Below are 144,179 nucleotides of genomic sequence, written 5' to 3'. Positions count from 1 at the left end.
TATGCCTACATTTCAATATGTATGAGAAGTCATGAATGACGTGATACCGTAAAGCATGAGGAAAAATGTGTCTCTATGTTTGTATGTCAAGTGTGCGTGCCAATGCAGTACAACATAGTGAACAACTATATGCATACTCTCAGAGTATCAATCCACTCAGTCCTCCCAATCACTCGACACTCGCACTTAATAGGTACCTGCGCTCACTTGGGGTGTATGCAGACTCCGGAGGGGCTCCTTCAGCCCAAGCGCTATAATCTGCACGGACAACTTATATGCTATAGTATCAATATCTGGATCCACATGGATAACTCACATGCTGCACGGACAACTCACGTGCTATAGTATCAATATCTGGATCTGTATGGACAACTCACGTGCTGCACGGACAACTCACGTGCTATAGTATTAATATCTGGATCCGCACAGACAACCCACGTGTTATAGTATCAATATCTCAAAATCAGGCCCTCGGCCTCACTCAGTCATCAATCTCTCCAGTCTCTCGGGCTCACAATGTCATGAAACTAGCCCAAAATGATGATATGATGTATCAATAAATAACAACAGAGACTGAGATATGATATGCAATGAATGAACATGACTAAGTATGAAATTGCAATGTATGCAAATAACTCAACAACAGTAATGACCTCAGTAGGTCCCAACAGGATAAGCATATAGTCTAGACATGGTTTATAACATGAATCACATCTCGATAAATCTAGTACGTAGAGATTGCATGATTTCAAATAAGTTCAGGTAACTATACAGTACCACAGAAATAACAGAGTCACAGTTTACACAGTGCACGCCCACATGCCCGTCACCTAGCATATGCGTCACCTTCAACACCAAACACATAACACGTATAATCAGGGTTCATACCCTCAACTCCAAGTTTAGAAGAGTTACTTACCTCGAACAAGCCGAGTCTAATATCAAGCAAGCTAAACAATGCTCCAGAAATTCCATTATGCGCGTATCAACTTTCGAACGGTTCGAATCTAGTCACAATTAATTCGATTCAGTCAACACAAATTATAGGAAGTAATTCCATATGAAAATATTAATTTTCCCACAAAATCCGAAATTACACTTAAAAATCATCAGTGGGGCCCACGTCTCGGAATCCGACAAAACTCACAAAATCCAAATCTCATTCAACTACGAGTCCAACCATATCAAAATTACTCAAATTCGACCACAACTCGGCCTTCAAATCCTCAATTAAAGTCTATGAAATTTTCTACTATTTTTAACCCAAAACACTAATTTGTTGATAAAAACAATAATAGATTCGTGTAATTTAACCAACACCGAGTTAGAATCACTTACACCAATCCATATGGTGAAAGTCGCCTCAAAAATCGCTTCAATCCGAGCTCTATAGCTCTAAATGTATTAAAATGGCCGAAAACTCAAAATATAGCTTCTGTCCAAGCATTTACTCTTCTCGATCACGGAAAATGCTTCGCGATTGCGAAGCACAAAATTTTCTAGCTCAAAATTTGCTCTTCGCGATTGCGAAGCACAAACTCCCCAACTCTTCCAGACAGCCTCTAGTATAATAGTCATAACTTTTTGTACAAAACTCCAAATGACAAATGGTGGCTTTCTGAAAACTAGACATCAAGGGCTACAACTTTTATTTTTGGATCATCTCCAAATTCCTTATAGATTGCAAGATATAAGCTTCCAAAGTCATGTTAGTGCAGTAGAGATTTTGTTCTTCGCGATCGCGAAAGAGTTTCCGCGATTCACAAGGCCCCAAACTGTTGTTTGCTCTTCGCAAACGCGATCAAATGTTCGCGATCATGATGCACACCTCTGTAGACAAAAACCAGTAATTAAAAATGGCCTAGAAATGGTCTAAAACTACCCCGAAACTCACCCAAGCCCCTCGGGACCCCAACCAAATATACCAACAAGTCCTAAAACATCATACGAACTTAGTCGAAGCATCAAATCACATGAAACAATGCTAAAACCACGAATCATGCCCCAATTCAAGCTTAATGAAACTAAGAAATTCCAATTTCTACATTTGATGCCGTAACCTTACAAATCAAGTCCGATTGACCTCAAATTTTGCGCACAAGTCATAAATGACATAACAGATCTATTCCAATTTTCAGAATCAGATTTCGACCTCGATATCAAAAAGTCAACTCTCCGGTCAAATTTCCAAACTTAAATTTTTATTTTAGCCATTTTAAGCCTAATTTAACTATGGACTTCTAAAATATTTTTCGGACACGCTCCTAAGTCCAAAATCACCATACGGAGCTATTGGAATCATCAAAACTCTATTCCAGAGTCGTTTGCACAAAAGTCAAAACTCCGGTCAACCCTTTTCATTTAAGTTTCAAATATAAAATTTATTCTTTCGAACTAATCCTGAAATACCTAAAACATCAAAACCGACAATTCACACACGTCATAATACATCATACGAAACTATTCAAGACTTCAAATAGTTGAAAGGGACGTAAATGTTCAAAATGACAAGTCGGGTCGCTACAATTTGACCGATCCTCTGATAAACCTTTGGGAAGAAGATTACTATTTGGAACATCAAGGGGAATGAGACTATTACTAATTTGATTTATATCAACAATGATGGTAACCCAAACTATGTGATTGGAGATCCCATGAAATAGGTTCATATGGGCAATAACAAGTCATTAGTTGATAAAATGTGCACTATTAAATTATGTCCCTTCGTATGATGTGTGTATAGAGTGCAAGACTACAAGGAATGGGAGGAATGGGAGGTTGAGTATTTAACTCTTAATTTAATCCATAGCCTTTTATAGGTGGTATATTACGCTGCAAAATCCACTTGGTGGATGGACCTATATTAGTATGGAGTGGACCCGCTCCTATGAAGTTTACGGCAAAAAATTTCTAGAGCACTCATGAAAATCAAGCGCACACATGGCCTATTAGCGCAAAACTGCGACAAACAACAAAGTGTGTGGGGGTATAATGTGATAGATAAGACACTAAACATACAAAAGAATTCTTGGTTCATAGAAGTTTTAAACTTCACCAATTGTTCTCTAAGTTTAATCTTATTTTATCTAAGTCTAGTTCATAGTCCAAAAGACACCAAATTCGACGCATTATACTCATTTGTGAAAACCCAGCAATTGTTTTTAAAAATTTCATTCTATTTATTATTATTCTTTTTTAGATATGTGGGGGATTATTGAAAAATAATATTAATATCTCAAAATAATAATAAGCATCTTTGAGTTTCTATTATGATGTGTAACTGAAATTTGCATTACTATTAAATAGCCTTAATGGCTTATTATTCTAATGTTGGCCTATTACTCTAACGTTTCTAACGTTACTTTCTGACATTGAATCTGACATTTGAATGGATTAAATTGCTTTTATAAGCTTATTACATTGACAGTTATAACTTCTCAAAACCTCTACAAACATTTCTATATCTATATCTATATCTATACTATATTAAAAGCACAAAAATCCTTAACGAAATGTCGTTCGCCTATTTTACCCTTTAAAAACAGATTTTACATTAGACAAAATTGTAATTTAAGTTATTTTCCTAATATTTAGAACTTTAAAATCAACTAAACTTTGAATACTAAATCTTTCCTTGTTTGAAATATTATTATAGATTCTTAATATTTAAGACATTAAAATCACTTAAGATTTACCTTTCATAAATTCTTTCCTAATTGGGGTAGGTAACACAAGTATAATTGGTAGTACTAAAAATTAAAAAATAATTAAGGTTAAACGTTAGCTTACTTGACAAAAAGACACGTAAAAAAAATCTTTTGAGCATAAAATTTTTATTGCAAAATAACTATAATTCTTTAATGTTGTTTTTCTTAATATTTACTCCATAATATCTTGAGTTTAACTGGAATTTTGTTTATTAAATTCTCCGTATTTGAATTAAGTCCTTATATTTAGGATTCTGAAATTCATTAAAATTTATCCAGAATTAATTAAAATTTAATCTTCTATAAATTTTTGTCACGACCCGAAATTTTTTCCTTCGAACCGTGATGGCGCCTAACATTTCACTTGCTAGGCAAGCCAATGTTAGAATAATATTAACCAATTTTTAAATAATTTTTAAATTTTTAATAATCAAGGAAACAAAAGCGGAAGCAAAGTTTGATATATAGTGAAATAATTCTTAAAAACAACGGTGTCTAAATACCATCCCAGAATTGGTGTCACAAGTGCACGAGCTTCTAGAATAATACAAATAAAGGTCTGAATAAAATAAAGCTGTCTGGAAATAAACACACATCTAAAGTAAAATATACGGGGACTTCAGAACTGCGGACGCCATGCAGTTATACCTCAAGTCTCCTCCGAATAGCTGAAATCCGAGCAAGTCTATGGCACGCCACTAGGACCAACTCCGAAATCTGCACAAGAAGTGCAGAGTGTAGTATCAGTACAACCGACCCCATGTACTGGTAAATGCTGAGCCTAACCTCGACGAAGTAGTGAAGAGGCTAAGGCGGTTCACTTACATTAACCTGTACGCAATATTAATAATAACAACAAATAATAGAAATAAATCAGGTAACTCATTTATAATAATTGAAGCCAACTCGGCAGTCATAATCCATTATTATTTCACCCAACTCTGTTGCAGCGTCCGACCTGCTCTCACAATATATTCATATTCAATTATGTTGCAGCGTGCAACCCGCTCTCACAATATATTCACATTCAATTCTGTTGCGGCGTGCAACCCGCTCCTCCAATATATTCATTTTAATCAAGTCTGTTGTGGCGTGCAACCTGATCCACCAATATATATATGTATGTCGACTTTTAAATAAGTCTGTTGCGGCGTGCAACCCGATCCTCCAATATGGACTTTTAATAAGTCTGTTGCGGCGTGCAACTCGATCCTCCAATATGGACTTTTAATAAGTTTGTTGCGACGTGCAACCCTATCCTCCAATATATTCATTATAATCAATTCTGCTGCGGCGTGCAACCCGCTCCTCTAATATATTCATTTACCAATCCTTATAGAAGAATTTCCCCCAATAAATGCAATAATTAATATAAAATTATAAGATAACAAGCATACAATAATTATGATTTAATTATGAAATAAATAAAGGCAAATAACAAATTATTATGAAAATCAGAGAGAAAATATATAGTTTAATATTTAATATGCTAAATGTCAAATAACAATTAAGGCACATAATTCAAATAGCATGTAACAATTAATGCAGGAATTCAAGAATTAATATTTGACAAAGAATAGGAGAGAAACAATTATTATAATAATTAATTCATACTTTAAAATAATTTATGATTTTTCAAGTAAGCAGGCAAACAATAAATTTGACGACGTATAGACACTCGTCACTTCACCTATACGTCGTTCACATGCAATTCACATAACAAATAATTTAAAGGTTCTATTCCCTCAAGTCAAGGTTAACCACGACACTTACCTCACTTTGAAAATTTCAATCAATTACTCGACCACAACTTTTCCTTTTAAATTTGTCTCCAAAAGCTTCAAATCTATTTACAAACAATTCGATATACTCAATACGAATCATAGGAATTAATTCCATATGAATTTATAAACTTTCCGGATAAAAATCCAAAATTTATTAAAATATCCGGTAGTGGAACCCACGTCTCAAATCTCAGAAAAACTCACGAAATCCAAACATCTGTTCCGATACGAGTTCAACCATACAAAAATTGTCCAATTCCGATATCAAATGGACCTTCAAATCTAAATTTCTCATTTTTGGAAGATTTTAGAAAAATCTGATTTTTCTTCCATAAATTCACGGATTCATGATATAAACGAGTATGAAATCATGAAATATAATCAATATAGGATAAGGAACACTTACCCCAATATTTCCCGTGAAAATCGCCCAAAATTTCGCCTTAACCGAGCTCAAAATGACCAAAATAAGTAAAAATGTCGGACTCTTCGATATATACACTGCCCAGGCATTTCCGCACCTGCGGTGCCTGGGCTCGCATTTGCGAAATGGGGCTGCTAGGCGAGGCCTCGCACCTGTGGAGTAAAAATGCGCACTTGTGCTGCCTTCGCTTTTGCGATCATTTGGTCCGCTTCTACGGATGCGCGGGTGCGTGCAGGTTTCCGCACCTGAGGACTTTTGCCCAGCCATGCCCGGGCGCATCTGCGATCGAAGGCTCGGTTCTGTGAGCTCGCACCTGCGAGAAAAATCCGCAGGTGCGATTACAGCATAAGGAAAAAAAACAGATTTTGCTTAAGTCCAGTTCTTGATTCGATTTCAATCCGTATCACTCTCGGGGTACTCGGGACCCCGTACGAATATACCAACAAGTCCAATAACATAATACGGACTTACTCGGGGTCTCATATCACGTCAAACAATGCTGAAATTACAATTCACACCCCGATTCAAACTTTGAGTTTTAAACTTTTCAATTTGCAAATCCCGTACCAAAACATATTAAATGAATCCGGAATGACTTCAAATTTGGTACACAAGTCATAAATGACAGAGCTGTTCAAATTTTCAGAATTGAATTATGACTCCGATATCAAAAAGTCAACCCCATGGTCAAACTTGAAAATCTTTAGCCTTTAAATTGCTAGTTTCGTTAAATGGTCATAACTTGAGCTAGCAACCTCCAAATTAAATTTCGGGTATACGTCCAAGTCCCAAATCACGATACGGAGCTACCAAAACTATCAAAACACTGATCCGGGTCCGTTTGCTAAAAATATTGACCAAAGTCAACTCAATTGAGTTTTAAAGCTCTATTTCACATTTTAATCCATTTTTCACATAAAAACTTTCTTGTAAATTGTACGAACTGCGCACGCATGTCGAGAAATGATAAATTATATTTTTTTGAGGTATTAAAACAAATAATTACTTATTAAATTTAAAGATGACTTTTTGGGTCATCACATTCTCCACCTCTAAAACAAACGTTCGTCCTCGAACGGAGTTAGAAAAAGTACCTGAGCTGGAGAAAAGGTGTGGATATTTACTCTGCATGTCCGACTCGGACTCCCAGGTAGATGCCTCTACCGGGTGACCTCTCCATTGCACCCGAACTGAAGGATAACTCTTAGACCTCAATTGTCGGACCTACCGGGCTAGAATAGCCACTGGCTCCTCCTCGTAAGTCAAATCTTTGTCCAACTGGACTGAGCTGAAATCTAACACATGGGATGGATCACCATGATATTTTCGGAGCATAGACACATGGAACACTGGATGAACCGCTGATAAACTAGGTGGTAATGCAAGCATGTAGGCTACTTCACCCACCCTTTCAAGAATTTCAAAGGGTCCGATATACCTAGGACTCAACTTGCCCTTCTTTCCAAACCTCATTACACCTTTCATAGGTGAAACCCAGAGCAATATTCTTTCTCCAACCATGAATGAATATCACGAACTTTACGGTCGGCATAACTCTTTTGCCTAGACTGAGCTGTGCGAAGTCGATCCTGAATAATCTTGACCATATCCAAGGCATCCTGTACCAAATCGGTACTCAACAACCGAGCCTCTCCCGGTTCAAACCAACCAACTAGCGATCGGCATTGCCTTCCGTATGATGCCTTATATGGAGCCATCTGAATGCTCGACTGGTAGCTATTATTATAAGCAAACTCCGCAAGTGGCAAGAAATGATCCCAAGAACCTCCAAAGTCTATAACACAAGCGCGGAGCATATCTTCCAATATTTGAATAGTGCGCTCTGATTGTCCGTCTGTCTATGGATGAAATGATGTACTCAACTCCACCCGCATGCCTAACTCATGCTGTACAGCCCTCCAGAAATGTGAGGTAAACTACGTACCTCGATCGAAAATAATAGACATGGGCACACCGTGAATGGGGGGACAATCTCACGAATGTAAATTTCAGCTAACCTCTCTGAAGAATAGGTAACTGCCACTGGAATGAAATGTGCTGACTTGGTCAACCTGTCCACAATGACCCAAACTGCGTCAAATTTCCTTTAAGTCCGTGGGAGCCCAACAACAAAATCCATAGTGATACGCTCCCATTTCCACTCAGGAATTTCTAACTTCTGAAGCAAACCACCAGGTTTCTGATGCTCGTACTTAACTTGCTGACAATTCAGACACCGAGCTATATATGCAACTATATCCTTTTTCATTCTCCTCCACCAATAATGTTGCCGCAAATCTTGATATATTTTGGCGGTACCTGGATGAATAGAATACCTGGAACTATGTGCTTCTTCAAGAATTAATTCATGAAGCCCATCCACATTAGGCACACAAATACAACCCTGCATTCACAGAACCCCATCTTCCCCCACAGCAACATGTTTGGCATCACCGTGCCGCACCGTATCCTTAAGGAAAAGTAAATGAGGATCATCACACTGCCTCTCTCTTATGCGCTCATATAAAGAAGACCGAGCGACTGTGCAAGCTATAACCCGACTGGGTTTTGAAACATCTAACCTCACGAATTGATTAGCCAAAGTCTGAACATCTACAGCTAATGGTCTCTCACCAACCAGAATATACGCAAGACTGCCCATACTCACATCCTTTCTACCCAAAGTATCGGCCACCACATTGGCCTTTCCGGGGTGATACAAAATGGTGATATCATAGTCTTTCAACAACTCCAACCATCTTCTCTGCCTCAAATTAAGATCCTTTTGTTTGAACAGATACTGAAGGCTACGATGATCAGTAAATACCTCACACGAGATACCGTAGAGGTAATGCCTCCAAATCTTCAGCGCATGAACAATGGCTGCCAATTCTAAGTCGTGAACAGGATAATTCTTCTCGTGAACTTTCAACTGCCGCGACGCATATGCAATTACCTTGCCATCTTGCATTAATACTGCACCAAGCCCAATGTGAGATGCGTCACAATATACCGTATACGATCCTGAACCTGTGGGTAATACCAACACTTGTGCCGTAGTCAAAGAGATCTTGAGCTTCTGAAAGCTCATCTCACACTCGTCTGACCATCTAAATGGAACACCTTTCTGAGTTAATCTAGTCAATGAGCTTGCTATAGATGAAAACCCTTTCACGAACTGACGATAATAACCTGCTAAATCCAGGAAACTCTGGATCTCTGTAACTGAAGTAGGTCTAGGCCAATTCTGAACAGCCTCAATCTTCTTAGGATCCACCTTTATACCTTCTGCCGATACAACTTGCCCCAAAACGGCAACTGAGTCCAACCAAAACTCACATTTTGAAAACTTGGCATATAACTGATTATTCTTCAAAGTGTGAAGCACACTTCGAAGATGCTGCTCATGTTCCTCTCGACTGCTGGAGTAAATCAAGATATCATCAATGAATACAACCACAAAAGAATCCAAATAAGGCTTGAACACCCAATTCATCAAATCCATAAATGTTGCTGGGGTATTTGTCAACCCAAATGACATCACTAGGAATTCGTAATGCCCATACCGAGTTCGAAAAGCTGTTTTAGGGACATCAGATGCCCTAATCTTCAACTGATGGTAACCAGACCTCAAATCGATCTTCGAAAATACCTTGGCACCCTGAAGCTTATCAAATAAGTCATCAATTCTTGGCAGTGGATATTTGTTTTTTATAGTGGCTTTGTTCAACTGCCGATAATCTATACACATCAGCATAGAGTCATCTTTCTTCTTTACAAATAATACTAGTGCACCCCAGGTCGATACACTGGGTCTAATGAATCCCTGATCAAGCAAGTCTTGTAACTGCTCTTTCAATTCTTTCAAATCTGGCGGGGCCATACGATATGGTGGAATAGAAATGGGCTGAGTGCCCGGAGCCAAATAAATACAGAAGTCAATATCTCTGTCGGGTGGCATCCCCGGCAAATATGCATGAAATACTTCTGGAAATTCATGAACAACTGGTACTGAGTCCATAGAAGGAACATCCGCACTAGGATCGCGAATATAAGCCAAATAGGCTAGACACCCTTTCTTTACCATACGCCGAGCTTTCATATAAGAAATAACCCTGCTGGCAGAATGACCAGGAGTTCCTTTCCACTCTAACTGAGGTAACCCCGGCATAGCTAGGGTCACTGTCTTGGCATGACAATCCAATATAGCATGATAAGGTGATAGCCAATCCATAGCCAAGATGATATCAAAATCTACCATGTCAAGAAGTAGAAGATCGACACTCGTCTCAAGATTACCAATAGTAACCACACACGAACGATAAACATTATCTACTACAACAGAGTCTCCCACCGGTGTAGATACACACACAGAAGCACTCAGAGAATCACAAGGCACAACAAAATATGAAGCAAAATAGGAGGACACGTAGGAATAAGTAGATCCTTGATCAAATAGAACTTAAGCATCTCTATGGCAAACTGGATTAATACCTGTGATCACAACATCAGATGACTCGGCCTCAGGCCTAGCTAGAAAAGCATAAAATCAGGGCTGGGCCCCACCACTCTGAACTGTGTCCCTGGGACGGCCTCTAACTGGCTGGCCTCCACCTCTAATGGCCTGACCTCACATCTAATGGCCTGACCTCCCCCTCTAGCTGCCTGACCCCTACCTCTAGCTAGCTGAGCAGGCGGCGAAGCAACCGGTACCGGTATGATGGCATGAGAATATTGCCGAGATCTGTTACTCGCCAATCTAGGGCAATACCTTCTAATGTGACCAATGTTCCCATACTCATAACACCCATCCTGATGCCGTGGCTGCTGAAGCTGACCCAGATGGGCCGGATAACCACTATAGTAACTCTAGAGTGGTGGTGCACTCATAGGAGCTAAATGTGCACTAAATGCTAGCTGCCAGAGTAATGCATAATAGGACCGTGACTCCCTGAAGCACCGTGAGTTGCATGAAGTGCTGAATGAAACGGTCTGGGAGGATAACCCTACCAAAATTACCCCTACCTCCAGACGAGGTACCACTGAAACCACCAAACTGACGAGGCCTCTTATCGGACCTCTGCCCTCTCTCCTATGCAAGAACCATCTCGATCCTCCTTGCGACATTAGCAGCCGCCTGAAATGAGATCTCACTTCCGGTCTCCTTGGCCATCTGAAGTCTGATAGTTGAGTGAGTCCCTCAATAAAACTCCTCACTCTCTCTCCCTCCGTAGGTAGTAAAAGGAGAGCATGACGGGCCAAATCCACAAAACGGGACTCATACTGAGTAACAGTCATACTGCCCTGCTGTAGACGATCAAATTGCTTGCGGAATTCCTCTCTCAGTGTGATAGGGAGGGACTTTTCCAGAAATAGCTGAGAGAACTGCTCCCATGTAAGTGCAGGCGATCCGACTGGTCGGGTCAATGTATAATCTCTCCACCACCTCTTGGCAGAACCCGCCATCTGAAATACAGCAAAATCAACCCCATTGGTCTCAACTATACCCATGTTCCACAGCACCTCATGGCAGCGTTCAAGATAATCATGTGGGTCCTCAGAAGGTGTACTACTGAAGTGAACTGGAAAGAGCTTGGTAAACTTATCCAGTCTCAATAAGTCCTCAAAAGACATGGTGGGCCTATCACCGATATGTGCCGCAACAACTGGCTGAACTACTCCAATTGGCGGGGCTGCTGGAGCCTGATTCTGGGGAGACATCTGCTCCGGAGCAGGAGTAGTGGGAATTTGTGCTCATCCCCCAGCCTGTGAGGCGGCTGGTGCCACTGGAAATGTACCATTCTGGGCCACGCCCTCCATAAGACTTACCAAACAGACTAGAGCGTCCTGAAGTACTGGAGTGGCTATGAATCCTTTCGGGACCTGAACCGGTTCAACTGGTACATTCTGAACTGGAACCTCCTCCTGAAGGTCGACCTGAGGTTCTTCAATAGGTGCAACTTCTCGAGCTCTGGACTGAGCTCTACCTCGGCCTCTGTCTCGGCCTCTATCACGACCTCGGCCTCGACCTCTACCCCTGGCCATAGTTGCCACCGGGGGTTCTGGTCCTTGTCCATCGGTAGAGGTATTATGTGTTCTCACCATCTGCGAGAGAATAAGAGTAGAATGGTTCAATCATCGATGATAGAATAAATTCGCACGATAGAATAAGAAAGAAGTGATATTGTTCCTAAACTTCATAGCCTCTGAGAGATAAGTATAGACGTCTCTGTACTGATCCTTCAGACTCTATTAAGCTTGATCGTGACTCGTGAGACCTATATAATCTAGTGCTCTGATACCAACTGTCACGACCCGAAATTCCATCCTTCGGACCGTGATGGCGCCTAACATTTCACTTGCTAGGCAAGCCAACGTTAGAATAATATTAATCAATTTTAAAATAATTTTTAAATTTTTAATAATCAAGGAAACAAAAGCAGAAGCAAAGTTTGAAATATAGTGAAATAATTCTTAAAAATAACGGTATCTAAATACCATCCCAGAATTGGTGTCATAAGTGCACGAGCTCTAGAATAATACAAATAAAGGTCTAAATAAAATAAAGATATCTGGAAATAAACACACAGCTAAAGTAAAATAGACGGGGACTTCAGAACTGCGGACGCCAAGCAGTTATACCTCAAGTCTCCTCTGAATAGCTGAAATCCGAGCAAGTCTATGGCACGCCGTTGGGACCAACTCTGAAATCTGCACAAGAAGTGCAGAGTGTAGTATCAGTACAACCGACCCCATGTACTGGTAAGTGCTGAGCCTAACCTCGACGAAATAGTGACGAGGCTAAGGCGGTTCACTTACATTAACCTATACGCAATATTAATAACAACAACAAATAATAGAAATAAATCAGGTAACTCATTTATAATAATTGAAGACAACTCAGCAGTCATAATCCAGTATTATTTCACCCAATTCTGTTGCAGCGTGCAACCCGCTCTCACAATATATTCACATTCAATTCTGTTGTGGCGTGCAACCCGCTCCTCCAATATATTCATTTTAATCAAGTCTGTTGCGGCATGCAACCCGATCCCCCAATATAAATATATGTATGTCAATTTTTAAATAAGTCTATTGCGGTGTATAACCCGATCCTCCAAAATGGACTTTTAATAAGTCTGTTGCAGCGTGCAACCCGATCCTCCAATATGGACTTTTAATAAGTCTGTTGCAGCGTGCAACCCGATCCTCCAATATATTCATTATAATCAATTCTGTTGCGGCGTGCAACCCGCTCTTCCAACATATTCATTTACCAATCCATATAGAAGAATTTCCCCCAACAAATGCAACAATTAATATAAAATTATAAGATAACAAGCATACAATAATTATGATTTAATTATGAAACAAATAAAGGTAAATAGCAAATTATTATGGAAATCGGAGAGAAAATATACAGTTTAATATTTAATATACTAAATGTCAAATAACAATTAAGGCACATAATTCAAATAGCATGTAACATTTAATGCAGGAATTCAAGAATTAATATTTGACAAATAATAGGAGAGAAATAATTATTATAACAATTAATTCATGCTTTAAAATAATTTATGATTTTTCAAGTAAGCAAGAAAACAATTAATTTGACGACGTATAGACACTCCTCACCTCGCCTATACGTCGTTCACATGCAATTCCCATAATAAATAATTTAAGAGTTCTATTCCCTCAAGTCAAGGTTAACTACGACACTTACCTCGCTTTGAAAATTTCAATCAATTACTCGACCACAACTTTTCCTTTTAAATTTATCTCCAAAAGTTTCAAATCTATTCACAAACAATTCGATATGCTCAATACGAATCATAGAAATTAATTCTATATGAATTTACAAATTTTCTGGATAAAAATCCGAAATTCATTAAAATATTCGGCAGTGGGACCCATGTCTCAAATCCCAAAAAAACTCATAAAATCCGAACACCCGTTCCAATACGAGTTCAACCATACAAAAATTGTCCAATTCCGATATCAAATGGACCTTCAAATCTAAATTTCTCAATTTTTGAAGATTTTAGAAAAATCTAATTTTTCTTCCATAAATTCACGGATTCATGATATAAACGAGTATAGACTCATGAAATATAATCAATATAGGATAAGGAACACTTACCCCAATATTTTCCGTGACAATCGCCCAAAACTTCGCCTTAACCGAGCTCAAAATGATCAAAATGTGTAAAAATATCAGACTCTTCGATATATACACTGCCCAAGCATTTCCGCAACTGCGGTGCCTGGGCTCGCACATGCGAGCTCGCATCTGCGAGAAAAATCTCGCATCTGCGAAATGGGACTGCCAGGCGAGGCCTCGCACCTGCGGAGGAAAAATGCACACCTGCGCTGCCTTCGCTTTTGCGATCATTTGGTCCGCTTCTGCGGACGCGCGGGTGCGTGCAGGTTTCCGTACCTACGGACTTTCTCCCAGCCATGCCCAGGCGCATCTGCGATCGAAGGCTCGCTTCTGCGAGCTCGCACCTGCGAGAAAAATCCGCAGGTGCGATTACAGCAGAAGGAAAAATACAGATTTTGCTTAAGTCCAGTTCTTGATCTGATTTCAATCCGTATCACTCTCGGGGTACTCGAGACCCCGTACGAATATACCAACAAGTCCAATAATATAATACGGACTTACTTGGGGTCTCGTATCACGTCAAACAACGCTGAAATTACAATTCACACCTCGATTCAAACTTTGAGTTTTAAACTTTTCAATTTACAAATCTCGTGCCAAAACATATTAAATGAATCCGGAATGACTTCAAATTTGGCACACAGGTCATAAATGACATAACGGAACTGTTCAAATTTCCAGAATCGAATTCCGGCTACGATATCAAAAAGTCAACCCCGTGGTCAAACTTGAAAATCTTTAGCCTTTAAATTGATAGTTCCGTTAAATGGTCATAACTTGAGTTAGGGACCTCCAAATTAAATTCTGGGCATACGCCCAAATCCCAAATTACGATACGGAGCTACCGAAACTGTCAAAACACTAATCCGGCTCCGTTTGCTAAAATGTTGACCAAAGTCAACTTAGTTGAGTTTTAAAACTCTATTTCACATTTTAATCCATTTTTCACATAAAAACTTTCCGAAAAATTATACGGGTTGTGCACGCAAGTCGAGTAATGATAAATAATATTTTTTCGAGGTGTTAGAATACAGAATTACTTATTAAATTTAAAGATGACTTTTTGAGTCATCACAATTTTATTCTTATTTGAATAGTGTATAATAATCATATAAATTCCTTCCGAGCTAACTTTGAACTTTATATATGCACTATAATATTTTTTATATTATATTTGTACTCCTTTCCTTCACTAGCTTGCTTTAGTATCCTTTTTTAGTGTTTTTTTTTATTGCACTTTAGTTTTTGTATTCATTTGACATTAGTAAATTATTAGTTACATATTGATATATTTTAAATACTACCCTTCAGTATTATATAGGTTTTCAAGGGTAATCTGTTATTTCTCAAACTGGAAAGGAAGCATAATAACTTGTGAAATTGAAATTATGACATTACAAAGTGGGAACAAGTTATAAATTGAATTATTGACTAATGATTGAGAATTTTTATGAGAGTTTCTTTCTTGAATGAGTTAATTATACACTATCAACATTCACGATCATCCTCATAAACTTACACTTTTATTTTATAACTCAAACATAAATTTTAAATAAATTAATACTCATCGCTACCTTGAGACTAGTTATATTAAAAGTGGAAACCCCAAAATAAAAAAGTTAAATTACTAAAATGTCCTTCTAAATAATAATTTAATATTCTACTTACAAGAAAATATTTCGTATGGGACGTGTCTGTTAACTTTTGAAATGAACAACCACCATTTCAGTCTTTGCTTCCTGTTAGCAACCACCAATTCCGTTTGATTCACTTTTCATATAATCCAAACATCCCTCATATTCCTTTATTAAAAGTCACAATCCTTCAAAAAAGAACTAACATTACACTAATGAACACATGGACATCTTTGTTAGTGTTTAGGCTTTAGAAAATTGCATTTACTTGCATAAGTAGGAGTATAGTTGCAAAATGTTTGGAAGGTTCTGAAAGTAACGAATATTTGACAAGGTAATTTCATTTATATCCTATTCTCTTTTGTGACTTTTTCCTGGATTGGGGCATTTAGAGATTAGAAATACCACATAAAATAAGTGTGGTTCACAGTTGGAGCCAAAACTTCGAAAAAAAAAAAAAAAACCTTTAGGTAAGTGATTATATTTGACACTGAGTTTTTTAAAGAAAGATTATGCCATCTTCATTCTTCTAATTCAAGTTTAGATTGTTGGGTTCTAGGTTAGAGAAGTTTTCTGAATTACGTGTATCTTGTCTGATTCAATTGATGATTGTGTTACTCTTTTGTATCTCCTGATTCCTTTTGTTCGTTATACATGAATTACTCTTCATCAATGTTGATTTGACTTATGAATGTATGTTTGAATAAGTTATTTGATCTACGACAACAAAATAAATATTAGGGGATCAATTAATACGAACAGTGAACGTGCTGGAAAAAAAATATTATATGAATGATTCAAAATATTGAGAAATCTAATTAACTGAAAAAATGAAAAAAATCAAATGAACAAAACCATAAAGGAAATTAGAATTAAAAGGCACGAAATATGTCCAAACAACATCTAGCTTTCTGCGAAGAGAATTTAACGAAAAGGAATTGTCGGGAGACGAAAAATATAAAATTCAAAATAATTCATGTACTTGATAATTTCTTCAAAATTATCAAGGAAATTTTTAAATTCTATGGCCAACTTCTTAATTAGTGGAAATCCAAACAAAAAAATCACCACGTTCTTTAACATGAAAATTGTGTTGAAACAATTGTACTTATAAACCAAGAATTACATCTGAAAATTGCCACGACACAAAATCCAACTAGCTGTAATGGCACCTAATCTCACCCGCTAAGTAAGCCAAATAACAACGATCCGATTCAATCTATATTTAACTGACTCTAATACACTCCTCAAGGACTGGTAGTACAAATCATGAGCTTCTAAGATTAGAATTTACAAAACTGGTGTGAAATAAAAATATGTCATCTGTTTGAAATATACATGAACAGATTAAAATTCTGAAGCTACCATGGACAAGAAGCAACAATGACTGAAACGCAGGTACATCTTCAGATCCAACTCCCGCCATGTACAGCAGCATCAACATCCAAAATCTGCACGCAAGGTGCATAAGTATAGTATGAGTACAATCGACCCCATGTACTCAATAAGTAACAAACCTAACCTTAGGTTAAAAGTAGTGACGAGCTTGTACCAAGGTTAGAGTCCAACTCTAATAACCAACAATAGTTCATAACAATATAATTTAAAGCAGCACAAGTAATAACTCAATAATAACATGCTCAGCTCGTATACAGTTCTGAAAAATAAACATTTTCTTTTCAAGTATAATAGTAAAACTCAAATCTTTTTTTTTTTCAAAAATCATCGAAAATATGAGTAAATCTGAAATCTGTAATTTTTCTCAAAAAAACTTTAACGACAGATAAGAAATTTCATTATCAGATGGCATGAGAAAAGAATATTTCTCTATGCCTACATATCAAGTAAACATGTCTAGTGCAATGCAGTACAGTGATGAACTCATGTACTCATACTCTCAGAGTACCCAATCACTCAGTACTGTATATATGGCCAATCCAGCCCAAGGAAGATCCATCCCGAATATATATACATAATAACTGACATTCAGTCACTCAATACTGTATAGGGCCAATCCAGCCCAGGGAACTCCATCCAAAATATAAATCAATAAGGCAACTCCATACCTAGGGAACTCCATCCCGGATATAAATAAATACGGTAACTCCATGCCTAGGGAACTCCATCCCGAATATAAATAAATAAAGCAATTCCATGCCCAGGGAACTCCATCCCAAAAGTGAATATATATGGCAACTCCATGCCTAGGGAACTCCATCCCAAATATAATATCCATTGCGCTCACTGTGGGGGGGAGGGGGGTGCAGACTGTCACGCCCCGAACTCGGGGAGTGCGACCGGCGCTCAACCGAGTGAACCGGCCGAGCAAGCCTGTTAGATTTCCTTCTACCCAAACTCATCCATGAATAAAGAGGAGATGCACTCCATTAATTAAAAAACTGAAAAGATTTCATTAACAACTCCCATTTAATTTCCATTAGCAGCTTCCTTCATAATTTCCAAAATATTACAAGTTTATAGATTTAATGAAAAATATGTTTGCTAAATACTAACATTTCTAGCTCAATTACCCACATCAAACACCACCCACAACCTGTCTACGGAGCCTCTAAGTACAACCAAAGAGTAGTATAGAAGTATCGGCAATAAGGCCCCGACTATACCTCAAAACACAATGTACAACTCAAATGATATCAGGCCCGGAATAGAGTAGGGCTCACCAAAACCTGCTGAATAGAGAGTGACTGCTAATGAGGACCAAAGTTGTCCGTTGATGAACCACCTGCATCCATTGAAGATGCAGCGCCCCCGGCAAAAGGGACGTTAGTACATATGGAATAGTACTAATATGTAAAGCTAACTGTCCTCTTTTAAAATAGAATGCCAATGTAAGAAAGGGAAAATCATGGAAACAACAATCAACAATTAATGATATCCAAATGCTAAGTTAAAACATAATAATTTCCAAAATACGAAGATAATATTATTTTTGGTTGGGAGATCTTTAGCACCGATATACCACTGTTCACAATACTAATACCACCGTACTTTTAGCACGGAGTCCGATCGTGGCCCGATCGGCTAGGCCGTCTCATCCGAGACATCAACCATAATCACAATTTCAATTACAATTTCCAGCACAATCACCACCATGTGTGCGGCATGGCGTCCGATCACGACTTGATCGGCTAGGCCATCCACCACAATGCCGTATGGATCGACATCATCCTTTTCTATCAATCATCTCATCCCAATTAAGGGGAATAATGTTATTACATAAATTTCATCCCAAATAAGGGGAATAATTTTATCACATCAATCTCATCCCAAATAAGGGAATAATTTTATCACATCGATCTCATCCCAAATAAGGGAAATGATCATAATCCACTCCTACGTCGGCACGTGTAGTTTTGGGGTTAGGTTATTTCAACCTACCCTTCCTCGGTGACTATCGATACTCCCAAAAATATTTTTGATTTGCATACAAAGGAAACAACAATACAAATGCATTTACCTTATAACCTTTCACACTATTTATAGCCTCATTGGCATTTTTATCCACTTACAACATCATTATTTCATTGGCTCTCTAGGCCATACATATGAGTCTTCATTCATGGCACAATGGCCTTATTTCATATTCTACACTTTCATATCTTTCCTTCTCATGGATCATCATCATAAATATCAACAATAGAATATTCCGGAATTCACAACTTTAGGTTCATTAGTAATGAAGACTTTAAAAACAATGGATTTCTTTTTAAGAAATGGAGTAAAATGATTGGCAATCGAAGTACAAATTAAAATCATAAACGAGTAACACATCAGTTATTCTTGAAACACTTTTCCCCAAAAGGGCAATACACAATTTCAAATCATGAATACATAAGATCTCAAAATACATTGGAAATACTTACAAAGCATGGCATTACTTGAAACAACCACATTTAGCCACGACTTGAGTACATAAGCTTTAAAGCAAATCTATTTTCGAAGTTAATTTGGAACAATTGAATCAAGGCTCATTTCTTGACCTTTCTCACATCACTTCATTTCATTGGCACCATTGGCCCTAAGTATAAGTTTCTTTATCGGCACGGTAGCCACACATTACATCTTCAACCCACTTCTTTCTCTTTCAGGCATCCTTATAGATTATCAACAACAAGGCATTTCAAATCAAGACTTTAGGTACATATATAAACAATTGGAGTTTTAGACGCATGGAGTATTTTTTCCAAGTTAAGCATAATGGACTTTCATTTGAAACAAGGCTCAAAGCCATAACATTTTAATACACATATCATGAACACATTCCCAAAGAATAACATATTGTGATAGGAACATTCGGAACACATTTTGAATAAATAATTCTCGACACTTTCTTACTCGGGACAATCGATTTTATTGGAAACAACTCGTAACATGGGAATAAGGAACTTGAGCCAACCATACTTGAAACTTACGGGAACATCATGGAATTCATTTCTAATAAAGTAGTTTAGCCAACATACCTCAAATTCGTCCCTTAATGATACTACAATGATCTATTACACTAAGCAACTTCAATCTACAATAACAACATCCAATGGGACCAATATTAGTAACAAAATACATAATTTAGGCCATTTAGGTATTTTATCAAACACCTAGTAGGCATGAATCTCTACACCTCTTAACCATAGAATTAGTTCATCCAACTACTATCATTTACCAATAATTTATCCCACCATTATTCTTAAATAATTCATAACTTCCAATATCACATACATGACCATCCCTCCACACCCAACCAACAAAATTTCATCAAATATTCACCTTTCAATCTCTATAATGGTTATATATTTAAATTGGGAACTTATGGCTTCCAATCACCATACCATAAGTTCTAATACTTAATTCATACTCATATTTCCATAATATATCCATACATGTAAGTCTAAGGGTGTAGGATAACCTTTTTAAGAAATCTTTGAAAACCCTCCTTTGAGTTCTTGAAGAAATTTCTTGAAGATCTAAGTATTTTATGTGTAGATTTCATCAATACTAGTGTAGTAATGATGGAATTTCACACCAAGATGATGGGGATTGCTTACCTTGAAGAAGAGGGGAGTTGATGGTCTTGAGAGAGTGGAGAAGAGCTCCAAAATTCATCCAAGTGAAGTGGGAAAAATGAACCCTGAAATTGTAGTTATAGGCCCAGATTTCTGGGTTTCGGATGCTGCCCTGGATGCTATGGCAGCACTTCACTGCCAGCCCTTCTTTCGGATGCGGCCTCGGATGCTTCGCATCTGCAGTTCACTCCTCTGTCAGCCTTAGATAATTTGGTTATAACTTCTTGTAGAAATGTCCAAATGACAAACGGTTTGAAGCGTTAGAAACTAGACTCAGCGGGCTTTAATTTGATTGGTATATCACTACCTAAGTCTTTATATTTAGGGATTTCTATTCATTTGAAGTAGGGTCTTGTGCTAATTGAGACATCCTTTCCACTTAATGTATCCAACTTGTTCCACACAAAATTCTTACCATTCACAAAACTTTTTATTGTGTTCCAACACACCTTAAATATATATTTTCATTTCAAAATGATGTGGTTCTATCCCATGTGTCTCCTTTAATACTCGAATACATTATTCCCAAAGATCGTTGGCGCACTTTTAAATCTTAAATCAATAGGAAATTCTAACGGGGCCTTACACTCTCCCCCGCTTAGGATCATTCGTCCTCGAATGAGGAGTAGAGTCTGCCCCGAACACCTAACATAACTCGACTCTTCTTTCAAACATTTCAAGCCCCCAAATTTGACTAACTCCCAAATTTTTCAGAAATATCGGCAAAGTCTCCCTTGTAATTGGGGCCTATCCACCTGTCAGAGAATCCCAAAACTACCCTAACAACATATCCATAACTCAACAAAGCATCACAGTATATATCAACAACACTGATCTCAACATTAAGGGCATTACATTAACAGAATGGTATCTAGACATGAGTTGCACATATTTAAATCATAACACATAACAAGTACCCTTTTGAACCATAACCATTTGGTTATATAGGCAAGTGAGAATACTTCATTTACTTTGACGGAGGCAGATATCAACTTTCGGACTTATCTAACAGGAATGACAATTAGGTATCTCTTATAAGCCAATTACCCATTAACTTCACCTTCAATAGTTTCACCGGAACAATAGGCAAAGGATTTCCAACAACCTTCTGAAACCTAGATGCATGATGCATCGGGTGCATGGAGGACAATGATGGGAAAATATCATACTCATAGTTTGGCCTATTTCCTTCAATATTCCATAAGGCCTAATGTAACTACACATACTTTACTTTCCTTAACAATTCACCCAATATATTCATAGAGAAAATCTTGAGAATAACATGTTCACTTTCTTCAACTCTAAATCCCTATGCCGAACACCTAAACTAAACCTTTGGCGACCTCCAACAATTACTCTAAGGTGTGCTAGCTTGAATATGACCATAAAACTTCCTATCCAATATATTTTATCACGGGATAATGCTTATTCTTTGACATGTTTGAACCTTCAACCCCTATAGGTTACTATAAATAGGAACAACGAGGTTCGAGATTGGGCTGGAATTATTCAAGAATCCATCAATGTGCGGAGCAGGGCATTTCAGGAGGTTATATCCTAAGAGACATGAAGGTTACTACCAATAGCGTTGTCATGGTTAATCATTGTGATGATATCATTGATTCTACAAATGAGGCATAGAGTTTCCTAGTAGGCATTGATAATATAGGGACCATGTTCATGATTCTAAGATTTAAAAGAAATGAGTCATTTTAGACATGTGACATATGGGAGGCATGGTCGGGAGGATAAAGACATTAGCGTCAGTTATTCTTGGAAGACTATGAGTCATGAAAAGGACAGCAACAATTGTTTCATTCCATATGTGCCTTGTTCGTCAATAGTAGGCCTCAAGAGCAATATCCAAGTACGTGACACCAATCGCCCCTTGGAATATAAGAAAAATCAGTTTAACTCGAAATGAGAATATTCTTGCACCTTGAATATGATATGGGTTTCAAAAAACATGAAGTTGCATTATGCTCTTAACAGTGACTAGCACAAGGAATCTATGCCACAAGCCCATGAGGATGAAAAAATTGAAGTTGACCACTTGTGAGATTTTTATCATTCTGACAGCTTAACCCTTCACAATAGTTGATCCTATATGAGAGGACTAGAGATATATCAAACTTGTCTTTCAAATCAATATGCTCATGATATGTGCCAAAATCTGAAAGCATCTAATTTCAACCTTTCACGAGTGAAACCACATGGGTAGGACATCTTAATATTGGGGTGAAATCATGTATTGGTTAGACAGAATGAACACTTTGCTATGAGCTAGACATGTTTCTACCATAACAACTCTCAAGCTGCAATACCAGGTCACTTCATGGCAACTACAATACTAGGAAAAAAGTGAGTTACTCACTGAGGCATGATCTAAGTGGATATGAAAGTCATACTGAGATGGACGAACAAAAAGATCTTCCTATGACGAATTTGTGAAAATCTCAAATTTCCCAGAAACTCTATGCAGACAAGTGACCCCTTTCAGTTGACATGTACACATATGATAGGTGATGAGATATACTCTCATGTTACTAGACAGTGAAAAGGTCTCATGATAATATTCACAAATGAGTAAAGTGATTGTTTAAACCATAGGAGTCGCATACATCAGAGAGAAAAAGAGTGGCTCAATAAGGATCTCAACACTAGGTTGCTTTACATTAGATTTGATACCACATAGGTAAACATTTTGGACGGTGCATGCATAAGCACAAGTGAGCAAATGTTATCCATTTGAATCAGAAGGTTCTGTAAGAAATTCATCAGGTATAGTCCCTTGTTAAGAATTTAGGGAAGAAAGTGGGAGGTATTAGCCTAGGGTTATAACTCAATTCATGGAAATACTTATAGAGCTCAATTCCACAAGAGGTTGTAAATAAGAGAATTTGTGATAGAGTGGCTTCATGAATAATGTGTCTCGTTCAGAAAGTAAGTACATGCAATGTTTTGTGATCCAGAGTTTTGGTTAAGACCATATTTATGTACGCCCCTTCAATATGGATGTACATATACAACAAGAAAAATAATGCGGTGTTCATAATGATGTACTAAGGAATGACTTGGTGATTTTAGATTGACAGGGCAGTACCTTAATTGATGCCCCTCGACTCCACATCAATAACATACATTGGTACCATAGTGGCATACCCTCGAATGACATCTCCTACACTTCTCACAATGAGGATGGGGTCCGCTAAACTGACTCGCCCCACTAACCTGATAATTACCCTTTTTGCATACATCATAATATCCCCCTTATCCTTCTTCCAGGCCTTCACGGTGGGAGTAACAATCTCTGTACCGGTTTGTTGTATGGGCCTTTTGGAATTGCCCAAGCCTTCCACCCCTAACACGTTCCTGAGCATACTCACAACACGACGCCAAATGTTTCTTCCTGCATATCGGGCAGATCGGGATGGGTATATCCAACCTAGGACATTTGTTCTTCTTGTGCCCCCTCTTTCCAAAACCATAACATTATTTCAAGAATCATCCAATATAAACTCGAGTGGCCCTTCTTTCATATCACACATTCCAGCTTATTGGTACAAACAACCCTCTTTCATTTCTTAGGTGCTCTCACCGCATGATCTGGTGGTGTGGTGATATTAATAGGAACAAGAACACTTCCCCCAAGCAACTGGTTCTTTCATTCCCTCCTAGTTGCCTCGAACCCGTGGGTTACTCATATGAAAAATGAGATATGACGAGGAAATTAGCTTCCTATCTTGAGCTCTATCGCATGATCTGGAGTACCAAAGAAGGGTGACATTTCTAAATGCCCATGTAGCCTCCTAATTATAGATGTGGTCGACAATACACCGATAAGAAGGACTCTACTATACACGGCTCCGAGACATCCCAGGGTACTTTAAAACCTTAGGCTCTGATACCAAGTTTGTCACGCCCCAAACTCGGGGAGCGCGACCGGCGCTCAACCAAGTGTACCGGCCGAGCAAGCCTGTTAGATTTCCTTCTACCCAAACTCATGATTAAAGAGGAGATTCACTCCATTAATCAAACACTGAAAAGATTTAATTAACAACTCCCATTTAATTTCCATTGGCAGCTTCCTTCATAATTTCCAAAATATTACAAGTTTATAGATTTAATGAAAAACATGTTTGCTAAATACCAACATTTCTAGCTCAATTCCCCATATCAAACACCACCCACAACCTGTCTACGGAGCCTCTAAGTACAACCAAAGAGTAGTATGGAAGTGCCGGCAACAAGGCCCTGACTATACCTCAAAATATAATGTACAACTCAAATGACATCAGGCCCGGAATAGAGTAGGGCTCACCAAAACCTACTGAATAGAGAGTGACTGTTAACGAAGACCAAAGTTGTCCGCTGATGAACCACCTGCATCCATTGAAGATGCAGCGCCCCTGGCAAAAGAGACGTTAGTACATATAGAATAGTACTAGTATGTAAAGCTAACTGTCCTCTTTCAAAATAGAATGCCAATGTAAGAAAGGGAAAACTATGGAAACAACAATCAACAATCAATGATATCCAAATGCCAAGTTAAGGCATAATAATTTCCAAAATACGAAGATAATATTATTTTTGGTTGGGAGATCTTTAGCACCGATATACCACTGTTCACAATACCAATGTTCATAATACCAATACTACCGTACTTTTAGCACGGAGTCCGATCACGACCCAATCGGCTAGGCCGTCTCATCCGAGACATCAACCACAATCACAATTTCAATTAAAATTTCCAGCACAATCTCCACCATGTGTGCGGCATGGCGTCCGATCACAACCCGATCGACTAGGCCATCTCACCACAATGCCGTGTGGATCGACATCATCCTTTTCTATCAATCATCTCATCCCAATTAAGGGGAATAATATTATCACATCAATTTCATCCCAAATGAGGGGAATAATTTTATCACATCAATCTCATCCCAAATAAAGGAAATAATTTTATCACATCGATCTTATCCCAAATAAGGGGAATAATCACAATTCACTCCTACACCGACACGTATAGTTTCGGGGTTAGGTTATTTCAATCTACCTTTCCTTGGTGACTATCGATACTCCCAAAAACATTTTTGATTTGCATAAAAAGGAAATAGCAATACAAATGCATTTACCTCATAACCTTTCACACTATTTATAGCCTCATTGGCATTTTTATCCACTTACAACATCATTATTTCATTGGCTCTCTTGGCCATACATATGAGTCTTCATTCATGGAAAAATAGTCGTATTTCATATTTCACACTTTTATATCTTTCCTTCTCATGGATCATCATCATAAATATCAACAATAAAATATTTCGGAATTCACAACTTTAGGTTCATTAGTAATGAAGACTTTAAACACAATGGATTTCTTTCCAAGAAATGGAGTAAAATGATTGACAATCGAAGTACAAGTTAAAATCATAAATGAGTAACACATCATTTATTCTTGAAACACTTTTCCCCAAAAGGGCAATACACAATTTCAACTCATGAATACATAAGATCTCAAAACACGTTGGAAATACTTACAAAGCATAGCATTAGTTGAAACAACCACATTTGGCCACGACTTGAGTACATAAGCTTTAAAGGAAATCTATTTTCGAAGTCAATTTGGAACAATTGACTCAAGGCTCATTTCTTGACCTTTCTCATATCACTTCATTTTATTGGCACCATTGGCCCCAAGTATAATTTTCATTATCTACACGGTGGCCACACATTACATCTTCAACCCACTTCTTTCTCTTTCAAGCATCCTTATAGATTATCAACAATAAGGCATTTCAAATCAAGACTTTAGGTATACATATAAATAATTAGAGTTTTAGATGCAATTAAGTATTCTTTCTAAGTTAAGCATAATCGACTTTCATTTAAAATACAGCTCAAAGCCATAACATTTTAATATACATATCATGGACACATTCCTGAAGGATAACATATTGTGATAGGCACATTCAGAACACATTTTGAATACATAATTCTCGACACTTGCTTACTAGGGACTATCAAATTTATTAGGAACAACTCGGAACATGGGAATAAGGAACTTGAGCCAACCATACTTGAAACTTACGGGAACATCATGGAATTCATTTCTAAAAGAGTAGTTTAGCCAACATACCTCATATTCATCCCTTAATGATACTACAATGATCCATTACACTAAACAACTTCAATCTAAAATAACAACATCCAATGGGACCAATATTAGTAACAAAATCAATAATTTAGGTCATTTAGGTATTTTATCAAAATCCTAGTAGGCATGGATCTCTACACCTCTTAACCATAGAATTAATTCATCCAACTACTACCATTTACCAAAAATTTATCTCACTATCATTCTTATACAATTCATAACTTCCAACATCACATACATGACCATCCATCCACACCCAACCAATAAAATTTCATTAAATAATTATCTTTTAATCTCTACAATGGTTATGTATTTAAATTGGAAACTTATGGCTTCCAATCACCATACAATAAATTCTAATACTTAATTCATACTCATATTCTCATAATATATCCATACATGTAAGTCTAAGGGTGTAGGATTACTTTTTGAAAGAAATCTTGCAAAACCCTCCTTTGAGTTCTTGAAGAAATTTCTTGAAGATCTAAGTATTTTATGTGTAGATTTTATCAATAGTAGTGTAGGAATGATGGAATTTCATACCAAGATGATGGGGATTGCTTACCTTGAAGAAGAGGGGAGTTGGTGGTCTTGAGAGAGTGGAGAAGAGCTCCAAAATTTGTCCAAGTGAAGTGGGAAAAATGAACCCCGAAATTGTAGTTATAGGCCCAGATTTTTGGGTTTCAGATGCTGCCCTGGATGCTATGGTAGCACTTCACTGCCAGCCCTTCTTTCGGATGCGGCCTCGGATGCTTCGCATCTGCAGTTCACTCCTCTGTCAGCCTTTGGTAATTTGGTTATAACTTCTTGTAGAAATATCCAAATGACAAACGGTTTGAAGCGTTAGAAACTAGACTCAGAGGGCTTTAATTTGATAGGTATATAACCACCTAAGTCTTTATATTGAGGGATTTCTACTCGTTTGAAATCGGGTCTTGTGCTAATTGAGCCATCCTTTCCACTTAATGAATCCAATTTGTTCCACACAAATTCTTACCTCACAAAACCTTCTTATTGTGTTCCAACACCTTAAACATATATTTTTATTTCAAAATGATGTGGTTCTATCCCATGGGTCTCCTTTAATACTCGAATACATTATTTCCAAATATCGTTGGCACACTTTAAAATCTTAAATCATAAATAAATAAAAATATATTGCGGCGTGCAGTCCAATCCCATAATATCCTCACAATCAGGCCCTCGGTCTCACTCAGTCATCAATCTCTCCAGTCTCTCGGGCTCACAATGTCATGAAAATAGCCCAAAATGATGATATGATGTATCAATAAATGACAACAGAGACTGAGATATGATATGCAATGAATGAATATGATTGAGTATGAAATTACAGTTTAAACATATAATTCGACAACATAAATGACCTCAGTGGGTCCCAATAATACCAGCATTTGCCTAAGCATGATTTCTAACTTGAGTCACAGCTCAGTTTCTCTAACACATGTAAAATACATGGAAAAATACAAGTTAATTAACTACACATCTCTACGGAATCGACTGAGTCTCAATTTCTACGGTGCACGCCCACACGCCCGTCACCTAGCATGTGCGTTACCTCCAAACAAATAACATAACTTGTATAATCAGGGTTCATACCCTCAGTTCTAAGTTTAGAAGTGTTACTTACCTCAAACCGTGCAATTCTCTATTCCAATATGCCCTTGCCTCGCGAATCGGCCGCTGAATGCCTCGAATCTAGTCACAATTAATTCGATACAGTCAACATAAATTATAGAAATTAATTCCATATAAAAATACTAATTTTCCAACAAAATCTGAAATTTCACTCCAAAAATTGACAGTGGGGCCCACGTCTCGGAACTCGACCAAAGTTACAAAATATGAACACCCATTCAACCACGAGTCCAACCATACCAAATTTTGACATCAACTCGACCCTCAAATCTTCAATTTAACCTTAAGGGTTTTCACAATTTTTCCAACTTAAGACACCAATTAAATGCTAAAAATAGCAATAGATTCGGGTAATTTGACCAAAATTGAGTTAAGAACACTTATCCCGTTGTTTTCCTTGAAAATCGCCTCTCCCCGATCTCCAAATCGTGTCCCATTTTCAGAACTTAAATCTGCTGCCCAGGGGTTTGTTCATCGCGTTCGCGACCATCCTCTCGCGTTTGCAATGAACAAATTCCTCAACGGCCATTTCCAAACACTTCTCAGATAGCCTCTAGTATAATGGTCATAACGTTTTGTACCAAACTTCAAATGACAAATGGTTTAACTTTCTGAAAACTAGACATCAAAGGCTACAACTTTCATGTTTTTCTCATCTCCCAATTTCTTTATAGATTTCGAGATATAAGCTTCCGAAGTCAGCCCTGTGCAGCAGACATTTCTTCTTCGAGATTTCCAAACTCTTCCCAGACAGCCTGTAGTGTATTTATCATAACTTTTTGTACATAACTCCAAATGTCAAACGGTTTGCCTTTCTCAAAACTAGACACAAAGAGCAACAACTATTATTTTTGGTTCATCTCCAAATTCTTTATAGATTAATAGATATAAGCTTCCAAAGTCAGATGACGGACAGCAGGAATTCTTTCTTCGCGAACGCGAAGAACAAAATCCCAGAAGCCAAATCCTTCTTCGCGAACGCGAAGAACAAAACCAGCATCCAAAGTAGCCCAAAATGATCCGATAACACCTGAACATACCCGAAACACACCCAAGGCCCTCGAGACCCCAACCAAATATACCAACAAATCCTAAAACAATATACGAACTTAGTAGATGCCTCAAATCACATCAAACAATGCCAAAACCACGAATTACACCCTAATTCAAGCCTAATGAAAACTAACAAATTCCAACTTCTATATTCGATGCCGAAACCTATCGAATCAAGTCCGATTGACCTCAAATTTTGCACACAAGTCATAAATGACATAATGGACCTATGAAAATTTTCAGAACTGGATTCCGACCCCGATATCAAAAAGTCAACACCCCGGTCAAACTTCCAAACTTAAATTTCCTACTTTCGCCATTTCAAGCCTAATTTAACTACGGACTTCCAAATAATTTTCGGACAAACTTCGAAGTCCAAAATTACCATACGGAGCTATTCGAATCATCAAAACTCTATTCCGGAGTCGTTTGCACAAAAGTCAAAATTCCAGTCAACCCTTTTCATTTAAGTTTTCAACATGAAATTTATTCTTCCGAACTAATCCCGAAACACCTAAAACATCAAAACCGATGATTCACACACGTCATAATACCTCATATGAAGCTATTCAAGACTTCAAATAGTTGAAAGGAGCGTAAATGTATAAAACAGCAAGTCGGGTCGTTATATTCTCCCCCACTTAAATATACGTTCGTCCTCGAACTTGCCAAGAGTTGTTCCTAAGCCTTTAAATCATTGTTCCACCTTACCACGCACATACCCGGGGTTGATCCCTCATCACCCTATTCCATATAGTCTTGACAACACCATAATTGAAGTTCATTACTTAAATCTTAGTCCGTAAACCTTGGAATTCAATTTCCAACATTCAGAATTTCGTTTCAAGACCTGAATCTCACATTTACACACTGTATAAGTCTGAACAAGTTGTATCAAGCCATAACCATAACCCCAGATATAATAATATAATATATTAAACAACTCGCATGCTCGCAGCACCATTTCCAATCACAGTAACTACTCCAAACCAACCAAGTACTAGTATTAAACCCCATATCAAACAAAACCTCATTCACAAAACCTTCATACATTGCCGATAATGAAAGAAACATGCGGAATCTCATAATCACTTATCAGATCAAAAAGACATGGAGCTCTCTCGCCCCAACCAGAACCATAATCACTTTCTAAGCCGACTTTCGATATTATTCTCCCAAATATACCGTAATCAAACCTGATAGTACTCATTATATGTCCAATGACCTTATATTATCAAACACAACAATTCCACAGACATGCCACGCCAATATAACTCAAGCCACAAACTGCACAATCCGTGCACCCAGAAATAGGAAATGTCTTGAAGAAGAGAACCGTTTCGCACGTTCAACAAGCACCACTATAATCGCAATGCTATGAACTCATCATACAAAGTAGAACCAAGACACATGAATCTAATAACGGTAACCAACTCTTCTAGATCTCACATTAACATCAACCGCACGGACAACTCACGTGCTATAGTATCAATATCTGGACTTGCATGGACAACTCACGTTCCAATAACATAAATGTCTGGACCCGCACGGATAACTCACGTGCTAATAGTATCAATCGCCTAGCATGGTCACAGGCCTTCAATCCAAGCATATCATACAGGAGCAATCAAATAAGTACACATGTATATGATAAATGAAATAAGATTCACATGCTCCTGGACTGGTATAAATAACACGCCATATAGTAGGCAAGTGCAAAGTGTGCTATCACAACTCAAATCGGCAAGTTAACGCAGAAATAGTAACTACCCAATTTATTCAGGGAATTAGCCTCTTTGTAACCTCAAGTATAGCCCAAATAGTTCTCAACAAAGGTACGGATACGAGAAACGTTATAACTTTACGCTTAACAGTTAACTCTAGGCATATCATAGCCTAAGGATTCTTCCGAGAATAAATACTTACCTCGATGCCCGCACATGGGCTCAAACCTCACATATATATGCACTCGTAGCTCGTAGCGCGTAGCTATCACAAATAATTAACGCAACTAGTGCCTCCACTGAGTTTAAATAAAATGCTCACCTCAAACAGGTCGCAACCCTGAAACAATATGCTTCTGAGAACTCCCAGTCTCCAAATTCATAGAACACATGAATCACCGTAACTGGTCCTAACTCCAGCACTCGAATGACTAACACATATTTCATGCATGATCATCCCACGGGGAATACTTCCATAATTCTTTCGTGCCACATAGCAATAATTGGAATATCAGCAGTCCATCAACCAGGTGAGTACCACAATGCCGATGAACATCTGTAAGTCAAAACACAATGCGCCTTTTGAAATGCGCACCCTTCTCAGGAATTACTGAGCAGTTATAACATTCATCTAAATATCTAAAACTGACCATGCTGTCCAAAATTCGTGACCTTCCATTCAAGACTGAATTGTCACCTTGTACATGTAAATCTTAATCCCGCACAACATACCACATCTATCTTGCCATCATGTGAACAACACGAGAATCTCATTATCAGCTCTGAGTCACCAACAAATTACATACCCGGTTAGTTAGAAACCTTCCATTTGCTCTCATCCAGGAGGAAATCACAATACACAACATGTTCCTCACACCGGTAGAAAATATCCGACTCAAACCATGGTAGAAACCATCAAGAACACTTTGAAATCCATTTGCACATAACCAAGCTATCAGAACTGAATTCCTCTAACTCGACCAAGTCACGCAGGTCACCAAACCCAAGAATGTTGCCACCAAAACATCTGTAAAGCCTCAGCTCATCATAATTACCCCCCATAAATACCACAACCGAAACACCCACTCTGAAAATACCTTATGTGATTTTAAAATTATTCTTTTTACCTTTCTTATATTGGAAGGTAGAATCCATAGTCATACAGAATTACCGCAAGTCCCGACACCATCCAATGTAAATAACCGATTCTAGTGATATACAAAATACGAAATTTTTTTCAATTGCCACATATACATTTTGAATCAATTAGAACCCTCTCAAGAGTCATCCACTCTGCCCAAATCTAAATTGTACCGCCCAAACGGTCCAAAAGACACGTGCTCATTAGCACAACAATACTCAAAGAAGTAATCTTGCTTTAACACCACCAATCAAATTCATACTTCGTGCGCACTACATTCTTCAAATAACAACTTATCATTCCATGATTTTCATATTTTCATAAAGTGTAATATAACCCGTATTCAGGAATTTCCTTGCTCGAGCCATCCTCGATCTCAACCTTTGCAGTCATAACTGATCCACAAGTATGTCTCAAACCAAAACTAAACTTTAACATATAACAATGAAATTAAACCGTCAGCAGCAGGCTCCCCCACTTGGCTCAAAGCCATAGATCATGACATTCAATAACTGAGAATATCCATACCGTAATACTGCCATGATACTGCAGTGATATTCAACTAAATTCTTCACAAGCTCATGCAACACCAACCATAAAATACCTCAATCATCCGCTAAGCTCGCATTTATTTCTCTTGACAGTCAAGTCAACTTTCTCAACTAGATTCAAATTCAAATATCAACACGTACACCCCGCTAGTAGAAAAGAAACTATCCACTCAATATTATAATGAGCACACCTTCGTAGATTACTCCTCATGAGATAACCCACATGATTATCATAAAATTGGCATCTTGATATACCCTTTCGCAACCACAATCGCTACGCGATCACTTAATCTTCCTGAGTCTAAACTCATTAACAAGACATTAGAATTTAATTTGTCCTAAAATTTAAGAACGTGAAAGATCCTTCAACACATTCATACTCGAGACTATACGTCAAATCAAGACAGACATCAAGCACCCAATAGCCTTTTTTTCATCACATTCAAGCCATCTGAACATATCCCGTAGTCAAATCAAAATCATCACATAGTCAATTCAACTGCTCATCGAGGCAGAAATTCCACTCATAGGGACACTACCGGACGCATAAGTCCAAACACACCAGTTCTCACAACCAAAACTACCGAGCTTAAGTTGCGGTCTAACCCTGGCCTCAAGTCCTCCAAACTGTCCCATCACCAAAACACAGAATACTCATCTCGAACCTTGTTCATGGAATCACAAGCCGTCGATGCACAGCTAATACCGAGTGCTTAACATGTGCACACGAATGCTTGGAAGGAATTCAAAGAGGTACACTTCAAGACGAATCAATGTCGCACGATAAGGAAAGAAAGATGGGAAGTTTATCTTAAAATGCCTTGTAGCCTCTCGAAGATAAGTATGGACGTCATCTTACCGATCCGCAAGACTCTACTAGACACTTGCTCATGACTTGTAGAACCTATAAACCTAGAGCTTTGATACCAACCTGTCACGACCTAAAATCCAACTAGCTGTGATGGCATCTAACCTCACCCTCTAGGTAAGCCAAATAACAACGATCCGATTCAATTAATATTTAACTGACTCAAATACACTCCCCAAGGACTAGTAATACAAATCATGAGCTTCTAAGATTAGAATTTACAAAATTGGTGTGAAATAAAAATATGTCATCTGTTTGAAATATACATGAACAGATTAACTAAAGCTACAATGAACAAGAGGCAGCAATGACAGGAATGCATGTACATCTTCAGATACAGCTCCCACCATGTACAGCAACATCAACATTCAAAATCTGCACGCAAGGTGTAGAAGTGTAGTATAAGTACAACCGACCCCATTTACTCAATAAGTAACAAATCTAACCTTAGGTTGAAAGTAGTGATGAGCTTGTACCAAGGTTAGAGTCCAACTCCAATAACCAACAGTTCATAAAAATATAATTTAAAGCATCACAAGTAATAACTCAATTATAACATGCTCAGCTCGTATACAGTTCTGAAAAATAAACATTTTCTTTTCAAGTATAACAGTAAAATTCAAATCTTTTTATTTGCCAAAAATCACCGAAAATATGAGTAAATCTGAAATCTGTAATTTTTCTCAAAAAAACTTTAACGACAGATAAGAAATTTCATTATCGGATGGCATGAGAAAAAAATACTTCTATGTGCCTATATATCAAATATGCATGTCTAATGCAATGCAGCACAGTGATGAACTCATGTACTCACACTCTCAGAGTACTCAATCACTCAGTACTGTATATGGCCAATCCAGCCCAGGGAAGATCCATCCCGAATATATATATACATAATAACTGACATTCAGTCACTCAATACTGTACAGGACTAATCCAACCCAAAGAACTCCATCCCAAATATAAATAAATAAGGCAACTCCATGCCTAGGGAACTCCATCCCGGATATAAATAAATACGGCAACTCCATGCCTAGGGAACTCCATCCCGAATATAAATAAATAAGAAAACTCCATGCCCAGGGAACTCCATCCCGAATATAAATAAATACGGCAACTCCATGCCTAGGGAACTCCATCTCGAATATAAATAAATAAGGCAACTCCATGCCCAGGGAACTCCATCCCAAAAGTGAATATATATGGCAACTCCATGGCCAGGGAACTCCATCCCAAATATAATATCCATTGCGCTCACTGTGGGGGGGTGCAGACTCCGAAAGGGCTCCTTCAGCCCAAGCGCTATAATAAGCCAGGTCCAAGCATAAATAAATAAAAATATGTTGCAGCGTGCAGTCCGATCCCATAATATCCTCACAATAAGGCCCTCGGCCTCACTCAGTCATCAATCTTTCCAGTCTCTTGGGCTCACAATATCATGAAACTAGCCAAAAATGATCATATGATGTATCAATAAATGACAACAGAGACTGAGATATGATATGCAATGAATGAATATGACTGAGTATGAAATTACAGTTTAAACATATAATTCGACAACATAAATTATCTCAGTGGGTCCCAATAATACCAGCATTTGCCTAAGCATAATTTCTAACATGAGTCACAGCTAAGTTTCTCTAACACATGTAAAATACACGGAAAAATACAAGTTATTTGACTACACATCTCTACGGAATCGACTGAGTCTCAATTTCTACGGTATACGCCCATACGCCCGTCACCTAGCATGTGCGTCACTTCCAAACAAATCACATAACACGTATAATCAGGGTTCATACCCTCAGCTCCAAGATTAGAAGTGTTACTTACCTCAAACCGTGCAATTCTCTATTCCAATATGCCCTTGCCTCGCGAATCGACCTCCGAACGCCTCGAATCTAGTCACAATTAATTCGATACAGTCAACACAATGTATATGAATTAATTCCATATGAAAATATTAATTTTTCAATAAAATCTAAAATTTCACTCCAAAAATCGCTAGTGGGGCCCACGTCTCGGAACACGATAAAAGTTATAAAATATGAACGCCCATTCAACCATAAGTCCAACCATACCAAATTCCGACATCAACTCGACCCTCAAATCTTAAATTTAACCTTAAGGGTTTTCACAATTTTTCCAACTTAAAATACCAATTAAATTCTAAAAATAGCAATACATTCGGGTAATTTGACCAAAATTGAGTTAAGAACACTTACCCCGTTGTTTCCCTTGAAAATCTCCCGAAAATCACCTCTCCCCGAGCTCCAAATCGTTAAAAATAGAAAATGGGAAGAACTTAAATCTGCTGCCCGGGGGTTTGTTTTTCGCGTTCGCAACCATCCTCTCGTGTTCGTGATGAACAAATTCCTCAAAGGCCATTTCCAAACTCTTCCCAGTCAGCCTCTAGTATAATGGTCATAACTTTTGTACAAAACTCCAAATGACAAATGATTTAACTTTCTGTAAACTAGATATTAAGGGTTAAACCTTTTATATTTTTCTCATCTCCCAATTACTTATAGATTTCAAGATATAAGCTTCCAAAGTAAGCCATGTGCAGCAGAAATTTCTTCTTCACGATTTCCAAACTCTTCCCAAACAGTCTGTAGTGTATCTACCATAACTTTTTGTACACAACTCCAAATGCCAAACGGTTTGCTTTTCTGAAAACTAGACACAAAGGGCTACGCTTCCATTTTTGGATCATCTCCAAATTCTTTATAGATTGCAAGATATAAGCTTCTGAAATCGGATGACGGACACCAGGAATTCCTTCTTCGCGAACGCGAGAGTCTCTTCGCGAACGCGAAGAACAAAATCCCAGAAGCCAAATCCTTCTTCGCGAACGCGAAGAACAAAACCAGCATCCAAAGTAGCCCAAAATGATCCGATAACACCCGAAACACACCCGAGGCCCCCGGGACCCCAACCAAATATATCAACAAATCCTAAAATATTATACGAACTTAGTCGAGGCCTCAAATCACATCAAACAATGCTAAAACCACGAATCGCACCCCAATTCAAGCCTAATGAAAACTAACAAATTTCAACTTCTACATCCGATGCCGAAACCTATCGAATCAAGTCTGATTAACCTCAAATTTTGTACACAAGTCATAAATGACATAACGGACCTATAAAAATTTTCAGAACTGGATTCCGACCCCGATATCAAAAAGTCACCTCCTCGGTCAAACTTCCAAACTTAAATTTTCTACTTTTATCATTTCAAACCTAATTTAACTACGGACTTTTAAATAATTTTTCAGATACACTCCTAAGTCCAAAATTACCATACGGAGCTATTGGAATCATCAAAACTCTATTGCGGAGTCGTTTGCACAAAAGTCAAAATTCCGGTCAACCCTTTTCATTTAAGTTTTCAACATGAAATTTATTCTTCCGAACTAATCCTGAAATATCTGAAACATCAAAACCGACAATTCACACACGTCATAATACCTCATATGAAGCTATTCAAAACTTCAAATAGTTGAAAGGAGCGTAAATATTCAAAATGACAAGTTGGGTCGTTACAAAAATCATCTAAATTACCGTGATAAAAAGTATTTAATAAAAAGTAATTGAAGTTTCAGAAGATGAGAATCATAAGATAAATATGTGTCGAAATTATACGGTATAAAAGATATTGTACAGATACCAAATTAAATATATTATTTTTGGAAATATAAAGACTCTAATTGTTGATAAACTTAACAAAATCACGCATTCGGCTCGCTATATGCACTGGACATACACAAAAATGTTGGACTGCAAAGAACTATGCTAGCTAGCTCTTTTTCTACTTCTACTTAGTTATTTTTCTAACATAATTTAGCTATATTCTTCTCCATATTGCTTCCTTCTACTATATCCATGTGAATGTATGGAGATAATCGAGTAATTATCAGATTCTCAATTTTGATAAAAAATATATATTTCTTCTTACTAATTCTTTGTCAATAGGAAAAACAGTTGTATTCTATTAAAGAATTATCCACGACAAACAAGTTATCATGCAATAATTCACATTGATTATTCGCAAAATTTTATACCTTATTTTTTCATGTACAATTATTTATTCAAAACTTTATTTATGAATATTAATATTATTTACAATATCATATACTACCTGGTTCGGCATACACGTGCAACGCACATGCCGAGAGACTAGTGTGTGTGTATATATATATATGTGTGTGTGTGTGTGTGTGTTCATTTTGAGTGTGTGAAAGAAGTAAACAACTTTCTTCTAATTTTCTTTTGATTAATCTTTCTTGTTTCTGCTCCTAGTTTATACTAGCAGAACTTGTTGAATCCAGGGGGATATGCCTAATTTTATTCATCAAAGTATGGGCGAAATATCCTTAAGGACAGTGTCCTTGACACGCCTCAAGCTAAGTCTTATTTTTCCATAATCCAATATTTTTACAACAATGATTCCATTTGGATCTATTAAAAGGACTTACAATGTTAGTTTAATATTTAATGGAGATCAAAAGTGTCATGACCCAAAATTACGTGACCGACACCCGGCACACTATCTAACCCGGGCGTACCAAGCAGTAGAAGAATGCCCATCTATATGTAAAATAAATACATGTGGAAGCCTTTTTGAAAACACAATTATTTTAAATGATTAAAACCATATGTAGACAATAAATTTGCGTCAAGAAAATAATCGAGAACGAAAATATTGCAACAATCGTAGTATTTGATTTCGATTAATTTGAGTGTACAATCTCTATGAATCCTCTGATTCTTCTTTTCAATAATAAATAAATTCAAGGGCCTTTGAGCTTGATCTTGAATCTATATTTGTTACCACGAACGATGATGTTGAATTCAACTAGTATGAACTTTGATTTGAACTCGTACTCCTTGAATCTTGATTTGTTCTTCGTTCTTGAGCTTGAACTTGATTTGTTCTTCGTTCTTGAGCGTGAACTTGATTGCTTGAACTTGAACTTGTGGAGGAATTTGCAGCATTTGAACCACGAGCTCTTTCTTGCTTCTTGTTATAACTTATGGTCCCTTTTCTAGGTTATGAAGACCCTTATTTATAGTTGTGGGAGGGAAGAGTTATGATAAGAACAAACTCTTTCCGACCAATCAGATTGAAGAGTGACAAGGCCGCATTTGATTGGCCAGAACATGTCACTTGCACATGTGGCGCGGTTTCATTGGCCTTTTAATTTAACTTGGCATGCCTTGTCATTTTGACACATGGCATGATCCCATTGGCTCTTCTGTTTGACTTGGCGTGCCACATCATTTGATACATGGCACCAAATTGGGCCTCTAGGAAGATGGCATATTGTGCTTAATGAAGTGGGCTCATCATTTGTAGCCCAACTAAATAGACTAGCCCAATGAATTAAGACTTATTTATTTAATCCATATATATTGAATTTATATAATTAATTCAATTATATTAGCACATAATATTTATTTGGACCAATATATCTTGAATTTAAAATATAGTCCAAATTATTTTATGAATTTAATTTTAATAAAATTTATATGCCTACAAATACCCCTACTTCAAGATTCGTCCAAGTGTATGCTTGATAAACAATAGGGACGAGGCTTGAAGTACTAACGTAGTACATAATTTTTTTGAATTCACATTTACTATTTCCTGGAGACCTACTCGTGTACACTCTCTCCAAAGTGTAACTTGAGGTGATTGAATCTTGATTTTTGTAATGCTAAATAGATTAAGATCGCAACAGTTGCAAATTAACAGTAACATCCATTCTTTGTGTCTGGACATTTTTCATGAGGTCCATTTTCTTAAATTTATTCTCGAACATTAACTAAATATGCATGAACCAAGATTAACACGTTGGATTCAATTTTGAGTAGCACTCTCTTGCTGAGCCTCGTGGGAATTGGATAGAAGTAGATTACGATCATTACTAGTTAAATTCTTTTAACCCAACTAGCTTAATTTGCTTTCATGTAGGAGACCATACCATCAATAAAAGTACTAGAAAGCCTTTATAGCACATGTATATCTATAAACCAAAGATTCAAGCACCTCGTTCTAGAAAGTCCCTTCTTTTCTATCATTGGCTTAAGCTCTGTTCAGCTAGAATTCTTTCTCGATGCAAATTTGTGTCATATTCAAGCAACAAACTTTCTTCTTCGACTTTAAGTAGGTTACTTCAGGAAGAAAAGACGCCACATTGATACTTTTGTCCTATTGAAATACAAATTCCTTTCCCACCGATGTCTATAAAAGGGGTACCAACCCAACTAGTTTTGACCACAAGCCAATATCGAGTTCCTCTAATATGTAGACTTGTAGTCAAGTTCTTTTGCACCAGTAGAAAGTTGTCTTCTTGCATCGGCCAAAAATAAAAAGAACCGTGCACTCTATCTAGGCCGAAGTACCAAAGCTAATATTAGTGTTTCACCCATCTCAAATTAAATTGCTTTCATGAACTGCTTTCGCTCATCCTTTCTTTCTTTCTTTCTTTTTCTTATTCTTAACTTTTGTTAATGCATGACTTGATCCCTTTTATTTGTTGCAACATATCGTTTAAACTAGGAAAAACAAGAACTAGAAGCAACCCAAGGGCTCCGAGATCGCAAATCATTGTGTAATTGACAAAGAGACCGCAAAATCTGCAGAAACTTCATTGTTGGCACTGAGGATTTCCAAAATAGTTTTCTTATGCAGGCTTTTGCAAGAGTACCGGCGGTCTTTGATATCCCTAAGGAGATGCACGAGATGCCTATATGATTTTCAGCGAAAACACTTGTCTCCTTGTTGCGGCCTGGCGAGAGACACATGAAGTGTCCTTTCAACCTCGGCGATGAAATCCCTACTCTTGGAAGCTCGGAGATACCATATTTCATGTGCTCTGTGTATTAATTTGCAGTTCAAAAGCCTATCGCTTAAGTCCATATTCGACGGGTAAATTTTCTTCCTTCGTTCAAATTTCGTCACCTTTTCATTGCCAGCATGTCTGTAGTGTAAAATTAATATTTTGCAGTAAAAAGTTCAAATCACAGTCTGTCTAATTCTACAGAAGCTAGACTTTTAATTTTAAAACATAGCCAAAATTTAGAATTAGAATCTTCGCGGATCACCCTAGGTGATTTTTCGAAGTTAGCCTTGATTTCTGTCATGCTGATAGTTTCAGATTTGTGCGATTTTGCCAAAAGTTTTATATCTTGATGTAAGTACCTCAGAATCATAAACCGTTTAATTTATCAAAAATTAAAGTTCAATATCTACAACATATCCGAAATTTCGAATTAAATACTTCTAGGATCATTCTAGATGAGTTTTAAAAGTCGGATCTATATTCTAACACGCCATCAATTGTAGATTTGTGCGACTTCACCAAAAATTTTATATCTTGATATAGGGATCTCAAAATTATAAACCGTTTAATTTTTTAGAAACTAGAGTTCAAGATCTACAACATATCCGATATTCAGAATTAAATACTTTCAGGATTGCTCCAGATGAATTTTTGAAGTCAGCTCTATATTCTAACGCGCCATCAGTTTCAGATTATCGCGGCTTCACCAAAACTTTTGTATCTCGATGTTGGAATGTCAGAATTGTAAACCGTTTTAATTGATAGAACCTAGACTCGGAGAGCTTAGTATCACTAAAATCATGGCCCGAATTATGCCATATTGTTCTAGGCAATACTTTGAACTCAATTTTCGAATCTGATATGCCTTGGCAGGTTACCATCTTTCTTGTACTCGTATTTTTTTTTGCTGCCTTCTTTTTTGTTGTTGTAGGCAATGGAGACATCTTCGTCAAATAGGTTAGACGCACATAGAAGGAAAAATTCGTGGCACCAAATAGAAGGACCAATATTCAACATCATATGGAAGTACAAATCCATGACAACATATAGAAGGATCAAATCCATGATAACATATAGAAGGATCAAATCTATGATAACATATGGAAGGATCAAATCCATGAAGAGGATAACTTAAGGTGCAAAGGAACTTCAACGTCCACCTTAGGATTGAAAAATTATAGTTCCTTTTAAGGACAAACCCGCGAAGAGACCAACTTAGGGTACAAAGAGACTAACATGTCCACCTTAATATTGGAAAATTAGAAAACTTCAACTTGAAGACTTGGCGGACTTTGCAGATTTCAACTTGAAGACCAACAAATTTGAAGATTTGACGGGATTGAAAATTTGGCGGACTTTGATGCTTCAACTTGAAGAGCGGTGGACTTTTACTTCAACTTGAAAAATTAGTAGACTTGAAGACTTCAGCTTTAAGACTTGTAGGGCTTAAATAATTCAACCTGAAGACTGGCGAATTTGAAAACTTCAGATTGATGACCGACGGACATGAAGACTTGGAGGGATTGAATACTTCAACTTAAAGATTGGCGGACTTTTAGACTTCAACTTGAAGTGCGGTGGACTTGCTGAATTCAACTTGAAGAGCGACATACTTGAAGATTTGGAGTGCTTATATAATTCAACTTGAAAACCGGCGAACTTGAAGACTTCAAATTGACCACTGACAGACTTGAAGACTTGGAGGGCTTGAATACTTCGACTTAAAGACTGGCGAAATTGCAGACTTCAACTTGAAGGATGGTGGACTTTGCAAAATTTAACTTGAAGAGCGACATACTTGAAGATTTGGAGGGCTTAAATAATTTAACTTGAAGACCGGCAAACTTGAGGACTTCAAATTGAAGATTTGGCCTTCTACTAAAAGTTTACATCCATCAATGGGAGATGCCAATTTGCTATGGAGGCTTGCCCCCATTGGACCATCAATCTTCAATAAGGCACAAAGTTCGTGTAAGCCCGATTTTTAAGTTCCAATTAAGTGGATTATATTCCATCATTCTTCATTCTAACAACGATTGGGGTACCATGTATCTTTTGAACTTATGCGACTGAACTCAGAATGAAACTCTAAGCTACCTACGTACCTCAGTGAAGAGGATCAAGTCATATCGTAATTCAGAATAGGTGATTTTTTTTTAATTTATTTTTTTTATTTATTTTTTTATGTCCTAACTTTTGCCTAGACCGCCTCTTTCGAGGTTTTCAACCTAGCAGACTCTTTTTTTTTTATTTTTTTATTTTTTTTATGTCCTAACTTTTGCCTAGGCCGCCTCTTTCGAGGTTTTCAACCCAGCGAACTTTGTTTTTTGGTGGGCCGTACACAGTTTAGACTCATGTAGGCCAAGAGTGTAGGAACATGCAGTTTAGGCTCGTGCGTCAAGGAGCGTTGCAACTTCAAGGATAATACTTCTTCAAAAACTTACCATTGATAGGTCCGATTCTCATGCCATCTGAATCAACCAGCTTGTAGGCTCCACTTGAATAAGCTTCTTGCACTACATATGGCCCATCCCATTTTGAAGTAAACTTCCCTACAGGTTTATGGGAAGTAATAATGGGTCTTCGTACAGCAAGGACTTGATCTCCTACTTGAAAGGATCTCGGGCGAACTCTTCTATTGAAGGCACGAGATAATCGAGCTTGATAACATTCAAGACTCTGTTGAGCTTCCAACCTCTTCTCATCAAGAGCCTCTAACTCTGCTAATCGAAGTTGAGCATTTTCTTAATCAGTGATCCCTTCTTGAATAGCTAATCATAATGAAGGTATTTGACTCTCGAGTGGTAAGATGGCTTCGACTCCATAAACGAGTGCATAAGGGGTTGCTTGTGTTGGCGTGCAGTGAGTTGTCCTATATGCCCACAGAGCTTCTTCCATACGGTCATATCAATCTCGTTTGTATTTGGAGACAACTTTCTTTAATAAGTTGCATAGAGTCTTGTTGAATACCATAGCTAGACCATTGGCGGCAGCATTGTACATAGAAGAGTTACGTTGCTTGAAGCCAAAGAGATCACAAATCTTATTTATCAACCTATTGTCAAATGGCTTGCCATTATCCATTATTATGTAATGAGGAATGCCAAAGCGATAGATTATGTTTACTCGAATGAAACTTGCAACATTTTCCTTCTTTACTTCCTTAAGAGCCACAACTTCAGCCTATTTTGAGAAGTAATCAGTTGCAGCCAAGATGTATAGGTGTCCACCAGAGGATTTTGGCAATGGTCCAACAACATCTAATCCCCAAGCGTCAAATGGCCAGGATGCAACATTCGGGTGCAAAACTTCAGGAGGCTGATGAATAAAATTCGCTTGGAATTGGCAAGCCTTGTATCTCCGAGCGTAGTCCAATCAATCTTTTACCATCGTTGGACAATAATATCCCATCCTTTTTATATGAAAGTGGAGCTTTGGTCCATATTGGTGTGACCTACAAACCCCAGAATGTGCTTCTTGCAAAGCTTGGAGTGCTTCATCTTTCCCTAAGCATCACATTAGTACTCCCTCGAATGACCTTTTGTATAGAGTATCTTTGTAGTAAAGGAAGCGAGTTGCATGACGACGAATTTCAGTCCTTCTCCTCGGATTTTTTGGAAGTATCCCACAACTTAGGTAGTTAATGATGGGTTGTCTCCATTCTTCCTTCTCAACTTCAGAAATGGCCACAAGATGCTCAAGTTCATTTTCTTCACTTTCACCCTCATTTAGCTGCGGTACTACCCATTTTTCGCAGATAGTAACTTGCGCTTGATTAAGCAGGGTTAGCGATAAAGCTAGGGCAGCTAAAGCATCAGCCTTCTTATTTTCTTTCCTAGGCACATGTTGAATAATCACATCACCAATCCATCCCATTAATTTCTTAGCATAATTATAATAAGGGCATAGTTCAAGTTTCTTGACCTTGTAACTACCTAAAAGTTGATTGACCACTAATTGGGAGTCACCAAAGACTTGCAATTGCAACTGCTTCATATCACAGCCATTTTAAGACCAAGTATTAATACTTGATACTCAGCAACATTGTTGGAATAAAGTTTTGTCAACGTAAAAGAGTAGGGCAGAACTTCGCCTTGAGAGGTGACAAATACTACGCCAGCAGCAGCTCTTCCACGATGCGCAACACCATCAAAGAACATCTTTCATGGAAGTTGAACATCAACAACCTCTTTATCAGGTAGTTCGTCAGTTAGCTCCCAGTCATCAGGTATCGGATGAACTGCCAAGAAGTATGCCAATGCATGTCCTTTTACAGCCTTTTGAGGGATGTACAAAATCTCAAATTGTTGAAATTGGAGGTACCATCTCGCTAGTCGATCACTAAAAACAGGTTTTGACATCACGAACTTAATGGGATTCGCTTTAGAAACAAGACGAACAACGTGAGCTTGAAAGTAGTGCTTCAACTTTTGAATTGAGAAGACTAGCGCTAAACACAACTTTTCAATTGGCGAATAATTCAGCTCGTTTGGTGTCATCATCCTGCTCAAGTAGTAAAGAGAGTTTTATTTCCCCTCACTATTTTCGTGGGCCAACAGTGCTCCAACAGACCTTTCTTATGCTGAAATATATAGTATCAACGACTTTCCAGGTATATGGGTGCCAAAATCGGAAGCTTCATCAAGTAAGTTTTGATGTTTTCAAAGGCATTGATACAAGATTGGTCCCTCTTAAAAGGAACGCCTTTCTTCATGAGGCGACTGAATGGTTGGCACCTCCTAGCTAGGTTGGAGAGGAATCTCCTAAGGTATGCTAGATTTTCTTGCAGACTTTTCAATTCATGAATATCGCGACGCTCGGGCATCTTCAAAATGGCATCCACCTCGGCTTGATCAATTTCGATCCTTCGATGTCGGACAATGAAACCAAGGAACTTTCCAGAAGTAACTCCAAAGGAACATTTCAATGGATTCATCCTAAGTTGGTACCTTCAGAGCAACTCAAACACCATTCTCAAGTCTTTCAAGTGGTCGCTCTTCTCTCTTGATTTTACCACCAAGTCGTCAACATAGCATTCGACATTCTTGTGGAGAAGATCATCAAAAATATTCTGCATAGCCCTTTGGTAAGTAGCACCATCGTTCTTCAAGCCAAAAGGCATTACCTTATAGTAATAAATACCCTTGGGGTACGGAATGTAGTAAGCTCTTCATCTTTTGGCGCCATTCGAATTTGGTTATAGCCAGATGAACCGTCCATAAATGACATTGCCTCGTACCCAGTAGCAGCATCGATCATCAGCTCTGGAATAGGAAGTGGGAATTCATCTTTGACACGCATTGTTGAGATCTATGAAGTAAACGCACACCCGAATCTGGCCATTCTTCTTCCTTACAGGGACAATACTTGAGACCCATGTTGGGTATTTAACTTCGCGAATAAAGCCAGCTTTAATGAGTTTGTTAACTTCACTTTCGATCAAGGGAACCAAGTCCGGCCTAAAGCGCCTTTGGGCTTGCTTAACAGGACGAGCGCCATTCTTGACTGCAAGGTGATGAACTGCTACTTTAGGGTCCAAGCCGGGCATCTCTTTGTAACTCCAAGCAAATACATCCTTGAATTCCTTGAGTAACTCGATATAAGTGATTTCTTCATCGATTGCTAGTAAAGCACTTAGGTATGTGGGCCTTGGTTCTTCATCTATGCCAAGGTTAACTTCTTTTAAGGCATTAATCGTTGCCTTCACCTCTTCTTCAAGTTCCTGGGGAGCATCTTTCATATCTTCATCTTCTTGAGGGTTCCCATCATTGAAGGATATGTGATAACACGGTGAAACATCCTCCAATTTCTCGGCATCCTCCATTAGAGATGAAACACCGTGCTCGCCTTGTGCCGTGACATGATATGAAGAACCCACACTTTCTTCGTCTTCATCACGTTCTTTAGTGTAGACCACAGTGTATGGCTTCACCTTTAGTACCTCATTACACGTAACCATGACTTTTGTTTGTCGCCTTATTCTAGAAGGAACCAGACTTTGGAAATCCTTAGAGATTTTCTGAATTTTGGGTGAGGCGGGTGTTCTTGTATTTCGATAATTTCTCTGGAACTTATTCTCTTTCTTTATTGGACCCAATCTCTCAAACACGGAAGTCCTCACAGTTGATTTTCCAAGTTGATCAAAGATAGAAGGCTTGTTAGAAGCGGCAGATTCATCTTCTACGGTGATATAATTGCTGCTCGGCCTTCTTATGGATATGAGCACTGGTGACGGTTGCTTGTATCCCAAGCCTTCACGTGGTTTCCTCGTCGCAGCCTCTGATGGGATCTTCTCTAACTTTGACGGCTCATTGGATATGTATCCAGCTTTTGCAAATAGCCTGTACGCGTTAGGATCAAAACCTTCATTTGTTCTATTTGTAGGGAATGCCACATTCTGCAAACGATTTTGGGCCACAAACCCTGCAAGTGGCTTTGAGGAAAACTTTACTGCCTCAATTTGTTTTATCGGAAGAGTTAACTCCTTTAGCATGTTAGTTTGGATATTAGATGATTCACCTTCATCTTTCTTTCTTTTAGGGATATATTGGAGCGCAGGAGTTACTTTCTTGCCATAAGACGCAATATCCCCTCTATACGATTTGTTTGAGTTAGGTTGCACCTCTTTAACAATATCTTTGGCTCTACTAGCAGTCACCTCAGCTCTTTTAGTTGTGGGCTCGTCATTCTTGATTTTCATGACATCATCAGTTGTTAGATCCTTCACAATGCGGTTCTTTAAGTAGAATTTTGCATCGGTAAAGTGTGACTCAGCCTCGGTGAATGGCTCATCATCAGTGACTATCTTCTTCTCGACTTCACCCTTGTAGTATTTTAAACATTGATGGTAGGTAGATGGAACTACTTTATTCTCATATATCCAAGGCCTTCCAAGTAAGACGTTGTATAAAGTCTTTGCATCGATCACATACAGCCATGCACTTGATTGCATATCTTCAATGGTGATCCCCATCCTGATAGCATATATGGCTCTTTGCCCCCCTTGGTTGAATCCTTGAATCATCACACAACTTTCCGAGACTTCGTTCATGGGAATACTAAGTTCTTTCACAGTGCGAATTGGCAAGATGTTCATTGAGGATCCTCCATCAACCAAAATTCTATTTACCCTTTCATCAAGCATATAGCCAACCAGGTACAACGGGTGGTTATGGGGAGTGTCACCTAGTAGAAGATCGTCATTTGTGAATGTAACTTTTTCCTCACAAGCATTAACTTCTTGAGGAATGGACTCGGCGAGCTTTCTTGAGGATGGTGTCGATGGTAGGTCCTCACTCTTTTCTTCCCCTTTGTCAGTATGGCAACAAGAGGCATCAATACCCTCATGGGAAACCTTCGTTCGGAACCAACTTGGTAAGAATTCCTCCAAGGTCACTAGATGTCGTGGCTTTTGAGGATGGCGCACCTCCACTTTTGCTTTCTTCAAATGCTTAACTGGACTCCATCTCCTTGATCTTTTTACCATCATTTTCTTTGTTGGTTGTTCTATTGATTCTTTTCGTGGGCTCCTTTTGTGGGCCTAAGACGAGTCACCAACGTCCAACCTTCATCATCATCAGGTTGATCAACTTCAACTTTGTTGTTCTCCAGTGATTCTTCATTTTTATTTTCTCTAAAACTACATAATTCATCTAGACTGAATGAGCCAAAGGTGATAGAGACTTGGTTTGTGCTTGCTTTCTCATCTGCAAGCACGATCTTCTTTTCACAAACCAAGTCCATAACTTTGTCTTTGAATACAAAGCACTTCTCTAGAGGGTGACTCACAAGTCAATGGTATTTATAGTAATTTGGGTCATTTGTTTTACCAGTTTCATTTGGCCGCTTCATCTCCGGAAGCTCAATGAGATTTAACTCGAGGAGTTCTTCAAAAATTGCTGGCACATCAGAATCTAGAAATGGGTACTCCTTCTCTTGCATTTCTTTTAGAGTCAACTTTCCACTTGGTTTATCTTGAAAAAATGTGGATTTCGTACTCTGCTTCTTGCTTACATTCGTTGTGAACTTCACTGGTGATGTGTTGACATTCATAGCTTCTTTGTTTTCAGACTTAGGTGCAAACTTGCTCCATTTCCTAACTTCTTGCTTGTCGTTCCCTTTGCGAGGCTCATAGATAGGCAGTCTTTCGTTTCCAGTGGAGGCCATGCTTAACTCCATGTCATGGGCACGAGTCGCAAGTTCTTTAAATGTGCTAGGCTTGATACCTTGCAAGATATAGCGGAGTCCCAAATGCATGCCTTGGATGCACATCTCAATGCCAAAAGCTTCACTAAGCTTGTCTTTGCAGTTGAGGCTTGCATTCCTCCAACAATTGATAAAGTCAATAACTGGTTCACATTTCCGTTGACGAGTATATGTAAGTTCCACCATGCTCATAGTGCGACTTGTGCTATAAAAGCGATTGAGGAACTCTTGCTCTAGTTGATCCCAGCTATCAATAGATCCCATCTCGAGGTCTGTATACCAATCAAAAGCATTTACCTTTAGCGAGCGGATGAACTGCTTGATGAGGTAATCTCCATAAGTCCCAGTGTTGTTGCATATCTCAACAAAGTGTGCCACATGTTGCTTTGGGTTGCCTTTTCCGTCAAACTTTTGAAACTTTGGAGGTTGATAGCCAGCAGGCATTTTTAACATATCGATCCTCGCAGTATATGGCTTTACGTATGTAAGAGAGGACTTGGTAACAACTTCGTACTTGCTTTTAATAGTTCCTTCAATGAACTTCTTCAGTTGATCGATTGGAATTATCCTTTCATATGAGACATGGATAGCCTTAGCGGATACTACTTGTCTTGGGGGAGAATTACTCTCTGGAACCTTTGGGAGCTTGACAGGTGCACGGGTAGATTCTTCTTCTATCAAGATTCCCACCCTATCTGTTAACTTGTCAATTCTAGCATCTTGATTTTGCATGCACTTGGTCAAGCCATCGATTGCTTCCGTCAACTTTGCCAACTGCTCCTCCACAAATGAAGTGTTTGTCACCATGGCTTACATGATTGTTGTGGATGATGGAGAGTAGCATGGATGGTCACACGGATTGATCCTTGATTGGCTCACACTATGCGGTGTAAGTGGAGAGGATCCATCACTTGAAGCATCATCATCTTCCTTCACATCAGAGTTCTTGGATCCGGAGAGGTCAAGCAGAATAAGAATTTTCTTGATCTTTTCATCAACATCGCTTCCTCCTTCGGGTGCGTTTGTGGAAGATCTTGCTCCTTTGAGGGTGAAGATCCGAAAATAGGGGTTGATGCGGACGACACTTGGGGTGCTTGTTGTCCTAATGAGCTTGCTTTGCTTCTCGTAACTAGTCCAAAGCTTCCAAAGGTAACATCGAGGATGCTTTCCACATCAGCATAGAACATGGAATTAGCAGCCTTGGTGGAAGTTGAACTAGAGTTGATTTTCTTTGAAGCCATTTCAATGTTCTTGAACTTTGGTGATTGAAAAGTTGAGATGAGAGGTAGAGATTGTCCCACTGGGCGTGCCAGAATTTGTAGACAATAAATTTGCATCAGGAAAATAATCGAGAACGAAAATATTGCAACAATCGTAGTATTTGATTTCGAGTAATTTGAGTGTATAATCTCTATGAATCCTTTGATTCTTCTTTTCAATAGTATATAAATTCAAGGGCTTTTGAGCTTGATCTTGAATCTATATTTGTTGCCACGAACGATGATCTTGAATTCAACTGGCACGAACTTTGATTTGAACTCGTACTCCTTGAGTCTTGATTTGTGATTCGTTCTTGAGCTTGAGCTTGTTTGCTTGAACCTGAACTTTATTTGTTCTTTGTTCTTGAGCTTGAACTTGATTTGTTCTTCATTCTTGAGCTTGAACTTGATTGCTTGAACTTGAACTTGTGGAGGAATTTGCAGCGTTTGATCCACGAGCTCTTTCTTGCTTCTTGTTATAACTTCTGGTCCCTTTTTTGGGTTATAACGACCCCTATTTATAGTTGTGGGAGGGAAGAGTTATGATAAGAACAAACTCTTTCCGACCAATTAGATTGAAGAGTGACAAGGCCACATTTGATTGGCCAGAACATGTCACTTGCACAAGTGGCACGGTTTTATTGGCCTTTTAGTTTGAATTGGCATGCCATGTCATTTTGACACATGGCATGATCACATTGGCTCTTCTGTTTGACTTAGCGTGCCATGTCATTTCACACGTGGCACCAAACTAGGTCTCTAGGAAGATGGCATATTGGGCTTAATGAAGTCGGCTCATCATTTGTAGCCCAACTAAATGGACTAGCCCAATGAATTAAGACTTATTTATTTAATCTATATATATTGGATTTATATATTTAATTCAATTATATTAGCCCATAATATTTATTTGGACCAATATATCTTGAATTTAAAATATAGTCCAAATTATTTTATAATTTTAATTTTAATAAAATTTATATGCCTACACCATATATGAAACAAAATCTTTAAATCCATCATTTTTTATAGTTGAAATGTACGAAAGAATAACAATATTTCTTTCATGCGTGTTATATGAATAACTATCGATTACAACTCCAAAAGAATAAAAATTGTCTATGGAATCTCTAAGACACAAGGATGAAATAAATACTTGGGATGAACCCAATCAAAATTAAGTAAGATCAACATGAAGGCTACCACGGAATAGAAGTGGTGCGTTGCTATATGCCTCGAAAAGATAGTCATCCTAGCCCCATCCACTAGCGTATCATGTCTCATCCTAAAAATATGTAAAGTAAGTGGGACCCTGGAGAGGGCCCCTGAGGGCTGAGTAAACCACGACGGTACTCAATAAGTGTCATAAACTCTCTCTAACTCAAGTTCTTGGGTGTAACAACCCGACCGGTCATTTTGAGCATTTGTACTTTGCTCAGTAGTTTGAGGGCATGAGTAGCTCCTTATGATATATTATAACTTGTGTGAATCGTCGGTTTTGATTTTCAGGTTAATCGGAATCGATTTGGAAGAATGAATTTCATGATTTAAGTTTTAAGTTGGAAGAGTTAATCAAGTTCGATATTTTGGTGTTTGACCTCAGATTGGAGATTTTATGGTTCCGTTAGGTTCATATGGTGATTTTGGACTCGGGCGTATGCCCGAATTTGCATTGGGATATTTTTAGAAGGTGTCGGCGCTAATTGGCGAAAGTTAAAAATTTGAAGGTTTGGAAAGTTCATAAGTTTGACCGGGAGTTGACTTTGTGGATATCGGACTCGTATTATGGTTCTCGGAATTGGAATAGCTTCGTTATATCATTTGGGACTTGTGTGAAAAATTTGAGTTTTTTCCGAGTTGATTTGATATGTTTCGGCGCGAGTTTTAGAAGTTCAAAGTTCATTCAAGTTTGAATTGAGGTGTGATTCATCATTTTGATGTTGTTTGATATAATTTGAGACCTCGAGTAAGTCCGTGTTATGTTACGGGACATATTTGTATATTCAGATAAGGTCCCGAGTGGCTCGGTTAAATTTCGGACGGGGTTCGGATCGATTAAAGCCTTGTTGAAGCTGCTGAAATTTTTTGGGTTGCTGGTGCAACCGCTTCAGTGGAAGCTTGGTCGCAGAAGCGACTCCGCAGAAGCGAGCAGCCCATCACAGAAGCGGAGTGGGCAGCTGGGCAGTGGACTCCGCAGATGCGAGGTTCCAGTCGCAAATGCGACGCCGCAAAAGCGGCTAGTAGGATCGCAGGTGCGAACAAACCAGGGCAGAAGCTATAATTGATGTTTTGGTCATTTTATTCACATTTTTGAATTTTGGAGCTCGGTTTGGTCGACTTTGGAGAGAAATCTTTCCACACGACTTTGGGTAAGTATTCTTGACTTACTTGTGATTATATTTCATAAATTAATCTTCGTTTTTGGCATTGGATTATTGATTTTTAAAGAGAAATCGGAGGAATTGTCTATAGTATAATAAAATGAATTTTTTAGATTTGAATGTCGATTCGGAGTCGTATTTGAGTGAAACTAGTATGGTTGGACTCGTGATTGAATGGGTTATCAGATTTTATAAGTTTCGTCGAGTTCCGAGGTGCGGGGCCGAGTTTTATTTTTAATTGATTTTGGGCTTTTGAGTAAAGATTCGACCTCTATCAATTGGAATTGTTTCCTTAGACTCTATTTGATGTATTTGAGTTGCTTTTGCTAGTTTCGAGCCGTTCGGAGGTCGGTACGCGTGGGATGGCATTTTTGGAGAATCGCTTGGCTTGCTCGGTATTGGATTTGGCTTGTCCGAAGTAAGTAATACTTCTATACTTGGAGATGGGAGTATGAACCCTGATTATACGTCTTATGTGATTTTGTTTAGAGGTGATGCACATGCTAGGTTACGGGCGTGCACCGTAGAAATTAAGACTCGGTCGATTCCGTAGAGCTGTGTAGTCAATTAACTTGTATTTTCCATGCGTAGAGAAACTGAACCGTGACTCATGTTAGAAATCATGCTTAGGCAAATGCTGGTATTATTGGGACCCACTGAGGTCATTTCTGCTAGCGAATTATATGTTTAAATTGTAATTTGGTACTCAGTCATGTTCATTTATTGCATATCAGATCTCAGTCTTTTGCTATTTATTGATACATCATATCATCATTTTGGGCTAATTTCATGACATTGTGAGCTCGAGAGACTAGAGAGATTTATGACTGAGTGAGGTCGAGGGCCTGATAGTGAGTGATGTTTATGGGATCGGGATGCACGCCGCAGTATATTTTATTGATTTATGCCTGGATTTGTCTCATTATAGTGCTTGGGCAGAAGGAGCCCCTCCGGAGTCATCACACCCACAGTGAGCGCAGTTGATATTATATTGAGGGATGGATCTTCCCTGGACATGGATCTTGCCTAATTATTTATATTGAGGGGTGGATCTTCCCTAGGCTGGATTGGCCCTATACAGTACTGAGTGACTAAATGTCAGTTATTACATATATATATTTAGGATGGATCTTCCCTGGTCTAGACTGGATATATACAGTGGTGAGTGACTGTGCGCGAGTTGTCATTTATATTTGGGTTGGATCTGCCCTGTATAGTATCGAGTGACTGAGTGTGCTGAGTATTGAGCATGATGTGTGAAAATACAAGACAATGAGATTCAGCACTCTGAGAGTGTGAGTACATGAGTTCATCATTAAGATGCATTGCATTTGCCATGCGTACTTGAGATACGGGCTTATATATGGATTTCCTCATGCTACCCGATTTTGGTGACATTCATGATTTCACCTATTTAATGACATGTAGGCATAGAGATGTATTTTCTTCATGCTATCTGAAAATGAAACATCTTGTTTATTGTTGAAAGGTTTTTAGAAAAAATCACAGTTTTCAAACTTATTCAAATGCTTTTGGTGTTTTCGGAGAAAGTTTTGGGATTTACTGTTATACTTGAAAAGCATGCCTAAATTTCCATAATTGTGAACGAGTTGAGCATCTTACCTCTGAGTTATTTTCATGTACCATTTTATTATTATTGTTATGACTGTTGCTGGTTATTGGAGTTGGACTCTGACCCTTGTCCCAGCTCGTCACTACTTTCAACCTAAGGTTATGTTTGTTACTTATTGAGTACATGGGGTCGGTTGTACTCATACTACACTTCTGCACCTTGCATGCAAATGTTGGATGTTAATGTAGCTGCGTACGGCGGGAGCTGGATCTGAAGATGTACCTGCATTTCGGTCATAGTTGCCTCTTGATCTTGGTAGCTTTAGAATATTAATCTGTTTATGTATAGTTCAAACAGATGATGTACTTTATTTCATACCAGCTTTATAAATTCTAAATCTTAGAAGCTCATGATTTGTACCACCAGTCCTTGAGGAGTTGTATAAAAATTTAGTTATCTCATCTTTGATTCACGTTAGTGTTACTATATTATGTTATTTTGTTAATTGGCTTACCTAGCAGGTTGGGTTAGGTGCCATCACGACGGTGTGGATTTTGGGTCGTGACAAGTTGGTATCAGAGCTCTAGGTTCATAGGTTCTACAAGTTATGAGTAAGTGCCTAGTAGAGTCTTGCGGATCGGTATGATGTCATCCATACCTATCTTGGGGAGGCTACAGAGCATTTAGGATAAACTTCCCATCTTTCTTTCCTTATCGTGTGATATTGATTCAGCTTGAAGCGTAACTCTTTGAATTCCTTCCACGCATTCATATGTGCATGTGAGCGCTCGGTATCAGTTGTGCATCGACGGCTTGTGATTCCATGGATGAGGTGCGAGATATGATTTCCGTGCTGATGATGGGTCAGTATGGAGGACTTGAGGCCGTAATTTGACCGTAGCTTAAGCATGGGGTGTTCGGCTGTGTGAGCACGCGCTTTTAGGACTTATATGTTCGGTAACGTCCCTATGAGTGGAATTTATGACTCGATGAGTGGTTGGATGGTTATATGATGAGTATGATGTTACTGCAGGATGTGTCCAAATGGTTTGATTGTGGCAAGAATAGTTTGCTTGAGATGTAAAAAGGACTATTGGGTGCTAGATTGTTGTCTTGATATGACATATAGTCTCGAGTTATGAGTGTGTTGAAAGATTTTTCATGTTGTTTAAGGGTGGAACGAAGTAGATTTTCATGTCTTGTTGTGAGTTCAGACTCATGGAGATTAAGTGATTGCATAGTAGTTGTTGTGAAAGGGTATAGAGAGATGTTAGTCTGAGGCTAAGCAAGTGGGTTATAACTTGCGGGGTAATCTACGGATGTGTGATAATTATGATGTTGGGTGGAGGCTTTCTTTTCTACCAGTCGGTTATACTTGTGCAATTTGAGTTTGGATCGGTTGTAATAGTTGACCTGACCGTCACGAGGATAAATGCCAGATTTATAGATTATTTGAGGTATTAGATGGTTTGTATGACATGAGCTTATGAAGGATTGAGTTGAAATTCGGTGCGGGATTATGGCAGTAATAGAGTATGGGTATTATGAGTTATCACATGTTTTATTCCATGGCTTTGAGCCAAGTGGGGGAGTCTGCTATCACCGATTTGATTGCATGGTTATGTGTTGTGCTAGTTTCGGTTTGAGGCATACTTGTGAATCAGATGTGACTTGCGGAGGTTGAGATCGAGGATGACTCGAGTAAAGGAATTTCTAGATGCGGTTATGTCACACTTTATGGGTATATGGGGATCATGGAATGATTGAGTTGTCATTGTAGAAGATGTAGTGCGCATAGAATAGGACTTTGCTCTATTGCATTAAGGCGAGGTTACTTATTTCGGTGTTGGTATGCTAATGGGGCACATGTCGTTCAGCCCGTTTGGGCAGTGCAATTGAGATTTGAGCAGAGTGGATGACTCTCGAGAAGGTTCTAATGGATTCAAGGTTTATATATAGCAATTGAGAATTTTGTGGATTTGTATATGGCTAGAATCTAAGATTTAAGTTGAATGGTATCGAGACTTGTGGCATTTCTATATCATTATGGGTTCTACATTTCAGCATCATGAGGGTGAAGGAAACGATTTTGGATTCATAGAAGGTCTCTTCAGAGTGGGTGTCTCGGTTGTGATACTTTTGGATGCTTGAGAGCGAATACAGCGGCTTATGGGCCTTAGGGCAGTACGGTTGCATGCTAGGATCTCTTGTGATAAGCTTTGCGTGAGGATCACGGTTTTCTAACAAGGAGAAGGTTTAGCTTGAGGGCAATTCAGAAGGAACACGGAGAAATGGGATAGCTTAGTAGTAGCTTGGATCAGCATGGTAATGGATATGATTGGTTTTTTGGGTACTTACATTATGGTGAGGCTCTACAGATGTTTTGGTGTCAATACTCTTAGGTTTGGCGACCTGCACGGCTTGGTTGAGTTAGAGATATTCAGTTCTGATGGCTTGGTTATGTGCAAATGGATTTCAAAGTGTTCTCAATGGTTTCTACCACGGTTCGAGGTGTATATTTCCTGTTGGCGTGGGGAGCATGTTGCATCTTGTGATTTTCTCGTGGATGAGATCAAATGGAGGGTTCTTGGCTAATTGACAATGTATTCTTGGTGACTCGGAGTTGATTATGAGATTCTCGTACTTTTCATATAGTGGCATGATAGATGCGATGTGTTGTGTAGGATTGAGATTGCATGTAAAAGGTCACGCTTCAGTTTTGAAGGGAAGGTCATGAATTCTTAAACAACATGGACGATTTCAAATGACTAGATGAATGATATTAATACTTGGTATTGCTTTAGGAGAGTGTACATTTCAGAAGGTGCACTGAGTGTTGACTTACGGATGCTTCATTGGTATTGCGGTACTCGCCTAGATAATCGACTGCTGATATTCAGATTTTGCTATGTAGCATGGAAGAATTATAGAAATATTCCTCGTGAGATGATCGTGTATGATAGATGTGTTAGACATTCGGGCGGTGGAGTTGGGATCAGATATGGTGATTCGTGTGTTCCATGGATTTGGAGACTGGGAGTTCTCAGAAGCAGATTGTTTCGTGGTTATGGACTATAAAGATGTGGCTAAGCTAGACAGATGGTAGTATATGTTATGGTTAGGTCATTTTGGACTTTCGGAGGATTATTTATCTATTTGTGGATGACCAGAGTTGATAGGGGCCCATTGGTAGGCCCAACGAGGATGTGTATTCTACACCGAGTCGAATTGGTCAACTCCGTATTGCTATTGTTGGGAGATGTGCTATTCGATTAGATTTGAGCTTATTCGTGTTCTGATATGATCTATGTGTTACTCCTCTATTCTACGAGGGGTTGTGATTTGTTGGTTATAAGCACATATGGTGTGGTTCTGTTTGGGTCTTGTAGTGGGATCTGAGCGAGATGGTTATTGGGGTATCGAATGGTTGATTGCGCCTTGGCTATGTTTTCTCCGGACTGTGGAATATTGTGCTATTTGCTTCTCTATGGTTATGGTCATACACTTCGTGTATTTGATGTCGAATTGCGTGTAGTTGTTGATTTTGAGCATGGTGGAATGAGGTATTTCATATGGACCCGTGTTTGGATGGGGTCACGCATTGAAGCTGGGTTATGTCGGGATATAATCCTTTGTGTTAGATTCATTTGTCTTGGTTCTACTATGTAAGATGGGTTTGTAGCATTGCGGTTGTGGTGGTACTTGTTGAACTTGCGGGATGGTTCTCTCATTTGAGTCATTTTCCATGATTGAGTACATTTGGGTTGTTGCTTATTGGTGCTCGGATTGTGTGGGTTGTGGTCTTAGGTTATATTGAGGTGGCATGTCACTAGAGCGGTTGTGTGATGAGATGAGGTCATCGGACCTAGAATGGGTGCTACCGGATTTGTTTGCAGTATATTTGGAAGGATAATGTCATTGATCGGCTTAGAAATTGGCTATAGTTCTTGTCGAATGAGAGGGAGCTCCATGACTTGTTGATCTGATAAGTGGTTATGAGTTTCTATGTTATACCCCATATTTTTTGTACGTGAAAGTACGCCATAAATAAATTGATGAAAGCTCGGAAATGAGATGTTACATCCCGCATTTTTGTACGTTAAATTTTCGTTGTAAGTTAATCGACGTAAGCTCGAGAATGAGATTATTTTGGGATTATAAGTATTATGCTATTTCAAACAAGGGATAAGTAAATTCGTGAAGGTGAGAGGGTAAGAAAATCGAAGAAAATGAGTTTCGTTAAAATTTGATAATTTGGGATAAAATACGGTCCGAGCTATAATACCTGGTATTTATGGACTAGTGCCATACAAGGTACCACATGACCATAATAGTAAGTGTACAAAGTGTGTTAAAAGTGAGTAGTATTTTAAATAATTTGAGATAATTCTTAATTATGTGGATAATTGAATAATTATTGGATTAGTGGGGAATTAACTAGTTAATTAAGAAAATGAGTGGATAAGCTTAAGAAGCCCCAATGTGGCAGCAACATATGATCATTTAAGTGACTCTTAAGTCGCATTGAAAGGCGAAAAAATTGGAGGAATTATTGGTTGCCAAGTCATGCATAAGTGGGGCCCACAACCCACAAAATTATCCTAAGTTAGTAAGTGAGATGTTAATGTCTCTATAACGTGAGAGATGAAGACTTCAGCAAATTAAAACAAAAAGTTTGCATCTTAATAACGTAATGTTCTTGAAACAAAATTCAAAAAAAGATCTCTTAGCATCTTAGCAATGTGAGGTGTTGAAATTTTAAGGGAGTACAGTGCAATCTTTCTCAAGAATATCATACGGATTCTTCCCTACTCCGATCTTGCCGATTACATATTGTCGTAATTGACGTGTATTAGAGGGATTGTCAAGAGAACCGGCTCAGGTATGTTAAGGCTAAACCCTTCCTTCATTTTGGCATGATCTTGTAATTACATATGTTTGATAACGAGACATAAAGAGAAGTTCATACTCCCGAATTTATATACATTATCCTAGTCTCATAAATTATAGTATTCTCCTTATCGGGACTTCATATTTAATTGAGTGTTGTCTTCTTCCAGTCAAGAGAGCAGAGAGCCTATATATACAGTATTATAATATTTTCATTACTATCGAGCTATAATCGATGGGCAGGCCCCTATTGGGCAACCTCTGATCAGATGGTAAGTTATATACCAAGCCTACTGTGGTCGAGCGCCTATGAGCGAGCCCAGTTGGCCGAGATACAGAGCCTAGTATGGCCGAGTGCCTATGAGAGAGCCTACTACGGCAGAGCAGTTATATATACCGAGTCTTATAAGGCCGGACAACTATTTTACTTACTATATTGAGAGAGTTGAGTCAGTATCAGTAGGTGAGCATATCTTCAGATTATCTTTGACTCCCAGTTACTTTCAGTTATTATATTATCAGTTCAGTTTCAGCTTTCAGTATATTACCTTACATACTCGGTACATTATTTCGTACTGAAGTCCCTTTTCTGGGGGCGCTGCATTTCATGCGTGCAGGTTCAGGCAGACAGACGGGTAGACCTCCTCATTAGGTGTTGTCCGAGTTCAGCTTGATCGGTAAGCTCCATACCCTTCGGAGTTGCCGGGTCTAGAGCTTTATGTACATCTTGTGTGTGTGTGTATATATATATATATATATATATATATATATATATATATATATATATATATATGATATGAGTAGGTCGGGGCCCTATTCCGATCACAGTATATCCAGCAGTAGAGGCTTGTAGACATATCCTGTCAGTTAGTATAGTATTTTAGACTTGTAGGCCTTTTATATATATTTTGTTGGTTTGCCAGTTGTAGTAGTTATGACGGCCTTGTCGGCCCAGCATTATATTGATGTTTAGTCAGCATTCGTAATTGTCTTGCAATGTGGCCCATGGCCAAAGTATGACATTATATGATTGGAGTCCCTTAGTCGCAAGTTGGTACGCAAGGATAGGTGAGGCACCGGGTGCCGGTCTCGCTCCCCAGGTTCGGGGCGTGACATTCTACGTGCTTCTTTCATCATTGGCAATGTATAAAAGTTTTAGAATGAGGTTTTGTTTGATATGAGGGTTATTGCCGGTTGCTTCGAGCAGTTATTGTGGTCGGGAATTATTGCTATGAGTATTTGAGTTATATGGTATATCATGTGATTTTGTCTTGGGTTATGGTTATGACTTAATGCAGCTGGTTCAGACTTATACAGTGTGTAGATGTGAGATTCGGGACTTATAGAAAATTTCAGATGTTGTAAATTGGATTCTAAGGTTTACGGGCTAAGGTCAAAGAAATGATCTTCAGTTATGTTGTGTTGTCGGGTCTATATGGAATAGGGTGACGCGGGATCACCCCCGGGTATGTGCATGGTAAGGTTACACGGCGGTTAGATGGATTTGGAACGACTCTGGACACGTTCGAGGACGAACGTATGTTTAAGTGGGGGAGGATGTAACGACCCGATCGGTCGTTTTGAGCATTTGCATTTCGCTCGTAGTTTGAGGGCATGAGTAGCTCCGTATGATGTATTATGACTTGTGTGAATCGTCAGTTTTGGTTTTCAGGTTAATCGGAATCGATTTGGAAAAATGAATTTCATGATTTAAGCTTTAAGTTGGAAGAGTTGACCAAGTTTGACTTTTTGGTTTGACCTCGGATTGGAGATTTTATGGTTCCGTTAGGTTCGGATGGTAATTTTGGACTCGGGCGTATGCCCGAATATGCATTTGGATATTTTTAGAAGGTTTCGGCGCTAATTGGCAAAAGTTAGAAATTTGAAGGTTTGGAAAGTTCATAAGTTTGACCGGGAGGAGACTTTGTGGAAATCGGACTCGGATTGTGGTTCCGGGAATTGGAATAGCTTTGGTATGTCATTTGGTACATGTGTGAAAAATTTGAGTTTATTCCGAGTTGATTTGATATGTTTCGGCGCGAGTTTTGGAAGTTGAAAGTTCAAAGTTCATTCAAGTTTGAATTGAGGTGCAATTCATCATTTCGACGTTGTTTGATGTAATTTGAGACCTCGAGTAGGTCCGTGTTATGTTACGGGACTTATTGGTATATTCGAACGAGGTCCCGAGTGGCTTGGGTCGTTTCGGACGGGGTTCGGATTGATTGAAGCCTTGTTGAAGCTGCTGGAATTTTTAGGTTGCTGGTGCAACCGCTTCAGCGGAAGCTTGGTCGCAGAAGCGACTCCGCAGAAGCGAGCAGCCCATCGTATAAGCGGACTGGGCAGCTGGGCAGTGGACTCCGCAGATGTGAGGTTCCAGTCGCAAATGCGACGCCGCAGAAGCGGCTAGTGGGATCGCAGGTGCAAGCAGACTTCGACAGAAGCTATAATTAAGGTTTTGGTTGTTTTATTCACATTTTCGGATTTTGGAGCTCGGTTTGGGCGATTTTGTAGAGGAATTTTTCCACATGACTGGAGTTAAGTATTCTTGATGCGCTTGTGATTATATTTCATGAATTAATCTTCGTTTTCGGCATTGGATTATTGATTTTTAAAGAGAAATCAGAGGAATTGTCTATAGTTTCATAAAACGAATTTTTGAGATTTGAATGTCGATTCGGAGTCGGATTTGAGTGAAACAAGTATGGTTGGACTCGTAATTGAATGAGTTATCGGATTTTATAAGTTTTGTCGAGTTCCGAGGTGCGGACCCGGGTTTGATTTTTGGTTGATTTTGGACTTTTGAGTAAAGATTCGACCTATATCAATTGGAATTGTTTCCTTAGACTCTACTTGATGTATTTGAGTTGTTTTTGGCTAGTTTCGAGCCGTTCGGAGGTCAGTACACGTGGGATGGCATTTTTGGAGCATCGCTTGGCTTGCTCGGTAATGGATTTGACTTGTCTTAGGTAACTAACACTTCTAAACTTGGAGTTGTGGGGATGCACCGTAGAAATTGAGACTCGGTCGATTCCGTAGAGCTGTGTAGTCAATTAACTTGTATTTTTCATGTATTTTCCATGTGTTAGAGAAACTGAGCTGTGACTCGTGTTAGAAATCATGCTTAGGTAAATGCTGGTATTATTGGGACCCATTGAGGTCATTTCTGCTGTCGAATTATATGTTTAAATTGTAATTTCGTACTCAGTCATGTTCATTCAGTGCATATCAGATCTCAGTCTCTGTTGCTATTTATTGATACATCATATCATCATTTTGGGCTAGTTTCATAACATTGTGAGCCCGAGAGACTGGAGAGATTTATGACTGAGTGAGGCCGAGGGCATGATAGTGAGTGATGTTTATGGGATCGGGATGCACGCCGCAGCATATTTTATTAATTTATGCCTGGATTTGGCTCATTATAGAGCTTGGGCTGAAGAAGCCCCTCCGGAGTCTGCACACCCACATTGAGCGCAGTTGATATTATATTGAGGGATGGATCTTCCATGGGCATGGATCTTGCCTAATTATTTATATTGAGGGATGGATCTTCCCTAGGGTGGATTGGCCATGTACAGTACTGAGTGACTAAATGTCAGTTATTACATATATATATATACCTATATATATATATATATATATACCTATATATATAGGTATATAGGTATATATATATATATATATATATATATATATATATATATATATATATATATATATATAGGATGGATCTTCCCTGGGCTGGATTGGCCATATACAGTACTGAGTGACTGTGCGTGAGTTGTCCTTTATATTTGGGCTGGATCCGCCCTGTATAGTGCAGAGTGACTGAGTGTGCTGAGTATTGAGCATGATGAGTGAAAATACGAGACAATGAGATTCATCACTCTATGAGTGTGAGTACATGAGTTCATCATTGAGATGCATTGCATTTGACATGCGTACTTGAGATACAGGCATAGAGATGGATTTCCTCATGATATCCGATTTTGGTGACATTCATGATTTCACCTGTTTAATGACATGTAGGCATAGAGATGTATTTTTCTCATGCTGTCTGAAAATGAAACATCTTGTTTATTGTTGAAAGGTTTTTGGGAAAAATCACAGTTTTCAAACCAATTCATATGCTTTTGGTGTTTTCGGCGAAGGTTTTGGGATTTGTTGTTATACTTGAAAAGCATGTCTATCTTTCCGTTATTGTGAACGAGTTGAGTATCTTATCTCTGAGTTATTTTCATGCACCATTTTATTATTATTGTTATGACTGTTGCTGGTTATTGGAGTTGGACTCTAGCCCTTGTCCCAGAACGTCACTACTTTCAACCTAAGGTTAGGTTTATTACTTATTGAGTACATGTGGTCGGTTATACTCATACTACACTTCTGCACCTTGCGTGCAGATGTTGGATGCTAATATAGCTGCGTACGGCGGGAGCTGAATCTGAAGATGTACTTGCGTTCCGGTCATAGCTGCCTCTTGATCTTGGTAGTTTTAGAATTTTAATTTGTTCCTATATAGTTCAAACATATGATGTACTTTATTTCATACCAGCTTTGTAAATTCTAAATCTTAGAAGTTCATGATTTGTACTACCAGTCCTTGAAAAGTTGTATAAAAAGTCAGTTATCTCATCTTTGATTCACGTCAGTGTTATTATATTATGTTATTTTGTTAATTGACTTACCTAGCGGGTTGGGTTAGGTGTCATTATGACGGTGTGGATTTTGGGCCGTGTCATTGAGACAAGACTTTATAAAAATAATTCAATCAACATTTGATATAAAACGATAAAAATTATATCAATTCATTGTTCTTGTCATTTCAAATGAAAAGACTTGAAAAATATAAATCATGATACAAACTTTTAAAATATTTATATCGACCCAATAAGAATCATGCAAACCATTTCAACTGCATTAAGTCACTGAAATCCCTTTCGGCTCCTTAGGCCTAAACATAATAAAATTATGTTTTATCTTTCCACCGGGAGTACTATACCGTCACCGACACAAGAAGGTCAACTAGGTTATGTACATAGTAGCAAGTATCATATACCCTACTTGCTCAGGTCGTCTCATCGCAGTGTTGTACGAATCGACTCAGCCATGCTATTAATAGCACAAAATAGCACCCTCTCAAGGAGCATACTCTGTCGTAGTCTATACCATGAAGTGGCCATCTACGGCACGTGTAGTTTCATGACAACAAATATGATATATCCGAAGTCAATCTCGGTGAACACAAGTAACTCCCAAAATATTTGATACCCAAAAATAGATTCATAGCAAATAGCCTCAAAGTATATATTTTATCAAACCATGATGTTTACGATCAATCCAAACCTTTTGAACAAAATCAAATAAAACCCTTTCTCATTTCATATTAAGCAATTAACAAAATAAGATTTCAATCCTTAAAGATTTAAGAAGTGGTATTTCAAAATATAAAGATTCTAGAAATATTATATTTCTCATTTTATAAAACAAAGGTAAATATAAAACTCAAATGTTTAATCCTTTTATCATCAACACAAGTTCTTTAACAAAATTTATAACATCAGTCTCAAGTGTCATTTAACCAACCAATATTTAAAATAAAGTTTTAGAAAATAACATGACACTTTATATGTAATAAATATTTTAGTACATGAAGATATCCGCACCCACTTGTCCCCACAAGTACGAACATACATATATATAAATAACTTATGTCTTAACCCAAATCATGCTCTTAGAGAAAGTCCCTCAAGAAAAGTAAGTTTAATCAACTTACCTCAAGTCCAAGCTCCAAAATAATATTACAATGCTCCAATTGATACAAACTCTCAAATGTTGCCAACAACACTATATCTATATAAATGAACTCACATACGTAAATAGCGCGTCACAACAAAACCAACCAAACCAACTAAGTGCCTTGCACCTAGGTTCAACTTCACAACATTACAAAGTTTCTTATTTCAGCATTTAAAGGCCAATCCTTGAGTTTAATTAAACTCCAATTCATCCATTAAGTGCATTATGGAATCTATTCGTCCCATTAGAAATTCAACATGACATCGCTCAAACAAACCCAACACTATTCATCTTCTCTACTAACGACTTTCCAATTTCAAGACTAGTTTTTTATAGTTTCATGAATTGATGTTTAAATTTAAATCTTTTTTCATAAATATACTTTTAATACCCATGGAATATAATATACAAGATTGAAGTGGAAGAAATACTTCTTTGTCAAACCTTAGAATTTTTAAGACTTGAGTTCTTGAAGTGTTCTTGAGATATTCTTTAAAAATTTATAAATCCTATATTGTTGGAGTGTTAGAAGAAGAATTAAATAAACCAAATCTACCAACATACTTGTTAATTACTCACCTCTATATGGTATCAATGATGTAGGAGCTCCCCCTTACTCTCTAATCTTCAAAAATTTGCCCCAAACAAATAACATTTCTCTTTCCACGAAATAGTCTTTTAAAGGCTTCAGTTGACCCAGAGCTAGGATAGGCGCGACGCACCACCATCGCGCGCGACCGGTCCACTTTGTAAAATATTTTTGACGCCAGATTTGTTGCGTTGGGGGCAGTTCACTGCCTATCCTTCTTGGCAACAGAGGCGTGAAGATTCTTAGTTTTGTTAAATCACTTACAAATCGACTTCTTGTCTCCTTGTTAGTCAACCACGTTATTTTCTTCTTATTCATTCATTTAGTCACCTGAAGCATTTGTCCTCATTACTCCATTTCTTTTATTTCTCTCTCTTTTATTTTTTTATTTTTTATTTTTTATAATTTTATTAATCCAAGGTTTAGTCAAACCAAGCACTAGCCCCAAGAAATTCCCAGCATTCATTCCTTTATAAATAAATATTTTGTTCCCATGTCTTCTATTTTAACTCTCATTAATCAATGTTCAATTATCTCTCTCTCCCCCTCTCTCTCTCTCTCTCTCTCTCTCTCTCTCTCTCTCTCTCTCTCTCTCTATATATATATATATATATATATATATATATATATATATATATATAAAGGAGGGAATGAAAGAGGTGACTTGGCAACTCTCTTAGGCCAAGAATCACATTTATCTTTTTTCTCCTTTTTTGCTTCTTTCCTCTCATTATTTTCTTTCAAATTCAATTTATATTAGAAAGCCCAAAAGTTTGTAAAAGAAATTAAATAATGAGCAATCAGAAAAGATTTCTTAATACTTAGTGACCAAACAAATCCCCACTCCTCCATATAACTTCCTAATTAATGGTAAGGTAGCAATTAGCTTTCATAATTAGAAGAATCAGAAACGGCAAAAGCAATTAACACATTAACACAAAGGAATATAAGTATCTCACTGTATATTTGTGTGTGTCATTGTTGCATTGGGAGTATAGGCTGCTATAACTTGCGGCGATGCACATGAAACATTATCGTGAGGGAGTGACTCAGTCATGAAGTAGTGGAGTAAGGATCAGGACATGAGAGGGTAGTTATAGAGCCTCATATTTGACCAATTCTATTATCTCCCCAAATAATGCAGCAATCACCTCTCCTCAGCAATGTGAGCTGCTACGTTTAGACGTTGTGGACTTAGCAATTCGCTTGCTCAAGATTACTTTGTCTTAGATCATTTTTACGTTCACAATTGTGCTCATGTATTTCATTTTAGATGAAGTATTTGTTGCTTTCTTTTCTTAGTTACCATGGTACAATAATCTATTTTCACGTTTAGTAACTAGAGCCTAGAATATACTTTAAGTTTTACAAAAATGTTGTCACGTACTTTAAATTTATTATAGTTCTATTTTATAACGTAATTGGTTCTTTCTTTTATTAAGTTGTATGAAATGTTGATATATTATTGTTATGTGTGGCATTAAATTTCTAAATTCAGAAAACAATCTATGAGAAGATTTTGTTAAATTTATTTAGCACCGTTTATCTTCAAATTAAGTGCCATTATTATATTGTTAATGTTATAAGTTAAATTGGCCAAAAATAATAAGGAGTATCAATATTCTTGAGATTACAAATGTTTCACATAGAGATACCTTGTGATGATTTCTCAGTAAATTTGAATTAGTATAATATTAGAAAAATACACAAATATTATATACCGAAACAAAAATACCAAACTGTCACGACCCGAAATTTTTCACCGACGGGACCGTGATGGCGCCTAACATTTCACTTGCTAGGCAAGCCAACGTTAGAAAATCATTAAACTAATTCCTTATTTTCATTCAGTAAATAACAATAATAAACTAAGATGAAATATAATAAGTGCGGAATATCATAAAACAGTATTAATTACTACCACCCGGATCTGGAGTCACAATTCACGAGCATTCTAGAATTTACTATAAGTAATAGTGTAACGACCCGGCCGATCGTTTTGAGAGTAATAGACCCGATCCCCTAATAACTGCTTTTCCCAAATCTTTATCTGCTATTGTGGCTTGCCGGGATGATTGATTTTGAGTTTCGGGGTATTTTGGGACACTTAGTCCCTAAATGAGAGCTTAAGCCTTAGGATTTGGACCATAGTCGGAACTATGTGAAGACGACTTCGGAATGGAATTCCGTCGGTTCCGTTAGCTCCGTTAGGTGATTTTGGATTTAGGAGCGTGTCCGAATTGTGTTTTGGAGGTTCGTAGCTCATTTAGGCTTGAAATGGCGAAAGTCGAATTTTTGGAGTTTTGGACCGGTAGTGAAATTTTTGATATCGGGGTCGTTTTCCGATTCCGGAAGTTGGAGTAGGTCCTTAATATTGATTATGACTTGTGTGCAAAATTTGATATCAATCGGACGTGATTTGATAGGTTTCGGCATTGGTTGTAGAATTTTGAAGTTTCAAGTTCTTTAAGTTTGAATTGGAGGGTGATTCGTGATTTTAGCGTTGTTTGATGGGATTTGAGAGCTCAACTAAGTTCATATGGTATTTTAGGATTGGTTGGTATGTTTGATCGAGGTCCCGGGGGCCTCGGGTGTGTTTCGGATGCTCAACGAGTCATCTTTGGACTTAGAGAAGTGGCAGATTTCTGGTGTTTTATTGCAGAAAAATCCTTCATCGTGTTCGCGAGAGGTGCCTCGCGATCGCGTAGTGCATCTGGGAAAGGCAGCAAAGTTGTTCTTCGCATTCGCGATGTTGTTCCTGTGTTCGCGAAGGTGTGGGAACTTAAGCCTACGCGTTCGCGATATGGTCCTCGCGTTCGCGTAGAGGAATGGGGCAGAGGAAGCTTCGGGCATTAAGCCTACGCGTTCGCGAAGAGGTTCCCGCGTTCGCAAAGGGTCCGTCAGTGGAAGGTACGCATTCGCGAGAGTCCCCTCGCATTCGCGAAGGAGGAATTTTGGGCCAGTGGAAGATTGTTCATAGCGTTCGCGATCGTGATGTCGCGTTCGCGAAAAAGAACACACGTGGGCAGAATTTAAGGTTCAAAAACGAGGGTTGAGTTCATAACACAAATATTTAATTGAGAGCTCGGTAGAAGGCGAAATTTGGAGAGATTTTCGGAGAAAGTTTTTGGGTAATGATTCCTAACTCCTTTATGGTTATATTCCACTAATCTATGGTTGATTTCATCATTTAATTTCGGATTTGGGGTGAAAAATTGAGAAAGATTCTTAGGCCGAATTTTGGGATTTTGATCGAGATTTTGGTATTAGATTTGAACAATTTTGGTACGAGTAAACTCGTGAGTGAATGGGTGTTCGTATTTTGCGACTTTTATCCGATTTTGAGACGTGGACCCGGGGTGACTTTTTGGGCGTTTTCCCTAATTTCACGCTTTTGCTTCGAATTAATTAGCTAAATTAGTTACTCGTAGTTATATTTACATTATGCAATTTATTTGAATAGATTCGGGCCATTTGGAGTCGGATACTCGTGGAAAAAACGTGTTTTCGAGGTGATTTGAGCGGTTCGAGGTAAGTGGCTTGCCTAACCTTGTGTTGGGGACTTCCCCCTTAGGATATCTTGATATTATTTGGTGTGTGGGCGCCATGTACGTGAGGTGACGAGTACGTATACGGGCTATTATTGCAAAAATCCTGTTTAACCTTTTTAAATCATAAATTATTTCTCTTATTAAGTCGTACTAATATGTTTAATTGTGTAGTTTAGACAAAAAAAGCATGTTTACGTGTTTTAACTGCCTAATTGACATTCTGTGCGTCATGTTTAGCTAAGTCCTCATTTGCCTTATCTGTGTCCAGTATAAACTGTATAACTCGATGTCAAACCTGTCATTTCATCTTGCATTGCATATTTACTTTGGGACTACGGACGTATTCCGGAAGATCTCCCTGTACTGCATATTTAACTTGGGACTACAGACGTATTCTGGGAGATCCCCTACCACTGCATATTTACTTTGGGACTACGGACGTATTCCGGGAGATCCTCCAGCACTGCATATTTACTTTGGGACTACGGACGTATTCCAGGAGATCCCCTTGTACTGCATATTTATTTTGGGACTACGGACGTATTTCAGGAGATCCCCCTATACTGCATATTCATTTGAAACTACGGGATAGTATCTCGAGAGATTTTCCCACTGTGTTTACATTGTTTTGAGCCGAGGGCTCCCTTAACTGTTAAATTTTCGAGAATTTCTTTAACTATGTTACCGTAAATTTCACTTATATCTTTTACTGCTTAATTTATTATATTTACTCCGGTAGGGCCTTGACTTGACCTCGTCACTACTCGATCGAGGTTAGGCTTGGCACTTACTGGGTACAATTGTGGTGTACTCATGCCCTTCCCTGCACATGTTTTCGTGTGCAGATCCAGGTGCGAGCTATCAGCCTCGAGGTTAGTACGTGCTACTGATTCTAGGAGACTTCAAGGTACTTCTGCTTGCGTCCGCAGATTTTCGGAGTCCCCTTCTACTCCCTCGCCTAGATACTTTTTTTATTATCCTCAGACTTTTGTATAGAGCTACATAGATTATAGCAGCTTGTGACTTAGTGATATTCCGGGTGTTGAGAAATTTTTTTGTATATGCCGAGTGGTACTACTCTTGGCTATTTATAATATATTGTTTATCTTTAAAATGTTGTGTTTCTTTATATTTTTCGTAATATTAGGTTTACCTAGTCGTAAGGACTAGGTGCCATCACGACACCTTACACAGGGATAATTTTTGGTCGTGACAAGTTGGTATCAGAGTACTAGGTTCGTAGGAGTCGCGAGTCACAAGCCGGTTTATTAGAGTCCTGCGGATCGGTGCGGAGACGTCCGTACTTATCTTCGGGAGGCTATGTAATTGTTAAGAACAATCATATTTCTTTGATTTCCTTGTCGTGTGAGTTATTGACACCAAAAATTCTAAGATTCTATTCTATTCTTTCTCACAGATGGTGAGGGCTCGCAATGGGAGGACCGACGATCAGGCACCCGAGCCCCCTGCCAGAGGCCTGGGTCGGGGTAGAGGACGACCACACGGTGCAGCCCGAGCACCTGCGAGAGCTGCGTCAGAGAAGCCCCCAGCAGCTCCAGCTGGAGGGCCAGCGCCGGAGATCCCTATTGCTACTCCAGCCCTCCAGGAGACTTTAGCTCAGTTCTTGAGCATGTTTAGCACTCTGGCTCAGGCTGGACTATTTTTGATAGCTCCCGCTACATCTCAGGCCGGGGGAGGGGCACAGACTCCCGCAGCCCGCACTCCTAAGCAGAGGGTCCAGGTTGATCAGGCCCCAGAGTATATTCCTTTGCCCCCAGTGGCTCCAGTTCAGCATGAGATCAGGGTAGCTGCTTCTGAGGCAGAGCAGCTCAGACTTGAGAGGTACAAAAAGTACCACCCACCTACTTTCAGCGGACTAGCCTCAGATGATGCTCTGGGTTTTCTTGAGGAGTGTCAGCATATTCTCCGCACTATGGACATTGTGGAGACGAGTGGGGTTTCTTTTACCGTTTTCCAGCTGAGGGGAGCAACATATCAGTGGTGGCATACCTATGAGCTGAGTAGTCCGGACGAGGCAACATCACTCACTTGGACTCAGTTTTCAGAGATGTTCTTGCGTGAGTATGTTCCTCAAAGACTCAGGGATGCTTGGCGCGCAGAGTTTGAGCAGTTGCGTCAGGGTGCTATGACTGTGTCGGAGTATGCAGTCCGTTTCAGTGAGTTAGCTCGCCATGCGCCGGCTCTGGTTGCTACAGTCAGAGAGAGGGTTCGTCGCTTCATTGAGGGACTCTACCCCAGTATTCGGACCAGTATGGCCAGGGAGTTGGAGATGGACATCACTTATCAGCGGGCAGTGAGCATTGCCAGGAGGGTGGAGGGCATGTTTGCTCGGGACAGAGAGGAGAGAGAGGCCAAGAGGTCTCGAGAGACTGGTCATTATTCAGGAGCTCGTGCACCAGCAGCACGCTATGGTAGGGGTTTTGTGAGTCGCCTTGTTTATTTAGCTCTTCCAGCACCCAGCGGTGTTCCAACTCCTCCTAGACCTCAAGAGCCCTATTATGCACCGCTAGTATCCAGTATGCCTCCTACTCAAGGTGCTAGTACCGGCCAGTCCAGCAGGCCAGGTCCGAGTCAGCCTCAGCCCCCGCGTCCTTCGAGAGGTTGTTTTGAGTGTGGTGACACTCGTCACCTGGTTAGAGATTGCCCCAGATCCAGGAGGGGTGCACCTCCACAGACTTATCAGCCTCCACGTGCTCCACCGGGTCCTCCGACCATTCTTTCAGCACCAGCTGCTACCCCACCTCCTCAGCCAGCTCGAGGTGGAGGTCGGGGAGATCGAGGTCGCCTAGAGGGGGAGGCCAGGCCAGGTACTATGCCCTTCCAGCCCGTTCAGAGGTCGTTGCTTCATATTCAGTCATCACAGGTATCGTCCCTGTCTGTCATAGGGATACATTAGTATTATTTGACCTAGGCTCTACGTATTCATATGTGTCTTCTTATTTTGCTCCACATTTTGGGATATCTCATGATTCTTTGAGTTCCCCTGTTTATGTATCTACTTCTGTAGGAGATTCTTTCATTGTGGATCGTGTATATCGGTCGTGTTTGATTGCTCTTAGTGATTTTAAGACCAGAGCCGATTTGTTATTACTCATTATGGTAGATTTTGATGTTATCTTGGGCATGGACTGGTTGTCGCCTCATTATGCTATTCTTGATTATCACGCTAAGACCGTGATGCTGGCTATGGCAGGTTTGCCGAGATTAGAGTTAAGAGGTACCTTAGAGTATACTCCCTGCAGGGTCATTTCATTTCTTAGGGCTCAGCGAATGGTTGAGAAGGGGTGTGATGCGTATTTGGCCTATGTGAGAGACGTCAGTATTGATACCCCTATAGTCAAGTCAGTTCCAATAGTGAGGGACTTCCCAGATGTGTTTCTAGCTGATTTTCCGGGCATGCCGACCAATAGAGATATTGATTTTGGCATTGATTTATTGTCGGGCACTCAGCCCGTCTCTATTCCTCCAAACCGTATGGCTCATCCTGAGTTGAAGGAGTAGTTGCAGGAGTTGCTTGATAAGGGCTTCATCAGGCCCAGTGTATCACCTTGGGGTGCTCCGTTATTATTTATGAAGAAGAAGGATGGTTCTATGCGTATGTGTATTGATTATCGGCAGTTGAATAAGGTTATAGTGAAGAACATGTATCCTTTGCCTCGCATTGATGATTTATTTGATCAGTTACAGGGTGCCAGGGTGTTTTTCAAGATTGACTTACGTTCTGGCTATCATCAGTTGAAGATTCGGGAGCCGGATATCCCGGAGACTGCTTTCAGGACCAGATATGGTCACTATGAGTTTCTTGTCATATCATTTGGGCTGACCAATGCCCCAGCAGCCTTTATGCATTTGATGTACAGTGTATTCCGGCCTTATCTTGATTCCTTCATCATTGTGTTTATTGACGACATCCTGGTATATTCTCGGTCTCGGGAAGATCATGAGCAGCACCTGAGGACCGTGCTTCAGACTTTGAGGGAGAAGAGGTTGTATGCAAAATTTTCTAAGTGTGAATTCTGGCTTGATTGAGTGATATTCTTAGGCCACATAGTGTCTTGTGATGGGATCAAGGTAGATTCGAAAAAAGTGGAGGTAGTTCAGAGTTGGCCCAGACCATCATTAGCTACGGAGATCCACAGTTTCCTTAGTTTGGCGGGGTATTACCGTCGCTTTGTGGAGGGATTTTCATCCATTGCAGCACCTATGACAAGGCTGACCCAGAAAGGTGCTCCGTTCAGGTGGACCGAGGAGTGTGATCAGAGCTTTCAGAAGCTCAAGACAACTTTGACTACAGGCCCAAAATTAGTATTGCCTACAGGTTCGGGGTCCTACACTGTCTATTGTGATGCCTCGAGGATTGGCCTTGGAGCGGTATTGATGCAGGATGGTAGGGTGATTGCCTACGCATCTAGATAGTTGAAGGTGCATGAGAAGAATTATCCAGTTCATGATCTCGAGTTAGCAGCTATTGTTCACGCCCTGAAGATCTGGCGTCATTATTTGTACGGTGTTCCCTGTGAGATTTACACTAACCACCGGAGTTTGCAGTACTTGTCCAGTCAGAAAGACCTTAATTTGCATCAGCGGAGGTGGTTGGAGCTACTTAAAGACTATGATATCACTATATTGTACCACCCGGGGAAGGCCAACGTAGTGGCCGACGCCTTGAGTCGCCGGGCAGAGAGTTTGGGGAGTTTGGAATATCCTCCGGCATCTGAGAGGCCCTTAGCCTTGGATGTTCAGGCCTTAGCCAACCAGTTCGTGAGATTGGATATTTCAGAGCCTAGCCGGGTATTAGCTTGTGTGGTTGCTCGGTCTTCTCTTTATGACCATATCAGGGAGTGCCAGTATGATGATCCTCATCTTTTAGTTCTTCAGGACAGGGTTCGGCGAGGTGATGCCAGAGATGTGACTATTGGTGATGACAGTGCGGTGAGGATGCAGGGCCGGATCTGTGTGCCCAATGTAGATGGGCTTCGGGAGTTGATTCTTGAGGAGGCCCATAGCTCGCGGTACTCCATTCATCCGGGTGCCGCGAAGATGTACCAGGACTTGAGGCAGCACTATTAGTGGAGAAGAATGAAAAAAGATATAGTTGGGTTTGTGGCCAAGTGTCTCAACTGTCAGCAGGTTAAATACGAGCACCAGAGGCCGGGTGGATTACTTCAGAGGTTAGAGATCCCAGAGTGGAAGTGGGAGCGGATCACCATGGACTTTGTAGTTGGACTTCCACGGACTTTGAGAAGGTTTGATGCTATCTGGGTGATCGTGGATCGGCTGACCAAGTCAGGTCATTTTATTCCAGTGTTGACCACTTATTCTTCTGAGAGGTTGGCTGAGATTTATATCAGAGATATTGTCCGCCTTCATGGTATTCCAGTATCCATCATTTCAAATAGAGGTACACAGTTCACAAACCGGTTTTGGAGAGTCGTACAACAGGAGTTGGGTAATAGGGTGGAGTTGAGCACAAACTTTCACCCTCAGACGGATGGGGCAGTCCGAGCGCACGATTCATATTCTTGAGGATATGATTCGTGCATGTGTGATGGAGTTCGGAGGGTCATGGGACCAATACTTGACACTTGCATAGTTCGCTTACAATAACTGTTACTAGTCCAGCATTCAGATGGCACCGTATGAGGCCTTGTATGGTAGGCGGTGCCGGTCCCCAATGGGATGGTTTGAGCCGGGCGAGGCCCGATTGTTGGGTACAGATTTGGTCCTGGATGCCTTGGATAAGGTGAAGGTGATTCAGGAGAGACTTCGCACAGCCCAGTCCGGGCAGAAGAGTTATGCAGACCGTAAGGTTCGTGATTTGGCATTTATGGTTGGTGAGCAGCTCTTGCTTCGGGTATCGCCTATGAAGGGTGTCATGAGGTTCGGGAAGAAGGGAAAGTTGAGCCCGAGGTCCATTGGTCCTTTTGAGATATTGCGGCGAGTTGGGGAGGTTGCTTATGAGCTTGCCTTGCCTCCCAGCCTAGCAGGAGTTCACCCGGTATTCCACTTGTCCATGCTCCGGAAGTATCACGGTGATCCGACTCATGTATTGGATTTTAGCTCAGTCCAGTTGGACAAAGATCTATCTTATGTTGAGGAGCCAGTAGCCATTTTGGACAGGCAGGTCAGAAAGCTCAGGTCAAAGAATATTGCTTATGTAAAGGTCCAGTGGAGGGGTCAGCCGGTCGAGGAGGCAACTTGGGAGACTGAGCAGGATATGCGCAACCAGTACGCTCATCTTTTCACAGTTTCAGGTATGTCTTTATACTCGTTCGAGGACGAACGATTGTTTTAAGAGGGGAGGATGTAATGACCTGGCCGGTCATTTTGAGAGTAATAGCCCCGATCCCCTATTAACTGCTTTCCCCAAATCTTTTTCTGCTATTGTGACTTGCCGGGATGATTGGTTTTGAGTTTCGGGGTATTTTGGGACACTTAGTCCCTAAATAAGAGCTTAAGCCTAAGGATTTGGACTGTAGTTGGAACTATGTGAAGACGACTCCGGAATGGAATTTCATCGGTTCCGGTAGCTCCGTTAGGTGATTTTGGGTTTAGCAGTGTGTCTCGATTGTGTTTTGGAGGTTCGTAGCTCATTTAAGCTTGAAATGGCGAAAGTCGAATTTTTGGAGTTTTGGGCCGGTAGTGGAATTTTTTATATCGGGATCTTTTTCCGATTTCGGAAGTTGGAGTAGGTCCGTAATGTTGATTATGACTTGTGCGCAAAATTTGAGGTCAATCGGACGTGAATTGATAGGTTTCGGCATCGGTTGTAGAATTTTGAAGTTTCAAGTTCTTTAAGTTTGAATTGGAGGGTGATTCGTGATTTTAGCGTTGTTTGATGGGATTTGAGAGCTCGACTAAGTTCGTATGGTGTTTTAGGATTGGTTGGTATGTTTGATCGAGGTCCCGGGAGCCTCGGGTGTGTTTCGGATGCTCAACGAGTCATCTTTGGACTTAGAGAAGTGGCAGATTTCTAGTGTTTTATTGCAGAAAAATCCTTCATCGCATTCGCGAGAGGTGCCTCGCGATCGCGTAGTGCATCTGGGAAAGGCAGCGAAGTTGTTCTTCGCGTTCGCGATGTTGTTCCTGCGTTCGCGAAGGTGTGGGACCTTAAGCCTACGTGTTCGCGATATGGTCCTCGCGTTCGCGTAGAGGAATGGGGCAAAGGAAGCTTCGGGCATTAAGCCTACGCGTTCGCGAAGAGCTTCCCGCGTTCGCGAAGGGTCCGTCAGTGGAAGGTACGCGTTCGCGAGAGTCCCCTCGCGTTCGCGAAGGAGGAATTTTGGGCCAGTGGAAGATTGCTCATCGCGTTCGCGATCGTGATGTCGCATTCGCGAAGAAGAACGCACCTGGGCAAAATTTAAGGTTCAAAAACGAGGGTTGAGTTCATAACACAAAAATTTGATTGAGAGCTCGGTAGAAGGCAAAATTTGGAGAGATTTTCAAAGGAAGTTTTTGGGTAATGATTCCTAACTCCTTTATGGTTATATTCCACTAATCTATAATTGATTTCATCATTTAATTTCGAATTTGGGGTGAAAATTTAGAAAGATTCTTAGGCCGAATTTTCAGATTTTGATCGAGATTTTGGTATTGGATTTGAGCAATTTTGGTACGAGTAAACTCGTGAGTGAATGGGTGTTCGTACTTTGCGACTTTTACCCGATTCCAAGACGTGGGTCCGGGGTGACCTTTTGGGTGTTTTTCCTAATTTCACGCTTTAGCTTCGAATTAATTAGCTAAATTAGTTGCTCGTAGTTATATTTACATTATGCAATTTATTTGAATTGATTCGGGCCATTTGGAGTCGGATACTCGTGGCAGGAACGTGTTTTCGAGGTGATTTGAGCGGTTCGAGGTAAGTGGCTTGCCTAACCTTGTGTTGGGGACTTCCCCTTAGGATATCTTGATATTATTTGGTGTGTGGGCGCCGTGTACGTGAGGTGACGAGTACGTACACGGGCTATTATTGCAAAAATCCTGTTTAACCTTTTTAAATCATAAATTGTTTCTCTTATTAAGTCGTACTAATATGTTTAATTGTGTAGTATAGACTAGAAAAGCATGTTTACGTGTTTTAACTGCCTAATTGACATTCTGTGCGTCATGTTTAGCTAAGTCCTTATTTGCCTTATCTGTGTCCAGTATAAACTATATAACTCGATGTCATACCTGTCATTTCATCTTGCATTGCATATTTACTTTGGGACTACGGACGTATTCCGGGAGATCCCCCTACCACTGCATATTTACTTTGGGACTACGGACGTATTCTGGGAGATCCCCCAGCACTGCATATTTACTTTGGGACTACGGACGTATTCCGGGAGATCCCCATGTACTGCATATTTATTTTAGGACTACGGACGTATTTCGGGAGATCCCCATGTACTGCATATTTACATTGGGACTACGGACGTATTCCGGGAGATCCCCTTGTAATGCATATTCATTTGAAACTACGGGACGGTATCTCGAGAGATTTTCCCACTGTGTTTACCTTGTTTTGAGTTGAGGGCTCCCTTAACTGTTAAATTTTCGAGAATTTCTTTAACTATGTTACTGTAAATTTCACTTATATCTTTTACTGTTTAATTTATGATATTTACTCCGGTAGGGCCTTGACCTGACCTCGTCACTACTCGACCGAGGTTAGGCTTGGCACTTACTGGGTACCATTGTGGTGTACTCATGCCCTTCCCTGCACATATTTTCGTGTGCAGATCCAGGTGCGAGCTACAAGCCTCGGGGTTAGTGCGTGCTACTGATTCTAGGAGACTTCAAGGTACTTCTCCTTGCGTCCGCAGATCTTCGGAGTCCCCTTCTACTCCCTCGCCTAGATACTTTCTTTATTATCCTTAGACTTTTGTATAGAGCTACATAGATTATAGCAGCTTGTGACTTAGTGATATTCCGGGTCTTGGAAAATTTTTTTGTAGATGCCGAGTGGTACTACTCTTGGCTATTTATAATATGTTGTTTATCTTTAAAATGTTGTGTTTCTTTATATTTTTCGCAATATTAGGCTTACCTAGTCGTAAGGACTAGGCGCCATCACGACACCTTACGGAGGGATAATTTGGGGTCGTGACAAATAGTCTAAAAGAAATACAACTGTCTGAATGAAAGAAAACAGTAGGACATAAAATATAGACGGGGACTTCAAGGTATGTGAACGCCGACAGATCTACCTTGAGTCTTCGGACAACGGACCAGTAGAAATATCGATCAACCTGAGCCGCTATCAAAATCTACACAAAAAGTGCAGAGTGCAGCATCAGTATAACCGACCCCATATACCGGTAAGTGTCGAGCCTAACCTCGGCGAAGTAGTGATGAGGCTAGGACAAGACACCCACATATAACCTGAATAATATAATCCTGCTAGTGGCAACAACAGTAAATAAAGAAATAACATACAAATAATGGGAAGGGAACATACAGTGGGAGAATACAACATAAAGAGTGAGAATAATGAAAAGACAGAATTAAACCGAAAATCCTTAAACGAATTGAGCAATTAAAACAACAAGGAAAACTGCACGGCATCACCCTTCGTGCTTTTACTCTCAACCTCACCAAATAAATAAATAGAATGGCACGACATTACCCTTCGTGCATTAAACCTCTCATAATATACACGTCATCACCCTTCGTGCTTTAAACCTCTCATAATATACACGACATCACCCTTCGTGCTTTACACTCTTCCTTACAATATAATTAATGCATGCACGAAATCACCCTTCGTGCTTTACACTATTCCTCACCAATCACAAAATCAATAACAACGGATAGATAAGAGTATCACAAAGAAACCAGTATTTTACCCATAATCAATAGCACAATGTAATCTCAACCTTGAATCAATATTCGAAAGTTACCAAATCTCAATGAAACCAGATATGAGTCACCCAACATTTCAAATAACCCGCTAAGCATGGATAGTAGAATTTAAGGCTACAAAATAAATAAGAATAGAATTTCACTCGCATGATATGACTCGACCATAACGCATAGATGCTCGTCACCTCAACTATACATCATATTTAACAACAAAACACGTAGCAAATACTCACACAATACTTATTCCCTCAAGCCAAAGTTAGACACAATACTTACCTTGCTCCGAAGGCCACTTAATTCTCAATCACGGCTTTTCCTTTGGAATTCACCTCCAAACTACTCGTATCTATTCAAAAATGACTCAATAATATCAAACATTGCTAAAGGGATCAACTTTAATGAATAATTACAAATTTCCCAAATTTTTCTCCAAAAAGTCTAAAATCGACCCCGGGTCCGCTTGGTCAAAACCCAAGGTTCAGACCAAAATCCATTTACCTATTCACCCCGAGCCCGAATATGTAATTGGTTTTGGAATCCGACCTCAAATCGAGGTCTAAATTCCCGACTGCCCTGAGAGGCTATACTTGTTTTTCATTTGTTAATGCACTTAGTTGTTATCTGTCATTATTGTGAAATTTCAGAAAGATTCTATATCCGGATTACCTGCATTGTAACTGTATAAACTGATTTGACTTGAACTGCCGGATTTGAAAGCATGTCTATTCTTTGCTGGAATTATTGAAAATGAACTGTATTTGTATAGCTCGTCACTACCATATCAGTTCTTTATTTATTTCTGTTACTTGCTGAGTTGGTTGTACTCATGCTACACCCTGCACTTCATGTGCAGATCCAGGTGTGTTTGATCACGGAGGTCATTGAGTTCGTGCGCGATCGAGTACCAGAGACTACGAGGGAGCTGCCGACGTCCGCAGACCTTGTCTCTCCTTCTATGTTCTCTTTCCTCAGACATTGTTTGTATTAGACTGGATATCTAGATGCTCATGATTCAGTGATACCCCGATGTCGGGCTATTTTTTCGCACTTATGCTTTGGGTTTTACCCCGTTTTCATGAAAGATGTTGGTTATTTTTAAATATATTAATTCATTTTTGTTAAATGTTGAAAGTGTTTTGGAGATGTCAGCTTGCCTAGTATCACAATAGGCGCTATCACGCCAGGTTAGGTTTTGGGTCGTGACAAAAAGTATATATCACTGAGGCATATTTATAATTAAGTACAATAAAATATAATTATTAAAAGATATAAAATTATAAAGGCAGAATAGCATGGGAGGCCCCTGTACTTGTCCAGTTCTATCATGCCGATGTTCGTACTTACAAGTTTGCCAACCAAATCTCTCTACCCTTAAAAACTGAGCATTTTAAACCCCGCTCATCCTATATGGCATTTTTTACTGAAGTGCGTGTGCTACACTCGTTTAAGGAGCGTGAGGCCTATTAAAAAGACACCAACAATCATTTTTTGGCTGTTATCTTCTTCCCGATTGTTCATCCTCCATTGTTGAAGTAAAGTGAGCTTTTCTTCTTTGCTTTTCTCTCTCTCTCCACAACATTTTCTATCCAATTCTTTTTTTTTCTCTTTCTTTCTTCAATATTTTTTGTCCAATTCTTTCTCCCCTCCCCTATCTTCTTTGTTTGTTTCTTACCTCGAATCTGAAACTTTTTCATAAATTTCGAATCCTTTGGCCAATAATTCATATTTCTCTTAAAATTCAATTATATGCCCATTTTGTAAAAGGAAAACCCATCAAACTATCAAAAATACCAACAAACCAAAAAAAGGGTTAACCGAAAAATTCTCAAGAATTACCACACCTCAAGATTAACCCATAAAGGATTTTGAAGCACAAATTATTCTTTTACCAATTAATACTTAAAAAAGATTAGACCTTTTTGAGAAAATTTAACCCCAATTTCAAAAATCAAACAAGGCAAGACTTATTTTCTAAATCAGTAAAAAGAAGAAGAAGAAAGATAATGAATTATTCCCCCATTTTCGAGCTGGACAAAAAATGGACCACCGAACCTCTTCTCCGCTACCTAACGCCTTCAGCCATGGAAATGGACCACCGAACTTCTTCTCCCACTTTTCTTTTCTTTATTCATTTTAATTTTATTTCTATAATATAAAAAGGGAAGAATTGGAAGGGGAGAGGAGGAAGAACATGAAGAGAGAGAAGCGAGATGGGCAGGAGGAAGAACGTGAGAGGAGAGAGATAAATCAATGAGGGAGAGGATTAGGGGATTAATGTTTGAATTTTATTTTTATTTTTTATTTTTTATTTTTTGATTTTAATTATTTTTAATCTACCATGTGACATGGCATCTACACATTATTTTTTTTGACGTGGCAGCCAACGTGGAGGGGATTGTATTGCACGCACTGACAGCCTCCTGTCATAAGCGTTTATTATACACGGTTTGAAGGAGTGTAAGTGTTCAATTGGCAAATTGTTAAGTTTGGGGACCGGAATGACAAAGTAGCACAAGTATAGGTGCCATTTAGGCCATTCTGCCAATTATAAATAAAAACTTTTTCCAATTTTATTTTTGTTTGTTTATTTGTTCTTCTGCTTCAAAATTATGTTAAATCACTTTTGATTTGTTTCATTATATAAGAGTTTAAATGTTTAAAATAAGGATGACAATATTGTATTTAAGAGTTTCGAAAGATAAAAATAATTTGCTAAATACGTAAAATTCAAGTCACCTCATTAAGTAATTTGTGTTCAGTTCCTATTTAAGAGTTTCAAAAGAACATATTTCAGAATTATTTATTCTCTTTTTAATCAAAAGTGAGAATAAACATTTTCAACAAAAATATTTACGATCTTTTAAATTTCATTAAAATAATTTAAAAACATTTATTAATAGTTTTAATTTGTCTTATAAAATTTATATTTTAATATAGGTTACACCTCATATTCATAGGGGGTATAAGTGTAAGATTTCAATAGTATAGGGGGTGCAAGTGTTTAAGTTTAAAATACAATTGGTGTTTAGTATAATTAACCCTTTGATTTATATATTTAGCAAGAATTAAACAAATAGTTGAACCTATTATCTTTGCATTTATCTATATCCGAGCAGTAGTTTCACTGCAAGACATTGAGACATTACAATTATTTCACTTTATAAATCAAGTAATATCTTATTATGCTTATATGCTTTAAACTTAGCTAACATTAATGATTAAAATAATGAATAAATCACTCCAAAATAACTCCAATGAAAAAGAATACAAAACTCAACTAAGCATCATTAATATGTCTAGACAACTTTATTGGCTAAGAGTAAACACATATTTTTTAAAATAAACAAATATTTTGCTAGTTTCTTTAATATCAAACCAAATCAAATATTGTAGCTTTTATTTTAAAATTTAAAAGAACCAAACCAAATCAAGTCAAAAGTATATCTAGTTTTTTACGTGAACTTGATATGATTTTGAACACCCCTAGTCTAAAGCCAAACACTACTCAAATTTTTCTATTAGTTATTCATTAAAGAATAAATTTCTATGTAAATTTATCAATCATCTAAACCTCAATTTGAAATTTATTTAAGACTTGCATATGAATTTTCTATGGTCAAGTAATGTGAAGTTGTAAATAAGCATAAACATATTGAAATTTCCAATTTAACTTCTAATAAGTTACAAACAGAAAGAATATAGTTAATAGGGAGGCGCCAGTTTAGGAGTTATTGGCAATAACAGATAAATAATTACTGAGTTATGCCAATAACATTGATTCTCCAAACTTCTCCAATCCCAGAATTTGATTGTACATATACGAATACTCATTTTAGGAGATCTACAAAACAACAATCCTCATGGTATCTCAAGGGGGGAAAAAATCTGATCTCTATCAAAATCATTTTGTACAGATTCTGTTGACGCCTAGATCAATTTAAGATCTCTCGTCTACGAAAACATTATTACATCATGGACCTATCAAAAAAGAATTAGCAAAAAGAATGGTTCCTACAAAGTTTTACAGCCGCAATTATTCACTATGATACAATTAAATAACAATAAGACAATCCAATGAGAAACAGAAAGGGGGAAAATGCACAGAATGCGCTCACAAAACTCAGTAATCTGCTCTTCTACTATTGACAAGGTCACCAGTGATATCATCCTCTTCATTCTCGCATTGTTGCAGCAGTTTCCTGTAAGACTCGTCATAAGCAGTAGCCAATTGCAGATGCTTAATTGCATCGTTCTTGCGACCAACATTGACCAACGCACTGTAAGAACATCATGTACCAGTTTAATCAATTGTAGAATTGGAATAAACACAAGGTCTTTTAGAACTTGCTTTCCTAGGTGGAACTAATTGGAGATGATAAACCACGGGTCAAGAATTAAAGGAAAACCTTTACCTTGACAGCAGTACTAATCCGTCATAGTAATGAGCCTTGCTCTTTGGGTCCTCTGGCTCTTTTATACTAGCTATTCGTTCCAGGTGTACAAGTCCCTCTCCCATCTTACCCTGTAAGAAAAAAAGAAAGGTGCAATATCACACTGAGAAACCTACTCCCATGACGTCTTCATAAACAAGCTGTGCTGGTCACATTATCCAAGGGCTCGGGCTTGGCTCAAGAAAGAGAAGCCTCGAGACAGATCTGACTTTGACTATAAGCCCCAAAATATGGCAAGTCAAGTTCAAAACAACAGAATAAAATAGAAGTTGGACTTACATAGTGGTGAGAGAGCAATACAGTCATCAAATGAAGAGGAAACAAAAATCTGTCTACAATCCTTATGTAAAGATCCCGAAAAAAGAGAGACAAAAAGACTAAAGAATGAAGACTACATTGAGCACCATTCTGGAGGTGTCAGCATTCTTATAGCTGACTCACCTACCATCCACACTAACTCCAGGCACTGAGCAATCAGCCGACAACCTATCCGCCTTTATATTATTTGTTTCATTTAATCTCAATTCGAGTCCAAAGAGTGGAATGAGGAAAAGAAAGAGTGAGGTTATAGCTAGTTTTGATGGCAAAAAACAGTAAAGCGAGAGAATATGCAATGCCTAAGGTTTCTTTCAATGAAGGACAAGGCAGAGATACATAGAGGGTAATCAGTTTGTTCAGATCATTGAAGGGAGAGGGGGGAGAGCAGCTAGGAATTGGGGTAAGTCGGGTCGATTCTTCACTGTTATATAGGAGAGCAGCAATCAGGAGGCCATAGGGGCAGTTTAGAGTCTTCAAAAATAAAACTATATTGTAAGAAAGGAAGCTGAATGATTGAATCATTAGTGTTATTTATATTTATATGAACATTAAATTCAAAGAAAGATAATTGACAAAAACAAGCTAAATATTCTCCGAACATACTGCAGATGAAACAGACAGGAATTTAACAAAACATTTGAATAGGAAAGAGAACTAAGAAAAAAATTCTAGCATATACAGGCCAGGGAAAAAAAAAAGAAAAAGGGAAATCTTATATTAGGAGCCTTCTCAGTTCTCTAGGCTGAAAATATATTTGAAAATTATCCCACAATAGAGTTCCAATAACTCAACCCACTAAAAGCAGCAAAAAGGAAAACATCCCCTACATACATGGTTTCTCTATCGCCACCACTGCCATGTCACAGGGAATCACGTAAATAGTGCAAGGTACTCAATTATCTGTACTAGAATTCTTTTAATTAAACTACTTATAATAAAAAAGAATTCTTATTGTCATGTCAAGCCTATTAGGTCAACCATCAAGCCAATTTCTTAAAAAACCATTACCTGCCGTATACAGGCAACACCTGCCCATTGAGATGATAGAATCAGGAGATCAACATCCTCAATGTCCATCGGATTCTCCTTTAGCAGAAGCTGAACTTGCAGAAATAGACTTTGGTTAGCAACAAATCAAGTTTGCTGGATTCTAGCAGCCAGATCAAGGTCTGCTGTAGAGTATACTGCATACTACATAGACTTTAGAAGGTTACCAGATATAGAAAAACAGATTATGACTTTTAACAGAATTTAGTAACCATTTCATGGAAAATTCTTAGTCCACAAAAGCACACTGAGGTTTCTTCACTCAAAAAGATCAATAAACTCAAATTGAAATGCAGGACGTCAGACTCGAACCTTGCCAATAGCACGTTCCAAGTACTCAGTAGCTTCTGGTAAGGAACCATCTTGCAAAAGTGACTGACCAAGAACAAGCAAAGCTCGAACATACTCGGGATCCTTTGCAAGAGCAAGTCTGTAAGACATACATTAAAATGGGAGATACTACAGTAAAGAAAGAAAATAAATGAGCAGGTGAGGATTGTTTTTATTTAGTGAGAGACCTACCGAAGAAAGGACATAGCTTCATCTTTACGTCCTCCTGCTAAGAATTTGATTGAAAGCTGATGAAGTTTCAACAACAAAAATTTAGACAGCAGCAAGAACTATTCAACATTTCATGTCGATAACAGGAAAAGAAAATAGTTACTAACATTAACCAATTCATGAGGTGATAGGTTCTGGACAGATACTTTCCGCTGCTTTTTTGATGGATCTATTTTGATTTCTTCAGGATTACCTAACTCTTTCTGATGTGCAGTCACTGACTGAGGATCCTTATGAGGTAGCCCCAGTTTCTTGCGAACATCTGGATGCTTTAGCAATAGTTGCTGCCCATAAAGGTAATGAGTTCTCCACATTCATTGATTTTCATGAAGATGTAAGAAAGTGCAATCTTAAGAAGTGCATTTTCAATGGCAACAAGTGGACCGGGAAAAGAATAAAAACTTAAAAGACAAACTGTTATGTACGATCTGCTAGACAGCACTGCTAGAGGGAGCAAAAGCGAGAAAACGAGGAGCTCATAGACATTTTCCAAGGGAAGTTTGAAGAAAGTTACCATCTTCATTATCTAGCAGTTTATCTATCATGCTTTCTTTCCACGTATCCAGGAAATTTAAAGAATAAGTCCCAGCACTCCGCATGGATCATGCAAGTTCGAAACTTAATGCCTTTTCAAGAAAAGCTCTTGGAGTCCATTCATAAGAAGTTACAAAACCTTAAAGATAACTGAGAACATTTGCATTTATCTGCATGCCCAGTCACCAAGGAAATAAAATTGAGACAAGGAACATTCAGGGAAGGATACTTCAGAAGAGATACCTGAACAACAGTCATCGAACTATTGGTAAGCCAATAGACTGAACTCCCCTGAAAAATAGACAAATGAAAGAAACTTCATTTCATGCACATGATCCTTTATCAGGCATATCAAGATAGAAGGGCAAATGAATGAGTCAGAAAGGTAATGAAACTTGTTTCCCCTTTGCAACACCCTCTCCAACTCAACACCACAATTAAAAAAATTGGAATAGTAAACGTAAGGGACTTATCAACACTAACATCTATTTTTAAGTGATCAGTCCACCCACAGCTGCCATTCTTTCGCATAAGTCTCCAGTATCACATAGAGAAACTAAATCAAGTTGCTCTCTCCATCACCCAAAACTCCATATGGGCTTCCCCTTCTGTAAGATATTATATTGTACTGTTGAGGAATCGTCGGGTCATTACTCATTTGGCAGTTCATCACCTCCCACAGCATCAGCTTTCCAATTCCAAATGACCATTAGATGTGCCACTTATTCACCACAATATCAATTGCATTAATTGCATCTCTATTCCTAGTACAGTCCATTCTCTGAAGGTATTAACCAGAGAACAATGATTTGCAAGAGAAACTAAACCTATCAACAAGAACATTAATTCATAAAATACTATGTTCAATCTACCCAACTATGATATGGTTCAGTCTGTTAACTTTAACAAACGCAACAGATTGGCCCAAAAAGCTGCATTTACAATGACAAAAATCTCATAGTGTCTGTCCCAACAAAGAAAGCCTTGGGAGACATATCCAAACTAGACATGATGCAGACTACCAAGAAAAGCAAGAACATCCCGGCAATTCCAACTCAAACTCTGACACGATGAGTTACTCCTTACCATCAATTAGTTGTTAAAACACAGGTAGAGATGTTCAGATTCAAAGCAGAAATATCAGTATATTTACAATATGATAAGCCCCTTTTGCCCTATATGGAGGAAATATTTCTATGATCAGAGGGGGTCAAGAAGAACGGAGGCAAAAGTCAAACTGTACCTCCATTAACAACCTCTTAAGAAAACAATGATTTCAGCTACTGCAAAGATCAATAAATCAACTGGACCCAAAAAAAAGATTCTAGGGGAAACCAAACCAAACAGTTCAGAATCAAAATAAGTTCCTTCTTCTCTCCACTTAAAATTGGGCCAAAAAGCTAACGTAATAAAGGAAAACATCAGATGCCAGGTTCATATTTTAATGCAAATGAATGAAATGAAAGTGGACAAATCTTATGGCACATCAAATTTTAGAATCAAACAGTTGATTACCTGGGGAATATTGAATGTAATAAACAATAAGGGTAATGTCAGGACTTCCAAGTACTTCTTGTAGTACTGCAACAAGAAATGCAGTTGTTAGACTTACTTCTCAAAGCTATAATCAATAAAACAGAAAAAACATCACAAACCTTGAGCTAAAGTATTTTCAAAAGTTTTAACTTTGCTTCTAATTTTACTGCAGCTGCAAGACGCTGCAGCTACCACAAAATAGCTTAAGTCTATCAAAAACCTGCAGCAATACTTGTTACAGCAAAAAAGATGCTAAACCCTGAAAGTTTGTCTGCCTAGCAGAACTTATAGACAAATCAATAACCTTAAAATTTAATAAGATTTAATGGTGAATCATATAGCTATAGGACCTCTTAAGATTTTATGGTGACCTATATAGCCATAGGACCTACATGACTAGATAGAATAAAACTGTTGGACACAACATCCAGTTGCTGGGATTGCTATAGCTTGTGAAATGTGATGTTGCAGTTTCGATCCCCACTCCCAAACAACTTTGTTGTACCCCAGCTCTTTTCAGACCTTTATTTTATCCAAAAATAATAAAACGCCATCGTAGACCCATGATGGCCCCGCTTTATTTGGGGCACAATTATTTATTGTGGCAGCAATCTGTTCGTCTACGAACTCTCACTCCAGCCATTCTTTTTCTATCCAAGTGCATATTTTATGTGATGTTGCCATTTTATGGAAAATTTGTGTTTTTGTCTCCATCTTTTAACCACGAACATCTTGATTTTTGCCTCCAAGAGATTCCCTCTGCTTTTGCCTGATTAACTAGCTCCTCCATTAGCTCCATCCTTTTTGTTTCATCTTATGAAAGGGTTCTTTTTCCTGCCAGCTGATCAAGGGTTTGTAACTCTTCCCAAATTAAAGTTTTATCATCTACCGGACTACAAAATTCTTCCTTGTTTCATTTTTTTGGATTTGTTTTCAGCATTTTAAGTTCTCTGCATCCATATGATACCAAGGGTTCCTTGAATTGCATAGTTGTTCCACAAATTTTTAACTTTATCCAAAAATCTACCGCTCTTGAGCCACATATTCTCAAATTTGAAGTAGCTTAGATTAGGAGTCCATTCACCACTTCCCAAGAGAAAAGGATTACGATCAGAGTATGCCTTAGGAAGAAAAGCTTCATTCCAATCAATTGGGACTAAGGATCAGTCTATTTGAGAAACCGCAAAGTTGGGATTGTATCTTGACCATGTCAAACTCCCTCCATGAAGTGGTAAATAACCAGAGCCATGTCGTTGATAAAATTAGAAAATATCCTCATAGCCCTGCTTGTTCTGTTTGTACCAATCTTTTCTTTGGTGAATCTGGTAGTGTTAAAATCTCTCCCTTACTCAAGGCATTTCCCAAATTAGTCTAATTGCAGCAAGCTTCAGCCACATACTTTATCTTTCGTCAGGTCCATACATTCCTGTAAATGTTCCAGTGAACTCTCCTTTGTTATGCTTTCAAGCACACATGAAATTTTATAGCTCCCTGCCAACTTATCCTTACTTTGCCAGACTCTTTATCTGCCCAATCAGCCCATTTGTTCCCCGAACGTGCATTGCCTTTTGTACAGTCCACTCTTCTACTTTTGTTTCTTGGAAGCACGTAACATCAGCCCCCATTGTTTTGCTAGCATTTTTAATGTTTTGCATTTGCCCCCTAATCCCTCACATTCTAGCTAAGAATTTTGATCATCATTTACGGAGAATTTTTCTTTCTCCACTTTTCCCCTTCCAAAGATTCTCCATAATTTACCTTAAATTCTAGCTTTTTAAGTTCATTCTTACCCTTTTATGCTTTGGCCTTCTCCTATTTGACTGAGACCGGCTGATTTGAAAGTGATTTCCTTTGTTTTTATATTCAAGAAGAGCTCCAACAACTCTGTTTCAAAGCCCCTAGATTTGACATCTAACTGCATGGCGAATCTGAGCATACTTTATTTACTCATCGTGATGCTTCAACCACTGTAGGGATGAGTCTCTGGTTCTGCATGTCGTTTGCATGGTCATACCAAGGGAGAAGTAATTTGCCGTCCCCTGCCTGCAATGAGTAGTTCTCCTCCGTATCTCCTTCAGACTGCAAAGAGAGTCCAATATCTGAAGTGGTTACCGAAAGGAGAAATCTTTTCCCTTCCCGACTCGCTTGAGTCTGGTTTTGAGTACCAATCCATGAGGTAACCATCATCGCTGTGGCTAGACTTCACTTCGATCTGTTCTTGGTATCTTGATGGGAATCAGAGATAGACCCTTGATGGGCTTGAATATCTACCTAGAGGGGGTCCCCAGATGATAGGTTAAATGATGAGCAGTGGGCCTTTCTCAGGGTTCAAGGGTCTGAAGGTTTCCCTAAATTTTTATTAACTAGATTTATTGAAATTGCTTCTAAATGATGGGCCTTTTTTATAAAATGAATGGTCACAAAGTGTTGAACCTTGGGGGCTAGATAGACTATAGCTGGGCTCCCCTCTGATTTCCAATCATCAAAAATTCAAATTGGATCCCCAAGATTTCAAATGTCTCATAGTAACCATGTGCTAAGTGTCGAGTTCTCTGATTTGAGCCTTGACTTGTGTTAGATAGTTATGTACATAATATGAATTAGTCCTAGTCCCACACAGAATAGGACTATGATATGTATTGTATAAATAGGGCTCATTGTATTATAATAAAACAAAATATCAATAATAGATTTTTCTCCCGTGCATTCTCACATGGTATCAGAGCAATCATGAGAGATTTATCGCTGTGCATAAATTCCAGCGACTCCGAGAAGAAATATCAGTCAACCGGAAGTCTTTTTCCGGCAAACACGGGTCTGCCGCAAGTAAAAAGCCACTTTTCGTCAGTGTTGTGCAAAAACCAACACCACCACGAAGTAGATCGGCCTCCAGCGACTAACCCATAAAATAATCTCCGTCAGAAGACCCTCCACGCGCTGCCACGCGCCGCCGGAAGAAAATTTTCCGGCGAAGTACCGACATCACACGCCGGCGCGTGGGCCACCTTCCGGCCATTTTTTAGCGGCGACTCTTCAGGAAATATTGTTCCCCTTGAAATTCCGAGCCTATCCATCCAATTTAAATCAAATTCCGACCACTTTCATATTTGTTTGGCGTAAACATTATAATGGCATTCATATTAGAACCTTTTGACTCACAATCCGTTAGATCCAATGCATTGAATCCAATCCAGATGGTTTCTTTACCGGATTATATTGAGTTCCTTCGGTACAAAGCATTTAAACAGACATCTTCAGGGATAGCTTCCGTTGTTCAAACAGATGCGTGACTTGTATCTCCCAATCTTCAACCTATGAGTCTTGGGTCATTGATTCAGGTACATCTGATCATATTTTTGGAAGCAAGTCTCTTTTCACTACTATTTCATGTTCTCAATCTCTCCCAACAGTCACAATGGCCAACAGGTCTCAAACCATGGCAACTGGAATAGGTCAAGCAAGTCCAGTTCCTTCCTTACCTTTAGATTCAGTTCTTTATGTTCCCGGTAGTTCTTTTAATCTCATAGCCGTTAGTCGCTTAGCCAAATCACTTAAATGCTCTGTTTTATTTCTTGATGACCTTGTTTTTATACAGGAACGCAGTACAGGGCGGATCATTGGTACCGGGCGTGAAACAGATGGACTTTATTACCTTATCCTTGCAAAATCACATGGACTCACATCTTGTCTTCCTTCAACAACTTGTCATGTCACTGATTCACCAAATTTATTATATAAACGGTTGGGACATCCCAGTTTGTCAAAACTTCAGAAAATGGTACCTGGTTTATCTCACTTGTCCACTCTAGAGTGTGAGTCATGTCAGCTCGGTAAGTATACCAGCTCCCATTTCTCTCGGCGTTTGCGTCTTGATAATCGAGCAAAGTCACATTTTACTTTAGTCCATTCAGATGTTTGGGGTCTTAGTCGGGTCAGTTCTACCTTGGGATTCCGCTACTTTGTCAGTTTCATTGATGATTATTCAATGTGCACTTGGATATTTTTGATGAAAAATCTATCTGAGTTGTTTTCTATTTTTCAGACCTTCCACCTTGAAATTCAAAATCAATTTGGGGTTTCTATCCGCACATTTCGTAGTGATAATGCCCTAAAGTATTTGTCTTCCTCATTTCAGTAGTTTATGAACTCTCATGGAATTATTCATCAAACATCTTGTCCGTACACATCCCAACAAAATGGGGTAGCTGAAAGAAAGAATAAACATCTTATTGAAACTACTCGTACCCTACTCATACAATCTCATGTTTCGTTGCGTTTTCGGGGGGATGCAGTTCTTATATCTTGCTATCTTATTAATTATATGCCATCTTCAGCTATCCAGAATCAAGTTCCATTCTCTGTCTTGTTTTCCCACTTACCTTTGTTCTGTCTTCCACCCCGTGTCTTTGGGAGCACGTGTTTTGTTCATAACCTTACTCCAGGAAAAGATAAGTTAGTTCCTCGTGCTCTTAAGTGCATATTTTTGGGTTACTCGAGAATGCAAAAGGGATATCGATGCTATTCTCCTGACCTCAGGCGGTACCTTATGTATGCTGATGTTACCTTCTTTGAAACCCAATCATACTTCACAGGTCCAGGTAATCACTTAGATATTTCTGAGGTGCTACTAGTTCCATCTTTTGGAGATTCAGTCACGGTCTCTCATTCATCTTCACCTACAGCTCCAGCTCCACCATCTATAGCTCCAACTCCACCACCTATAGCTCCAGTTCCACCGCCTAGTCCAATTCAACCTTTTACAGCTCCACCACTCCTGACTTCTCATCATCGTCGCCCAGTTGATTCACGTCCTGCACCTGACCCTGCTAATACTGCGGACTTGTCTCCTCTTAGTCAACAGATTGCACTCCAGAAAGGTATACGGTCCACACTTAATCCTAATCCTCATTATGTCGGTTTAAGTTACCATCGTCTGTCATCACCCCATTGTGCATTTGTATCATCTTTGTCATCTGTTTCCATCCCTAAGTCTACACGTGAAGCACTGTCTCATCCAGGGTGGCGACATGCTATGATTGACGAGATGTCTGCTTTACATACGAGTGGTACTTGGGAGCTTGTTCCTCTTCCTTCGGGTAAATCGACTGTTGGTTGCCGTTGGGTGTATGCAGTCAAGGTTGGTCCAGATGGCCAGGTTGATCGACTTAAGGCTCGTCTTGTTGCCAAAAGGTATACTCAGATATTTGGGCTCGATTATAGTGATACTTTCTCTCCCGTAGCTAAAATAACATCAGTCCGCCTTTTTCTATTCATGGCTGCTGTTCGCCATTGGCCTCTATATCAGTTAGACATTAATAATGCTTTTCTTCACGGTGACCTTGAGGATGAGGTTTATATGGAGTAACCACCTGGTTTTGTTACTCAAGGGGAGTCTAGTGGTCTTGTATGTCGGTTGCGTCGGTCCCTCTATGGTCTAAAGCAGTCTCCTTGAGCAAAGTTTGGTAAGTTCAGCACATTTTTTCAGGAGTTTGGCATGACTCGTGGTGAAACTGATCAATCTGTATTTTATCGGCATTTTGCTTCAAATCTCAGTATTTATCTGGTAGTTTATGTTGATGATATTGTTATTACTGGCAATGATCAGGATTGTATTACTAAGTTAAAGCAACATCTCTTTCAGCACTTTCAGACTAAGGATCTGGGCAAATTAAAGTATTTTCTAGGTATTGAGATTGCTCAGTCTAGCTCATGTGTTGTTAGCTCACAAAGGAAGTATACCTTAGACGTTCTTGAGGAGACATGAATGATAGGCTGTAGACCTGTTGACACTCTATGGATCCGAATTCTAAACTTCTACCAGGACAGGGGAAGCCGCTTAGAGATTCTGCAAGATATAGGCGGCTGGTTGGTAAATTAAATTACCTCACAGTGACTAGACCTGATATTTCCTTTCCAGTGAGTGTGGTAAGTCAGTTCCTGGATTCTCCCAGTGATAGTCGTTGGGATGCAGTTGTCCGCATTCTTCGATATATAAAATCAGCTCGAGGCAAAGGATTATTGTTTGAAGATCGAGGCCATGATCAAATTGTTGGGTACTCAGATGCTGACTGGGCAGGATCACCTTCTGATAGACGTTCTACGTCTGGATATGGCGTCTTGGAAGAGCAAGAAACAAAATGTGGTTGCTTGGTCTAGTGCAGAAGCAGAATATCGAGCAATGGCTGTGGCAACATGTGAGCTAGTTTGGATCAAACATTTGCTTAATGAGTTGAAATTTGGTGAGGTCAGCAAAATGGAACTTGTGTGTGATAACCAAGCTGCCCTTCATATTGCATCAAATCTGGTGTTCCATGAGAGAACTAAACACATTGAGATTGATTGTCACTTCGTTAGAGAAAAGATACTCTCAGGAGATATTGCTACAAAGTTTTTGAAGTCGAATGATTAGTTTGCAGATATTTTCACCAAGCCCCTTACTGGTCCTCGTATTCGTTACATATGTAACAAGCTCGGTACATATGATTTGTATGCACCGGCTTGAGGTGGAGTGTTAGATAGTTATGTACATAAAATGATTTAGTCCTAGTCCCACATAGAATAGGAGTATGATATGCATTGTATAAATAGGGCTCATTGTATTATAATAAAACAGAATATCAATAATAGATTTTTCTCCCGTGCATTCTCACATCTTGCCCATTGTGCTTGAAGTTTAATGCATCTTCGGACCAACCTCATTCAGACCGCCTGTCACCTCTGCAAGTATGCTAAAGTATTCAGCGAGGTTCTTTTCTTATTAAGATGGTAAATTTTTTCCGCTCACAACCAGATCAATCTTTTCCGGCACTGCTTATGTCGTCAGTCTCATTGCAGTCAAGCTTCACCTAAGAAAGCTCATATTTTCGTTGTATCATCTATTCCAATCAGTCCCCCCATTTGTCTTCAATGCATACAAACACCTCTTCCGACCAGACAAGCAGAGTTTATAGGGCTACACTTCCGGTATAAAACAGACTTGTAGTACCCAGAAGATCAGCTCTTGAGTTTGATACCCCGAAGATGACCTTATACCAAATACTTTTAAGATTAACAAAAATATTGCACCAAGATGGACAATAAAGCGACTAAATTGGCATCTATACAATGGTGGAAAGTGATTATAGTACAAGCATAATAATGTGAGAACTCAAACTACAAAACACTAAAATACTAAATCACCATATCATTTAGACTTCTTTCTTCTTCTTCTTTTTTTTACTCCTTTCATCCCAAAAAGGATGACGATGCTGCTGTTTGAAGAATCAAATTCAAACTTTTTTAAAAACATTGTATAGGAAAAATGTAATTTGTAATACTTTAATATTATGTGTAGATATTTAAATTATACTCCCTCCGTTTCAATTTATGTGAACCTATTTCCTTTTTAGTCCATGCCAAAAAGAATGACCCCTTTCCTTATTTGGAAACAATTTACCTTTATGTAATGATTTATAGCCACACAATATATATGTGCCTCATTTTACACCACAAGTTCAAAAGTCTTCACTATTTTCTTAAACTCCGTGCCCAGTCAAATGGGTTCACATAAATTGAAACGGAGGGAGTATTTCAAACGAATTCGGAAATCGGTATTCCTTTTGGAATGGAGGGATAATTTTTTAGCTTGTCTCCAATTCATAGGATAGGACTCTTGCAATAAGATAACTGAATATTAAAGATATACTTCTACAATGGAGTTTGATTAGAGATTGGTTATGTTCTGTAATTATACAGCATAATGAAGAAAACCACATTTCATAAATTTCTCTTTCTAACAATAAGAACCTTTTAACTAAAGCAGATGTCACATAAATTTCTAGACAGATTACTGACCTTGGCTAATAATCCCAGGAATCCACTCATATTTCCAACTGAAGATTTCTGAAAGGATACCTGAAGAGTAATAGGAAGAGAAGATATCAGCTATCAAAAAGCATGGAGACAGAATACCTGCTGGATTATCACTTCCATAAGAAACTAGACCAAGCTCACTGCATAATAAAATACAATGTGCTGCCTTTAAAAAAATATAAATTTTGAGTAAGCGTTTTTGCAAAACTCATTTTCTCCTTTTTATTCCCTTTTCATTTTCAAGACAAGTTTGTAAAAGTTGTTTGGTGCATAAGAGCGGGAGAAATTTAGGGAAAACCCTCTTTTTAAATGTAACCACTAGAAACACCAAATGGTGTTTTTCTTTTTTATTTATTTATATTTTTTATTAGGAGTAGATAACATTATTTGGTGTAGATAAGACCATATCATGCTTTTCAAAATTCAAAAACATGGGAGCTACTTTCTAATTAAGTCTGGTCTCCTGTTCAAATCTCGTCACCTACAACTCAGCCAACTACTTAATAATCTTCTTTCCACTTTCCTTATATATCTCTTTGGTGATTATCTGTCTTTCTCTAAACCCTTCCCCCTCCCCCCCCCCCCCCCCCAAAGTATGGTGATTCTCTCTCATTCACTTTGAATTTGACATCACACTTAATCCTTTGAAAACACACTGTCATTTCCATGGCTCAACCTTCTCAATTCTTTCTTACCCACTACCGCAATGAATGCAAGAATTATCAGATGAATCTCTTTCATTGCACTATTTGTTGGGAATAAATAGGCCACATAAATAATATTCACAGTAACAAAGAAATGATAACGTAGCATCGAGATAAGATAGTCAACAAGAATAAAAAAAGAGGTTTTAACACTGTTAGTCCCTTTGTAAAGAGTTTTTATATAAATAGCATTACTTTTGCTTTATTTTTAAAATAGCACATTCATTTACAGTTAAAGCATTTTTCAAGATTCTTTACGTGGCATTTAATTTCTTAAACGTAAACATTAAGCACAATTCAGGGGATGATTGAACTATATTAATTTATTACAATATTCTCTCTCATCATTAATCTAAACTTGTCATTTTCTTTGAATTTTGACTCCAAATTAGGTGCTCTAAGAAAAAGTCCTTTTTTCATAATTCTCTCATACACAATCTAAATCAATCCACATTCCATAATCTTTTTTTCACTTCCATAAATAAATACTCACCCATATATCTTAAAGATACTGAAAAGAAGCAATAGTGGGAACTTCTTGTATTTTTTCAAACTGCATAATTTTATATTTTCTCCAAGTTATACCTTTAATATAATATAATTATTCCATCAATTAGACACACACACACACACACACACACATATATATATATATATATATATATATATATATATTTGTATATTGTTTATACGTATAATATACATTGTATATTTATAAACAATATATATCTATATTAGATATACATTATATATTGTATATTTAATATTGTATACTATATATATAATAGGTATATTTCATGGATTAGTTTTACAATGAAATGTTATATAATGTGTATATAAAAATTATATTGATTGTATAAATTAAAGCAACAAATTTTTTTTTCTGGTAGGTTTGAAGATACATAGTTATACAATATAAATATATATATATATATATATATATATATATATATATATAGTTGGTATATTTAATTTATATATTGTATTATTTATGCTACTGCAAAGCTAGTCCTTTATGTTTTTTTTCTTCAACTTTTCCTGCTGTATTGGACGAGATGGTGAAGATTATCTAAAAGGAAGAAATAATGTTTGTGAAGAGAGGAATAAGTTAATAAAATGGATATAGTTAGCAATAATTAACTTTCATATATTTAGGAATGTTACGGAATGGATGCATCATATTGTTATAGGGATTGAAAATAAAACGGCTGTTATGGGGAGATTTTAGGCTTAAAATGAGGGTTCCATTTCTGGCAGGGGGTTGCTAAGATGGTAACTTTTTCATGGCTACAGTTGGAATATTCATTTTAATACTAAAAATCTGCAATTTTATTTTTACATGCCTAGTTACGAAATCTTCTCATAAAAAAAAGAGTAACAAGGACACCAAGATTTTTACATGAAAAACCACAACTCCGAGAAGAGCAACTAATATTACTATAGTAAGGAATTTTACACTATGAAAGCTGTGTAAAATACTCCAAATACTACTATACACTCAAAAGAAATAACCCTCTTTTCACTTGCACTCTCTATATTTCCTCGCAATATTTTTTACTTCTCACTCTGTGAATTGCTCATTTGTTCTTTGTATTACTTTTTGTCCAGTGTGTTTGGTATGTTGCAAATACGGAAGAACTTTTGTATTTATAAAGGTGAAGAATAGCATGCCAATGTCATCAATGACATAGGCAAATGATAGCAATGTCAACAATTGCGATGTGAAGAGATCATTGGCCGGTTGGCCAAATCTGTAGACATTTGAATTTCTTACCAAAGGAAGAAAACATCTTCCTTAAAACATGGATTGGACGCACAAATCTCCTCCTCCTAGAATATGCATCGGAAGGAGGTATCTACAATTTTTCACATAGAGCTCATGCCAACAAGTTCTATACATAGCTCGAACTTGTCTCTCGGCATCACCTTAACATATCTGCATGATTTTCACTCATGTGAATCTTCTTGATCTACAATGACTCGTTCTCCACTTTATCACAAATCCAATGATATCTTACATCGATGTGTTTTTTTCTTGCATGGTATATGTACTCAAATCTATTGCACTTTCACTGTTACAATAGACGACACACTCCTTTTGATGCAATCCAAGCGCTTGAATGAACTGTTTTAGCCATATCATATCCTTCTCATCTCCTTGCCAGCTTCAATAGCGGCAATGTACTTTGCTTTAGTTGTAGAGTGCGCTACACTTCTGGAACTTCGACTGTCATAATATAGCTCCACCTAAAAATGTGAGCATGTATCCAGTAGTAAATTTTCAATTATCAAGATCACCAGGCATATCATTGCCCTGGACCAAACCTTCCAAAACATAAGCAGTCTCCAGAGGTACCTCTCAAGTATATGAGTATCCATTTGACTGCTTATCAATGTTCTTTTCCAGGATTTTCAAGGAACCTACTAATAACACCGGCTACATGAGCAATATCAGGTCAAGTAATATCATTGCATACATCAGGCTTCCGACCGCTGAGGAACAAGGAACTTTGGATGTTGTCTATTTTTACTCATTTGTTGTAGGACACATCTTCTTGCTCAATTTCCCATGACAAACAAGAGGAGTGCTAACAGGTTTAGCACTTTTCATGCTGAAGCGTTCCAGTACAAGTTCAATGTACAATTCCTGAGATAGCCACAATTATTTGCTTATTCGCTTTCAAACAATCTTCATCCTTAGAATCTATATCTATATTATATTAAAAGGATGGTAGTCTGCATTGTGATTAATAGCCTGTTTGGCCAAGCTTCTCCAATCCTAGAAGCATTTTTTTTTTTCAAAGTTGAAGGGTTTGGCCAAGCTTTTGGAAGAAAAAAAGTACTTTCGAGGAGAAGCAGAAGCAGTTTTGGAGAAGCAGAAAAAGTAGCTTATCTCCAAAAGCACTATTTTGAAAAGTACTTTTGAGAAAAATACACTTAGAAGCTGTTTTTAAAAGCTAGGCCAAACACGAATTGATGCTCATAAGTGTTTTTCAAATTAATTAGTCAAACACAAACTACTTCTCACCAAAAGTACTTTTGAGAGGAAAGGGACAAGTTATTCCGGCTGGCTAAGGCGAGAGAGAGGACGACTCGTGATCTAGACCAAGTGAGATGCATCAAGGACGAGGAAGGCAGAGTGTTGATGGAAGATGCTCAGATTAAGCGGAGAAGGCAGACTTACTTTCATAAACTGTTGAATGACAAAGGGGACAAATATATTGTGCTAGGGGAATTGGAGCACTCCGAGAGTCACCGAGATTTTAGCTACTGTAGGCGCATTAAGGTTGAGGAGGTTGTGGGGGCTATGCGTAAGATATGTAGGGGCAGGGGCAGAGCAACCAGGCCCGACGAAACCGATAGAATTTTGGAGGTTGGTGGGTAGAGCAGGATTGGAGTGGCTAACTGGGTTGTTTAATATTATTTTCAGGACGAAAAAGATGCCAGAAGAATGGAGGTAGAGTACGATGATACCGCTGTACAAGAACAAAGGCGATATCCAGAATTGTAACAACTATAGGGGTATCAAGTTACTAAGTCATATCATGAAAGTTTGGGAGAGGGTGGTGGAAGTGAGGGCAAGGAGGTCGGTGTTGATATCCGATAACTAGTTTGGGTTTATGACTGATCGTTCTACTACGGAAGCTATCCATCTTATAAGGAGGTTGGTTGAACTGTACAGGGATAGGAAGAAGGATTTGCACCTGGTGTTTATTGACCTAGAAAAAGTATATGACAAGGTCCCTAGGGAAGTTCTTTGGAGATGCATGGAGGTGAAAGGTGTTCCGATTGCTTATATTAGGGTGATTAAGAACATGTATGATGGAGCTAAGACTCGGGTTAGGACAGTGGGGGGCGACTCGGAGCATTTTCCGGTTGTTATGGGTTTACATCAAGGATCTGCGCTCAGTCCATTCTTATTTGCACTGGCGATGGACGCACTGACACACAATATTTAAGGGGAGGTGCCATGGTGTATGTTATTCGCTGATGATATTGTTCTGATCGATGAGATGGGAGGAGGTGTTAACGAGAGGTTGAAGGTTTGGAGACAGACCCTTGAGTCTAAAGGTTTCAAGTTGAGCAAGACTAAGACATAGTACGTGGAGTGCAAGTCCATGTTCGCATATCGGGAGACGCAGACATAGACGTGGTGCTCGACTCTCAAGTCATCCCCAAAAAAGGGAGCTTCAAGTACCTGGGGTCGGTTATCAAGGGGGATTGGGAGATTGACGAGGACGTTACGCACCGTATAGGGGTGGGGTGGATGAAATGGAGGCTAGCGTCTGGTGTCTTGTGTGACCGAAAAATGCCTCCGAAACTTAAAGGTAAGTTCTATAGAGCGGTGGTTAGACCGGCCATGATATATGGTGTCGAGTGTTGGCCAGTCAAGAATTCGCATATCCAGAAGATGAAAGTTGCAGAAATGAGGATGTTGAGATGGATGTGCGGGCACACTAGGCTGGATAAGATTAGGAATGAAGATATCAGGGTGGAGGTGGGCGTGGCTCACATAGAAGACGATGCGGGAAGCTAGGTTTAGATGGTTCGGGCACGTGCGAAGGAGAATCATGGATGCCCCTGTAAGGAGGTGTGAACGGCTGGCCTTGACGGGTATGAGGAAAGGTAGAGGGCGGCCAAAGAAATATTGGGGAGAGGTGATCAGGCAGGACCTGGTGCGACTTCAGATTTCCGAGGATATGGCCCTTGATAGGAAGTTGTGGAGGTCGAGTATTAAGGTTGTAGGGGGCTAACCTGATAGTGTTTTGTCTTAGGCTGCTAGTGGCTTCAGTTGTGTCCGTATTACTTCTTTAAGGTTGCAGGTTAGGTCGTAGGAGGCTAGTCTGATAATGTATTGTCTTAGGATGCGAGTGGCTCTTGTTGTATCCTTATTACTCCATTGTGTCTGTAATACTCTGCCATTGTTACTGCTTATTGTTATTGCTTTTCTCATTTTCTAGTTATTACGTTGCTAGTGTTATCTTTCTTGCTTCCTTTGCTATTACTGCCCTAGTGTCTCTTTTCATCTTCTTGTGCCGAGGGTCTATCGGAAATAGCCTCTCTACTCCTCCGGAGTAGGGGTAAGGTCTGCGTACACACTTCCATCCCCACACCCCACTTGTGGGATTTCACTAGGTTATTATTGTTGTTGTTGTTGTTGTTGTTGTACTTATGAGAAAAAACACTTCTCAAAATAAGTTGATTTTTACAGCTTGGCCAAACGGGCTATAAGCCAAGTGGCGCATTAAGAAAAGGTCATTTGACACTTTTAGGACAAAACCTAATAAGAATTAGGACAAATCTAATGAGAATTGTAATAAACAATTCGAATTAATAATTGAAAGATAAATATTTTATTAAAACTAATATTGATTATCCTTTAAAAGGTTAATACCATTTCAATCTAAAAAGGTAAGAATCAAATGTACGGATTTAACTAATTCCATATTCTACTCATGGGAGAAGATTACTTACGTGATAATAAAAATTTTCTTATAATTATTTTAATGAAGTTTATATTATTTGTCAATTAATTAATTTTTACATGTGAAGATAAATGAAATAAAATAATAATTCTTTTTCCTGTCAGTAGTTAGCGAATCATAGAAATAACACAGAAATCAATGCAAATTAAAAGATTTAAAAATATAAAAAAAAGAAAGTGTTTATAAAAGCAATTTCATGAGGGGGCGTGAAAAAAAAAATCAAAATGGTAAAGGAACTAATAGGGAACCAAGAATTAAAAATCAAAGTTAAATAGTTATTTGGACAAAGTTCATAAGCATTGTATAAAAAATATTTGAATTGAGATTAAAAAAAGTTGGAATTTGAACTTAAAGATATAAATATTTTATTTGATAAAGAAAATAATTTGCATTCGAATTTAATAAAAATATGATTTAAAAATTTAAAGATAGAAATATTTGAGTTGAGATAAAAGAAAAAGTTCATTTGCTTATGGCAAATAATAAGAATATTAGTAGTTTTATAACAAAATAGTAAATAACTTATCTGTTTATGTTTTGAAAAAAAATTCAAACTTACAATTTAGTTTTTTTTGTTGAAATAGGAAATATTTTATTTAATACTAAGGGATATTACACAGATCACTCACAGCCATCCCATTGGGATCGAAACTGTGAGGAGTTACAAGAGTAGAGGTCCCGTCTAACTAGCCTGACCTGGCGACTCTATAACAACCCCACAACCCCTTGGGCTGAAATTCTCATCAATCAATATTCTTGGAAACATTCTCCCAAGAATACCTCATTCATATGTAAAAACATTGTGCAAGGATGGAAATTATGCGCCGAAGGTCTTGCATGGAGGGTAGGGAAGGGTGATCGAATAAACTTATGGAATAGTAGATGGATCCCTAACCTCCTCGTAAAAGATGTTGTCACAAATGTCACTTGGAACCTCACTAATATTTCCTTCTCCCTCCCAAGTGAAGTCACTAATGCTATCCAAAGTATCCACATTGTTAATTTCATTGACATCAACGACCAGCCATACTGGCTCCCATATAGTAATGGCATTTTTAACTTAAAATCTGTTTATAAACTTATTACTCCTATAAAGGAGCCCATCTTGAATTTCTCTTGGATATGGAATCTAAAAATCCCCAGGAAAATTAGTTACTTCTTATGGCTATGCTACCACAACAAACTTCCCTCTAGAGCGTACCTCCATCACATAGGCCTTAACATCGACGAACAATGCCCAGTATGTAGGAAAGGGGAGGAAAATCTTACTCATATCTTCCAAACATGCCCCACTGCCAACAGGCTTTGAACAACGCTGGGTATCACTACTACTACTACTAACAATAAGCACTGGCTAGATACCATCAGACTTGCGCAACCTGCAAGGTCCTTCCCTTCAAGGTCCTTCCCTTCACTTGAATGGGATGACATCTTTCCTTTTTGCCTTTGGCACCTTTGGCTAAACAGGAAATATAACAACTTCAATAATGAATCAAAAGATGTCTCCTGCTACCAAATTCTCAATAGAGCTGCCGAGTTCAAACATCTCACTGGTATCTACCACGCCCAACTAAACTTCAAAAACATCGTCATTAATTGGAAAAAACCAGACCCAGGCTCTTATAAGCTCAACTGTGATGGAGCTTATAATAGTAACCAAAAGATTGGAGGCATGGCCGAGTCATACGCAACAGCCATGGCCAATGGGTATTAGGTTATCAAAAACTGACAAACGTTATCAGCAATACTCAATAGGAGCTTCTTGCCTTGGAAACAGGCCTCAAGATCGCGGTGCAGTTCAATCTCCAGTCCCCCGAAATCGAAACTGATTCAACGGAGGTAATAAAACTGCTACATACTAATCACCTAATTTATAACCATATTATTTCTTCTTGCAGGTGGTCAATGTCTCAACTGGGGAACCCAGTGCTCAGGCACAATTTCCAGGAAGCAAACAAGGTGGCCCATCTTTTGGCTAAGGAAATACCCAACTAGTTACTATGAATAAAACAATCATCCTTCCTGCACCTACACCAATGGTGGAAGCTGTAGTGAATGCTGATGCTGAAGGCACCTCTTACTCTAAATCTATATCCGAAGAAGTTTGTAATATACTAGCCAGTATGGGGAATGCTACTACAATTTAGTTTTAAATATAACAGTATTTCGATTATATGTAAAATTCAAAATGAAGAAAACTAATTATAATATTACAGTAGAAAAATGTACAAAGATGGGAATAAAGATAATATGAGGATATGATTAATTTAGAAAATAAAAACGGATTAAGTAAATAATACACAAAGATACTATTGATAAATTTGTGAACTATAGCATAAAATTTTAAGAAATAAGAAATATTTATGTTATATTAAAAGGAGAGGTCAGGTGACACGCTAATAAAATATTATATTAATAATCTAATAATACTAGATAATAGAAATTGTAATAAAGAAAAATAAGAAACAAAAATCTTACATGATGACCATATGATTCATTTCTCCTTAATTTCATATGGATTGAGTTAATAAAAAATTGTTTTGAGAAGTAAGATGCTAGTTGGAATTCTATTATATACTAAAAAAGATAAATCATAATTTATTTATTATATACTAAAAAAATCATAATATACTAAATAGTAAAAAGATAAATCATAATTTAAAATGATTAATACTCTTTAATAATGATCGTACATCGTAGATTCTAATACCAGTTCGTTGTAATGGGCCCAAATCCACAACTTCGCAATTGTCCTACAATTAACATGTCTTCCACAAATAACAATAAATAATAAAATTGTTGTCAAAAAATCTTTTGAAGCATACACAGAGATATGAAAAGGTATTTATGCATGTTTGACTTTTCATGAATGAGTCAAACTTCTTGTACCACTTTCAAACCATAAAGACTCTTATTCAATTTGCACACCACGTGTTTCTTTCCAACTACTTCAAATCCTTTTGGTTGCTCCATATAAATCTCTCCTTCCAAATCTCCATGAAGAAACACAGTTTTCATGTCCAATTGCTCTACCTCAAGATATAGGATAGTTGTTAAGCTCAAAATTGTTCGAATAAAAGTCATTTTGAATTATATATGATAATATAAATAATTCAAAGTCATATTGATTTCGTCAAAATCAATACCTTTCTTCTGTTCGAAGCCTTTTACCACCAATCGAGCTTTGTATTTGACGAGCTTGCCATTTCCATCGTTCTTGATCTTAAAGACCCACTTGCACTTGAGTAGTCTTTTACCTTTTGAAAATTCAACTAGCTTGTACATGCCATCTTTCTGTAGAGATTCCAGCTCCTTTGAATGGCTTTTATCCACTAGTTCTTTTCTGAACGGGATAGAACCTCCTTAAGACTTTTTGGATCCCCTCGTCACTGATGAGCACATAATCTGAGAAAAGATACTTAGATGACCCTACCCTTGCCTTTCGGATCTCCTTAGAGGTTGAGGTTCTTCTCCTTCCTGTTCCGGAATAGGTTGCCCCCGCTGCTTAACAACCTCTTCATCTACACCTTCCTCATACATTGCTTCACCTGTGGAAGGACTATGTATATGTACAATAGGAGTGGTAACAAAGTTAGTGACTATGCTTCTTTTTGGTCTTTGCTGATTTGATTACCATCAATCCCGACAACATCTTCTCTAAAGATCACATCTCTTCTTCTGATGGTCTTTTTTTTTTTTCTGGGTCCCAATCTGTAGCCGAATTCTTCTTTTCTATATCTGATAAATATACAAGGAATAGCTTTGTCAGCAAGCTTCGTTCTCTGCTCCTTCGGCACATGCACACAAGCTCTAAATTCGAACCCTCTCAAATGGAAGTAGGACACCTTTTTATTGGTCCAGACTTTCTCCGGAATGTCGAACCCCAGCGACGCCTATGGACTCTGTTAATCACGTTATCTGAGTTGCTTCACCCTATAGTGACTTGGGAAGTTTAGCCATTTTGAGCATACTTCTCACTTTCTCACTAATAACACAGTTCATCCTCTCAGCTACACCACTGTACTGTGGGGTTCAAGAACTGTATTTTCAAGTCTGATGTCTGATCCCATGGTTAGGGACTATACCATTATTATTTTTGGTCTTTGCTGATTTGGTCACCATCAATCCCGACCACATCTTCTCTAAAGATCACATCTCTACTTCTGATGATTTTTTTTCTTTCTGAGTCCCCCACATGTACTCGAACTCTTCATCTCTATATCCGATAAATATGCAGGGAATAGCTTTGCCATCAAGCTTCATTCTCTGCTCTTTCGGCACATGCGCAAAAGCTCTACATTCAAACACTCTGAAGTGGAAGTAGGACACCTCTTTGTTGGTCAAGACTTCCTCCGGAACGTCGAACCCTAATGGCGCCGTTAGAGACTTGGAAAGTTTAGCTATGCTACACTCTGAACAGGTTGTCTTAGCTGCTTCACCTCATAGAGACTTGGAAAGTTTAGCGTACTTCTCACCAATTGTATAGTTCATCCTCACAGCTACACCATTCTATTGTGGAGTTTAAGACCTATCTTTTCATGTCGATGTCTGATCCATGTCCGGAACAATACTCTTCAAATAGTTTGAAATATTTACCATGGGTCCAGCTTAGGTTCCAAACCATGTTTTAAGGAAGATGTTTTCTTCCTTTAGTAAGCAAATATCTGCAAATTTGGCCAACCGGTCAATGATCTCTTCACAATCGCATTTGTTGACATCACTATCATTTGCTTATGTCACTGATGACATTAACATGTTATTCTTCACCTCTATAAATAGGTAAGTTATTCTGCATTTGTGACAAACCAAACACACTGAGCGAAAATTAATACAGAGAGAAAGTGAGCAATTCAGAGCAATTCACTGAGTGAGAAGTAAAATATTATGTGCGGAAAAATAGATAGCTCGAGTGATATTGCAGTGAGGTGGAAAAATCAAAAGAGATTTATTTCCTTTGAGTGTGTAGTGGTCTTTGAAATACAAAATGTAAAATTCCTTGCAATAGTGATAGCAGTTGCTCCTCTAGGGTCATGGTTTTTCCCTTATTTAGAATGATTGTCCATGTAAAAATCTTGGTGTCCTTGTGACACTTTATTTATTTTTGTTGATTATTGTATCTCGGTACCACATTATTATTTCGTTGTTACCGTGAATATTATTTGTGGACTCTGATACCAATTATTGGGAAGCGTGTCAGGCTAATACAACAACATACCCCGTATATTCCCACATAGTGGGATATAGGGAGGGTAATGTGTACGCAGACCTTATCCCTCCTACCTTGTGGAGGTAGAGATGTTATTTCCGGTAGACACTCGGCTCAAGAAGAAGTGTATCAGGCAAATAGAAGGAAAAATGAAAAACAATAGATTTCACAAGACGAGACAAGATTGATGTGGTTCAATGATTTTCACTGCCGCACCGAAAATAACATTATTATTACTGAAGAAAAAGAAAGGTTGTGATTGGTGATTTACAAATGGAAGGGCAGAAACACTTTTATAAGCTTATGAAAGCCCGGCTGAGGTAATCACTTATGTCATAGGAAAGAAATTGAGAGATGAATTCTTCCGCCGGACAATATACTCCACACTACATTTTTTCCTTTGCAGTCAAGCAAAGTCATCATTTGCATAATTTTTCCTTTTTCTCTTTGTCTGTTTTCCACTTTTTGTATTCTTTCTTTTTAACTTTTTTCTTTCTTTTACAACGTACCGGTTTTGTCCATCAATCTCCCCCTCAAAACCATGTATATCAAAGAAAAAATAGAATAACTATTCTCTAGTGCGACACCTTCAAATTATTAGTTTTGAAGGTCAATTGAGGCAGCGCATAGCCTCAACTTGTCAACACCGACAACTTTGGTTAACATGTCTGTCGAGTTCTTCAATCTGTCAAATGATCAATCATCAAAGACAGATGAAGAAAGAAAGTACAAGTCCAAAGCTCCATATCCTTCAGCAATAAGAAGTTTGATGTATGCTATAGTTTGTACTAGACATGACATAGCTTATGCAGTTGGAATTGTGAGTAGATACATGTCAGATCCAGGATAAGAGAATTGGGAAGGTGTAAAATGGATTTTGCGATACCTCAAAGGCTAAGTTGCTCTGACACGGCGGTTTAGGTGTCGCACTCATGTCGGCACGACACTAGTATGAGTGTGCGCATGAGATCCATACCGGATCTGGTCAAATAATTTTGGTTACTTTGACCACGACAGACGAAAAAATTCGAGACGAGATACAATTTGATTCCTGAAACCAAAACCAAAGTTGGGGAAGAAAATAGCTTACCGTATCCAGGATCAATCCTTTACTTATCTACAACTTGAGAATAAAAAAGAAATCCACACTTTACAAGCTATACGTAATTATTCCTCAAAGATTTCCCATAATTTAGAAATATTTTTATTTTTTTGAATTACTTTTAGCCGGATCCTCGCACACGTATCCGTACTAGGATCCGTATCCCCGAATCTTAAAATTTACATCTTGAAGGATACGAGCAACTTAGCTCAAAGGTACCTCAAGTATAGCACTTTGTTTAAAAAGGAGCAATATTATCTTACAAGGTTTTGTTGATGCCAGCTTAGGTGATGCTCTGAATTGTCTGAAAAGTAACACTTGCTACGTGTTCACTTTGATTGGTATTGATGTTAGTTGACTGTCCAAACATCAAAAAAGTGTTGCTCTATCTACCACCGAAGCAATCTCAGAAGCTAGAACGAAGATGATTTGGTTCAAGAACTTCCTGAAAGAGTTAGGTAAAGAGCAAGACAATTGTGAACCCTTCAGTGATAGTTAAAGTTCTGAGGGAGGTTCTATGGAGATGTTTGAAGGCTAGAGGTGTACCTGTGGCGTATATTAGGGCGGTTAAGGACATGTACGATGGAGAAAAGACTATGGTAAGAGCAGTGGGAGGATACTCGAAGCACTTCCGAGTATTGATGGGGTTGCACCAGGGATCAGCTTTTAGCCCATTATTATTTGCCTTAATGATGGATGAATTAACATTCAAGGGGAGGTGCCATGGTGTATGCTATTTGCAGATGACATAGTATTTGATTGACGAGATACGCGTCGGAGTTAACGCTAAGCTGGAGGTTTGGTGATAGACCCTGGAGTCTAAAGGTTTCAGGTTGAGTAGCACTAAGACGGAGTACTTTTCCTACTTGGAGTGCAAGTTCAGTGACATAACTCATGAGGAAGATGTGGAAGTGAGGATTTAAACACAAGGCATCCCCCAATAGAGAAAATTTCAAGTATCGAGGGTCAATAATCCAAGAAAATTGGGAGATTAACGATGATGTCACACATCGTATTGGAACGGGGTGGATGAAATGAAGGCTCGCACCAGGTGTGTTGTGCGATAAAAAAATGCCACCAAGACTTAAGTGTAAGTTCTATAAAGTGGTTGTTAGACTAGCTATGTTGTATGGGGTAGAGTGTTGGTCAGTCAAGAACTCTACGCTTAGAAGATGAAAGTAGCGAAAAATGAGGATACTGGGATGGACGTGTGGGCATACTAGGAGAGATATGATTAGGAATTAAGATATTCGGGATAAGGTAGAAGTGGGCTTCATGGTCGACAAGATGAGAAAGCGAGGCTGAGATGGTTCGGGCAAGTGAAGAGAGATGCACAGATGCCCCTATGAGGAGGTGTGAGAGGTTGGCAATTGTGGGTCTAAGGAGTAGTGTTTTAAAAGGTGTGGGCGTAAGACAAAGCATTTTACATATACGCCCCCCGAGGCACGGGGCGTAAGCCCCATGGGCATTTAATTTTTTATATTTCATAAAATAATATAATTATAGTAAATATTTTCAAATAGATAAAATTGCATAAAAATTGAAGAAAGCTATAAATAATTGAAAAATATACATAGATGTGCTCCATCTCCACAAAAAACTAGTTCAAATAATCCATTATATGCTACTTACAAGCACAAATAATTTGAGTAGAAAAGAATAAAGTTTTCTACATGGAGGAACAAAAAGGATGACTAACCTGTAATTTGAACTATACTTGCTTTTATGGAGGAGAATGGAGTGTTCTTTGTATTTGCGGGAAAAAAGATTGACTTTTCGTTGCGTTTGGGAGATAGTAGCAGACAAGATAAAGAGTTGGGAAAGGCCATAAATTTGGGCTTCTAGCAATAAAAAAAGGTCTTGAGCTTTAAATTTAATGCATTACTTTTTAAAAAAACTTTTGAGTAATTACAAGCTGACTTTTGAGAATTTGGGTATTATGTTAAGGACTTATTCAACAAATATTTTAATTTGAAAGTCTCTTGGACTTACGCCTCACTGCAAAAACTCCCCTCAACGCCCGGGCGTACGCCCCGAATTGCTGGGCGAACGCCTCTTGAGACTTGCGCCTCCCCACCATCGCCTCGGGGCATTTTTGATGTGCCTCGCCCTAGGGCTGCCTCGAAAACACCTTTTAAAACACTGCTAAGGAGAGGTAGAGGTAGGCCGAACAAGTATTTGGGAAGCGATTAGATAAGACATGGCAGATCTTCAGCTTACCGAGGACATGACTAAGGCTGCTTATCGGGCGGATTGGACGAATATTTACGCTTAACAGTTTGGCTTATCGGTTATTGACTTGTAAATGTACTAATCAGCTAGCAACCCAATAAGATATTGGGCAGATTGGTATCATATTAGAAATTATCGGGCGGTTATTGGACAGTTTATCGGCTGAATAGACAATAAAAATTACATAAATAAGCAAGACATTAAACAATAGATAGTCAATCCAATCAGAATCACACTCCAATACGCTAATGAAGCTCTCATTGTTAATGGTAGTTTCTTTTTCTTTAATTCTTTTTCAATAAGCAAGCTAAAATACAAATTGGGGATCCTTAACGAGTGATAGAAGTTCAGTTAACACAAACTATGGATATAGTTTTGCTTCAATTACCTAGTTAAATAATTTATTTGAATAGAAAGATATCAAACTATCTTGATCTGCCTAGTCCTACCCCAAAAACAAGTTATGATAATGTTAAAGCCCAGGCTGCTAAGAAGTTTCTTCATAATGAGGTAAAAATATAAATAAAATAATTCTTAACGGGTTAACGGTTTATCCGATAAGAAAATTAAGTAATCCGCCCCAAACCGATAAGCCGTTAATTATAAAATTTCAATCCATTCACCAACCGTTAATCAGATAACTCGATAACAATAAGCCATTAAGCCACTTTTACGGTTCGGTTAACAGTTACGGTTCAGTTTTGAACACCCCTAGACATGACCCAAATAGGAGGATATGGAGGTCGAAGATTAAGGTAGAAGGTTAGTAGGTAGTCGAGTTTGGGATACCGTATCTGGTCCGAAGGGCAAAGGCGGGCCTACGTTGTGGGTTGAGGGGTCACTGGACCCCGTTAGCCTCGGCAAAAGTACTGCATATATATGTTATATATATGTCCATATATATGGGACCCCTTAAATATTTAAGATGTGCCCCCAAACACAAAAAGGCGGATGGAGAAGTGGTTGCGTTGGGCATTTAAGTTCGCTTCTTGTCTAGATGACGTCGGTTCGAAACCCCTCTTCAGCCTTTTCTCCTTTTTGTTTTAGTTCTTGGAATACAAGAGTTTTTAGACTTAATAGCAAATTGCTTTAATTTTAACTTTTATCTTCTTTTTTAATTCAACTATAGCTTAGTACTAAAACATAATAGTCAACTTATTTAGTTTTATTCTTTTTCAAATCCCTATCTTAAAATTAAAAGCCTCAAATTGCAACTTATCGCTCCACAAATAGAAACACACAAATCCTTCTTCAACAATCACTTTGACTCCGACTCGGCAATGGAAACTAAGAGTTTGAAACTCCTTCCCTTTCCATAGCATCCATTTTGCGAAGGAATCTCCCTCTGTTCAGTGCTTTCTGTTTCTTTAGAACTCCTTTTTATTTATACTTGAACGATAAGTCATCATAATATTATGTTTTCAAAGAGTTGCACGCCGAATTTAATTTATCGCTAGTGCTTAGCATACAGTGGTGCCCCCGTTGTGCTCAAATCCTGGGTCCGCCTCTGCCGAAGGGCATTGACAGTTTTCAACAGGGTGTTGCTGGATACAAAGACAAGTCCAAGATCCCTAGCTCGTTCCTCCGTCACAAAGTTATGTGTCGCACCCGTGTCCACCATGATGCGCACGTCTTCGCCTTGGCATCGACAAATAATGATTCACGCGACCTCTTGTCACGGGCCTATTTTTAAAGGCGGCGTGGGACAACTCTATGAGCAAAATCGCTCCTTAAAGGCTTCAGTCCTAAACACAAGAAACGGCACAACCGTGCTGAAGCGATGGCAAGCACACGAAACGAGCAAGAAAGCAATGAAAGAAAGAGACCAAGATGTGGGAGACAAATACCCTTTTCTGTTGTATTTATCAATTAGGAGTTGCTTCCAAAGAATAAGCCCAAAGGGCTATTTATAGAAATCTAAAGGGCTGTACAAGGGGAGTGGTCCGCAAGGCTGGCAAGCTGCCTGGTGCATTCCAGCCTGGCGAAGCTGGCAAGGCTGCCTAGAGGGGTCTTGCTGTCATCTATTGCCCAGAATCCCAAAGATGCTCTTCCACTTTCGGCTGGTGGTCCCTTGGTCGGCTTACTTTCGGCCAAAGGTGCCTTTTGAGGGCATCCAATGACTTTTGTGAGGGCCCAAGTGTTTTCCCATTGATGGCTGTCCAAAACTTGAGCTCGTGTAAGCCTCATTGTCGCTGGAATTGCTGAAAATTAATAGGTGTGACGGCGGTGCGTGCACTCTCTCCCACCTGAAATGGCGACGACCCCGGCGCGGCACAACTAAAGATAATTGTGGACTTGTTCTCTGAACTGCCACAAATCTTCGTATCTCTCCCATGATGCCTCATCTGGCGAAGTTCCTTTCCAGTGGACAAGGAACTGCGCGCTTGAATTGCCCCAACCTTTTCCACGGACCTATTCATGGTCTATGATGGCCACCACTTGTTTGTCCGTTGCCGGTGGAGTAATAAAAATTTGACTGCGTCTAGACTGCCCTCGATCCTTGTCTTCCACGTCTTCAAAATATGGTTTCAGTTGGCTAGCGTGGAAGACGGGATAGATTTTAGATGACGCAGCATGTCCCGTCGGTAAGAGATGATACCCACCTTGGCAACAATCTCGAATGAGCCTTCATATCGGCGAATCAAACTTTGACTGACGCCTCACAGTGATTTGAACTGTCGTGGATTCAACTTCACCATGGCATTGTCTCCAATCCTATAGTTGAGTGGACGACGTTTCCGATCCGCAAATTTCTTCATTTTGCGGGCAGCTAGGTCGGCTTGTTCCTCCCAAGTTTTGGCCATGTGATAAGCACCTGGATTCTTCAATCCGACGTTGACGGGCAATGATTGTGGGGTGTTGGACTGTTGCCCAGTTGCAAGCTCAAAGAGACTCTTTCCCGTCGCTTCACTCTATTGTAAATTGTAAGAGAATTGGGCTATATCAAATAGTTTAGCCCAATCCCATTGCTTGGCGCTGACATAATGCCGTAGATAGCACTCTAGGAGGGCATTAATCATCTCCATCAGTTTGAGGATGGAAACTTGTTGAGAAGTGCAGTTCGGATCCTAACAAGCTGAATAGCTCCTTCCAGAATGAGCCAGTAAATCGAGAGTCTCGATCGCTAATGATGTGCTTTGGTACACCCCAGTGGTTTACGACGTCCCTTAAGAATAGACGTGCAGCCTCTTTAGCCTTGCAACCGGCCGTGGTGGCCGAAACGGTTGCATACTTGGAGAATCTGTCGACAACCACCATGATGGTGCTGAATCCTTCCGAATTTGGCAGACATGTAATGAAGTCCGTTGTGATGCTATCCATTAGCTTCTCTACAACTGGCAGCGGTTCGAGTAACCCCCAGGGAGTTTAGATTCCACCTTGTCTTGTTGACAAACTAGACAGGTGCGCACGTATACCTCGATGTGGTCTCGCATTCGAGGCCAATAGTAAGATGACTCAATCAGGGCCAACGTGCGTTTTTGCCCTGGATGACCTGCCCGGGCAGTGTCATGACTCTCCTTCAACAGCGTACGCCTGAGATTTGTCCACTTGGGCACGTACACCCTATTGCCAGTGGTGTATAGGAGACCGTCTTCCTCCCAAAATCTTTGAGTCTTGCCTTGACTGGCCAAGGCAAGAAGTTGCTTTGCTACTGGGTCATGTTGCATGCCCTCTTTGATGGTCTCAATAATGCTACTGCTTGCTGGGCTAACAATGGTTGCCAGCCCAGCTTAGCGACTTAAAGCGTCGGCTACCACGTTAGCTTTCCCTGATTTGTATTCCATGGTGTAGTCGAACTCGGCTAGGAATATTCTTGCCAACGGGCCTGCTTGGCGGATAGCTTCTCCTGGGTCTGGAAGTAGCTAGTTGCGACATTGTCAGTCTTGACAACAAAATGAGACCCCAACAAGTAGTGACTTCATGTCCTTAGGCAGTGGACTACGACCGCCATCTCCTTCTCTTGGACAGTGCAACGCCTCTCGACGTCGTTCAACTTTCGACTCTCGAAACTCACATCGCAACGAAGAAGAAACCCACGTTGAAAAGAACCCAGAAGTACAAAGAGGTATGGCCAGGAAGCGAGATAAAAGTAGGGCAAGAGACTTATCTCAACCACCTGTTAGCGAGATGCTACCCTACGTGGAACCCGAAACTTTTGAAACCAGCATACTCAATGAGAGGATGGTTATGGTAGAAACTGGTTTGTGGGCCTTGCACTGTCGTATTAACGCCGCCGAAAACAATTTATGTTCCCTTGAGTCAGTTGCCCTTGAAGGACTTGGCGAAGTCAAAGGGAACATTCTAGAGCAAGATGAAGAGCACAAGGAAGGGATGACCCACCTTGAGCTCAAGCTTTGTCTGCCTGCAAGTTGAGGCTTTAAAACTGCGTCTAGACGTGGAAAACTTCTTGTGGCAATTAGATGCTTATTTTGAACATGTAAGCATAGCCAACGAGACTGCCAAGATCCGAACGGCAGCCATGTATCTGACCGACACCGTCATGCTATGGTGGCGGAGGAAAAAGGCAGATATGGAGAAAGGAACATGCTTAATTAACATATGGGAGCAGTTCAAAGAGGAAATAAAACGGGAGTTTTACCCTCAAAATGTGGTGCACGAGGCTCGCCGAAAGTTGAGGGAGCTCAAGCAAACATCCTCCATCTGTAAGTACGTGAATGTTACACCCCATGTTTTCGTACTTGAAAGTACGCCATAAGTAAATTGATGCAAGCTCAGGAATGAGATTATTTTGAGGTTACAAGTATTATGCTATTTCAAACAAGGGATAAGTAAATTCGTGAAGGTAAGAGGGTAAGCAAATCGAAGAAAATGAGTTTCGTCGAAATTTGTCATTTTGGGATAAAATACGGCACGAGCTAAAATACCCGGTATTTATGGACTAGTACCATACAAGGTACCACATGGCCATGATAGTAAGGTGTATAAAGTGTATTAAAAATAAGTAGAATTTTAAGTAATTTGAGATAATTCTAAATTATGCGGGTAATTGGTTAATTACCGGGTAGCGGGATATTACTTGACAAGAGGGGTTGCTCTGATGATAAGCAACCTCCACTTCCAACCAAGAGGTTGTGAGTTCGAGTCACCCCAAAAGCAAGGTGGGGAGTTCTTGGAGGGAAGGATGCTGAGGGTCTATTGGAAACAGCCTCTCTACCTCATGGTAGGGGTAAGGTCTGCGTACACACTATCCTCCCCAGACTCCACTCGTGGGATTATACTGGGTGGTTGTTGTTGTTGTTGTAATTAATTGATTATAGGATAAGATTAAAATTTCCCCACCCCCACGTGGCAGCAAGGCCTTGTCCATATTCATGACTCTTACAATGGAATGGAAAGGTGGCAACCTAAATGATAATGGCAAGACACTACTTCATTTCTAGGAATTGGGATACAAAACAACATTTCATTCCAAAAAGACTTAAAACCCATTTTCAATTCGTTTTGGTGTCTCTGAAATTAATGAAAAGGTTCAGCAAGAAGGTTTCCTCCAAGATGATACTTGATAGTAACGTAAGTTACTTAAGTTCATACGAAACTTCTTAGAAAAATTAGCAACGAGATTTTGCGATTCTATAGGAGTACGGTGCAATCTTTCTCAAGAACATCATACGGATTTTTCCTACTCCGGTCTTGCCGTCACGTGTTTTGTCGCGATTGTCGTGTGTTATAGGGATTGTCCGGAGAACCGACTCAGGTATGTTAAGGCTAAGCTCTTCCTTCATTTTGCATGATCTCGTAATTACACAAGTTTGATAACGAGGTATAAAGAAAAAATTCATGTTCCGGAATTTACGTATATTTTCCTAATCTTGTAAGTTACAATATTCTCCTTATCGGGACTTCATATTCAATTGAGTATTTCATTTTTCCAGTCAAGAGAGCAGAAAGTCTATATATACAGTATTATAGTATTTTCATTACCATCGAGCTATAATCGATGGGCAGGCCCCCTATTGGGCAACCTCTGATCAGATGGTAAGTTATATACCGAGCCTACTGTGGCCGAGCGCCTATGAGCGAGCCCAGTTGGCCGAGATACAAAGCCTAGTATGGCCGAGCACCTATGAACGAGCCTACTACGGCAGAGCAGTTATACATACCGAGCCTTATAAGGCCGGGCAACTATTTCACTTACTATATTGAGAGAGTTGAGTCAGTATCAGCAGGTGAGCATATCTTCAGATTTTCTTTGACTCCCAATTGCTTTCAGCTATTATATTATAGTTCAGTTTCAGCTTTCAGTATATTGCCTTACATACTCGGTACATTATTTCGTACTGACGTCCCTTTCTGGGGGCGCTGCATTTCATGCGTGCAGGTTCAGACAGACAGACGGGTAGACCTCCTCAGTAGGTGTTGCCCGAGTTCAGCTTTATCGGTAAGCTCCCCGTCCTTCGGAGTTGCCAGGTCTAGAAATTTTGTGTACATCTTGTGTATGTATGTAGATAGGTTATGGGTAGGTCGGGGCCTTGTTCCGATCACAGTACATCCATCAGTAGAAGCTTGTAGACATATCCTGTCAGTTAGTGCAATATGTTGGGCTTGTAGGCCTTGTACGTATATTTTGTTGGCTTGTCAGCTATAGTGGTTATGACGGCCTTGCCAGCCCAGCTTTATGTTGAGATTTAGTCAGCGTTAGTCTCTATTCAGTTTTATATTTTGCTTCGCAAATTTTCTTGCAATGTGGCCCCTGGCCAAAGTATGACATTATATGTCCAGAATTCCTGAGTCGCAAGTTGGTACGCAAGGATAGATGAGGCACTTGTACCGGTCTCGCCCCCAGGCTCGGGGCCTCGCTGGCTATGCTTACATGTTCAAAATACGCATCTAATTGCTACAAGAAGTTTTCCACGTCTTGAGCGCTCCTTTCACCTCGAAATTCTTTGGGTTGAGGAGCCTCAATACGAGTCTCTCGGACAGTGACGGGACCCCGCCCGCTGGCTCCTGCGGTCTCCTCTAGACGCAGTTTTAAAGCCTCAACTTCTGCCTGCAAGGCAGACAAAGCCTCAGTGAGCTTGAGCGCAAGGTGGGTCATCCCTTTTCTTGTGCTCTTCATCTTGCTCCAGAATGTTCCCTTTGACTTCACCAAGTCCTTCGAGGGCAACTGACTCAAGGGAACATAAATTATTTTCGGCGGCGGCAATACGACGGTGCATGGCCGACAGACCAGTTTCTACTATAACGATCCTCTCATCGAGAGTGCTGGTTTCGAAAGTTTCGGGTTCCACGCAGGGTAACATCTCGCTAAAAAGCGGTTGAGATGTGTCTCTGGCCTTACTTTTGTCGCGCTTCCTGGCCATACTTCTCTGTACTTCTGGGTTCTCTTCAACGTGGGTTTCTTCTTCGTTGCAATGTGAGTTTTTAGCCATGCAAGAATCTAAGCTCTGATACCACTTGTCACGGGCCTATTTTCAAAGGCAGCGTGGGACAACCCTATGAGCAAAATCGCTCCTTAAAGTCTTCAGTCCTAAACACAAGAAACAGCACAACCGTGCTGAAGCGATGGCAAGCACACGAAAGGAGCAAGAAAGCAATGAAAGAAAGAGACCAAGATGTGGGAGGCAAATGCTTTTTTCTGTTGTATTTATTAATTATGAGTTGCTTACAAAGAATGAGCCCAAGGGGTTATTTATAGAAATCTAAAGGGTTGTACAAGGGGAGTGGTTGGCAAGGCTGGCAAGGTTAGCAAGGCTGGCAAGCTGCCTGGTGCATTCCAGCCTGGCGAAGTTGGCAAGGCTGCCTAGAGAGGTCTTACTGTCATCTATTGCCCAGAATGTCAAAGATGCTCTTTCACTTTCGGCCGGTGGTCCCTTGGTCGGCTGACTTTCGGCCAAAGGTGCCTTTTGAGAGCATCCAATGACTTTTGTGAGGGCCCAAGTGTTTTCCCATTGATAGTTGTCCAAGACTTGAGCTCGTGTAAGCCTCGCCGTCGCTGGAATTGCGGAAAATTAATAGGTGTGGCGACGGGGCGGTATTTCCCATATCAGTATTATTATTATCATTCTCGTATTTTCTTAATCTTCGATTTCTATTACTACTTGTTGTTCCCCTTGCTTCGGTTTTCTTACTGCTTTGTTATTTTGATATTGTTACAATTTTTGTCTTCAGTATTTTCAGAATGGCTTTTTCATCACTGTTTTTCTTGTTCAAACCTTATTAGAAATGATTTTCTTGAGTCGAGGATCTATCGGATACAGCATCTCTACCGTCACAAGGCAAGAGTAAGGTATGCGTACACACTACCTCCCCCACACACACTTACACGGGGTATGTTGTTGTTATTGTTCAGTGATAGTCAAAGTGCAACTCATCTTGAATCTAGTGTTTCATGCTTACTGCATCGTTTTTTGGGTGAAAGCTTATAGGCAATTGAATGGAGTGACCACAAACAGCCTCAACAATTGGTTCAAGAAGCCACCTTTTTCGGTAACAGTTGCAAAAGCTAGTTCAAGCTAATATTGTTGGGGTGTAAAACAGACTTGTAATAAGTCCTAGAACATGCGCCTACCACTTCCAACGATCTAAAATTTTGACAACTGAGAAATCCCTGACCGCTAATGGCACACGGTTCGAAACTCCATGGATAATGGCCCGCCCCTCTATCCTTCTCCGCTTAAATACCAGGATTTTGTCGCAAGGTTCAAGCTTGTGTCATGCGCCTAACCCACGCATCACAAGCCGCATACCACTAAACCAAAGCCCTGTGCCCAAAGATCTAATTTTCTCTGCTCCAACTTCGTATTTTTAAGTTATAAGCTAAAATTAGTTAGTAGTATCCTAAAGATAACACTGAAACTAAAACCCCGAGTTCACAAAAGACCGGAAGGATTATTAAATCAGTGTGTATCTGGTTGGTAAACTGCAGGTTTTCAGCATCAGTTCCATACCTATCCAGCACCACAAAGATAGAATTCACACCCTCCCAACTCTCATGAACAAAACACAACGTTACAGCGATACCTAAGGTGGCTCCTTTCGTTTCTTCTTTTTTACCTTTTTGCACGTAAAACTTCCAGGAACCCATTTTTTAAGATGCTTTTTGGGAAAAATGGAGAAACAAGGGAGATTTTATAACAGAAAGCAGTAAGCACAAAATAACAAGAAGAGGCAATTTCGTAAGTATTCTTTGCTTCCTAACCAATCTGCTAACTGTTGAACTCAAGTCCTCCATGATGTTTAAGCCTTTGCTCGTTGATCATCCAAACCAAGATGAAATCCTCTCTTCTCTAAGATTCTACGCCACCATTTGGAAAGATCGAACTTTATCGAGCAGGTCTTTTAAGTTAACTGAATAGAGGTAACATGAAAATCCACATGTCGGTTAAATCTTAGATCCTCGAGAGTTTTGAGCACCGGAGGGGATTTGAGATTACATCTTAGATCCTCGAGAGTTTTGAGCACCGGAGGGGATCTGAGATTACAGAACTCAATGTTTACGGATTTACAGTTCCTATATTGTTTGGGAGAAGAGTTCCTATCATTCAAAACCGTGCAAGAATGGATTATTTTTCCTTGCGACAGTATATCAAAAAGCTCAAAAATGTGAAGGGGCAAGAAAGTAAAGGCAAATCTAGTAAGTATTGACAATCAACAAGCACTGGACAATGGGAAAAAATATTTAAAAACAAAATTGATGTTGGTATATAGGTGTCTCATACCTATAGAACTGTAGAAGATTTTTTTCCTTTTACCTACTTGCTTCAGGCCGGCCCCAAACTTGAAACAATATCCAAGACCCATCACCCCTTGCAGGGTGGGCCTCAAATGAACACGTCTTATACATAAAGTGATGGTTCATGTTGATGATCAAATGCCTAAGCATGATTATATTGGATGGCAGCCAACCCGCCAAACAGAAAAGAAATTATATGTGAAAGTGTATCTAGTACCAAGGACAAGAACAACGTACAGGTCTCTTAATCCCATGATGAAACTCCGGTAACACAAAGAAAGAAAACAACAAAACAGATGAGCTGTAACTCTCAAGTTGATAAAGCAAGATACCTGAACATTGACATAATGCAAGCCAGCAATCAGTAAAGGAATGACTGGCCCTAAAACACCACTAGGGAACTCAGTCAAGTTCTGGAACCAAAGAATGCCCCCCTACAATGAAATGAAATGGAAATCAGTATCATCGAGTGGAAAAAAACCTAAAAGAATTCCGAAACTTTACATAGTATATAAATGCAAGAATTAGACTACTAACCAGAAATAATTTTGTAACAAAAAGTAAACTATATAGTTATGCTATTAAGTCCTTCATAAAAAATCCAACATGCTCTATAATCTACTATTCACAGAAGAAAAAATGAAGGCAGTGGTTAGGAGGTGGACAAGAAGCAAAATGGTTCTTCTAGAGGAATATGGAGAAAATCAAAGGGATAACTGAGTGGAGTTTTGTGGGAGTTCATGGTCTCGGAGGAGAAGAGTCCAATTTAGAGAGTTTTGACAAAATTAGGTTAGTCTCAAGATATGAGGTAACAAGGGTTATAGGAGGGATTTCAATAAAATAAGGTTGTCTGAGGAGAGAGTGGAATGTGAGACATATTCTAGGGAAATCTTAAATTTTATAAACTATCACCAATTAGCTGACTTCCCTCAGACAGGTAATAAGTTTACAAGGTCCAAAGCTGAGGAGTCGAGACCAATCAACACTTGAGATTTCTTATCTCGACAGGGTTAATCCAAGTTCCACTTTTTCAACTAGCATAAAACCACCAACAACAACAAGCACTATGCCTCAGTCCCAAACAAAATTGGGGTCGACGATATGAATCCTCACTTCTTTTTTCAAGCTCAACTCATATCATCATCATGCCAAAATAAAATAAGAGTGGTAATGAAATAAGTTAAATATATATATATAAATAATAGTAATAATAATTAAAAGATAGTCATATTTAAAGCTTATTCCTAAATAATAAGTATCACCTATATGGATCTTTTTCCTCCATTGTGCCCTATCTTAGCTAAGTTTGCATTGATTCCAAGGCTTTCGAGATAACTTCTATCCATGTGATTTTAGGCCTACCTCGTTCCTTTTTAACACCTTCATTCACCACAGTTTCACAACAACGGACTGGTGTATCTCTAGGACGACGTAAAACATGACCAAACCATCTCAAGCGACCTTTCATTTAATCACAATACTAGATTACATTACACGCAATTTTAATGGAATACTAAAGTGTCTGACGCCTTTCAAATTTGAAATATGCGGTTGAAAGCACACAACTTGGGGATAATGAGGACTTGGTGTAGGAATTATTAGGTCTAAAGCAGTGTTATAAATAGCGCTCGCCTCAGCGCTAATAGCGTGAGGCGAGGCGAGGCAGTGTCGCTACTTTCCCTCTGATGTGTTGCATTACAAAATAGCGCTCGCCTCTGCCTATGTAGCGAGAAGCGACTGTAGCGTCGCTTTTTTTAAAAAAAAAAAAAAAAAAGGCAAAGACTTAACAAAAGGGTCGCGATTAGGGCTTGACAACAGAGCTTCTTCAACTTCGAACAAAACAACAGAGCTTCATCTGAAAAAAGGTCGCGAACTCGCGATTAGGGCTCGCAATTACTGTGCCATCGTCTTCTTCATCTGAAAGCTTGAGGTTTCTGCCAAGTGCCATCATCTTCTTCATCAAGTTTCTGCCATTGAAAGACCAGGTATGCTTCTCTGAGTTTCCTTTCTTTCTTCTTTCTTCTTTTTCTTTCTTCCTTCTCCTTGTTCTTCTCTTCTTCTTTCTATTTTTTTCCTCTGTTTTTTGTCGAGAAGAACAGAAACAGAGGTCTGTTTTTGTGCTCTATTTTTCGAGCAAAATACAGAGGCTCTTCCCTTCCTCTTTCTTCTTCTTTTAATTTTTTTTTGGCTCTGTTTTGGCAAAATAACAGAGGCTCTGTTTCGAGCAAAAATAACAGAGGCAGAGGCAGAGCAGACTGCAGAGGCAGTAGCTCATTCTGTTTTGTTTGCCCTGTTTTTTTTTCAATTATTGACTTATAGTCTTATAGAGTAGAATTAATTGCATATTGACTTGATAATTTTTTTTCTATAAAACAGCGTTGAAATGGCGTCATCCGATAGCAATAAACGAAATGATATAGCTTGGAATTATGCTATACAAGGCTCATCAAGATCCGCAATTAAATGTGTGTGTTGTGAAAAAACATATCATGGTAGAATAACTCGTCACAAGCAACATTTGATAGGTGGATTTAAAAATGTAGTACAATGTCCTCTTTGTCCGCCCAAGGTTAGGGAGGAAGTAAAAGCGTTTGTTGATAAGAAAAATGTGACAAGAACTCAAATGAATTATGAAGCATCGGTGAATCTAATTGATGAAAATGATGAAATAGATGAAGATGGTGAAATGGGACCTCCGCCCCCCAAAACTCATAAGATATCTTCAAATAGTTCTAGTGGGCCATCCACGACGGCACGTACGGTGACAAAAGGTCCTCTCAACCTTTATTTCTCGGCAAAACAACAAGAAAAGGGAAAAGGTGATTCTGCTTCAGGTTAAGAAGCCAAGAAGATTTTGAGGGATCGCGCTGTAAGTGCCTTTGTAGCATGGATGTATGATGCAGGGCTTCCTTTCAACTGTGTTAACTACAAAACTTTTGATAAATTCATTGAGGTCGTAGGACAATATGGCCCAGGAATGAAGCCTCCTAGCTATCATGAAGTTAGAGTAACACATCTTAAAAAAAAGGTGAAAAAGATAGACCAAATTATTGAGGAGCATAAAGTGGAATGGAACAAGTTTGGATGCTCCATTATGATGGATAAATGGACAGCACGGAATGGAAAAATGATCATAAATGTGTTGGTAAACTCTCCAATAGGAAGTGTTTTTCTTGAATCTTACGATGCTAGCAACTCCTCTACGGATGGAAGCAAAATGTACAGCCTGTTTAGAAAGACTATTGATAAAATTGGAAAGGAAAATGTTGTACAAATTGTTACCGATAATGCTAGTGAGAATGTTAGTGCGGGTAAGATGATGGAAGTTATGTATCCACACATTTATTAGACTCCATGTGTTGCCCATTGTATCAACTTAATGTTTGGTGACATATTCAAGGAAAACCCATATGCTTCAGGTAACTTTAATATAGTTATCTTTAAAGCTTTAACTTTATTTATACTTATTATGTCTTATCCTAAAGTATTAAGTATTAACTACAAAATTGTTAATGTTACTTTTACAGTTTTCACTAAAGCCGTCAAGGTATATTCTTACATCATTCAAAGGCCGTTGTTGTTGAATTTGATGAGGAGTTTCACAAATGAAAGAAATTTGGTGAGACCGGCCAAGACTAGATTTGCAACGGCTTTCTTAACTTTGCATAGTTTTTACTTGCAAAAGAAAAACTTAAGAAAGCTAGTTCTTTCAAATGAATAGAAAGATAATAGATATGCAAAGGAAGTTGCGGGGAAAGAAACTGCCAAAGTTCTTATTTCTCCATTATTCTGGAATGACGTCGTTCGGGCTCTTAAAGTTGGTGGTCCTTTGATTAGGGTGCTTCGTATGGTAGATGGGGAGAGAAAACCACCAATGGGCTATCTTTATGAAGCTATGGATAGAGCCAAAGAGACTATTGCAGCGTCATTTGAGGGAGATGTTAGGAAATATGAGAAAGTTTTTGAGATTATTGATAGCAGGTGGTCGAATCAACTCCATCGACCTTTGCATGCAGCAGGCCATCTTCTGAACCCGGAATTATTTTACAAGAACACTAGAGATGAAACTTTGGATTCAGAGGTGTGGATTGGATACCATGAATGTCTTGAGAAGTTGATCCCCAATTCAGCGACGGTAGATCAAATAGGGGAAAAGTTTGGTAGGTACTCAAAAGCAGAGGGCCTATTTGGTTTACAGGCAGCCATTAGAGCCAGAGACATAAGGTCGCCAGGTAACTAACTTTAATATAGATATCCTTATAACTTTAATTTAATTTATTTGATTTATACTTATTACCTTTTAAAATATTTTTCTATAGTTGAATGGTGGATGCAATTTGGACATCAAACTCCAAACTTGCAAAAGTTTGCCATCAAAGTACTAAGCCTAACTTGTAGTGCATCTGGATGCGAGAGAAATTGGAGCGTATTTGAGCATGTAAGAAGCAGATTTATTATATTAATATATTCTATATTGTGTTATTATTAGAATCTATTAATTAATCTAAACAATTTATGCGCAGATTCACTCCAAGAAAGGGAATAGGCTTGAGCTATCGCGTCTCAATGATCTAGTGTATATTAAATACAATAGAACATTGAGGCGACGTTATGAAGCTCGCGATACCATTGATCCCATTTTGTTGGATAACATTGACGAGGCAAATGAATGGTTAACTGGAGCCCCCCAAAATCATGAAGATGAACAAGTGTATGTAGGAGATGATCTTGATTGGGGTACTGTTTCTATGGCGGCTGGAGTTGAGGAGAATATCTATGGTCTTAGAGGAAGTTCTTCAAGTTCAAATTACAAGGGAAAAGGAGTAGCAAGTTCAAGCCGGTCCCTAATTGATGAAGACTCCGAGGATGAAGAAGATGATAGCCAATATAATGCTAACATTCATGAAGTTCAAGAATTTGAAAATCTTGAAGAAGAATAGATGTTGCTTGTTTTAGACTTTTAGACTTTAGTTTATTAATCTAATATGACTATCTAGTATCTATTGAGTTTTTAGTTATATATATATATATAATATTTTATGTTTTTGTATAAATTGTCGCTTCACATCAAAAAGGTGAGCGCTTGGCTACGCGCCTCTCGCCTCAGTGAAGCTGGCCATCGTCGCTATTTGTCACCGCACGCTATCCAAAACACTGGTCTAAAGCGCTCTGTCTTTCTATATATATATATATATAATATTTTATATTTTTGTATAAGTTGTCGCTTCACATCAAAAAGGCGAGCGCTTCGATACGCACCTCTCGCCTCAGTGAAGCTGGCCATCGTCGCTATTTGTCGCCGCACGCTATCCAAAACACTGGTCTAAAGCGCTGTCTTTCTATCTCACCTAGAAATTGAAGCTTCTCAAGATAATTTGGATTTCAAGTGGGAGACCTCTAAAACATTTTTTGCAAATACGCTCTTGATCCACCCTATTAGTTTACAGATATGTATAGTGTAGTCTTGTCCCACCTTGGAAGAGGAGTAATATCTCCTTGTAGTGTATAGCTATAAATAGGGACCTCTTGTATGTATTTATCATCCAATATCAATAACATATTTTCTCCCGTGCCTTCTCACACACACCAACAAAAAAAAAAACTTTGCAAATGAGCTTTCCTTTAGACAGAAGAAGGTTTAGATGTCACGATATCAATCTCCCAAGGCATATCATTGAAAGAAGACAAATATTAGATTTGGAAAGGCAGACGAGTTACTAGTCTCCATATGGAAAAGGCAGGATTGCTTACAAAATTGGATTTGGAAAAACATGACCACATCAACGGGGACTTTCCGAATTTCGTAATTACGGATAGGATTCACTAAAAGGAGAAGACAATGAATATAATTTTACATGTCTCTCATCAAATTCTCAATTCTTGTCAATGGAAATCCTACCAGCTTCTTCAGAAGCCGAAGGTGTTTACAATAAGGGGACCCCTTGTCCCTTACGTTGTTTATACTTGTCAAAGAGGTGCTTACCAAAAGATGGATAGAATTGCAATGGAAGGTAATTTGAATGGCTTCACAACTAGCACAAGAACTCAAGAAAGCTTACAGGCTTTTAATTTCTATTTGTGGATGATGCGCTTGTATTATGTAAGATCGAGGAGGATCAGCTCTACTCACAGGTGATACGCAGTGTATATACCTGCGAGAAGAATCAGAAACCTCAAGTGTTCACTATTATGAGGTTTCAAGCAGTGTCGAGCATAATAATCTGAAAAAATGTGAAAACATTGATTAGTCGGCCAGGTCTTAAATTGTAAGGTTGTTTCCTTCCATGGTTTATCTGGGACTATAGTTGGATGCATCTCACAAGGATTGTACAGTATGAAACCAATGTGAGAGATTTGAAAAGAAGCTAGTAGGTATCAAAAAAAATACCAATCAAATGAAGGAAAACAGACACAAACCAGTAGTCCCTTATCCAATATTCTGACTTGTTACATATCCTTAATGTCCACTCCTGTGATTATGGCACAAAAGTTTAAAAGCTGCTGAACAATATTGTATTAGATGTGCGCAGAGAGATGAAAAGTATCACACAATTTGAAACAATTATATCTCTAAGGCTGGAAGATTCGGGAATGCAAGATTGGAGGTTTGGTCGAGAGGACCAAGCTTTGTGGAAGATGGTCAGTTTGATAAATATGTCATGCAGAAGGCGTGACGGGCAACCCAGAAACCAGTGCCATATGGAGTAACATTGTCAATAAGTATTATGAAAAGGTGGAAGGAGTTTTACATGAATGTCATGCTAAATGTCATGGGCGGCTTTCCGGCCATGCCCCATGACTCCTTGGACGCGCCCCATGGCGTCCTGGCAAGCCTCCCAACGCCTAGCGCCATGGACGGCCTCGTGGTCTTGGCCGCGCCAAGTGACAAGCGCGCATGTGCCTATGTCGCCCCACCGATAGCCCTAATCAGCGCCCAGCTGCTGGCAGATGCCCACAGCGCCACGCGCGCAGACTCTGATGCTAAAGACAAGGTTGCTGCCAACGGACCTGCTTCTGCTTTGTAGGAATCTAAGTCATTTCTTTTGTAAATATAGAGTAGTTTTACTTCATGTATTCCATTATGTCTCTCGAGCTTAGTTATGTCAAGTCCTGTAACTTTGGTTTATTTTTTTAAGTACTATTAGGGGATCAAGCAATCAAACTTTCTAGCAAGCAAACAATTCTCTATGTCTCCCCCTCGACACCGTTTTGCTTTTCTGTAATAGCTTTCATTAATGTAATCAAGTTTTCTTTCATTCTGAATTCTCTCAATTGCTCTTGACATTGGTTTTCCCGTACGGCACTGACAATCTCGCCTAGAGTACGGAGGGGACCCCAGTTGGCGGATAGTAACTACACGGACATCGGTTGCTTAGCCTTACGTCGCCCTTCCAAGGAACCTCAGGAAGGTGTCGCGTAACAGTTGGTATCAGAGCCTAGGCTCGAAATCAGACGAGGGAACACATTGCCATTACCACCATTTCTGACCATGGTGAATCATGGGGACCGCATTGCGGCCCTTGAAGAGACGGTTGACGTATTACGACCCATCGTGAATACAGTGCCTGATCGAAGAACCAGCCTATTGCAAAGGTTGGACGACCTGGATCGCAGGATGCGACAGGCCGAAGGTGACATTGCGAACATCAGTCGCGACTCTGAAGGAGACCGGCAAACGCCAGCCACAGAGGCAGCCGAAATTTTTGGCAAACTCGAGAACCTCCAACAGGAGCGTATCGAGGATTTAGCCTATAGGGCACAAGAGGCAGACAGGTTGACTGCCATGCAGCAAACCATAGACAACTTGACAGGCCAGCTCAATGTTGTCAATGCTGCACTACAAGGCCTACTTCGAGGATGCGGAAACCAGATCGGGGGTGCTGTGAACCTTGCCCATGTGCCACAAAAGCTGAAGATTCCTGAGCCAAAACCATACAATGGGGCTCAGAATGCCAAAGTGGAGAACTTCATCTTCGACATCGAACAGTACTTCGATGTCATAGGGGAGTTAGAAGAAGCATAAAAGGTAGCAACTGTTGCCATGTATCTTCAGGGTGATGCTAAACTCTGGTGGCGAGTGAAATACGAAGCCATCAGGGCAGGTGAAGATACCCTCGAGACATGGGCAGAACTGAAGGCAGCCATACGCCTATAGTTCTTCCCCGAAAATGTTGAGTACAATGCACGGAGAAAGCTACGGGAGCTCAGCCAGACCAAGTCAGTGCGGGAATTCTCTGCGCTCATGCTGAACATACGGGATATGGGGGACAAAGACAAACTCTTCACATTCCGAAAGGTTTGAAACCGCCCATATGGAGCTGCAAAGACAAAGAGTAGACACTATACCCAAGGTGATCCAAGCAGCGGAATACCTTGGGGACTATCAAGTGAAAGCTCAGAAGGATAGGCCTAGCCGCATGTCACAGGGGGATACAAAGGGGGTCAGCCTAGCAATGGTGGCCCTAGCAGAAGTGGAGGAGATCGGAGTGCAACCAAATCTAAGGCTCCCTCCTCAGGCAGCAATAGTGTTGCATCTAACAACAACGATCGGTGGAAGAAGCCCCCTTCAGGATGTCGTCATTGTGGCGGGCCACATTGGAACAATGAATGCCCACATGCACAGACGAACGCCCATCAAACTTTTGATGATGGGACGGATGACGACACAGATGATGTTGACCAGACAGAACCAATAGGTGCCTTCAATGCACTTGTTTGTTCTATTTCTGAGGCCTTAGCGAGAACCAGTGCTGGTATCCGTAAGAAGAAGGACCTCTGCCCTACCACCAAGAAAGGAAAAAAGAAGGCGGATGAGGGGCCTCCTCTTAACCAAGAGAAGACCTTGATGTTCGTCGAGATGAAAATTAATGGCATGCCCATTCGGGCGATGATAGACATGGGTGCTACTCACAACTACTTAGCCTCAACTCAAGTAGAGCGTCTTAGTCTAGTTGTGGGAAAGGGCAGAGGTCGAGTCAAGGCTATCAACTCACCGCCCCAGCCAGTGGGTGGAATAGCCAAAGGAGTGCTAGTGAAGCTTGGTCCTTATGAAGGAAAATTCAACTTGCACGTGGTGATCATAGATGACTTCGAGCTGATAATTGGGTTGGAATTCATGCGGCAAACCAACACCATTCCTGTTCCTTATGCCGATATGCTACTCATGATGGGAGCAAACAGGGCCAATCCCTACATCATCCCATACACAACCATAAAGATGGCCGCTGAGAACATCTCGGCCCTGCAATTGAAGAAGGGAGTCAAAAGACATGAACCTACGTTCCTGGCTACCCTCTGTATTGAAGATATAGAACGCTCTTCGGGTCTTATTCCTACACCGTGAAAGAGCTGTTAAAGGAGTTTGAAGAGGTCATGCCACAAGACATGCCAAGGCGACTCCCGCCTAGGCGCACTGTGGACCATGAGATTGAGTTGGTGTCGGGTGCGAAGCCACCTGCCCGGGCGCCTTACAGAATGTCACAACCCAAACTCATCGAGCTTTGGAGACAGTTGACGAAAATGCTAGACATGGGGATCATTGTGCCCTCCAAGTCCCCTTTATGGGTCCCCTAGGCTATTCCAAAAGAAACCATGATGGCACCCTACGACTCTGTGTGGATTATCGGGCCCTAAATAAAATCACCGTGAGGAACAAGTACCCTATCCTGCTAATGGCAGACTTGTTCGATAGATTGGGTGGTGCTACAGTGTTCACCAAAATAGACCTGAAGACAGGCTACTGGCAAGTCCAAATCGTTGAGGGAGATAAACACAAGACGACCTGTGTGACAAGATATGGGTCGTACGACTTCCTGGTCATGCCATCCAGCTTGACTAATGCTGCAGCCACATTTTGCACATTGATGAACCAAGTCTTCCGAGAGTACATTGACGAGTTCGTAGTGGTCTACTTGGACGACATTGTGATATATAGCAAAATACTAGAGGAACAAATGGAGCACCTGCGGAAGGTCCTAGCTCGACTGTAAGAGCATGAATTATATGTGAAGCTATCCAAGTGCGCATTCGCCCAAAAGCAGATTGACTTACTCAGACATGTCATCGAGGAAGGGCGAATAAAGATGGACCAACAGAAGATTCAGGTTGTCACAGATTGGCTGCCGCCTAAGGATATCCTCGCCTTGAAGGCGTTCCTTGGCCTATGCAACTTTTATCAGAGTTTTGTGAAGAATTACTCTCTCATTGCATTGCCGTTGACAGAACTCCTAAAGAAAATCACGCATTGGGATTGGGGTCCCAAGCGAGCGGAGGCCTTCACAAGAGGGGCACCCAGTGGCGTACGAGATTTGGCCAAGCCATTCGAAGTACAAACGGATGCCTCTGACTATGCTCTAGGCGGAGTCTTGCTACAAAAGGGGCACCCAGTGGCGTACGAGAGCCGGAAGTTGAAGGATGCAGAACGGTGCTATGCCGACCGCGAAAAAGAATTATTGGTTGTCGTCCATTGCTTACGCCTTTGGAGGCACTATCTGTTGGGAACCCCATTCGTGGTCAAGATAGACAACTCGGCAGTTAGCCATTTCATGACCCAACCAAAGTTGAATGGCTGACAGGCCAGGTGGCAGGAACTCCTAGCGGAATTTCACTTCAACCTGGAGTACCGAAGTGGGAAGACCAACCTAGTTGTTGATGCGCTCAGTCGAAGGGCTGACTTAGCATCGGTGTGCCTACTCGCCATCCTAAGGGGGAGCGAAGTGGCCACCACTATAAGAGACCAGATATAAGATCTAGTCCCAAAGGATCCTGATGCATTGTATTTGGTCGATTTGGTAGGATAGGGCAAGACTCGCCAGTTCTACATGGAAGATGGGTTCCTTAAGGTGAAAGGGAACTGACTTTATGTTCCTAAAGGAGGAGATTTGCGAAGGACTCTTCTCATGGAATGCTATGATACTCTGTGGGCCGGCCATCCAGGTGAAGAACGCACCATGGCGTTGTTACGCCGTGCTTATTATTGGCCTTAAATGGCTGATGATGTTGCTCAGTATGTGAAGACTTATCTAGTATGCCAGAAAGACAAGTCAGATCGCTTGACACAAGCGGGACTTTTGGAGCCATTGCGTATTCCAAAGAGACCTTGGGAAAGCGTTTCACTGGATCATCACTGGATTGCCCAAGGTCGGAGATCTTATAACTATCTTGGTTGTGATAGATCGGTTTTCCAAGTATGCTACATTTATAGTTGCCCCACAATATATATCAGCAGAAGATACAGCTCAACTCTTCTTCTCTCATGTTGTCAAATATTGGGGTCTGCCTAAAGACATCGTTAGTGATCGCGACTCTCGCTTCACTAGCAACTTTTGGACTAAGCTGTTTAAGTGCCTAGAGTCCAAATTGAGCCATAGTTCAAGTTTTCATCCGAAATCTAATAGCCAGACGGAGCAGTTCAATGGCATGCTGGAGGAATATCTCCGCCATTTTGTTACCGGAACGCAGACGAATTGGGTGAAGCTTCTGGATGCTGCTCAACTGTGTTTCAATTCACAAAAGAGCCCTAGTGCAAACAAAATCGCTTTTGAAATTGTTACCGGACAGCAACCGCTACTCCCTTCGCTTTGTTGAATATCAAGTAGGAGACAAAGTGATGGTGAAAATCCCAAAGCGGTACTTGTTTTAAGTACTATTAGGGGGATCAAGCAATCAAACTTTCTAGCAAGCAAACAATTCTCGGTACTGGTGTCTCTCCCCCTCAACACCGTGTTGCTTTTCTATAATAGCTTTCATTAATGCAATCAAGCTTTCTTTCATTCTCAATTCTCTTTTTTGTTCTCTCAATTGCTCTTGACATTGGTTTTCACGTACGGCACTAACAATCTCGTCTAGCGTACGGAGGGGACCCTAGTTGGCTGATAGTAACTACACGGACATCGGTCGCTTAGCCTTACGTCGCCCTTCCAAGGAATCTCAGGAAGGCGCCGCGTAACATAAAGCATGCAATGATAATAGAATCAGTTTCTAGAAGTAGGAATGTTTGTGGAATCCCCTTTATGTGAAGCTTTGACGAATACTTTTAGTATATCTAGCAACAAACAGCATGTAATTTCCCAGATACACGAAGAGAAAAGAAAAGAAATTTTATGGGTCCGGAGATTCAAGGGATATCCGCAAAAGATCAGATGCCCAATAGTTTGTTAGATTCAAGCAACCAAAATGTCCTACAGAGAGAGATGGGAAGGATAGTGCGATAACATGTTCACACTGAACTTTTTGTACCAGGCTACTAAAAGGGGAGAACAAGGATTTTTTCTGTTCTTTTCTTTATTTTGACCGTAGCATGGGGAGGTATCCTGATCGTAGAAAACTTGAGTGAAAAGACAATCCACATTGACGCGTACAATATTTGCACAAAGATGGGGCAAAATGTTAACCAGTTGCAACTTCATTGCCCTATTACAAATAAACTAGAGCGATTTGTGTTGAATATGTTTGGAGTTAAATGGGTAATGCAAGGAGTTGTCAGAGGTGGTGAAGGAAAGCATGGAACATAATCCCTTTGGCGCTTATGTGGAACTGATGATCCCTTAGTCCAGATTAGTGGAACATTTTTGTTGTAAGAGCACTTCTAGAGCATAAATGATAGTCATATACTGGATGCTCTTTGCAGAAATCATGTTTTTGTGCAAGATTCTGCGTCTTCAATATAGAGCTTGTATGAGGTTTTCCCACCTTACATCAAATATAGTTTAACTTCACTGGAAAAAGCTATCTCAAGTAATTTTAAAAGATTCCCATTGTGAAGCATAGCGGATCTCAAATCTAGATAAAAGAGGATGGTTGTGGTTGGTTGAAAACCAACATAATAATAAATAATAATCTAGTTATGAGGAATACTCGGGATATTGAATTATCTGAATAAATTGGAATAAATATGAGAACTCATAGCCATCTAATAGAGAATTAGGGTATAGTTGGTTAATTGAATGTCCATAGGGGACAAAGAGGGTTGTCCAAATGATAAAAATATGTTTCATGTTAAAATACAAAAAAAAAAAGGAAAAAAAAAAAGAGGCTTTCAAAATATTGAAAACCATTTGGGATACCACTAAAAGAACAGAAAACCTCATTGGATGTGTGTAAATCCCATCTTGTTTGGAGGAGGAGATGGGAGGAAGCAATTATTAAGGTAAAACGAGCATCCGTCCATTTCAATAAGCACAGTAGTAGAATTCATGTTGCATACACCTAGATTTAAGGGATAACATTTATGTTTGTATACTTATTACGAAAGACTGTTACATATATTATGTGCCTCGCTTTTTTTTAGAGTTACTATGTTAGTATAAATGCTATGTTGTTGGATTGCATATTATCTGCAGAAGCAAAAACGATTCGTTTTTAATCGTTTTTGAGATGGAGAAACAACAAAAATTCTAACATCTTGAGCTTATGTACTATGTGTATTAATGAGCCTTGTAATAGAATGATAATCAAAAAACAGACTAAACAATTAAACAAGTACAAGAAAGAATCATAATACCAAAAGAGCAATAACCTACACAGGAATTGCATAAAACAAGAGTGCCCTTACACAATCAAAGCCTTCGTGATGATCCAGTGACATTCTTCTAATAGTTGTAATCCAAAGAAGGAAGCAGGGCACCTAGAAATGAATAAGAATACAATCGAGATGACAAGATTATCCAACCACATCTTACTTTCATCAAAAACAACCAAATTTCATGCATAGATTTCAATGGCTTCAACCAGACAAATGTCATTCTATCATTCTTCATACCCTTCATGTGAAGATAAATCTTCATTGGTGCATCTACTTTTTTCGGGTGAATTCTTCATCAAAAACTAAAAATAAAGCAAACCGGAATCCAGATTGAAGGTAACAGGCCAGGAAAACGAAATATAACTTCTTGTAGTCTTAACTCCTACTCATACTAAATAAGCAAATAATGAATCCTACAAACCTCACTCTAAAAATATAATTTAAAAAAAAAAAAAGAATCTGCAGACCATGATTTCAAGAATATTAACTTATTGGACTGTGTCGAAGACTGAGAACTAAATGTCCTCAAGCAGTAACAACAGCAATTACTTTTGATAAGTAAAAGTATCTTTATTCCATAGGAATAGCACCAAGTAGGTTCAGCTATACACAAATAAAAAACTCAGCCTTCTCTGTTTCAAACATCTAGCGAATTGAGGAATTCAAGTAGAGAGTTTTTTTATTTTTCCAAAAAGGAATTCAAGTAAAGAGTTGACATCATATGCATCTGTCATCTTAAACCAAAAGGCCAAAGAATATAAGCATTCCAAAGACCAGATATCAATTTCCCAATCACCTTTTTCAACCTTACTATTAATGTTTTTGCAATAATATTATATTTTCCTCCCACCAAACTAATTCGTTTGTAGTCGTTGAATTCTTCTGCATAATTCCTTTTCGGAACAAGAGCAATGTGTGTTGCATAGAGGCGTTTTTGAAAGACTTCATATTGGTAGAAATAATTTACAGTATCCATTATCCCATTTTTTATCACTGGAAAACATTTATGTTTCCATTGTATAATCATCAGGTCCCGAGGTTAGTTTCCATATTATGTTTCAGTGCTTCTTCAATCTCTTCCACTATGAATGGTCTTTGCAGCCACTCTCTTTCACTTGTTGTAATGGTGGGCATGATACCCCCAAAAGTTCTCCAAGTTTCCTCTTCCTGAAGCGAGCTGTATGCTATCCAACTATCATGTTGTTAACTTCTGCTGGATCCCATACCATAGTGTCATCAACCTTCAACTTTTCCATACAATTATATCTCCCGTAAGTATTTGTCATTTTGTAAAAAGAAAAAAGAAAAAAACTGTATTCTTGCCTCCTTGCTGAAGCCATAAACACTGGTACTTTCGTCTCCAGGATATCTCCCTCAGCTTTTGCAATTTCCTGAAGTCCTCACCTGATACCATAACTTTTCTTCCAGCCTGCTTCCAGCCTTTGTAAATTTTCTTGACACTTGACAGCTGTTTCTTTTTCTTACCTTCTCTAAATCACCATAAATGTTCTCATTCCACTCCCTTAGATCCTTTTTCACCAACTTCTATAACCAGGGGTACCCAACAGCCTGTAATAGCACCTACATAGCAACAATTACTAGTCTATGTCTCAATCTCAAGCTAGTCAGGATCAACTTTATGAATTTTCACAACCATGTGGTTCCATTTAGACCTACATTAATCTAATATTTAAAAATTCATACAAACTTCTGAAAAGACCAAAAGACTCAAGCGCTTTTAGGAACCAAGAGGGGAATAAGGTTGTACAAACACTAACACAAACATAATGTCCACTTAACAACACTATAAATCAAATGAAGTCATTCTAGAAGTTAATCCTATAAAAAAGACCCTTTTCAGAAGACTAACTAAAGAACAATATCTTCACAATCCCAAATACAGCTATTCTTATTTTTTTTTGTTTACATATATCAACCACTCAAATGAAATAACCACGATTCAAGATTCCAGTCAATTTTTGTTTTATTGGCTCACTACCACCTAATATGCAGATCGTTTCATTTTGCAGAGCAAGAACAAGGTCATAATTCGCTACCTAACCTAAAAGACATTTCTCTAGGGAAAGGTCTTATAGATCATAAGTAAAATACTTTAACTTGATAAACAAATAAGAGCATCTTATGTTGGGAAGAGCTTGAAGGCCTAACATAGTAAGACTACTAGAAATATCTATGGAATCACTAAAATTAATTTGGATTTAAAGACAAAACTCCTATAAATCACATAAAGTATAATGATTAGAATATCGCATCACAAATCGGAATAGTCAATCTCGGATTCACTCAGATAGTACTGAATTGTCGTAAGTTTTGGTTTTGCTGCACACTAGGCTCCCAAATAAAGGTCACAATTTCCTCACTGTATTTTAATGTACAATCAAAAATAGTTATCCAGAATTTTATAAAAGGTCTTCTAAAGCAAATTAACTTGATATAATAAAATAGAAAGGATTATCACCTGAACTGCCAGAAAGGCGAAGTACCAAACAAATGAAGGACATCCTGCTTCTCGTTTCTTCTTGAAAAAGATTTTAAGTTGGTCTCTTAAACTCCTTCCTGACATAGGCGGAGGGAATGGAGGAGGCACTTAAAAATACATAAGAAAGATCAGTTGAAAAATAATAGCTTCTGTCGGGCATTCATCTCTATTAAGAGGTAAATACTATGTCCATTTTCTCAAACAACTCACTAGGTTAGCCTCTTTAACTCTTTCTTTTTCATCTGTTTTGTGGAGGCTGGACATGTCATTATGAGATGGATTCTTGAGGCAACAAAGAAAATAGCAGCAACATCAAAGTTATCATGCTTGTTCTGTTTTTTCTTTTTAAAATTAGCAGTGCACGGGCTAGCTTGAGAGCACCTCAACTAATCTACAGGGCAACTTGTCCAGTCCATAAGCATAGGTTTCCCAAGATACATCCATCAAGGCTGAAGCAGATGGGCTCAAACCAAGTGATATAGCTGGTGTTGGAACCTAAAATGTCCGGGTAATTAATCCCATGCTTCAACCATCAGGCCATCCCCTTGGGGACCCTACATAACTTTCTTTTTGAACAAGTGCACCTCAAGAAACATGAAATGACAAAATGCAGGGATACGACCCTATTCTAGGGTGAATAGATACCGAAGCACTTGGAAGGAAAGAAGTAGAACTATAGAACACATTAAATTTAAGATTTCTATTGTTTTGTGAATCTCGAGCAGAAATGATAAGGAACTGAATTGTCAAAAAAAAAATCTTATTTGTCATCTTCTAGAGGCAAAATCACTGAGCATCTTACCAAGTTAATTTTGCAAATTAACTTGTCATCTTCTAGCGGCAAAATCACTCAGCATCTTACCAAGTTAATCCAAATCTATGAGCATCTTCTTTGAAGATTTTAATACTAGTAGGCATCTGGACAAAATTTGGTTGAAGTTGAAAAAAAAGAGTGTATTTGAAGTTGAAGTTGAAAAAGAGTATTTGGAAGTTGAAGTTGTGTCTGACTTAAATTTCACTTGGAAAAAAATTAAAGTTTTGTGATTAAAAACCATTATTTCACTTAAAATACTCCTCAAACCAGTTTTTCAACTTCAAATTCTCCATTTCAAGTTGAAGCTGAAATAATGGATCAAATGGTAAAGCAAACATTGATTTATAAATTATATTTCAAGTTGAAGTTGAAATAATGAAATATTTTTTTATCCGAAATTCCAATCAAAAGGAAAAGTCCACCTATTCATTCACTCCACCCTACTTTTTGAGTTCCAAAGTTAGCATCAGCTAAAGGAAAACGAACGGTATTGAGAACCAAGCCTCACATTTAGGAAATAACTCTCCAATCCTCTTCAACTTGTGGAGTTGCAATATTACAAACGGGAACAATGTCAGCCTCATAGCCACTGTTGAAGAAGCTATTATGATCCACCTGCAAACCAAGTACATACACCATTATTTTAAATTCAAGGACCATATACTATCATTTGATACAAATTACAAACAACTACAAAATTAAGAGATTATCAACTGCTCCATGTGCTTTTGGACGGAATTTTGTCAATAACTCTCTTTCTTGGTTGAGGAACAACGCAGGCCTTGTGGGCCATCTAGCAAAATGGAGTGGGTCTAAACCAGTGAAGTAAAGATTAAGCTGCTTAAGCCAATTTTTTAAACACAGAGACTTGATAATAACTGCCGACAGCATAGAACCTTTTGTACAAACCTGGTAAATCCTAAGGCACAAAGTTCACATTGAATTACTGCTAACATCATATACCTCCAGCAAAAACCTGGTAAAACCTAAGGCATAAAATTCACAAAGAAAATATGCATGGTCCCCGAAGTATCCAGTGATTAAATTTTGAACAAACCAGTTCCTCCCACCCAAAAGTAGACACTAAAGCATTTGGCTAGATAGAGGATAGTATGACATAAGGAGGCATCCACTGGAATCCATTATTACGAGTGAACAACAGCATGCAACTACTTGTACTAGTATCGAAAGCCTAATCCTGGCTCTTAATGACAACAAGTTACACGTTAAATCATCTTCAATGGTTGTAAGCAGAGCACAAGCAAAAAGAAATGTTTAGTGCCACAATTTACTCTTGACGTGCACCTATCTCAACTACCACCGAAAGCCTAATGCAGGCCCTTATATTTTCCTTTCCAAATCATGCAGTCCCTTATCATAGACAAACTTCCAGCAACATGACACATTTTGCACCATATATAGATACAATTCTCTTCTATAAGCGCTTTAATGTATAAATAAAAGCATTTTCTGCATTGTTTGCTTAACTTCTGTATATGCATTTTACACTGTACATAATAGCTCTTTTCACCTCACTGTATCAATGATCAACGCATATTTAAACTACAAATTTTCGAACTATAAAGCATAGAATTTCTGAAATTCAAATAAACAAATCTAAAGGTGCTCAAAAATAATTTTACCAAGGGAAGCCAGTGAGGTCATGATAACCATCCAGCAACGAAATCAAGGCACGCACTGGGAGAATCGAATCCTCAACACTTCCACTAACATTTTCTCCGATCAATGACAACTCCGTCTTCTCATACTGAGTCATCACCGAGTCACCGATATCACCAACTCGCCAGTCGCGAGTGGAGAACGAACGGCAGAAGGAAACACAGTGCGTTCCAGCAAGTAGCGGCTGCGACGGTAATAACGAGTTGAGAAAGTGGAGGTGCCGGCGGTGGCCATGGTTGTGGCGGTGATAGGAATTGGAAGGGTTTGAGGATTTAGTGTGAGAGTCTGAAGAAGTGACAGTGTGGAGAAAGGAGATTTTCGGTAAGTTACGAGAGCAACGACGGAGCTTTGATAGGGAGAATCTCTGAACTGACATGACGGAGAGGTGGGTGGCGGCCGACGGCGGAGCAGAGAATCGACGTGATGGCAATTTAGTAAATAAATCAACTAAAATACATTTTTGGTAGTTTATTAAGATCGGAAGTTTTGGTCGTCCTAATAGTGGTAAAAACTTGCCATATTTTGGGTGTTTTAAAGCATATCTATTAAGTAATTTAATAAAATGAAAAATTTATATGTAAATATATACTATATCTAATAATTTAATAGTATTTATTTTGAGCTGTTGTTTATCAGATTTGGAAGACTAGAAACTAGAAAAAATTTAGGGCAAAAATGTAAATAGCAACTTTGTAGTGCAACATATACAAATAGGGATTAAAGAGAGAGTGGATAACTAGATATGCTTAAGAGTTGTAAGAAAGGCCAAGACATTAGATGCTACTTAGGTGTATTAGTTTTGTTTGTTATGGTAATATTTTATAGTTATTGCCAAAAAATATATATATACTAATTTAGTGTAAACACTAGGGAGAGGTGATTAGGCATGATATGACGTTGATTCAGCTTATCGAGGACATGACTCAAGATAGGAAGGCGTGGAGGTCGAGAATTATGATCGAAGATTGTTAGGTAGTCCAGGGTGTTTCCTAGTATTAACGGTAGTATTAGTAATATTCTTATTTCATGTCCCTAGACGTTGTTATTATATGTTGTGTCTTTCTCACTGATAATATTAGTACTATTCTTGTATTTCTTATCTCTAGATATTTGTTAGTACACGTGAGTCATTATTTCTTTTTTTTGTTGTTGTTATGGTTGGTTGCTTGCTTGTCACTGTTTCTCGAGTCGAGGGTCTATCGAAAATAATCTTCCTACCTTCAAAAAATAGGGGCAAAGTATGTGTACACACTACACTCTCCAGACCCTACTTGTAGGATTATACTGAGTTTGTTATTGTTGTTATTGTTATACTGGATGCTAGTAAATTTTTACTTTAATAATCATAACCATATGGTCCTTAGTGTATTGTGATTGTCACATGAGTTGCTCATAGGCCGACGGGTTAAACTTAACAGCCCCTAATGGAAATCTATTAGGTTTAGGGCTTTAGACCAAAATATTCACCCTTTTACGTGCATCAAGGATAATATCTATCATGGGATATACTAAGGGCCAAAGTAACTGCAATTTCAATATATTATGGACCATGTTGATTATTTTCTTGTTTATTAAGATTAGATGTCGTCCTAAGAATGGTAAATAATTATCATATTTGGGTATTTTAAAGCATATCAACTTGCATGATAAAGTAATTTAATAAAATAAAAAGTTATTAAGTTCTTACTCTACTAATCATAGCCATATTTTTTATTAATTTCTCAGATTAAAAATTAAACTTCTTATATAGCAAGTTTTTATTAATAGAAAGAACTCAACTAAACAATCCCCAAAGTTAAATATGAACCAGTAAAAATAGATAGCTCTGACAGTCCAATTCTTAGTGAAATGCTCCAATCAAAAACAGGAGAAACATATGATTCTTTGATGATGATAACATCAGGCGAAGAGTTTGAAACTAATAGAAATTATTTAAGAATATTATGTGTTAGACCAAAAAATAATATTAAAGAAGCAATGGTATAGAGAAAATTATTCACTAGAAGAAAGAATGGCATTTAAAGAAAAATGAAACAAAAATATTAGAAGGATGAGATGCAATCTAAAATTCTTTATGTCACAGAGAAAATAATCATACAACTTGCAGCCAGAAGACCTTGACTTTGATCCTTTTTCAGATAAAGTCACCGCAAGATATTGATAAATAAGGATTAAGTAATGATTACTTCACAGAATTTAACAATTAATACTAGATAAAGATTCTCTGTCTCTACTAATTCTTAGGTTAAGAAAATCAGTAGGAGAATTAAAATAATCTTTACTAGCATATAAAAACTTTTTAAATTGAGTGGGAATGTTATGTTAGACTAAAACGGTTAAAAGATACTCTTAACATGGTGTGATATTGTCTGTTTTGGACCAATCCCGCACGATTTTCTCCAAAAGACCCCATCATTCAAATAGACAATCAATACAACCAAATACTGTTTGACCAAAAATATAGATCTTGGTTCAACTAGTTAGAATTAAATAAAGAAGAGTCAATCTTAGCTAATAATAATATTCTAAAGACAAAGCTATCGGTTTTATGACAAATAACTTGTATGTTTGTCCGGATGACAATGAATGTAAGCAATACTGACAGTGTTCAATGATCCATAAAGATAGAATATGGAATTAATAATAACAAGTAGCAATAAATGACATTTAAGTAAATAAAAACGTGTGAGTCACCCGAAAAGGGGTGAGATATGTGGATATTCTCTCTCACAATGATGAATGATCCAGTGGGAATGCTAGACAAGAATCTTAGTAAAAAGGTTATTTTTGTATGCTTGTAATAAGACCAGATTCTCCCTATAAAGTCAATGTATTTTTTACAAATGAATATCTTATGTCCCATATCATTGTGTCATTTTTTATTTATAGGAAACATATTTCTAGAAACCCTAACAGTACAGGTGCAGAGAATATTCACTGAAATATTCTCTTTTGTGTCCAATCTTAAAACTAGCCGTTATAATTCTGTCTGAGATGCTCGACCTCAACCTTGAACTACGATGACTTCACGACCTTGACCTTGTTGACTCTTCGACCGCACCCTTCATCGCTTTGAGGCTACTTCGACCCGGGGCAGATCTTTGTGGAGACCTTACTGATAGCACGTGGCAGCCAACGAAGGCTATCATGGTGCTGACGTGGCTTGCCCATATCAAAAGTATATTTTGACCCATACAATTAGTCCCTCCCACTTATCGAGGTCGTCCTCGCGGGCGAGGTCGATGAGTGAATAGAGTCGTTTGTGGTCTAGCTTACCGAGCTTGCTACATAGATCATGGTCGTCGTAACGATCAAGCAACGTAGCTCTCTGAGGGCCGCACTTAATTTCCCAATAAGTCTGTTAGAGCCATCCGGTCCATGAGAAAGGGTGACGTTATGACATCATGCGTCATGATGACGCCATTTCCCTGATGCCTTGCGTCGATTCACGCGTGAACCTTGATTGGTTTTGTCGTTTCAATCTCCATTCTAATCATGGCCTGTCGTTTCTATTCTAGTGCCCCCAAGTCTTATAAATAGGGTGGTTCATTGATTTTGAAACTTTTCCACACTCATTCTCCTTAATAAGCAGAGCTTCTTCTTATTTTTAGCAGAACCCTTTTACCTCTATGTTTTTTTCTTTGCTTCTCTATCTCTTTCCACAACAATGTCGGACCTCCCATCAGATATCCACATGGAAGATCACTCCATCCCTCTAGATGTTGTTTTCCCTGACCGGGGGAGGACGGCGGAGCTGCCGTTGAGGAGGAAACCCTACCTACTGTAGAGGATATCGTACCTCGATATCCCGATGCTAAACTCGACTTTCACAAGGCACTGGAAGTGGTGATGGAGAGGTTTAAATCTATGATGACGGTTGAGCGATTAACTGAACTCAAGCTACACTCGACCTACCTGGTCAAGTGGACTTGGTCGTTGCGGGCGACGACGAGGTGTTGGTTCATCGTCCCGGCTTCTGCGCCTTTTACGCATATCCGTTCTTAATTGGATATTCGTTTCCTTCCCCGTCGTTGATAGAAGAGTTATGCCGCTACTAAAATGTATGCCCGGCGCAGCTCGGCCCTTATATCTTTAAAGTGATCATGATGTTTGATGAAATTCGCTGAATTGGCCGACATTGACATAACAGTACGCCACTTGATCCATATCTTCGCCCCTTATTCCTATCGAGGGACTCTGCTTAATCTTCGCCACCGCAGGGGGAAATGTTTGGTGGTGAGGATGGATGACAAGGCTAGTCGGCATTTTTGGCTTGACTATTTCTTTGTCAAGACCGGGGTCGTAGTGTCTGCCGCCGTAGGCTTCCCTGAGGCTTGGAACTCTATTCGTAAGTGCTCGTATCTGTTTATATATCTTTTTTGTTTCCAATGTTTTCCTTACTGTGGGTCGGTTAATCGGCTTTCCCTTTTTTGCAGCTACTGCTCGACCTTTCTATATAGTGACCCACATTGCCGATTGGGTTAGACAGATTCTTCCTCATACAGTGGGGATACGTGATTGGTCGAGTTTTTCTTAGAGATTTAAGCCATCTCTTCCCTCAGCAGGTAACTTGCTCCCTACCGTCAACGTCGTGGTTTCTTTGCCTATGTCTCCCATTCTTATTTTTCTTTATCTTTGGTCGGGGGGTCTACGAGGAGGTCGAGAGCTCCCACGCCCTAGTTTCGGAAGAGGAGAGCCACTACAGCTCCAGTCTCTGCCCTTGCCTCAACTACGGTCGATCCTGCCTTCGTTCCAATTCCACTCGTCGCCACTTCCACCTCCGTTTTCGCTCCGGCCGTTGAGACTTCTGCCCTTCCTCTATATTCACTTATTGAAGAGGATGATGAGCATTTGCCTAGTGACGGAGATCTTCAACCTCGAAAGAGGAGGTCTCTGGATGTGGGTGACTGAGTCACTCTGGCCGTTGATGCGACGGAAGGGGACTTTTCGTTGGGTGAGATTTGTAAGAGATGATGTTGAACCGAGTCTCGAGGCTCCGAGTCCAGTGTAAACTGATGTAGGCGTATCTCTTCAGTTCGAGGGGATGGAGACCGAAGGGGCGGCTACTGACGAGCTCGAAAAACACACATAAATTATGCTCGCTAATCAAATATAGTATAGTATAATATCGTATTCACATGGATTAGATTTAAATAGTATTCTCGTAGTTTCTAGCTTGGTTGCTATCCACTATGATCAACAATTGAGATTTATATGATTTCTAACTAAAATTAACTAAGAGTTTAAAGTTATTGACTAATGACAATCGAAACAAGGAACAAGCAAAGAAGGTTATCAATGGGAGAAGATAGAGTTTTGATATGATAGGTGCAAGATAATTGTTTGGTATCTAACTCTAGATAATTCACTTCTAATGTTTAAGTGAGTCTCTCAAATTCACTCAATTATTAGTTCACACGTTCAGCATAAACTCCTCTCTCGATTAAGTCTCAACCTCGCGAGATGAACCACTTTAAGCACGTGAAGATATGCAAGAATGCATAGTGGATTGGTCTTTAGGAGAACCTCTCTCGATTATCTTCCTAACTAGGTTTAATCAATGATTCAACTAGCCTATTTCGATTACTTAGAAGAATCTATGAGCTCAACCAACAATATAATGCAAAGATATCACAAGTTATGCCTCTCTCGATAACATGAACTAGTGAATATAGATGCAACAATTAAATCATCCAAAAATGATTCAATACATAAAACTAGAGTTATAATCCACAAACAATCATCAATACACCAAATCTATCAAACCTTAAAGAGAACTACTCCATAGATATGTAAAAATGCTTCACATATAAAATTAAAGTATTGAAAAACATAAATTCAATCCAAACTCGGGTCTTTAGTGAGGAAGGAATGATGAAATCCTTGTACTTGTGTTCTTCCAACTCCTCCTTATCCTCCCTAGGTCCAAAGTATGTCCAAAAGTCCAGAAAATAACGGTTTCCATGTATTTATACCAAGTAGGGTCGAGCCCAAACGAAACCACCTTCTCCTAGCCGAAATAGGACATTGGTTCT

The 144,179-nt window shown here is 39.0% G+C and overlaps 2 protein-coding genes across 8 annotated transcripts; both read right to left on the bottom strand.

Annotated features, from left to right (window-relative positions):
* Positions 1–44,955: 44,955 nt before the first annotated feature.
* On the bottom strand, positions 44,956–48,278 carry LOC138906940 (uncharacterized). Its single transcript, XM_070196603.1, has 3 exons — positions 46,299–48,278; positions 45,918–46,102; positions 44,956–45,295 (listed from the first exon to the last, which is right to left on the bottom strand). The coding sequence occupies exons 1-3, from the start codon at positions 48,276–48,278 to the stop codon at positions 44,956–44,958; spliced, it is 2,505 nt and encodes an 834-aa protein (XP_070052704.1).
* A 34,489-nt stretch (positions 48,279–82,767) lies between these two features.
* On the bottom strand, positions 82,768–138,657 carry LOC104094133 (ALBINO3-like protein 2, chloroplastic). 7 transcript variants are annotated; one of them, XM_070196646.1, is made up of 15 exons: positions 138,108–138,656; positions 136,973–137,079; positions 135,630–135,727; positions 134,474–134,731; positions 133,181–133,252; positions 119,961–120,062; positions 95,187–95,246; positions 87,333–87,398; positions 86,061–86,108; positions 85,391–85,567; positions 85,245–85,300; positions 85,035–85,152; positions 84,684–84,773; positions 83,319–83,428; positions 82,768–83,183 (listed from the first exon to the last, which is right to left on the bottom strand). In XM_070196646.1, the coding sequence occupies exons 5-15, from the start codon at positions 133,211–133,213 to the stop codon at positions 83,027–83,029; spliced, it is 1,017 nt and encodes a 338-aa protein (XP_070052747.1). In that variant the 5' UTR covers positions 133,214–133,252; positions 134,474–134,731; positions 135,630–135,727; positions 136,973–137,079; positions 138,108–138,656; the 3' UTR covers positions 82,768–83,026. The 7 variants fall into 7 exon arrangements, with proteins under 7 accessions (XP_070052747.1, XP_070052748.1, XP_009598296.1 ...); XM_070196647.1 differs by having other exon boundaries at positions 134,474–134,719; XM_009600001.4 differs by lacking the exon at positions 134,474–134,731 and having other exon boundaries at positions 135,630–135,757; positions 138,108–138,657.
* Positions 138,658–144,179: the final 5,522 nt, after the last annotated feature.

Source organism: Nicotiana tomentosiformis, chromosome 3 (genome assembly GCF_000390325.3).
Source record: "Nicotiana tomentosiformis chromosome 3, ASM39032v3, whole genome shotgun sequence".
Lineage (NCBI taxonomy): Eukaryota > Viridiplantae > Streptophyta > Magnoliopsida > Solanales > Solanaceae > Nicotiana > Nicotiana tomentosiformis.
The sequence above is the reverse complement of the archived record's forward strand: the minus strand, read 5'-3'. Positions and strand labels throughout refer to the sequence as shown.

Bases quoted from the DNA above. Each gene is read 5' to 3' on its own strand.
- LOC138906940 (XM_070196603.1), bottom strand. From the start codon at position 48,278: ATGGTAAAAAGATCAAGGAGATGGAGTCCAGTTAAGCATTTGAAGAAA. The intron at 46,103-46,298 runs GTCAAGAATGGC...TTTACTTCATAG, and splicing joins TAGCAGTTCATCACCTTGCA to ATCTCAACAATGCGTGTCAA. The intron at 45,296-45,917 runs GTAATGCCTTTT...CTACTTGAGCAG, and splicing joins AGGGTATTTATTACTATAAG to GATGATGACACCAAACGAGC.
- LOC104094133 (XM_009600001.4), bottom strand. From the start codon at position 138,520: ATGTCAGTTCAGAGATTCTCCCTATCAAAGCTCCGTCGTTGCTCTCGT. The intron at 137,080-138,107 runs GTAAAATTATTT...CTTGGTTTGCAG, and splicing joins GACCTCACTGGCTTCCCTTG to GTGGATCATAATAGCTTCTT. The intron at 85,153-85,244 runs GTAGGTCTCTCA...TATGTCTTACAG, and splicing joins GAAGCTATGTCCTTTCTTCG to ACTTGCTCTTGCAAAGGATC.